Source organism: Amblyomma maculatum, chromosome 3 (genome assembly GCF_055883805.1).
Source record: "Amblyomma maculatum isolate TAMU_Amacu chromosome 3, ASM5588380v1, whole genome shotgun sequence".
Classification (NCBI taxonomy): domain Eukaryota; kingdom Metazoa; phylum Arthropoda; class Arachnida; order Ixodida; family Ixodidae; genus Amblyomma; species Amblyomma maculatum.
Genome location: NC_139346.1, coordinates 196,322,059 through 196,451,674, shown reverse-complemented (window position 1 = coordinate 196,451,674; position 129,616 = coordinate 196,322,059). Strand labels below are relative to the sequence as shown.

The 129,616-nt window shown below is 44.8% G+C and overlaps 4 protein-coding genes across 6 annotated transcripts; all 4 read left to right on the top strand.

Moving 5' to 3' along the window:
* Positions 1–10,070: 10,070 nt before the first annotated feature.
* On the top strand, positions 10,071–17,221 carry LOC146197347 (uncharacterized). The gene is made up of 4 exons (XM_084596471.1): positions 10,071–10,095; positions 10,911–11,011; positions 11,571–11,666; positions 16,844–17,221. The coding sequence occupies exons 1-4, from the start codon at positions 10,071–10,073 to the stop codon at positions 17,219–17,221; spliced, it is 600 nt and encodes a 199-aa protein (XP_084452597.1).
* A 15,546-nt stretch (positions 17,222–32,767) lies between these two features.
* Positions 32,768–39,796, top strand: LOC146197346 (RRP15-like protein). Its single transcript, XM_084599168.1, has 5 exons — positions 32,768–32,919; positions 33,499–33,803; positions 37,247–37,326; positions 38,577–38,727; positions 39,241–39,796. The coding sequence occupies exons 1-5, from the start codon at positions 32,901–32,903 to the stop codon at positions 39,343–39,345; spliced, it is 660 nt and encodes a 219-aa protein (XP_084455294.1). The 5' UTR covers positions 32,768–32,900; the 3' UTR covers positions 39,346–39,796.
* Positions 39,797–41,403: 1,607 nt separating this feature from the next.
* On the top strand, positions 41,404–71,960 carry LOC146197345 (peroxisomal acyl-coenzyme A oxidase 3-like). Of its 3 annotated transcripts, XR_014706190.1 has the most exons (15): positions 41,631–42,038; positions 44,186–44,419; positions 46,003–46,077; positions 46,168–46,257; positions 48,001–48,233; positions 49,577–49,673; positions 50,290–50,472; positions 52,328–52,450; positions 52,797–52,917; positions 54,549–54,782; positions 60,429–60,583; positions 61,282–61,414; positions 63,391–63,545; positions 67,808–67,987; positions 70,857–71,955. XR_014706190.1 is itself a non-coding variant. In XM_084599167.1 (14 exons), the coding sequence occupies exons 1-14, from the start codon at positions 41,480–41,482 to the stop codon at positions 67,922–67,924; spliced, it is 1,986 nt and encodes a 661-aa protein (XP_084455293.1). In that variant the 5' UTR covers positions 41,404–41,479; the 3' UTR covers positions 67,925–71,960. The 3 variants fall into 3 exon arrangements, 2 of the variants coding, with proteins under 2 accessions (XP_084455293.1, XP_084455292.1); XM_084599167.1 differs by lacking the exon at positions 41,631–42,038 and adding an exon at positions 41,404–41,515 and having other exon boundaries at positions 67,808–71,960; XM_084599166.1 differs by having other exon boundaries at positions 67,808–71,959.
* Positions 71,961–97,368: 25,408 nt separating this feature from the next.
* On the top strand, positions 97,369–111,417 carry LOC146197344 (sodium-dependent low-affinity dicarboxylate transporter 1-like). The gene is made up of 11 exons (XM_084597171.1): positions 97,369–97,524; positions 99,071–99,359; positions 100,930–100,966; positions 102,662–102,781; positions 103,328–103,444; positions 104,960–105,034; positions 105,887–105,994; positions 107,276–107,459; positions 109,011–109,169; positions 110,455–110,592; positions 111,220–111,417. Exons 1-11 carry the CDS (start codon positions 97,369–97,371, stop codon positions 111,415–111,417), a joined length of 1,581 nt encoding a protein of 526 aa, XP_084453297.1.
* The last annotated feature ends 18,199 nt before the right edge of the window (positions 111,418–129,616 follow it).

The following is a 129,616-nucleotide window of genomic DNA, read 5'->3' as shown; positions in this document are numbered from 1 at the left end:
TAAATGTGAAAAAAATGCAACCGCCGGAGGGCCTGCAGACTACCCATTCAGAGCAGAGGGAGGCCGCATTGCTTAGCTCTGATCCAGGTAAGCAACACGCCATCCCGGCCTGGGCCAAAGAGGTCATCTAGCCCCATCGAGCGACGACCACCCCAGGGGCGGCTTGAGGAGAAGCGTCCTCTCACGAAGAAAGAACGCACCAATTTCTCATCAATAAATATCTCTCTTTCTCCTCCTCTTCCTCCTCCTCCTCAGTGGGCCCACGAGCGGCGTTCGCGCTGATATGGCTGAAGTTTAATTGTTTCGTTTTGTTAAGGTGGTGGCCTGTCTGCTCGATCCTTATCTGTACCATGACACGAAAGGAAAATAACCGCCTATTTTTCTTGCTATATTCAGCAACCTCTCCGGGCCGCTTCATCCAACCATTAGTGGCTTCTTATTGGGCGCGTACGTTAACATTGCCACGGCAGCCACATCGCAAGGAGCATCATCAGCGCAGGCTGATGATGCTCTTCTTTCTCTCTCTTTCTTACTTCTTCGGACTATTTGACTGAACATTTAGCATAAAATTTTTCTCACTCCTCAATTTTTTCTACCCGTTTCTCCTGGCCTGATCCAGAACTTTGTGATCCCCCGAAACAAAGGGGAATGGCCGCATCATCATCATCATCATCATCATCATCTGTGATGCTCCTCAAAGGGAAGCCTCAGTACCAATCCAATCTGTGGCTATGGAGACAACCAAGCGACGCCTTGAGAACTGGATAAGGCTGAGTAAATGGTGTTGGTGGCGTTGCGCCACGGTGGGACAGACTCCGTCACAGTAGGGAATTGACTTGGCTAGGACCTTTATGGTCTACATGGTAAAAAAGGGAAGCCTCCAATCTAATCCAATCCAATATAAGACGCCACCCCACCTGACCAAGCTTCAGGGGGGTGGCTGCTCCTCAGCTGCTCAGGGTTGTTCAGGGGTAAGCTGCTCCTGGCCCTACGGGGCAGTGGTCATTGCCGCTTGCGGCGGGGGCTAGCCTGCCACCAATATTTTATCTGTTGTAGGCAGTCATTACACCCGCTCTCGTTTCGGGGGTGGCCGAGTGCTGTTGCGACACGCGTCTTTCTCTCCGTCTTCCTTTTCTTCATTCTCTATATTCTCTTCTGTCCGCACGAGGCAATGGCAGTGGTTCAGCTACAGAGCCAGTAAGAGGCCCGTGCATTTTCTTTTCCTTCTTCCTTCAGTCGCAACAAACAACAAAGAACAAGCTTCAGGGCTGGGGGTGGCTGCTCTTGGCCCTACGGGGCTGGGACTGGTTGGTCCCCGCTGTTTAAGGCGGGGGCTAGCTCGCCACCGGCGGTTGTACCTGTTGTAGGCCGTCATTGCACCCGCCACCACTTCGGTGGCGGACGACAGCTGTTGCGACGCGAGTCTTTCCCTTCTTTTTCTTTATTTCTTCTCTATTTTCTCCTTTATCCGCAAGAGGCAGCGGAGGTGGCTTTCTTCTTTTCCTTCTTTTCCTTCTTCCTACAGTCGCAACAACGTTCCTCGTTCCGTTTTGTTCAGGTGTGTAACACTGTCTCGTTGTATGTCAAACGTATTAGTAACCGGTGCTTATTGCTGCTCCCGTACCCATGCGCTTTGTTTCATATTTTTGAAGACTGCTTTGACGTGACTGCCGTTTTGCTGTGACGTTCTGGTGACGTCGAGAACAATCCTGGCGCCAATCAACAAAACTACTGCTGAAGTAGATTCTAACCACTTGATGAAATTCTTGAGCGCTTCAAAACCTCGACACAAGGGCGAACTGATTTACTGGGTGTTGTTAATGATATTAAGGCTTTTCAGCAATCACTTAAATCAAATATTGATCACATTAACGCGCACTTCTCGTAGGTGGAGGCCAGGACTGCTGATTTTGATGCTTTTGAGCACCGTTTACAACTACTGAAGAAACATTTAGCAGCCTTGTTCAGCAGAGTGATAACCTGCGTACCCGTCTTCATGACCTGGACGACCGGCTCGTCGCAACCATCTTGTGTTTCAAGGCGTTGCGGACAGCTCAGAATCTTGGGAACAGTCTGAAGAAAAGTAATTAGCTTACTTACATAGTAGCCTGATGTGGACATAGCCCCTAACGCAATAGAACGCGCCCATCGACTGGGTGGACGCTATGGCAAGAACAAATGCAGAATTTCAATGATAAAGTTTAATCATTTTAATGCCAAAGATCGAAGTTAAATGAACACAGCATATCTGTCGTGGAAGACTTTTCACCAGCTACTAAGGATACGCGGAACATCGAGTTTGCCAGATATTTACCCGAGTTACCGCTTTTCCACCTTCGATATGATAAATTACACGTGAATAAATCTGTTTGAGTCTACGGCAAATCAAGTGACAGTATTCGAGACCTAAGCTGAAAAATGTCGTGCCGGGAAAAACGCAGCTCTGACGATAATAATAACAAAACGATAATAACATAAGTAGTGAACCAGCCTCAAATACTCGATCGCATGCTAACCAGGACACATCACCTGGCGTGCAGTTTCGATGGCCCTCATCATAACAATCAACCAAAACCTGTGGCAACGACCATGTTCAGGCGCTGTTTACTAACTAGGAGGAGTAGTAGAAAACGATGAATCTAACGCACTTACAGGCTCTACCAACGCAGACCTAACTATTTTAATTGAGACCTGGTTGAGCGAAAACTCTTAAAGAAAAGAAATTTCTCAAGGTTCCAAAACTTACGATATCTACCGTGGTGACAGAGTGAACAGACGAGGTAGTTGTACGCTTACTACAATATTAAAAAGCATCCACTTTTTCCAAATAGTCATATACTTCAGAATTTGAAATGGTGTGGGTGGTGGGTGTGCGCCACACTGGGACACACAAGAATGGTTCTGGGAGTTTGCTATCGCTCTCCATGTTCTACACCTGCACTTTTTACAGTTTTCATTATACCCTGAATACCATTGTTCGTGGTTCCCTTTATGTCCAATTGTTCTGAAAGGCGATTTTAATCTCCCTAATATTACTTGGGGTGGCCCTTTCACTGTTGCAAAACCACCGTCACCACATTTACAGCGATTTTTAGACGTGTGGGCATGCTTTAATTGAGCGCAACTTGTCACTTCTCCAACGAGACAAACAGAAGTTTCGACTAACACGCTAGATTTAATTTTAATAACGTATTCGGAGCTTATCGCCCATTGCATATTTTCCAGGATTAAATGATAATTTCTTGTTGCCTTTTGAACTAAGATTTCGTCCACACGTGTCCTTTCACGCAAGAAAATCATTCGCGACTACGGTAAAGCAGGCTCCAGTGTCATCAGTGAAAAACTAGGCAGATATAGCAGCACGCCATCATTGGACCGACGATAATCCAATGCTGGAAAACAATGGCATCAATAGCGGACCTACTTTGGCTTTCGGGGAGTTTACTGCATTTCCAATACTGGACCAATGTTCATGTCAATATTGGTTCATCATACAACCAGTTTGGCACTACCAGTATAACCCTACGGTTGGTTTTGCCATTAATATCCTATGTTGGACAATCTTCCTAATTCATTGGCACTTCCAAGTTTGAAAAATCAGTGCCTTTTCCTACGAGGGCCTATCACAGGCTTTTCCATTCTTCCCATTATAAACGTGCGCATTCGATAGGCATTGTCGAGCCTTACAGTTTATCCTGAGTGGCTATTCGACTTGATTTGCTTATTTTAGCCTGTAAGCAGCGATGCACAGTTAAATATCTGTGTCAAACGGTTCCATGAACCAATAAACCTTTCTACTTGTAAGAAACTAGAACGCATTTACAAAATGACACAGCAAAAGGGTTCAGAAAAAAAAATGTTTATTTGATTCTTAGACACGCCTTTAGTGCCTGCTGGCAGAATACCCCTGCGAATGGAGGGCTCAACTACTGGCTGTTCTGTCGGAAGGAAACAGCCTTGCAATATTCAATGTATATTTAGTTAACAAATATAACCATCTTGTAACATTTATTCACCTGCCTTCGTTTTATGAAGGCTAACACTGATAAGCGATCCTTGGCTATTTATGAAATGAACCGAGGAACCGTGAGGTGACTTGGGTTGTCCAGGTATTTGGGGCTACGCTACTATGCGGTATCCAAGTGTTCAGAGGTTGTGCTGGGATGGGAACAGCGCCTGGCTGGAGAGGGTGCACTGGCTAAGCGAACAGTTTGTTCCTGCACCATCTCGATGTAACGAATCCGCCAACCATTTGCGGATGAAATTCTGGGAATCAAAAATTGCCTTTTCTGCTTTCTCGCAAGGCATCTGTAAAAAACAAAAACTAAATAAAAACACAGGCCTTACTGCACCAAGTAGAGATCAGGTTGAATATTTAAATATACAAGCACAGAAAGCAAAAATAGTAATGAACAGCATACGTATATGTCATTGCGCATAATCGCGTTCTGAAAGCATCGTACAGTCCCCAATATAAATTGTAAAGATGACAACGATCACCATATGAGAAACTGCGTTGAGCTATTACAATGGCGTCGCAGTGACCATCATTAATGCAGATTCTTCCGCTAGTTGGGTGTGCTGTTATTTGATAATGACGAGGTAACATTGTAGGCGGCTGGCAGGTACAATATAATCGACTGCAGCGCCTTGTTTACAGATGAACTCAAATGGCTTGAAAGCTTCTGCTCTGCTTGAAGGGTATCTTCTCTTTAATAGTTAACATGAATCCAGCCGTAAAATCTCAGATGACTAACTGCATAGTTAATTACACCAAGGCCACATTTATCATCCCTTACACAAAACGCTGGCAGTGTTGTGAGAAATGAGTGAAAAGCAGATTGCAGCAAAACCTGTGAATTTCTATAAAAAGTGACTATTTCTTGGTATTTTTGGAACTCAAATTTACGACAATTAAAAACAGTATAATTTTGCTTTGTACCTAATCACTCTGACTTCAAATCCCAATGAGCAGTGTGACACGCCCAAATTAACATATTCAAAACCAAATGTCCGAACTACGGCTCCCTACATTATGACGCTTTTTTACCACATTTAGATATAGTATTTTTTAGCTTGTTTGAACCATTTTTATTCATTCTATGCAAATACGCCAGCGCAGGTTTCTAAATATACTGAACTCATGAATTGGAGAGCAGTTTTGTTTTCTATAGCATAAATGAAAGTAAACAGTATATCTACGTCCCTCCGCATGTTGTACCGAGGGACAGTATGGGAGAAGACAGTAAGAAGACATCGGCAGAATTATCTGGAACTAGAAATAGCGCATCTGAAGTAATTTATCTGCGCCAAAACGTTGGCTTGCAAAAAGGAACAGCATGAAAACATTAAACACTTCTTTAAGGCTATTTCACATGCAAGTGAACACACTCACCATTTTTGCCGGTAATCAGAGTCGTTGCTGCGATTCAAGCTGGCAGAACGACGAGATTTACAAGTTTGAAATATTTAGGCGTATCGATGCCAGTTTTGTCGAAATTTGCTCAACTGCCTGTGAACTAGACGTTGCTGACTTGCTTCACTGGAAGAAGGAGCGCTCATTTGTCTCTTAAATGAACGGTAGATCACCAACGTGCGCAACAGATGGCAGACGACATAATCAAAGTTTCGATGGCGAATATTATCAAAGATGACAAATTAAATTCTTATCACTCGATCAGCGCTGCTTGCGCATGACGTCAAGCTAGAAATTTCGCAAAAAAAAAGTTTGTAATTACAACATTTACCCAGCCTTTTATCTTATTCTCTATTCCTCCCGAACAAAAACAAACTGACATATAGGCTACATTAATTTCCAAACAATCGACAACATAAACGAATGAAAGGAAGGCGTTACTCACACGTATAGGGTCTTGAAAGCAGAGTTTCTGAGGTACGCTGAAGCTGTCACGACGAATTTTGCTTCCGCAGACTACGAACAGCTTCAAATATGCTGAGTTGAATTTGCGACCATGAATCTCGCTGGGAGATCCAATATCAACACAGGGACGTGGTCGTTAACACAAAGAAAACTAACTTTTGAATTACAGCAAGAGCAGTTGGCCAGGGACACGACACTCACATCATCTTTCTGTGTAAAACCCAACTGTTTCAATTTCGATTTCTCTCTAGCCCCGCAGGCAGCGACAAACAAGTCCGATCTCGGGCCAGCAGCAGGAGCAGAGACATGGGTCCCGACGCCCTGTTCTGCTTCCCAACGGCTGCTCAAGCCGCGAAGATGGGGGAAGGCGGGTGGGCAAAAGCGGCGGCGAAAGAACAGCCCGTCTGACCCAGAATTCACTAAGCCGTACTCTTATCCTCCCCTCTCTCCAATCAAAAAATAAAAAAGGGTTCTACAAAACGTAGAGTGAGATACACGCAAGAGGGTGAATGCGAGGCGTTGTGGGCAGTTCGGCGAGAGAGAAACAGGTTCCAGAAGGTCAGCATGTGAATTTACAAAAAAAAAAAAAAAAAAAAAAAAAAGGTGTCTCGCATGGCGGACGCTAAAACTCTTCTTAGTAAGGAAACCGGAAAGAAAGATAGGGAAGAGACGGGATTGTTCTGTCAGAGGCAACGCATATGCGGCGGGAGCCTCTCCCACCCATTCCCTCTGCATGCCACTGCTCGTGTCTTCACGGTAGCGGCGGCGTCTAGGACTCCACCACTATTAATGCTGTGAATCTATATTCTATTTTCTTTCTTTTCACAGCAACCTTGTAAAAACAAGAAAGTGAATAGATACGTGTGAACAACAACAACGACGGGAGAACTCCGATGCGCCGCGCTTATGAGGCCTACTAGCATGACGAGCAGTGCTGCGGGCGGGGGTGGCGTCCATGTAGACTTTTTTATTATTATTTTAACCAGAACCCTGTACTCTTATTCTATCACTCCTCTCTTTTATTTCCTCTTACTCTCCACTAGCACGCTGCTTCTTCCAGCCGCGGATCTCGTGCTTTCAGGCCGCGGCTGCACAATCTTTCTCTTCCTCTTTGTCTTATCTTTAATTATATAACCTCCAGCTGCTACTACTTTTCAGCGAAACGCACAGCTCAGCCACCTGTTTCTCTAAAATAGCTCCAAACAGTTGCTTAATATGTAATAACTCAGGCACAAGCTTTGTCATAAACTAGGATGTCCCACATTAACAAAGCCTGCCGTCAGTCTATTCATTTTCTTGCAGGCCGAATATACTCAACCTTTTTTTTTACACAAGAAGTTTGGCAGGTCGACCGAATCTGTGACTACGTGGCACATCCATTGGCGACTAGGCTAGCTAGAAATAAGGCGAAGTTCTGTACAAGGCACTGAATCCAAGCGTGCTGCAACATCACGCAAGAATAAGCCAAAACAAACAAAATTATCTAAATTACAACTGGGGGCTATTTCAAATTTTTTGTTCAATACGTCCATGCTACAAGACGAAAATATCACAAAAAAATTAAAAACATTTACAAGGGCATATTAATAAGAATTCCGCAAGAGTGAAATGATTTACGCAGAAAAGATTTACTATATCACGGCGTCGGCGGGGAAAGGAGAAATTATGTCATCAAAGAACGCAGGAATATGCGTTAATGAGTTTTACGTAGTTTAATATGCGTTTCACATTGTAGTGAAACGGGCATTCTCTGTTGGACGACCAGCGATCATATTTGCTGTTATCGCGCAGCCAAATCCCTTATTCCTTTTGCGGGCGCGTCATCCCAATAAAGAGTTTCATTCAAGTTTAATGCCAGAGTCTTAATTTGTTGTTATAGGTTTTGACACCCCCACGTGAAGGGTGTTCCGCGAGGTTCGATCTATTCTAGGCCCTATATCGTTTTTACTGTACATTAATGATTAACACTCCTGTTTAAAGCATTGCAAAAGTATACTATAAGCAGATTACTCTACCATGATATCATCGCACCAGGACATAAACCAGCTCACATATAACCTACAAATAACCTTAATTCTCTTGAACGCTGGTGCCACATTAACCGCCTGTCCGTGAATACCATTAAGACTTGTTTTCAGATTTCTCCTCGCCCTCATAAGGCATTGCCTATTGCGCCACTACTGTACCTCAATTCTGTTGCTATCTCGTCGCAAGGCCGAGTTTCTTTTCTGAGCGTTATCATTGACCCTCACTAAAAATTCCATCATAATGTAGCCAAAAACTGCAAGACAATTTGGTATGGGTTACGGGCACTAATTAGAGCCCAAAGCTATTTCCCAATTCAAACTTTATTATACCTTTACTACGCATTCATCCACAGCCCCTTAAACTACAGTACCTCATCTTCGGGTAAGGCCTATCATATTCATCTCTGACCTTTAATAAAACTGCAAAAGCAAGCCATCCGCATCATAACCTCTACCTCTCGAATGTCACCCTCACGAGTTTTGTTCATGAATTTAAACATTATACCTATCTCGGCTTTTTATTTTTACAATATTGGTATCCTATCATTTTTTTTAAGACTTCATCATCAGCTGCTGCTAAGCATATTTTCTTCCGCCACGATCATAAGCAACATCGTCACACTATTTGTACTGCGTAATACCTTTTTACTACTTAAGGTCAGAACTATTTTCCCTACGCAGTATGTAGACGAATGCCCGTGGTGTCACGGTAAACCGACACTAGAGCATGTCACATGGACCTATCCTAAGGTAGACTTGAGCCCCATCATAAACAACCCGAGTGTGACGCAGTGGGGAGCGCTTGCTTGGTCAACGAGGACTAGGAAGCGCAACGATTTCTCGTACGCCCAATGGCAGTAGTCAAGTGCAACATCCCGGACCGAGAATCGGCCACGGCGGGTAAGTGACCAGCAATGGTCAAGAACATGTCAATTATGTGCCAAATAAAGTTTTTTGCTCCATCCATCCATCTTATCATTGTGGTCTTAGCACGTGTCAACGCAGATGATCACGCTCCGCGTAATCTCTCGGCTTTTGGTTCTTGGTCGATCCCGCTGTGTGAGTGTGTGCCATAAGTTTAGAGGACAAAAACAACCACAGCGGAGGCTACGCGAAGAAGCGCCGACGGATAGTCATCGTATGGAGCGGGGCCGCCCGAAAACGTTCGAATGAGGAAAAGAAGGCTAGGAGACGCCTGAAGAGCGGGAAGAACGTCTCGCTAAGCGTCGACTTTAAGTCTCGGATCGGCAAAGACGCCGAGTCACTGCCGAACTACAAGAAGAAGACAGTACAGCGGGACAGCAAGAAGTAGTCGAAGCTCAGCGAGTGTATGAAGGTGAAGTTCGACTTCAATTTGTCATTGGATCCTCACGTTAAAAATACCCAATGGGAACCACAATTGATCTTGTGCGCCAAAGAGAGACCATCACATCCGGATACTGTGTATCCAAAATTGAGACGGCGGCAAACCACTTTACAGACCACCGATCGGTCTTCGTGTCTAATATATTAAAACCTAACATAGAATAAACATTTAATTTAAACACATCGAAAACCGCGACAGTGCCTCAGTTGATTAACCGGTGCTGCCTGCATAGGACAACCCAAGCTCAGCCAATCCAAACTCTAACCTTTCGCTACGTGTATCCTGGCCTAGCTGAGCTACGCCACTGCAAATTTTTTTTAGCAATCAAATTTTCACGGAAGTTACTATCTCCACTTAGACAACGAATACACCGAGAGACGGATCGACATTGCTCAAAACATTTGACCTTTGACACTATAATGTATATTGGTGGTCTTAGCACGTGTCGGCAAACAGCAGAAACGTCTTTTTCTTTTCCTTTACTTTTTTTTATCTGTCGCAATGGACCAAACAAGTGACACAAGCGAAGTTTTCCGTAAAACCGGAAATGATTCTGCACAAAAAAAAAATGCACCGCTGCCATGCCGTGTCACACATTTGAGACGGAAGCACAGCAGAAAAGATTGATATGTAAAGAATAATACTGACCCCAGCTCGTGGCACAGAGTGTTTTATTTTTATTTTGTTTAGGGCGCTGCCGGCTAACATAGTATTTTCAGGTAGCCCTTACTCTCATGAAGGACACGACTGATATATATAAGAAGGTCAACCAAACAGGCCCCCAGTACGGAAAAACATGGAGATGAGACCACTTCTGATTGGTAAGGCTGCTGGGAATTTCATTTTTAGAGGTTTAAGTTTCGCACTGCTGTAGGCTAAAAGCAAACTCACAGGCTGGCAAATGGAGTGGTATTGTTACACATGACCGCTGTAGGCTGCCAACTGCCGTGCCAGGTAATATTTTCCTTCCACACGCCGACTAGTTGTGGGATACTGTCAGCACGCTTTTACTGCAATTCTTACCAAAGCGCCAGGCTCCTCCTGCAAAGCGTTAGGCTTTGTGTATGACATGACGGTTGCATTCTGATGGAGTACGAATGCAAGGATGCCTAAACTCAGAGACCTGGTTAAGGAGCCATGGATGACTGAAACTAATATGGAGCACTCAAGAACTGCATTTTTTAAGCTTCTAGATCTAGCTTTTACGCGCCTTGGTCAAAGTTCCCAGGCCACTGTGGCAAAGTGTCGGGTCACGCAGTCAGGCTAGTGCTGGGGTGCACTCGCTATACAGTCGCTACATGCCACTATTTACGACTAGACAGCACGTCAAATGACCAGAGAAATTTCGGAAAAGAAGAACAAATTAACCTAATTTTAAATGGCTTCAAGCTTGTCGGAATCCTCGAGTGGTATGTCCAAAAGGGCATTGTATCGCAGTGTTTAAAAACTTAAAACATACTGCGTACTAGCGAATAAAAAGGTCAACACATCAAAAATGTAATTTCTGTGACTATAGAGGAGGGCGATCAGCGTTGGGATTTGAACCAGTGCCACTATATGCGCAGCCAATGTCAGAAATATCACAAGAACCCCTATTTTTATCTTTTTTTTTTATGTGCAAATATCGCTACTTCAGCATGCTTCGTGGCAGCGGTGACGGCGAGGAGTCCGTTCTATGGAGACCCTCGATGGAAGTGCATCACACGGGCGCCAGGAGACAACTCGGGAGGACTTGAAGTGAGTAAAGCAGAGAAACGACCCGCTTAGCCATGTAGGCGCAATGGCTGGGCAGCTCTTAATGATCGCGCCAGTATTATTGCACAGTGTTAGCGGTAGATAGACGGGGATCAGATAGGCAAGCTTAGGTCGACGTTTAATCTGTTTATTCGAGGGAAATCGTACTCTTAAATAAACATTCTCTCCGACGTGAAGCCCTCCCTCGACAGCCGTCGGGGTACTGAAGTACTACTCGGTACTTTTTGGATGTGCATGAGTGCACATCTGTGCGACAACTAACTAACTGTAAGTAACTGTGCGGTGTGTAGACGTAAGTGCAAATAGTCGTTACTCGAGAGAGAACCGGCTGTTAAAAAAGGCGCTTAACATTCATAAAGAAGTTGGAACTAAATATTTTCTGCATGTCGCTTTGCATCCATGTCATCATGGCCTCTAATATCCTAAGCGCGCCTGTGCATCCTGCGTTCACGCACACTTTATCGGACAGATAGTTGGATGCATGAAACGTATGACTTTTGAGTGTGTCAAGCTCTCTTTTTTTTTTTTTTCGTTTTTCCAGATCATCGAAAAGAAGGATCAGTGCCACTACTTCTGTAGCAATGACAACAATCAGACCTGGTATTTCGGACTGTACGTGGATACAACTCCGTGCAAAGTAAGCCCCGTAATCCGCTACAGGCGACGGCCGACTTTATACGCTCAATATCTTGGCGCACACAATACTGTTCGACACCACAATGACGAGTCGTTCCAACCATTTGCAACTGCTCAAGGGCATCGGGGGAACACTGGTTATCCGCTCTCTTTGTTCGGCACTCAGATTTTGCTGGTACGCTGTGGGCAGGAAATTGCAATCGGAAATGGGCGTTTGAATAACACCCATTCACGACAGCATGATTTCATACAAATTCTGTCTTTTTAATGTTTCCTCTCTTTTTCAAGACCCGTTAAAATCTGGTTCCAGCTAAGCGACACTTTAAGCTCTAACGCGCTGACATAACCAAAAGAATGGCTGCAATTGACGATTTTCATCACTAAAAGGGAACGCCTCAAGTAATCTATAGTATGACCGCGCTAAAGAAAATTTCTCCAGACGCATCCTAGCTAAAATCATGCATTTTAAATTTTTTTTCGATAAATTTGCCACTCTCTGTCGATGGTGACAACTGTATGCGATCCACTTTCGTTTTTCAGTGGTGTAAAGGAATAAATGAGAGGCAAGGAAGAAGTCACTGTCTACCGTTGGAAACGGCTGCTCTGTAGGAGGAGTGTTGATGACCGGCGCGCACTTTCGGGGCTTTGAAACGGCCCCCTTTAGCAGTGACCTCGACTCTTGTGCAACGGTGAATGACGAGCTAAATAGCCACGTTTCGGATTCAGTAGTATGGAAAGCAAAACCAAGCGATATTCAAGCTGCTCGCGTTTAAAAGGAGTCAGAATACTTTGCGTCATCTCTCTTTATTTTCAACTAAAAAAAAGTACCGCTTTTTTTCCCGAGCCCCGCCGTGGTGGTGCAGTGGTTAGGGTGCTCGACTGCTGTACCCAGGGGTGCGGGATCTGATCCCGGCCGCGGCGGCCGCTTTTCGATGGAGGCGAAAGGCAAGGTGCCCGTATTCTGTGCGACGCCAGTGTACGTCAAAGAACCCAGGTGTTAGAAATATCCGGAGCTCTCCACTACAGCGTCTCCCATAGACAAGATTTTGAACTTTAACACCGGGCCCATAAACCATTTAGGACTTCCGTGCTTATAAATGTCAGTAAACAAGTGCTACATTGAACAGGAAGATAGGTGTCTAATTTGCGTATAGGTAAAGTGCGACAACAAAGAGGTCGCATCTTCTGCTCCCTGCTTTCTCGGAGCATAACATTCCCTTGTGATCGCAGTTTGTAAAAAGTGGATGGAAGGCATGCAAAGTATCTAAGACCGTTACAACACAATTCTTGTGTCGGCTTGTATCCACTAACTACCATCCACCTATCTGACGGACTGACTGCATGGCTTGGTCAATGCGACATCGGCTATGAAGAATGCTGTAGTGGAGGGCTAAGGATTATGTTTAGACGAACATTGGTTTTACTAACGTGCACTCACAGTGAAAAGCACATGGTCACCTTAGGTTTCGCCTCGATAACGAGGAGGAGGAGTAATTTTATTGGCCAAGGAAGAAGCCTTCTGCAAAGGATTCCGCGCTATGCGGCTTGCACGCTTTGTGGCCCGGCGTTGGAGTCGCGGGTCCAAGCTGATCATAGCAGCCTTCCTCACAGGTGGATAGCTGCAGATACCGCAGAGGGGGGCCTCGAGGGGGTGCCAACAGTATTTTGTCTAAGTTGGATGTGCAATAATGCATATCCTGCATTACATCCTGTGCCTTTGTAAGAGACTTCTGTCCCAGAGGGTAAACTGACATGTTTGATGCATGTGTAGAGATTTCTTGACGGGAAACCATACGGTTCCTCGCCGACCTTGTGAGGTGTTATTGCATCACCTAGATAAAAATAAGCTGGAGTTTAACTCCACTTAAACTGATAAAACATGCGAAAGCATTATTAAGCATGGTTTTGCTTAGCTAAAAGCAATGGTAATCATGGCATTGCTTAGCATAAAATTTGGCATTCATAGACTGGCACCACGATGTAAGTGCACATAAATGTTCCAAGGTGGAGAGAATTACTCCACAGCCCTCCACTCTGGCACCTCTCTTTCTCTTTCACTCGCATCTACATGTTTTCCCAAGCGGTGCGGCTCAGGCGGAGTATCTGGAAGAAGTGTGAGAGACTGCGCTCTTCATCTTCAATATGCCAATTTATAATTTAAGCAGAGTCTGGGGACACTTTAGCTAGTTTGGTTTTGGGGGGAAGGGGGGAGGGGGGAAGGAAAGCGCAGTATTTTCCTAACTTCTAGTTTGAAACCTAGTTACAACTACCGGCATACAAATGGACGTACAGTACATAAGTCGTCGACTCAAAATCTTATCCTAAAGCGGCCCCTGGTTTGAATTATATTCATGCTAAACGAGGAGCAATGTGTCCTAACTACCGAATCACCGTGGTAGGGCCAATGAGTGATCAATAACAAGAACGAAGTGTATAATCTGAATATAATGGAAATAAAATGAAATAAATTGTCCCATTACACTTCACCTGCATTACAACGCACCGTGTCATCACACACGCATGCCGCTTTCAAGCATTTAATTTCAGAGATAACCAGGTGCAAAACAGCTCGCACTTGGAATGCGCCCGTTAGTGCGTGATCAGTGCTGCTTGCTAACAAATAGCGCCTCGAAAATACATACACCCAATTGTATTCCAGCTAAACCGACTACGGAATGTGTGACCGAAGACTGACAGCAAGTTTTCGAAATATGTTTTTGAGTTTTTGGTATCCGCCTGCGCCTTCCTTTCTTTAAACCGAACGAAAAACATTTTACCTGGCTTTAAGAGAATGAAAAGTCCAAATATGATGTATTGCCAGTGGGTAGGAGAAGGAAGTAAGGAAAGAACAAGAAAGGCGCATTGGTAGAAGGTGGCGATGGAAAGGTTCGGGGAACACTTCAGAACCGCCTTAGGTATTTCCCAAGAATGAATTGCAGAAATTTCAATTCTCGTGGCAAAAAAAGTCAATGTTTAGCAGACCTCCTTCCTTTCGCATCTAAAAACATTTCAGAGCAAGCTTTTGCATATGGAGCACATAAAAGAGGGTACATTGTAGCGAAACTGCTCTTTTAAAACTTGCAATTTTCGATTTTCGCTACTATTGCTGGAAAAAAAAAAAAATCATGAGCCTCATAAGTTTCATTTCTACAAATCTTTTGAAATTTCCGGGGTTAAAAATAATCAAATATACGAAAAAAGCTGCGCAAAAGTTGCGGGGGAAAAAGAAACCTGCCGCTACTTCACACTGGACAAGAAACAAGAAGTGTACAGGACGAGCGTCTCCTGTCCAGTAGCGGCGGTTCCTTTTCCCTACAACAATGTCGTATCAACTGGCGCAAAACTTCCCTTTGTTGAACCTGTGTTGTGTGCCCGCCTGTCATGCAGACACCTGGGTCTGAAGCATAGTAGCGACTAATTACGTCACGAAGGATCATTATTGCCAGTTGAGCTAGAGGGACGTCAAGTGAACTTATTGTGGTGCGCGTGGCTGATAACGTGTGTTCAGGATGTGCACTGATATCATAATTCTTATTTTAGAAACTTAAATAATTTTTGCAAAATAAGTTTTTTAAAAATCGTAAAATAAAAAAAAAAGACAGTGTTAACGGCGCCATCGCGTCTACTCTTAAGGAAAAAAATTTGATTTCTGAACACACCTTTGAAGCGCCTGCACTAGTAATACTCCCCTAAATGTATTTCTGCTGTTGTTTCATGTCCCAGTGTTCAGATCAACTAATCCTATGGCATACCAACTATACCTCGTTATTTAACCGGAATCATTAATAGGGTAAAATATTTACCATTGGGATGACTGCAGTTCTTGGCCAGAAACCTAGCTTTTTCGAGTATGGACCGTTGTGGTTTCTACGGGGCATACAGGCCATAAAACGTCGTGGGTTCGAGCTTTGCAAAAGTCTGATGCCCGACCAGCCGGCACCACTAAGTAAATGGGGTCCCCAGCGGTGCATTCAACCTTGGCGTTGGCGATTGACAGTACGCATAGCGTTGATTGGCTCTTGTAGGCCGATTGTTCATGCTGCCGAACGCAACAGGTGGTGGTGGTGGTGGTAAAACTTTATCATCAGAATAAGCGTCCAGCCTATCCTCCTAGACGTGACAGCGTGGAGTCTTTGGACCCGGGCGGCCTGTTCGGCGAGTCAGATTAAACCTAGGTGAATCTCAGGGTGTGTGATCTTCACAGTAGCTTCCCAAAAATATTTTTGCATCTTGATTTATACTTTGTATTTCTGACACGTACATGCCATATTCTGCCATCCTGGCATGTTTCCAGTATCTTTATTGCCCGAGGAGAGACCTTTCCCTTGAGAAAATTGCTCATTGCTGTTTTCTAATCACTTATGATAGTAGTATCCATTGCCCCTGCTATCGCAAGAGCCATGGCCCTTATGCTAGTCCTGACCTAGCCGCTTATTTATACATTTTGTTGATCATCTGTTATTACCGCAACCATAACATGCCTGCCCTCATACTCGGCGTCATCGATTTATAATACGTCCTGCCTACCTTGATATATTTTCTGTAGCATTTTCGCCCTTTCTTCCTTTCCTTGGTGATGCTTTGGATGCATGTTCCATGGCAGTTAGGCGATTCTCATTCGCTTTCTGACTTCCTCGGGACATCAGTCTTGTGGTGCTCTTGAATTTCATATGGAATGCCTAGTTTTAGAAGCATGCTTCGTCCCGTCCGGGTCTTTGCCAGTCTTCCGTATCGGACAGGCCTCTCGTAGGAACCGCGCACCATCCTGCTAAGAGTAGCGAATCATAAAAGTAACCAGCTCTTTAAGGTAAATTGTACTTGTGCAACTTTAAGGCAATGACCTGTGAATCTGCGAGGCATTCAAGAAAAAGATGCAATTCTAACTACCATATCCTACTGTATGAATGTGAAGGAATGCATTGCACCAATTTTGGAAGCTGCAAGAGTGTGAGGAGACACACCCTTATGGGTGCACATTTGTTCCCAGCGTAGAAACGGCTTTATTATTCGCGAAATGTCATTTCTCACGTCGAATAACTCGACCTCGCATCCCAGCTTTAAAAAATATAGAGCTTGGAATCCTTACCAAAATTTTGTTAAAAAAACTTCCTAAATTAACATCAACTAATATCTGTGTTCATCTGCACATCTCATATTTAAATCATTCCCTTCCCACAGACTGGAGGCAAGGCGGGCGTCTGCAAGGAAGGGGACTGCGTCGATTCTGAGATATCAGATCTTGGCAAAGATAAAGAAAATTCTCACAGAGGTCCGAAGCAAGGCGAAGAAAACGCCGCCAATGGAGGTAGTACCGGAAGCCCTGAAGGACCCAAAGATGAGTCCTCTGGACCACCCAAGGATGAGCCCTCTTTACCGGCCGCAACTCCAGCTATGACTCCAGGGCCATTGGAAGATGCAGGCGATATGAAAACTGAGAACGGTCCTGAGGCTACTCCTACACCGGGCAGCCCCAGCGAGACGAATACCAGCGGTGAGACGGACAGCAGCGATGACGCCACCCCAACCGAAGTCAGCGAAATCGAGAATGAACAGTAGTGTCGAAAACTAACCCTCGAATGGAAACCCACTGAGAGCCTTCGGTTGAAGAGGTCATGCTCTGCAAATAATAATTTGCACTCAACACTACGGCAGCAATATTTGGACGATAGTTTTATTAGTGTGACCTAAACGCTATAGAGGGTTGTATTGAAAGTAAACAAACGATCGTATGTATATTTCTTTCATTATTAGAATTCATTTCTAGCTCTTCGGATTTAGCGAAATGTCACCTCTGCATCAGCGCCCTTGGCTCTCAACCGATAAATGGTCAGCCAGCTCTATAAAAGGCTGACACGACCATTCGCAGATATAAGAAAAGGAGAGAGAAGCAGAAGAACGGAAAGGCAGGGAGGTAAGGACGATGTCGAGCAGGCTACCTTACACGTGGTGAGGGAAACAGGGAGGATAAGGAAAGAACGGCAACCAAATGAGTTGTTCCTATACGTAGACCACTAAGATAATGGGACAGAGGGCGCACAGTTTATAGTCGGAAACTCAACCCCGAGTCGTTTAGGAACTTCAGGAACGCCTTCATCGCTTTAATTTATGGTAAATGTTTTCTCTATATTGTCACGGACAACAGGGCTAGACGTGACTAAAACGACGGGACGAAGCTGTACCAGCAGGCAAAGTTCGGCGCACAGCACGCGAGTCAACTTCAGTGTCCTCTTCTTCCAGGCTCAGCAAGAACATGGGGACACCAGGTGGCATTACTCCCCCTCTTTAAAAAAAAAAAAAGAAAAAAAAAGAAATAAGGGACAGAGCGCGAGGTAAGGTGTTTTTTTTTTTTTTTTTTTTCCTACGCGACAACGAAACAAGCGCATAGCGCACTACCGCGTGAAATATAAAGGCCGAGAAGCTTTGTTTCCGTAAGAGGACGAGAGTCCAAGCGGCGGAGAGTAGCAGCGAAGAAGGCACATTCTCGCGCAAACCGAGGGCAGTGACAAAGTATGCGCCCAATGGTTTCATCACACCCGCACTGCCCACATATTAGAAAGTACGCCATTTCGAAGAGATGTAAATAGCCGCTTGTAAACGCCACTCCCAGCACAGGCGGCAAAACACAGCATCACAGCGGGGGAGGCCATGTGGTTTTGCAGTTGGGTCGAAGTGGTGCGAAAGGGGATATCAAGCCTCAGTGGGTAGGTCATGACTGTACAGTTACGTTTGGGGTCAGCAGTCCAAGGTACTTTGCTACGTCAGTTCTTGTCAGTGGTATCGGCTGAGCATTGTTGGTTGTATCGCGAGCCGATTGAGAATAGTCGTTGCCAAAAATGCTATTATTTCGGGACCCTCGTCTATTGCCTGGTGGTGCAGATTTTGTAGCTCCGCTGCAACTTGCTCATGGTCGCCATGATTCAAGGCAGGTTGAAGACATTGCATGGCTCCTTTGGAGTTGTAGTCACAGAATACAGCACATTTTGAGGTTTTAGAGATATAATTTACAGCCACACAAAGTACAGCCAGTTCTGCCCAGGTAGATGTAGCCTTTCACGAAACTAGTTAATTTTGTTAGTTAATTAGTCTCGCAGAAACGGCCACGTCGCAAGCCCAACTAGTAGAGGCTACCGTGCCATCCGTATAGAGACTTGAGTAAGGTCCCAATTTATTTCTTTGCTATCTTCGAAATAGCAAGACGCACACATGGGAGCCACATACACGACAGTATAGAGGGAGGTCGTTCTGTCGGGTGAATTGTTCCGGGATGGACTGTATCGTTGTTATGACCTTTGCAAGTGCAGATTGTGGTCTCTGCACAGACAGGCGCACGGTGGTGCTATGGAATCTTTGAAACATATTACGTATGTGCACTTTCAAGGAGTCGAAAGCAATATAAGTTGAAAGTGGGTGCTATTCGGCGAATGCAATGATTTCCAATGCTGGTGCGCTCCGTGAGAAACCCAGAAATGTACGAAGGGTCCGACACTAGACTACCTGGAGGGCATACAAATTAGTATTGCACATGTTTGAATGTACTGGTGTAATGTACCGCAAGAATCCCGAAATAGCGCTCCATAGAATTCCAGCGTTGAGTGCACCGACGAGACTCATAATCTCCTCCAAGAAATCAGAGTAAATGAGGGATAGATGTTAGCTTTTTAATAGGTCGCAATGTGGGCTTCATGATAGAACGCAGTTTATCAGAATTAAGAAACGATGAAATTTGCGGTAAGAAATGATGTGAGCGTCGATGCATGCCAGATATGGAGTCATACATTTTCGTGTAAATGCCAGTAGCGCGCACTATCAGGTGAAACGCTAAGTCTTGCACGCACCTGGAGACGCATCCCAGAGGAGACCCAAATGCCGATGTCATCGCGTATTTGGGCGGTGTTAGGGAGGTTCTCTGGGAAGGCGATGAGTGCCTTATTAAACAAAGTAGGGCTGAAAACCCCACCCTGAGGCACACCACGGTAAGTATAATGCGCGGATGTCAGACCAATTTCAGAACGAATAAAATGATATCCGGTCAGATACCTCTTTACACACGCAAACATCCAACCACGGATGCCTTCAAGAGCATCAATGGCTTCATGGGCCATAATGTAGCATGTACTTGATGCAATCCTGGACACTTAGAAAGTGTGCCACGGACAAACGTTTCATTCGTTTCTATTGTATCGCAGACATGAGATCATCGACACTCTCAACAGAGGAATGACCCAATCGAAAACAGGCCCTTGGGTATATTTTATAGTGCTCGAGGCACCACTCAAAGCGCGTCAAATCATTCTCTCCGTGACCTTTCCCACGCAACTGGCCAAAGGTATTTACCTGTCCAATGTGACCTCGAGATGAGATATCTCTGGTTTTATTAGGGGTATAAGACGAATAAATTTTTCTATTCGTGAGGAACAACGCCGTCTAATCAAGAGTGCTTATAACATTCGAAGAGCTCTTCTCGGGCGTCGCGGCCAAGGTAGGACAGCGCAGCATATGTGATTCCATCTGGCCCTGGTGAAGACGAACGCTTACATCCCTCAACAGCCGAGTGGAGTTCCTCACGATAAAAAAATTAGATCTATCGCTAATTCCCGTGAGGCAGGAGGAATACGTTGGGAACCCGAAATATTCATTGCACCAGCATTTTTGTTGGTGAAGTCAGTTGCTACCTCAATCTGCTTAGGATCTTGATAGACACCCAACGCACGAAACGGCTGTCTGCTGTGGATGCATACGAAGGCCCCGTATACAATCTACCAGAAACACGATACACCGACTAACGTCTAGAGCCTTTAATCTTCTAATAAAACCAGACGCCCTTCGATCTCTGCACACATCACATTTACTATATACTTGGTTAATATGATCTCTATTTGAAATCTAGGCTTGAAAAAATCGCAGTGCGTCAATGCTCAAGCTGAAGGCCCCGCACAAAAGCCACATAAGGGAAGGTCTTTCAATGGGCCGTCTCAGTTCACTTCTGTAGTCGGATGGTATTTGGAACCTCGCTAATCGTTGCTTTGACAGGCACCCACTTCTGGTTTTCTGCAACGCCTGAAAGCCCGTCAGGGCCCATAAGCTACGGCGAGACCCGGAGTTGGAACACAAAGCGAAGTATAGTTTTGTTGCACTCCTGTCTGAACCTGCCTGAAGCTGAAGCGGTCGTGCGGTTGCAGGTTGCCCTGGGAGGCTGGGGCCGATCTCGGAGATTTACTGCCCCGATACTGCAGGCATATGTGCATTTTGAGTAGCCGTTTGACTGTCCGCTTTGCGCTGTGAGAATGAGGTCATCAGGCTGGACATTCTTTGCCATTGGTAGGTATAGTTTTCGCCTGAGTGCACATACTGGCAGGTAAGGGGATTTTGTTACCCAGGAAAGAGATCAGGGAGCTCTAAGTGTTGCCAGAGTCCCTCAATACTTTAGGGACTCTGGTGTTGCCGATCACGTGGGCATGAATCACGGATTGATTGGCAGCGCCTAGATTATCTACGAGGTAATGCAGTGATGTGGCTGCTTGCAGTGGATAACGCAGAGATCGACCCTTGTACCTCCCGAATGCGAGGCGGATGCTCTACCACAAGGCCACCGCTTTGGTCAATAGGATAATCACATAGTCAAATATGATTATCTGGCAGTGCCATGCGCAACGCAAATGGGCAGTGTCATACGCACCAGCTGCGTCACACGTGGGAGGTGCTTCACGCCGAGAGCCACCGTATCGCATGCGTAATTAGACGAACTGGGACGAAATTTTAGATGCGCGCATCTCAGGACACAGGTGCGTTAATAAAATTCTACAAAATTGAATAGCACTAAAAGCATTTGCCTCCAAGTTCTCAATATAAATATGCACGCCAACTTCAGCCAATTAAAAAGTTAATTATTGAATTTTAGTTATTTACTGAGTTTACGGGGACAATTAATACCCTCATTTGTGTCCGCCTGGCCGCATTACCAATGTACAAAAACGGTATGAGCATACGACATTTTGCTTTTTTTTAAATAATCAGTAAAGTCGAATTTTGAACACTATATATATTCAACAGGATAGTTAAGCGGGCGAGTTGGTGATACGTCATCCAAAAAACAGCGTGAACAAACGAGGACGAAGGGAAGAAACCACAGGAACAAGCGCTGACTCTCAACTAAAGTTTAATCGCAGGAAGCACGTTTATATAAGGAACAGAGACAATAAAACACTAAACCCAGAACGCACGTGTTACTATATGTGATATCCAGATATGCAACCTCACAGTAACACCCCGACCAGTTGACCAGGGAAATCATAGAGGCGTATAATATGGCTAAGAAAGGAAGATTGTGTGTCAGCAAACCTTCCCTGCTCCTGCGTGACTGTGAAGTTGCATATCTGGATATCACATAGTAACACGTGCGTTCTGAGTTTAGTGTTTTATTGTCTCTGTTCCTTATATAAACGTGCTTCCTGCGATTAAACTTTAGTTGAGAGTCAGCACTTGTTTATGTGGTTTCTTCCTTTCGTCCCCGTTTGTTCGCGCTGTTTTTTGGATGACTATATATATATATTGATACAAACAATAGTCGACGACGAAGCTGAGATAATCAGTGGGTAGTTGGCGTGGACGACGTAATTGATTGCCTGTAATCGCGCTCGGACCGCTCTCGGACTTCGGCAGTCTCCTAGGCACAGGGCGTTTCCTGGACATTCGGCGCAATACACGTTCCAATATATATGCATGCCACCCGGACGAGCCCGAGATTGGTGTCAGCATCAGGCAGCAAACGATATGGTACGATATGGAACACAGAATTACTAGTCGAGTTAAGACCCAGCCTGTATGAAGGATTCACACCGATGACCTTTCATGCTCGAAACTGTAATGGGGGTGACCATAAGAGGTCCGTGGCGGCCGAACCAGTCATCGCAGGGAGACTCTCCGCTTCGTGCTGAACACGTTGGCGCCCGAATTTGGAACCTGGGAGTGAAATTCGGATATAACGAAGGCAGTTGCTTTTGAGTTAGCAATGTGTCCGACAGGCGACATTGGAGAGATAACCGAGGCGTATAAATGAAGGCTCCGGACCAAGCGCACTCACACAAACGGCGATAGACGAAAAGGGCAGACCCGGCCCGTGTAGGGTGACGATATACCGTTGCATCCGATCCGCTTCCGATCATCCGGAACAACGGAGAGCCACGAGGATGCTTTGCCGATGGATCGAAGAGTAGAACAGCTGTATGGGTGGTGGTGGTGTTTTGGACAATGCGAACCGTGGTGATATATGGCCGAAGGTTTTCGGAGACCTAGCAGATTGTGCTTAGGCAGTGAGCTATCTGCTGTGGTGTCCACTGTACAGCGTTAAAGCCTTCCTAACTAACTTGAATTCGAAGTGCGGGAGGGGGGGTGGGCGAAGATGTATTATTGATTTCTTCTGCGTGTGGATGCTCGGCTGCACTACGGGGCTTGAAGGTTCGAGCTAGCACGCTCCGGAACCACCTTACGTGTGGGGCGGTTGTGTAGGTATTGAATAATTGGGTTTGACGCTTGAGAAAGAGGAAAAAAAATAAGAAGCGTGAGAGCGAGGGGCTCAAGAGGCAGCGTGAGCGCCATGTTGGGACATCAGTAAAGATCAGCTAGGATCGGCTGGTGTGCCTTCCTTCTACATTTCGATGCCAAAACCCGGGAGGCTATCGTGAGCTCCGCCTTCGATACTTCCTGAAGGTTACAGTACAAGGAACAATGCATCGACCCTCCGGAAAGGATACCAGATGCTCTGCCAGCGAACCTCCAAGAGAAGAGCGCCTTCTGACACCAACTGCCTTTCTGACTCCAGATGGAGCGCTTCAAAGCCAAGAGTACCATGCACCTAGCGTGCTTTACATACCCAACTGTATGAAGTTGCTCACTCATCGAATCGGGCGTTGGCACTATGCTCGCCTTCAGGCAGCTTCAGGAACGACTCCGAATGTTCAACAATAGCCTGCAATCCTAAACGAAAAGTTCAAGATATTTCTTTCGGACGCGGAGGTGGGCGAATTTGCCCTAATTTTTTAGTATGAAGATACCCCGCAGAAACCTTGGGGCTACTCCGTCACCACATCGAGGGTTTGTAAGCGCCACCACCTGCTGTGAATGTTCCTTGTCATGCTACCGGTACCGCTACGGAACTCCTGATGGCACTCAATCTACTGCAATGGTTGCTGCCGAACGACCAGGCCGAGTAGGTTCCCGTCTGCCAAAGCTATACTTGCTCTGTTTTGACAGCAATGTGTTCCACTGACCAATCTTTTGGGGCATGTACCACCATGCTTTCCACACGTATACCTGAGCAACGTCGATCATTTTCGCTACTTGAAAAGCCTGCTCAGTAGAATGTCGATACAAGCAATAGAGGGTGTTCAAGTGTAATAAGTCTCACATGACGACGCCATCAGCATCTTAAAGACCCTTCACAATCGTGCAGCGAGATCTAAAGAAAAAGCGCGTGTTGCTCTATGGTGAAAACCCGTCAACACGTCTTGTGAAATTGCATGCCCATCGCAATTTTCTCAATGATCGTGTAAGCGACACACAGGCCGAGCTACGAGAAAGGGTCTGGGTGAAACGAGGTCGTCAGTGTGTTAAAAGTGTCCTGGCAAAGTGTGCAGTGTGCGCGCCTTTTCGGCTGAGAGCAGCTACAGCTCCGACAACACATCTTATATGCGACAGGTTACAGAAAGTTCGACCTCTCGAAGTTGCAAGTGTTGATTTTACTGGACCAATTTTCGCTGAAATACAGTCGCAAGAGAAAGTGTACATCGCATTGTTTACTTGTGCCGCCGTGAGGGCAATCCATCTTGAGCTTGCCCTCGACCTTTCAGATTTTGTGCTAGACGGGGAACCCCGCAGGTCGTCTATTCCGATAATGATAATGCGGTGACATTCAAAAGGGCATATAGGGACCTAGCAAAGCTTCACATTACTATGTTTAACAGCAACATGCGAAAGACGACTGTGCTAGTAATAGTATAACATGGAAGTTTATTGCTGAGAGAGCTCCCTAGGGGGCGGGTTTTGGAAAAAATTGATCAGAATCATAAAGATGTGCCTGTGGAAAACGCTCGGAAAAGGATATTTTGATACGCAACATCAGGGAACATTAACGTCTGAAACTGAAGCTGTTAATTCAAGACCGATCAAATTCATTTATTCTAATGAGCCAGACGTGTTAACTCCGTCATTTCTTGCTGCGCTGTCGTCACTTGTCTATACGTCAGAAAGTAGCGATGAACCGCAATAAATGAATGGTCTAAATCTGCGGGTTCACCGGCAGCGGGTCATGATTCATCGGAAACGGTGGCACCATGACTTTCTTGCTGTCTGCAGTTTACATGCTCGACAAGTGCACAACGCTCACAAAATCAATGCTGGTTGTAATTATTCATGAAGGCAACGTACCAAAGCCTTTTTGGCGGACTGGTGTTATCGTCGAATGTATATAGAGTAAGGATTTGATAGTCCGCACACGTCTAATTAGCTTACCGCGAGGATCAGAGCTAGTTAGGCCTATTCAGCGTCTAAATCCATTAGAGGTTGACCCCTCGGGGCCCGGAGTGTATTGAATAAAGACTGGTGCTTGACGCTTGAGAAGGACGAAGAGGAAGAAGTAAATATCAGCTAGAATCGGTTGCTGTGCCTTCCTTCTACAGTGGGCACGGAATCAGCCTCCATCTGCTCGCGTAGCCTTCAGCAAACACACGAGTACCCATTTTCGCGGCCGCGGTATGAGTAGAGGCTGATGCCGCAGTTTTCAATCTCAGGACGCAGCCGTGCCAACAAGGAGTAGTCGGCGCCGAAAAACTCCGGAAGCAAGAGCGTCCCGAGGGCTGCCGCACAGTGACAGCAGTCTTGGCCATGTAATGGTGGCCAACAAGACGCATATTGATGAATCTGGGTGCGAGCGACGGGTCAAGGTTCGCAGGGAGATGGAGCCGTCGAAAGGCACATCTGCGCTTGTCCGGAAAGATATTCCCCATGAGAAGAGCCAATGGCCCTGCAATCTATCACAGAGTCGGTGCCAACTGGAGTATGCGAGCTCTCCTGCATAGAGCTCTGCATGTCTCGTTTTTGTGGCTATTAAGGTTTCGCATTTGTCTGCGCCACCTTCTCGTTTCTCACATGTGAGGTGTGGGTAGACTTCAAGTAGTCTCTATACTTCAAGGTGGGTTGTTTTTAGCACTCTGTATCTCAGTCGTCACTATTTTGATAGCTACTAGAGTTTCTTGACCACTTTTAGTTTGAAAGCACTGATACGCTTCATTACCACCCCCGACTAAAAATCTTGTCCGATCTTGTTTGTGCCGTCACTCTGATTGGCTAAGCTGATTCGAGAGGCCACAACCACGTGGCGTTGCATGAGTAATTCAAACTAGAGTCCAGAACAGAAGCCCACATCTATACAGACATGCATAGCCGCCGTAAAACAACTGAAAAGAGTGACAAAGGCACTACGTGTAACACAGGAGATATATGAACTTAATAAGGAAACAAAGATATAAGATACACTTTCAGAGACATATGGAAACAAGATAATGCTGAGAACGCTGAACAGAGAAAAGTTGGCAACCTCACACACAAAGTTCCAAACACTAGTGCACCCCCCACTGAGCTACCTTTTGATGCCCGCTTCATTGTCCCCATCCTAGCATCCTCTTTGCGGAAAAGTACACGTGCCCCCAACCCGCCGTGTACTTATCCTCTCTCTGCTACTAGCACAGGACTTTACTAGAGAAATTAACGTATTTCCTATCCTATCCTATCCTATCCTACCCTCTCCCGAGTCCCTAATAACTTAAGTAGACTGGAGGAGGTATCCCTTAGAAGGATAAGGGCTGGGGCGGCCCTTACCCCATCGGTCAAGTGTCGATGGGACCAACCACCTGCACGAAATGTTCAACACCGGCTGCAGAGGTGGATGTTTGCCACCTGCTGTGAACTTGTGCAGGGACGAGGGCGTCAAAAACACGGATTCTCCAGGAAGTGGGACTGTCGGCGACGAGGGACGAAGATTTCCTTAAGTGGAAAACAGACAACACTAAAAGCAAAAGCATTCTCCAGTTTCTGGCAGAAAACGAGTTACATGACTTTTTATAATATTCCTTATGGCAAGTTAGTGAAATAAAAAAAAATGTTCGACACGCCGCTCCAACGCACGTCTCCCCGAGTCTTTCAAGTTCGCCAGCTAAGATTAACGGAGCTGCTAACCGATCTTGACCCCTTTTATTGCTTTCACACTAAAAAAAAATAATAATCGGGGTGCATTGGAACGCGTCAGGTTCGACCCAGGTACTCGTTGAGAAGACTGAAGTGTGTCGTATTCATCGTGCGCATGAGATTTGAGCCGTGATACGTTTCTCTCCTCGATCCCCATTCAGTGTGTTGCGTGTTGAAGCCACCGCCAATCCTGATAATAGCATCAGGGTGCCCCTTTTGAAGGTCCGAGATCCAAGACCAATCAATTGAGACGCTTCTGCGAATAGAAGGTCGTACGCAAACCGATACAACCACTAATTCGCATTTAGACAGCTTGAGGACGGCTGCAACGATCTCCTGGTAAGCTGTACACCATCGTCTGAGATTTAGTTGAACATGTGGAATGTGCGTGGCCACCAGAACCGCTGCGTTGTCTTTATAGGCTAGTCCATCCGACACGGTGCCGTTTAGTCTAGTCACTGGTCGCTGGCGATGCGGTATGGTTGGTTTCTGATACGTTATATATCTTGGAAGTGTTAGAGTTGGAACTCGGGTTTCTTGCAGTAGGAGCACAGTAGGACCCATCCCCGCCGGGTAGCGGAGCAGAAACTCTGCCTACGCAAAAAAAATGGCAGTTCCCCTGAAGGATCCACGTGGCTCCTGGATGCAGGTTAAACGGTTGGCTGGAGCCCGCCATGGTGACGCTCCATAAGAACTTGAGTAAGCTTGATTATAGTGCTCTAGAATATTGGGCAGTGTGGCGACCGGCGCAGGAGAGCGGGCCGCTTTTGCGATGACAAGAACCGACTCCCGCGAGAGGGCGCGACGTGCAACAGGGGTGCCACGTTCGCCGCTCGGCGCGTAGCGGCCGTGGGATAGCGGGGGTACAGAGGAGGGGTGCGGTTCTCTTAGAAGCGATTTTCAGACGCTACGCAATTAGTGTGATAATTAATAAAGAGGCGACTTATTCCAGGTGCTTAAACTGATCCCTGCCGTTCTTTTACGTCTATCTGGAGACATTGTGCACGCTATAGGCCAACTTTCCGAACCTTCACATTTTACAGGAAGTTTGCAAAATCTGAAGTGCAATACAGTCGAAAAGGACCGTGCATCGAGCCAAATTTTTGAGTAAATTGCGACCTAGCTTCGAACCTATAGCGCTATTTTTGTTCGTGGTGAGAAACCGTGCCGGCCTCACAACCTCTCTTTCGCAGAAGGATGATCTAGAGGAAGCGAATAAGCGTATACCAGTATAGCCTCTGCGTCCTCTATTTTCCGTCGTTATTTCTTTTCAAAGCTATTCATTTTTTTTTTGTATGTACATAAAACAGGACTAGAGTGATCTTCTGGAGGCAATGACTTGCATATTACCGGTGGCTTGCGTACCCTAGAATGGAAACATTTTCTTGAACGATTAGACAATCTCTACCTCCATGCGGGGTAGTCCACATTTAATTCATTCCAACTAACTGCCGACTTTTGTGGCTTCAGTGACGTAATGTAGTCGGCATAGTTGGCGTGGGAAACAACGGAATATACCATTTTGGACTGTTTTGATAATGGGGTTACTGTGACCAGTTTTAGTCAGCGCTCGAACGCACGTGTTGCATGTTTCACTTCTTCATACATCCTGCCTCCAAACTGCCCTCTTTTCAAAACGACTACATTTCTGGACGTGAATTAGGTGCTTTAGGAATGCTAAAGCAAGCTGTACGGCGAGTGAAGCGCGCTGTGCGAGTCGTACGCAGGCCCTCTCCAAGCTGTTTTCTGACAGGAGCCAACTCCTGTCATGTTACTTCCCCGAGGAATTGCCGACGGCCAAAATGGAAAATAAATTAGGTGATTGCTAACAGTACTGAGCACCGTTAACCGGCATATTTGTAAATTATTGTCGCGAACAGCTCGAGACGACGCACAAGCAAACAAGAACGTACAGCCCGCGCGGTATCCGCCCCGCCGCACAGCGCGCATACGCGGGCGCTCGGACGGCTGACACACCAGTTGCTGGTGGCGCCCTCTGCGCTGCGGCGCCTCCGTCATCGCAAAAGCGGCCCCTCGCTCCCATGCATTTCGCTGCGCGGTCGACACACTGCCCAATCTTCTAGAGCACTATAGCTTGATCAACTGGTTTTGGCTTGCGTTTATGGCTTGCAAAGCGGCTACCGTTTGGTTTTGGCTGCGCTCCATACGATCCATACGATCAACAAAATTCGCGATGAGATTGTGGTTGGTTTGCGTGGCCTCACGAGCAGAATGGAACTGGTGGTCTTCCTTGGAAAACTGGCTTATGGGTTGCTGCGCTGGCGCAGGCGAGGCGTCCTTACGAGAAACGGTGAATGGGTTGGTAACTGCTATAGAAGACTCAGAGGGCTGACTTTGCAGGAGGGTGGGCCTTACTTGCGAGAATCCTGAGCGTGTCGGGAAGCGGGGGAAACTGTCCTGCTTCATCGCTGGTGGCGGTCGAACTGCTGACGACGTTGGTGCACGGATTTCCTGTGTGGCATTGGAACCTGGGATATTAGCCACCTGAGCAGCGACTCCAATAGTTGCCGTTTTACTGTTGCCCTTGCGTCGCAGGCGCGGCCGACGGCATTTCTGTACTACATTCATGGCGGCTGTTGTCACGTTAGAGCTGGTCACGCTGTGAGCGTTAAAGAAGAGAACCTTGTTTGCTGGACACCGAGGATCTGCTGGTCCATGGGGTCCGGAGTCAGGTGAACGGCGCTCCTTGTTTACATCATGGCGTCGACGTCGCGCGCTCCTGCGGGGCGGAAGTTGACGCATTGGATAGCTCGTTTTGGGGTGCGAACAGCAGCAGTGATGGCTCGGAAGATGAATTCAGCTCTTCAGACTTTAGCACTGACAGCGAAACTACGTCAAACCGACCCGGAACATCAACAGCCATGCCCCGATAAGTTTCGCCCGCTATCGATGGTTTCACGATCCGAATTTTCTCGCTTTCGAAGCGCTTCTTGACAAGTGACGTCTTCAAGTGGAGAGGGACCCTTATTTCAGTTTTGCTTTTGGTTTTACTTTTTACGCCCTGCCGCGGCCGTCCAGATGGTCTCCGAAGTCAGGAGGTGATCGGCGCTTCTAGTAACGTTGATCGGCGCTCCTTGTTTACATCATGGCGTCGACGTCGCGCGCTCCTGCTGCGCGGAAACGGCGCGTTTCCGCGGAAGTTGACGAATCGGAGAGCTAGTTTTTCGATGCGTACAGCAGTAGTGATGACTCGGAAGATGAATTCAGCTCTTCATACCTTAGCACTGGCAGCGAAACTACGTCAAACCGACCCGGAACGTCGACAGCTATGCCCGGATGTTTCGCTTTCGCCCCCCGAAAATTCCGCTTTTGTTGCGCGCTGATCAGAAGAGATCACTGTTCTGAAGGTCACAACTGTTACCTGCAGGGTAACAGTTGTGTTGTTTGGGCAGTATCACTTGCCGCTGGTAGCGCAGGGAGTCGCGTTTTCCGCTAACGGACAGCCAGGGGTCGACCTCGGCGTAATCGACCTCGAATATACTGTTTTCTTTCCGAACTCTGCGAATACTCTACTCAGAAAGCTAGAATTGGCTGCATTGTTGCATTGGTCCCTGTTGTAAAAAACATATATTTTGAAAACGTTTTATTTTTTATTTATGTCAAAAAATTTTGGTACTTTTTTTGTTCGTTCAATTTTTTGCCGAGTTTTTGATGTCTTTTTCATCACTTACTCAATAAACATGTTGATTTTCACTAATACCATTGTGAAGAGGAATTCCTCCTCTACAATTTTATACTACAGATTCCTGTACCAAGCAAGTTTTGTTAAAGAAAAAAAATATTAATGATACCACCCAAAAACCACCCCTTTTCCCGCGGACAGGAAAGTGTTAAAAGTGCGATTCACCAGACGCCGGTTGAGCCGAATCATGCGTACATTCACCCTTTGAGCTTTTGAGCACATATCTGATAATTAAGGTACATTATAGGCACGGGAAAATAAATATACTAAAAAAAAATCTTGCCTATTGCTCAGAATAAATCCTGCCATTTCCTCGGCCAGAAATTGTGGCAGCTGTTGGAATTTGTAATTCCAATACGAGGCCTTTGGTCATACGTGTGCAATCTATTACCAGCTCAGCCCCAAGTGTGTGCTAATTCATTCTTTTCCATTAGACTAATTACACTGCTTATCGGCAGTTTGTCCGCTGGATATGGATATGGCTCGGCCGAAAAAACCAGAAGGTGCTTCCAAATGACTTTCGCTCAGCTCGGTATGCTGGGTTTAAATACCCTGAGTAGAAGTGATTTTACTGATTTTACTTCGCTGAAACGAATAAAAATTAAAATAGTAGCAAAAAAAAAAAAGAACAGTAGTGCTTTATTTTATATCTATGTGTATAACAGTCAGCTAAAACACACTTTCCATAAAAACAAACATTAAAGATGGAAGTAGGGACTGCACATTTGAACATTGTTTACATATTTTACATACGTAAACAAATTGTTGCAGATGTAACAGTAATATTGCCTGTAACTAATACATATATGCTATATTCTTACAAGTCATATAGACAGGATGTTTCACACGTTGCCACACATCAACATGCAAAGAACGGTAAAAACCTGTTCAACATTGCCGCTGGTGCCTTGCAATGGAGAGACTATTGCCTCAGTGCTCACAAATAACAAAAAATTGGTCTCGTACATCACTTGCAAAGATGCCCAACATTTACGTCCCCACTGTGCCTCATGCCACAGTGTGTACCGCCACACTCTCTAGGCATGTGCTTTCCAGGTATGTCAGTTATTTCTGCACTATTATTGACTCCTGCAATAAGATAGCGAGGCTTTCTATGGTCACATCATAAAACAAAAAAATAAAATGACACTGTGATTTGGCAATTGCTTGAAGCTCAAAACCGGTACAAGTTTAAAGCAGTCTTCTTCCGCAGACTGACAGCAATGGGACCACACCTTTATAGAACTACTGGTGGACAACCATACGTCCAAAAAATATTTGGCTTGCGTTACTGCAAAAAAAAAAAAAAAGTCCACACAAGTAAAAAGTTTTAAAATTTGGCTCAAAATCACACCCTTGTGTGTCAGCACGCTGCTACCAGCACTTCTACCATACATTAAAGCCTGAAACCAGAATCTCCTCGAGGCAATGTTGAATCCACTTGTACTCCTCCAAAAGTTCCATAATTCTGCTGGCATTGTTTCATTAGACAAAAAAAAAAAAGAGTATGGTTTATTGTTGTTTGTTGTATATTGTTGGATTTATTGTTTATATTATTATAGGTGAGCAACTAAGTTTATAAAAGGCATATTAGGGTTGGGTCACAAAGCAATTCATAAATGGCCGCAGCGTTAATATATAGTTGGGATTGCCTTATGCACATCATACGCATTCATGACAAAGACGCACAGTCCTCGCACAATGTCAGTACAAGAGATGAAAGCAGGCATGCAATGTGACATCAGATAAAGCAAGCCTCTATGCCACAAAAACCTAAATCATCTGCAAAGAAAGAATTATAGTGGCAGTTATTTAAAACTCACCTTGATGATCTCCATTTCTCCCAGAACAGAGCAACAGAAAACGTCACTAGTTGCTGCACAAGGTCCTGCATGCTATGCATTATAACAGTGCTGCCGGTTAGGATCTGTTGCATTGCCCTAAATTGGCAGCAAAAGATTTACAACGTGTTCAACTCAATTCAATTCATTTATTTTTCAGAGCAATTACAAAAGAATGGCCACTGGGCTAAAAGTTGCACTCAGCACAATAATAACAAACAAAGCCAAGCCAAGCCACATGTGCCACATGTTCCCATCATGGGCTGCAATAACGAATGGCTTATTGCAACTCAGTTGCATTATAGTGTTCTAGAAGTTATGATTTTTTTTATAGAACACTATAATTGCACCATCATCTGGCTTATTTCAATTAACTAAGTTGCACTTACGCCTGCCCTGGCTTGACCATGGGCCTTGACTTGACTCGCTGCTGGCTGCTGCCATTCATTTTAGTATGGCGGCGCACAGCACAGGTGAGTGTGATCGCGTGGTTTTCAACATATTGCTGTTTGTGCTCGCCAACTCCCGTTATTTATTTAGGCAGTGTTTATCGCCGTGCGCAGTGTTTATTTATAAATGTCTATGGTGGTTTGTTTTTGTCAAATCATCTTATTTCTGCTGGTCAGCTCAAAAACTAAGGTAGCTTCTAATTGCGATCTTTGAAACGCTTATGTCAGAAAGTACTAATGCAATGACCTCGCATCCTTCAGTGCTTTGCCATTTATCACTTTTTCTTCTGTATACAGTGCATGGCTTGCAGCTGTTACATCGGTAATGCTTCTTCCTTAATTATGTAGCGGTTGGCGTCTGTAGTACGAACAGGGAAAATGTGGATGTTCAATCGGTGAACAGGCGGTTAAAGGGTAAGAGCTTGCTTGCTTGTGTGTTTGTTTTTAGGGACGTCTTTCTAGACATAGCCTCCTTTATAAGGTAAAGAAAAAAAAAACTTATGGTTTAGGTCATGCTAATAGCGCTTCTTCGCACGTGATACCGATCACACCTATGCGATGCGCCTTAGGTCTTACTGGTAGCATATTTTATTTCGCTTCCAGACGACGAACTTGACCACAGCGCCGACGATGAGCAGCCGGAGTTTGCCAGCGGCTCCGATGAGTCGGCCGCCGAGGGTAACGAGGCATGGGCGGACGTGCTTGGCAAGCTTCTGCACACTAAAGCACCGAGAACGAAGACGCCCATTCTTTTCAAAGCCAAGAAGGATGGACAAGCGCGCAAGAAGCCGGCCACAGTCATGGAAATTGTCGACGACAAGGGAGAAGTCAAAGAACAAGAAAAGGAGGCAGTAACTGACGAGCCAGAGGTCCTGTCTAAACGCGCGCTGCGGGAAAGAAAAGAGAAGGTCTGGGCTCGTTTTCTTGCTCTTAATCGATTGTGTGTTGTAACATTTTGGCCATATGAGTGGATCAAAACGAAGGCCATAATTTAAACAAGTTTCAGAAAACTGGAGTTTTGTCCTGCAATATAAATTTCGTCCAGATCTTGGGCAGGTCTATGCTAGCAAACCATAAGACATATATTAAAAGGACATACAAATTACCAAATTGTGCCACCAGATTGTGGTTGAAATGAAAAGGTCTTGTTTGATGCTGTAACAATCGAGCACTATATAGGTTCTGTACAGTGGTCAGAGGGCGCCAGGGAACAGCACCATCGTGGCAGGTACAGCAGTCCTAGGAAGGGGACATTGCTGGCTGTGCTAGCAGCTCTCAAGTTCTCGCTGCATTTTGATGTAACCAGTGGCGATGTTCATATTTACTTCACGCAGTGTATTTTCCGATGTTGCAAGTGGTCTGTAGTCTCGGAGCATAAACCACTGTGTTCATCATGCTTCTTTGAAGAGCGTAATTCATTGAACAACTGCATTCTTTTATTGTTTGACAGTTTTAGTATGTAAAACATGTCAGATACCTTTGATATATTTGCCAGGTGGTTACTTATAGTGCATATTGTTACTGACTAAACATTCAGCACCGACCAGCAACCATCACTCTAATTTATAACTAAATGGAATACATCGAAAACAGCTAATGTACTCTTTGGGGGGGGGGGGGGGGGGGGGGGGGGTGCACACTGCGATGCAGAGCACGATGCACAAAATGTTTTGGAAATATTTTTTTTTAAGTAGTTTGAAAATGTTTTTGAGATTATAGAAAACCCTGACTGTATAGCGCTGTAAGCATGCAGCCACAAATTGGAGGGTGTTCTTTACTTGCAGGCAATACCACCATTCGATAGTCCTTTCATCTGTTCATACTTTTCAGGTGATTGGCTAGTGTGAATACCTAAATGCTTTTTTTCCTCTCACACTCGCTGTCTGTCAATTCTTGCTGCTGATAGTATGTATTGTCATCCTCACACATCCGCCCAAATTCAAATAAGTATTCAACAGCCCCTGACATAGTTTCTGTCTGCAAGCAGTGTTCACATATCGTTATTTACATGTGGCACAAGCAATTAAAGTACACTAGCCTAGCCTAAAACACCTTTCATTGGTTTTTCAGTCCATGCGAGCGTCGATGGGGGACCACAGTCTAGCCTATTTAAAGCGGCGCATCCGATAATCAAAATCAGTGTGACCATAAATATACGTTAGACATACATCATTGGACTTCCTGTCAACGTTTGAGAAGTAAAGTATCGAATACATTCAGGAAATGTCTTACTGTTGCTTGTCAGTTCATCGGCAATCTGTATCTGACTCGACAACAAAAAAGCAGTCTTAAACACAATCCCACATAGTCATGATATGTTCTTAGATTCCTGGCAGATTGAAATTATGACAGCACAGTTTTTTTCAGCCCCTGAGTCTCCCCAAGCCATTCTGTGTGAGAAAAGAGGCGTCGGATGTATAAGTGTTTCGCCGCTTATACATTCATTCCCTGACAACGGCCGCTTTTATAGGAAACTAGTTCCTTTATTCGTGCACAGAATAGGTTTAATACGTTTAGAGAAGCATGTGCGAGCTAAAGCAACAAAATTTATTGTTGTGTGCCTTTAGGGTCCGAAGAACTAGCGGTGGCGGAGGCAGTTCACCCAGCTGTCTGGTCAGCGCTCATGCGCTCCTCTTGCACACAGCACCCTCTCTTCTGTCATCGCTGAAATGGCCAGCTTGCCGGCGGCAGACAGCACACTTCTCAATTCTAGAACACTATAGCGGGCGAAAATATGAACTTGTAGAAAGATTTGACAGATGGCGCAGCCTGTCGAAGCGCGCCAGCTTTGTGCTCGGCGCGAAGTTTTGAATGCACGATAGAGAACGTACCGCCACGTCGGTGGCACTGGGAGGGGGGGGGGGGGGCGCAAAAACGTACTGGTACGTTCGTGACAGCGAAAGGGTTAATAAATTGCAATAACAGTTTATATGTAAAACATCCATTTTACTGTTCCCCTTATGCGGGACATTTATCAATGGTGTGGGAGAACAACTCCAGAGGACACTTATTTAAATATGCCTTTTAAGACTAAAGCTTTACTTGGCTCACGGTGAAAATCTTGCATGCCGAGATCTGTCTGCGAGATATTTCCACAACATTCCGTGGGGTATTAGTGGGATTCTGTCTAACGTTAAAGAAAAAAATCATCCTCCACCAGGAATCGAACTCCTATCCCTCCGATCACCAGCTGAGCACGTTAACTGACTACGCCACACCGGGCACGTGAGAAACGTATTTTACTTCTCCTTGAGTAGCATGCTATCTGCCGCCAGCTATGAACATAAAGCTGTGCAACGAGCGCACGCCACTGCCATTCACCTCTATCCTTTACTCACCTGTAATCTGGCACGGAAGAAGCTGCTGTCCTGCACTGTTTGTTCGGCGGGGTTCTGTCAAACAACAGTATAATAGAACCAGCTCCAAAGGCTTTCGCCTTATCGCTCTGAAGGAGTCTTGAGTGCCTCAAGATTTTTCTGCCCTCTTCATGTTACCAGAACAGAGACTTTGCCATTTGACATTGCTGCTATGTTACCTGTATCTTTTCTCTCTGCCTTACAAGCTTTTCATGTTCATATTTAGTTTGTCGTCCTGGTACCAGTTTTCTGACTGACTGTATTCTTTAGCTTTCTTTAATGTTTATTTCTGATACGTCAGACATACCAGTGTGCAATTATCCGTACTCTCTTCCCTGAGGATTGTCAACACGTTTATTTTGGCGTTTTTTTTTTCCTAGCTCTACTCCCTCTAGTACCAAATGATGGGTATTGAAGATATTATAATAAATAAATACACATGATAAGAAGCACTAAAGCAATGCCTTTGTGAACAGATAAGTTACCTTTGCACAGCTAAGATATTGCGCCTTAGATCTTTTTGTTATACTCATATGAGTTGCAACATATTTCTGCCGTTCCTAATTGCTTTGTACAGGTATATTATGACGACCTTCGTTGTGATGGTTTTGTCTTACAGTTAGCATGCTAAAAGAAGGTGACGCATGCTTGTCATTTTTCAAAAGCAGTCTGTATGGCTGCAGAATGTGACTGGTAAAAGGGAGACACCCCACACAGGCTGTGTGCTACCCCACTGGTGCGCTATTGTGACTACCGCGTGTGCGTAACCCTTGCTTTTTGCTGCATGTTACCTTCCCCGGAACAAGCAGCGCAAAGGCTTCCAGGAAAGGCATGCTTTTGGTCGTAGTCATTTTTCATATAGAGAAGAGACCTTGTATGGGTTGCATCTCTCTGTTTGCAAGATAATCACATTCCTGTTAGCGCTGACTTTCTGCATTACTAGTTGTGTAATCGCCATTCTTTTTCCTTTTTTTCTTTTTTGTCTTTCATTTCAGAAACGGCAATGGGAGGAAATGAGCAGGGTCAGACCTGTCCATGATGAAGTCGAAAAACGGCTGGCGCGCATTGCTACAAAGTGAGAAACATTTCTGATCCTTTTGATGAAATTGCAATTTTCTCATTGTGTGTGTGTGTGCAAACTGAATTCGTTATGCTGGCCTGGTGATAAAGTTGTCCTGAATGGTGTGGCTAACCTAATGATAGCAATGCCATCAAGCTGTACTCGGTGTGCTTCCTCAGCTGTGCTAATCATTTTGATTTTCCTTTTTTAAGAATGTGTATAATGTGACTAAAAAGGCACAAGTAATTGGATTGGAGGCATTTTATCCATCTCTTTTCCTTCGTCGTCAGTATCTTGCTAGCTCTGTTGCTGGTAGCCTCTTTCTGTGGCACTAGAAAAAGTTTTGTGGTCGTCCTTACGTGCCGCACAGTGTCGGTGGCATTGACTACTGATGCTTGCTAGCTAGCTCGATGTGATAATTTTTTTTTTCTGTATGTACTTTTGCAAGCTTCATAAGCTGTACTGCTTCTCTCGTGTTCTGAAACATTTCTGGTGAAAATACATAAGTGCTCCACCAGGTAATGAAAAGCACTGGTACTTTTGGAGGGAGCGCACTCAAGCACTTGTTAACAAAAGTAGATTTTGCACGTGCCGAGTTCTTTCAACTGGCTGCACTGTAAATCTTTGCTTTCTCTTAACCTCCTTGTTAACAGCCTACATTGCTGCCTTGGAATACTGATAGCAAAGTGTGAGAATGAAGGTTAAAAACCACAAGCTACTTTTCAGCCAAAGCAGATGATCCACTCTAGCCTACCTTTGCGTGTGAAATGTGTATAGTGTCATGCATGCTGATTATTACTGTCATTTTGGCCTCTAGGGGATGGGCACCTGCATTTTAGGCACCACTCTCACTTTCTGAGTACTTTCGCCGTTCATAATATGTACCCATTTGTAGATTTGCCGAGATAATTTTCGTACTTTTTTGTTGTTATTGGCTGAGTTATGTTTTAGGTACGCTGTGGTGGGAGCTATGTTCCCGATCCATTTAGTGCCTTTTAATTAAAGTCAACACGGGGGCAAATTGAAGCTGGCCTATATTAATAAGTTTACGCATTTCAGTGTGAAAAGAAGGCTCTTTCACTGAAAATAAAGGCAAAAAGAAAAGTTTAATTTCTAAAGCTTAGAGTGTCAGCGGTAACCGTGTCTTCTTGGCTGCAGTACAAACAAGCACAGTGGCCTAGAAAGCTGATACAGTCGATTTCGAATTGGAATGAAAATTGGATTTAAGATCGCACTGTGGCAGTGAAACTCGATTGCTTTTTCAGGGGTGTTGTGCAGCTCTTCAATGCTGTCAAAACTCATCAAAAGGAAGTCGAACAGAAGCTGCGTTCAGCTGGTCAGTCGGAGACCAAGCGTGACAAAGTCATGAAATCATTCAGCAAAGGAGCATTTCTGGACATGCTCAAGGAGAGCAAGGTGGGGGAAAAGAGTTTTGTTGGCGATTTTTTTATGTTAACTTTATGAAATGTCGGAAGCTGGTGGAAAAAGAAGCATCAGACATCATTTTCACTATACCTGCTAAGTCTTCTAACTCCTACTGCAGTTGCATTTGTTGTAACTCTAAATTCGATGGGTTTCCATTTGCTACTGAAAGAGTCATATGTCATAGCAAAGGAATAATGTGCCTGCTGCAGCATGTAAAAACATTGAGGGTTTTTGTTATTCGTGCACAATCAAGACACAAAGCAAAGCTTTTTTTTAAATAATTTATTTTAAATTAAATTTTTACATCTGAGCAAAATTTTTTGTTTGTCGTTCAAGGTACAAATTGCCTTTGCTTTATTCATTTGCATGTTGACCTGCCTTGCTCATGTAATAAGTATTTACACAACAGCGAAGTATTGCATACTGCTCAGCTGTTAGTTTTGTGATGCTGATCACTCCATGATTTCATTTGCGCTGTTGTAACTGTGGAAAGCTTGTTTGCAGGAAAAACTGGCCGAAAAACAGCAGTCTTGGGGAGTGCTTCGAGATGATTTCATGCTTGGTGCTGAAATGAAGGACTGGGACAAGGAAGAAGAGGAAGCCTCCTAGCTGTTGCAGGAACAGCATTGTGTACATACTGTATAAAATCAGTGTCACTTTCATTGTCTTGCTGCAAGCTCTCTTCGTGCCAGTTGAGTGACCTTTTTTTCCTTTGCATTAGTGAACATACCTCTTTTTTGCTTACATTTTATATGCTGCATATTATGCATTCAATTCTAGTTAGCACATTTGCAAAATAACTCTACTTTTACACATTTCAGATGTTCATAAATATGCATGAAACTGGAAAAACAAGGTCTGAAATGTATTGTCTTTTAGCAGGTCGTTTCATGTAGACGTAGTAAACTCGCCAATTATTTTTGAAAGTCTAAGCCAATTGAGATGGAAGTTATTCAGCACGAGGTACTTACTTGTGAGGTATTTAGTATATTTGATGTAGCGTTTATTAAAATTGCTGAATAAACCTATTCATCTGGCGTGGGAGATGTCGGAACACCTCCTGCTTGGATTGTTGTGAATCAGTTTCGCTGCCGCTTCCACCATGCCAACGGCAGCTGCACACAACAGTTTAATGAGTAATAGCCTACCAAGACTGAGCTATGAGCATTTTGTCCTGTACATTCCATTTTTAGCCAAGACTGCAGTGCCAAGGCATTCATCCTTATAAAACTCTGTTATCCTGTATGTTTGACACCTTTTGGCACCAGATGCACAGCATTCATGAAATCCAGCATCCATGAATTCAATTCCTAACAAAGGTTCCAAAAAATTGAGCTGCAGCATGGCGGCATTCTGCGACGCAGCAGTGATGTACTTGCCAAAAAGGCAGGTCCTGTTGCTGATGTGAGCGTAACTGATTTTATATCAAGTTCATAATGAAACGAACCTGAAGAAGTAGAAATTTGAACTGTATTTGCACTTCATTTTTTGTCCAACATATTGGACATCGCACTAAGTAGGATACAACGCAAAGAAACAGCAGCTGCTAACAATGGGCAGCGGCACGCAACATGTGCATTACTCTGCCGAGCAGTAAACAAACTCTGTTTTTAATATTTAGATACCCAAAAGCATCAAAAGGCTTCAGAATGCAATTTAGTGTGATGCCACACACACGTGGGAAGTGTGTGTGGCTGTTACTGCAAACTTAAGGTACTAAAAAAAAGAAATCTGTGCTGCTGATAAAAATATTTACCACTTTCCTTATTTGTAACTGAGAAAAGCGAGAAAATGGTGTTTGCATATTTAGGTTCTTCGATCTGGACATAGAGTATTATGTTTTGCAGCAACTAAGTAAGTACCGTTGTGAAACTTGCCATAATACAAAAGTTGCAGTATGCAAGCTCTGTGTGCAGTTTCACCGCAAACGAGCTTGTTGTTGGGGCTGAAAATTATTAAGTCTCCACGATAAAAAGGCTCGCAAGTGATCTCGCATATGCATGCCAGTATGACGCTGTGTTCAGCCAATCGAAATGTTAAACCTGCAACTTCCCAGTGTGGTTGCTGATTTGTTTATTCTAATTTGCAACCACTGTTACGAAACAAAGAGTCACGAGCACCATGCTCATGAGGCCAAACGCAAAACCCGTCTGACACTGAAACTACTCGATAAAAAAATTAAGATGTATGATATAAGTTTTGCTACTGATTCGAAAGTGCTTTGTCGTAAAGACTTTTGACCAAGATTGTACATTATTTTTTGCACTATTCCAAAGAATAACACAAATTCAAAATTTGTTGTTTAGTCTGAACCACGGTGTTATAACAGTGGTGTGAACAGTTAGGTTGCATTACGCGATGCATGCTGTGTAATATTCGCCATGTTGACACCAAATGACGTGTAGCGCAACTACAGTGAACTAGCTACTCGTGGACGACTGCACTATGGGTCTGGACTTGTGGTCGCCAATCGACGTCGCTGGTGTTCGTGATTTCTAGTTCTGGCGACTATTGCCAAGATTGGCGTAGATCTCGCGCTCTGTTGGCCCGTGCGAGCCATTCACGTCAGCGTCACCAGAGAATTAATTTGCCTTCTCGCACTCGTGTAGGCATATCCCTATCGCGTCAGAATCGCATGCGCGCATTTCAAGCGACCACATAAACGTGGCTGTGCTCTAGTGCGATGCTGCATTGTGGTGCTGCCTTCGTCGTCTGCTCCATGGTCTGCTGACACGACAACAACATGGCGGATTACCCAGCATGCGCCGCTTCATGCAAGGTACCTTATTTTCTTATAGAAAACAAACTGCATGCTTTGAATTTGCTTTACAGGCTTCAGTTTTACTATGGTTTTACATGGTTTTACATGGTTTTACATGGTTTTACATGGTTTTACTGCATAACCACACCGATAACTAGTTTGCTGTGCAACGGGTATGACCGAAATGGAAAGTTGTCGCTGCTCTAGCTTTAGTGGGCTTGCCGAAACTTGTTTGTCGAATATCTCAATCAAGGAAAAAGTGTGGTGTGGTTTTGTGTTTACTTTCGTTCCGTAGGTTACCACGCTCGAGTCAGGTATACATGGGAATGTCCTGATCGACGTTTAGTGTGATCAAGTTTAACGATAGGGCAAAGGCACTCATCTACTCGCAATGTCGTCGGAAGATGAAAACTCCGCTTCTGTGCTTGAGTACATGCCATCGTTCCCTCCGGGACCGCTGGACACTTACAGGAAGCTAGCCTCGTTTGATTGGAGAAAGATGAAAGTGGCTCTCGAGGGCGAAGACATCATAAGGTTCAAGGTATGGTGAATGAAGCGATTCCGCTCGAAACATTTCAGCTGCACGCGCGGTTTCGTGCGAGCTTCGATTTGCAACGCGCCGCTGCCAGCAGACGTCAGCGCACGAGCGCATTTCTTGAATACAGTGCTCAAACAGTAAGACAGACCAGGAAAAAAAAAATGCATTGTTCAGTTTTGCTCACTAGACTTGCCTTTCATTTCACAACATTGCGGCCTTGTTGCTACGGCGAGTAGCGCGCGGGTTCAGTTTAATGAGGCGCGTGCAGGAAATTTCCTGATCAGAGGCCTCTTTCGCTTTGTAGTCGACAATGCCTGTGAGCAGAAGATGTTCCACGCAAAGCACATGAGAAAAATAAACTGTCGTGTTGACAGCAACCCTGCCACGTACCTTATCTTATGGAGCCAGTATTTATTTTTTTTTTTTTTTCACACGACCAGCGCACACTCCGTTGTCTGCATTCGTCATGGTGTTTTAATTTTGCAAATACGCAGAAAGTGCCGGTGCGAACCACAGCTTTGAAAAATATCAAATCGTGTGCTTTCTGCAAAGGAAAGGGAACAAGTAATGGTATGGTTGAATCGGAAGCCTGAATTAGAGAAGAAATTGGTTTTTTTACCCTATAATTTGTATAAAGCAACTTGATTTGTGAATGAGCTCTAATTAATACGATCTGCAATGCACAGGTTGACAGCTAATTCAGGAAGCTTTGCACTGCACTACCAAAGAGTTGCACATATACAGCTACCATTTCGAATGATTTGGTTCCCGAGGATGACCTGGCATCTGACGCTCCGTACCAAGATACATACAATAGCTGTATCATGCAAACTGCAATATGATGCACTTCTAACACTATATTATTGGCTGTGGTATTTACGTCTTCTTTGAAAACATGCACTTGGCACCCAACAAAAGGATTTCCTCCTGTACTAACTGTTGGATGGACCCAAAGCTTTCTATCTCCATGGGCATAACTGCACAGTACGGTCCACTGTTAAAGGGAACATGCAGTCGCATGGCATCACACTTTGCAAAACGCTGCCACCGACAACTGGTGAAATGAACTGCACCATTTGCATGCTGGAGAAGAGCAGTCATCAGTGGTTACTGTCGATGCACCTTGTGCCATTGTTTGTCACCAGCTCTCGCTGGAGTGTTTTGCAAAGTGCTGCAGCCACGCGGTGCCATGTTCCCTTTAACAGTGCATCGTGCTGTACTGTGTACATCTTGGTCACATTTTTTAACTGTGGGCGTAACAGTGAACACAAGATACAGACTAAGATGAAACAAGAAAAAAAAAATGAGGCTGCTGTTGTCTTCTGTGTCGACCTCAACCTCCTCTTGGTGGCGTTCTTGTCCTATTTCGCACCTAAAGTGTGCCGACCTTCCTATAAAGGTACCTTATTACCGAAGATGGTCACAGGACATTAGTTGAATGTCATTAGGGTGATGGCAGGAGTGAGCTAAATATTTCGTTGGCGTGATGCTTATGTGGCATTGCTGCTCATAAAGACAGAAAGGAACAAAATGTTGCAGCTAGGAATTCAGATGCTTACCAGTGACGGGGCCTAGTTCAGGGTACACCTTCAGGAAATGCGGTTCTGACCCGGCCAATTTTAGCCTAGCACCTGCCACCCCTCATTCCCCGTTGGGACTGTCACTGACAGTAATCATCTGAGATATACCTGGTTTATTTTTACCATGTTGTTTATTAAGTTTTGGAGCATTCTGGGTTGTGGTACATAAACTACTGTTCATTTGTTGTGTTTTCACCTTTTTATCAATGATTCTTAAAAGTGTGCATTGTATGCATTTAATTCTTAATTTTGATGCTCACATAGATTGTTACCATTGAAAATGTAGGTTAGACTGAGAGGGGTACTTTAGTTTTTCAATTTTCTGCTTGTTTTCTATGAAACATTTAAGTTGCATTAGTGTAGAAGCTTATTTGAATAATTCTCTAATATTTTGTTAAGGGTTTCTGTTCTTTGATGACACATATAAATGAAGCATTATGCAAAGCTAGCCTTTTCAGACTAGAAGATTTTAATTCTTCAAAAGTGCTTCAAAGGACAGGTGACAGCAATAATAGGGTTGCAGTTTTCTGCTGAACTCATGAGTGTTCCATCTTTTGCATCTGCACCCAGGCCAAGGTGTTCAAAACTCTGGAAAATGATCCGCTATTTGCACGCCAGCCTTATGACAACATCACCCTGGAAGAGCATCGCCATCTATGCTTCAAACGGATGAAGCGCATCTTCGAGTACCAGTTCTACACACAGGAGGAATTCTTCCAGAATCCATATCTGTCGTTGGCTTGCAACAACTGCATTGGAGCTTATGACTGGTCACTCTCTATAAAGAAAGTCCTGTGCTTTGACGTAAGCATTTGTTTCTGTCATAAATTGTTGCTCTAAGTCCCCGTGAAGCAAACTTTGTTACATCTATATTAAGCCTGGGCAAATGCCTAAAAGCAGTACAGTGTTTTATTTGTAGACTTCTTCTGAAGAGTTGTGTGTACTCTTTTAGTTCAGAAACATGGCATCTCTTTCTTAGGTTTGCTTTACCAGAAATAATGGTTCATATTGCCTGTTATATGCAATGAAATATCCTGGTGATGTATTTTCTTATGCGGACAGGTTTTGCCACTGGTAGTTTCAAACCAAATTTGTATATTAAAAAAAAAGCCTAGTGATTTCACATTCCATAGGGCATTTACACAACATATATCCTGACTTTTCGATGCAATTGTCAGTCACTGTGAATTTGAAAATTTTGAGCAGCTTCGTGAAAATTTTTGTTGCTGGGCCTTTGCACAGGCAAATTAAAAAAATTAATAATTTGATCTTCTTAAAGGGAAGCTGAAGTGGGTCTCAGACATTTGGACTAGATGGAGTGATTGGAATGTACAAAGTCTGTGGGTAAAACGCATGAACCGGTCTTGCGCTAACATTTAAAATGATGACATAATCACCAAATAAAAGCTAAGTCATATCTCGGTGCACCAGAGGAGTGGAGAGAAACTTGTACTGACATCATTACTGCCATTTTTAAATTTTCCCTCCCTGTCATGGTGATCCATTGCTGCTAAACAACTCTTCATGAGCTATACGTTCGGCGGCGGTGGTTTTCTCCCTTCAAGCAACCATTTCTTCGCTTGAGACATAGCTCTACTAACATGACGTTGGGGCCCCAGCCTGGTCTGTTGCACTGCAGAGAAGTCTGAACGCCTAGTTCACTTTATTCAGCAATTACTGTGGCAGTTCGAAAGCTAGCGCAAGAACACTTTACATTCTTTACTTGAAAGTTTCGTATATTTTTTCCCTTTAAGCTTGTCCAAATCGGAAACCCCTTCAGCTGCTTTTTAAGATCTGATTATGTTGTTTAAGTGAAAAGCTGTTTGCTTTTGATAGAATCAACAGATATTTCCTGGAAAGGTTAAAAAGCTAACGAGTACCTTTTAGGACAGAAGTTGCTGGTCTTTTTTTACTGTGTCTGTATGCAACAAATCTATCTATAGTACTGTCTCATGTGAAATTAGTTAAGCCTAGTTAAGCCTTGATAACATTGTCTCTGCGAGTTAGCCATTTTTTTTTTTTTTCGTGTGTGTGTGTGTGTGTGTTTCTCAATTTTTAAAACCATTTGAGCCCATTTGAGTTATAACTCTTATATTTCCATGCCAGTATATGTGCTACTTATAATTGTGACCTCTGTATTATGCAAATAAAACTTATATGTGCAAGAAGCGGCTGTAAAAAATCTTGGATTTTTACCTAGTTCACGAAGTGCAGTGTGAGGTCTGTTTGCTATAACACATTAAGGGCTGACAGATACTTACTATTCAGGAATAATTTTTAGATGTGACAAAAACTTGAGAGGCTCTTTGCTATGTCATCTGAGCAGCTCCATATTTATCTTATAATGTTGCAGTAACTTCCTGCGGTATCCTTTTTTTTCTTTCCAGATGTTCATAGGGGCTGTGAGAGGCCTGGGCACCAAGCGGCACATGAAGATTTTTGATGAAATACTAAATTTTGAGGTAACACCATTAAATAACTTTACATTTCACACAGAACCAATTTGTGCGCTTCGTAATGCATCAGTAATGTGTATGTCCGTTGATTAATAGGCAGCTGGCTGTTTTGCCTTGACTGAGCTTAGTCATGGAACTAACACAAGAGCAATGCGGACCGAAGCACAGTATGACCCCTGGACTCAGGCAAGTCACTGACTTTCAATACGTGCACGTATGAAAATTTACTCACGTTTTATGCCCTCTCCTTATATATGTATAGTATATATATATATTTTTTTTCACCAGCGGTTGTCAGAGTGGGTTCCGTTTAACTGCTGGGTTTTTCGAAATGCCTTTTAGATCCCAAGAGCCCTGTGACTCCATGTATGTTTCACTCCTGTACCTTTCCTTTCAGCCACTTTATTTTTTAGCAAATTTTACTGTCGGTTACGGCAGGCTGTTCCACCATTTTTGGTGGTACCGTGCATCTGTGCACCCTTTTTTTGCATGCATTCTGGGCACAAAGAGACAAAAGCCAAGACACATGGGGTTCTTTGGCACCTTTTAAAATTCGATCGGGGTTCCTTGATTCTGTAAGCATTGGGAACCTCCACCGTTTTTGAGTTTCCAGTGTCCTGCCATGTGTAAAACTTCTAAGCACAGTCTCTGAAGTGTAGGTTGTGAGTGGCAGTAGAGAAGTGTCAGCTACGATGTTCTATTTCTTTCCGGCACTAATATGTTTGGAGTAGTTTAGTCTGGGGTGCTTGCTGACCAGTTCCACGTGACCATGTTTCATAAATCAGAAGCGTACAATAACAACTTCAATGTGTAGCAGAATTTTTATTGTCATTTGCAGAAGCACTATCTAATGATTAAATTCTTACGCTTTCTGCAAGGAAAATTGTATCATGGATGGTCACACCTCACAGCAACAGTGTGGCTAACTGCTGCAGGGGCTGTAATCATTCTGTTACATTAAATTCGATCATCATGATTCCCACTTCGAGATATTGATCAATTCGTTCTCGCCCTACCGTCTGATTTGCTGACCATCCTAGTTAGCTGAGTTGGTAGAGCGGCTGCCCTGGAAAGGCGGTGGTTCCGAGTTCAATCCCCGGAACAGGTCGAACTTTTAGTTAACTGTGAAGCTTCTGAAAAAGCTGTATAGCTTTCCTTTCTAGCCTTATGGCTGCGCTTGGGTGGATGTCAACGAGTAATTACTCCCTTATTAAATGCCACAAAGATGTCCCATTGAGATCCTCAAGACTTATCGAATCAAGCATTTGAGATCAGAAGCAGGCTTGTCATGATACATAGCCCTGTTTTTCATGCACTTGCTCAGCCCAAGAGCAATGACTAGACCCAGTTTGTCACTTGCATGTTTCCCTTTCGTGGCAATGCATTTACGTCTAAAATGTTTTGATTCTTGATTTCATCCTCGACCCTGTAGATGCTGTATAGACACTGAAAATACAGTTCTCCTTTGATTACCTATAAAGGATATATATGAAGGTGACTATGTTTGGCAATGGAATGCACGAATAGAATTCTCCTCTCTGCAAAAGCTCCCCAGAAGTGTCTAGGCAAATGCTTATGACTTTTTCCATACAACATGTGTCTCTGTCAAAAGTAATTGGAATGCAATAACGCAGAAAAAATTCAACTTGTTGCCATCATTTCATTCATCGTTTGATCGATATATACAGCCTGTTATTTTTCAAATTAGTCAGAGCATTAATAAATCTTGTTTGTTACGCTTTGTATTCAAAGCAATTAAATTTTTTTGACGACGCTTATACATCTGCCCTGCATGCATTACATGCGTTCATGCTGTTATGGTGCACAAACTGTTGTGCACAACTTTGCACATGCACGCATGAACCCAGCTAGGCTCCTTTATTTTTTTTTCAACGCACACAAATTCTTCTGCATCATTTTCACTTTTAGGAGTTTGTCCTCAACACACCCGATATTGAAGCCATCAAGGTCTGGTCAGGAAACATGGGTCAGACGGCTACGGACGCCATTGTGTTTGCTCAACTGCTCACGGCTGACGGGAAGAACCGAGGGCTGCACGCCTTCGTTGTACCCATCCGAAACCGGAAGACTCTGCTTCCTTTCCCAGGAGTCCTTGTGGGAGACATGGGTCCCAAGTTGGGCCTCAATGGCATTGACAATGGGTGAGTCTACTTCACTTGTGCCATTAATTAACTCTCACACACAGGTATACACATGTACTAAACTGCAGGTGCACTATCAGGTTGCATGGCTGTCTTTTCACTTGGGCAGAATCAGTATTCCTTGCAGGATTCCACCCACAGTGCATCTTAGAGATGAAAACATGTAATTTCTTTTTATTCTTTATATGACTAGACATCCTTGCTTGTGAGTGCATTTTACCAAGGGCTTATTAGCCAAGCTTATATGAGAGATGTGTTCCAAGTCCAAACACATGCGAGGCCCGGTGTTGACAAGTCTTGATGAGTCTGCTTTTATGTTTTGGCTGGCGTAGTTCTCGCATAAACAATGAACCTGAAAGGGGTTAAAGAATAATCTAATGTTAGGTAGACCTGCATTGCGAACTTTGATATATTGATCAAACTCCGTTCTGGCGTGGCAGTGTTTGGTGAATGGGTCTTATCTGTTGCCTGCCGTATCTACATCATTGCTTGCATACATACTGTACATAGCTTGAGACTTTCACTACTAGTGTTGTGTTCACTGTGAAATTTGGTTTTGATGCAATAGATTTTATGCTAATGCCTAAAATCAATATATGTTAGCATTTAAGCCATCAGGTTGGAAAAGGCTGTCCATTCATCCGAAGCCTCATTTGGCAGGTGGCAAAGTGAAGAGAGGGAAATCCCTTTTTTTCATAAGAGCAGGGAGAATGAAGTTAGGAGGGTGAGGAAAGGTGGAAGTGAGCTGGGGCATGTCACATTGTGACTGCTAGCACAGGGTTCATAAAATAGACCCCGGCAGAATAAATTTAAAGATGCACTTTCTGGACTTCTTGCCCCTTTGCCTTTCTGTATTATGTGTTTTCATTTCCCTAGACTGCCCTCCTGCAAGTAAACTATAGTTAATAAATCATCTGAAATACCTACTTATATTCTAGAAGACATGGCAGAAAGTCAGCATGCACATCGGAAATGAAGGCTCGGGAGATGGAGTTTGAGAATTTCTGCAAAAAGAAAAAACTACAACGTAACACTCAAATTTCTGTGGAGTCAGCCACTACTCTCATTGCAGGTTAAGAATGACATTACTCTTCGTGTCAAAACTAATAATTTCCACTGAAAGACCAGAGAACGGAAGCAGGGATGGCGATGTTGGAGAGCAAAGTCATAGCAGCTGAGCAAGAGCCAAAGGATTCATAATCTGTGTGCTCCGAAAAAAGACCCCTTGCTCTGCTCGATTATTGCCTCTTCACATCTTTGAAACCCTGGAATTCTTGCATCTTATATTGTGCGCACCGCTGCTGCACCAATTGCGTTGATCATCTGTGCTTTTTTTTTTCTAGGTTCCTGTCCTTCCACAATTATCGCATTCCTCGAGAGAACCTGCTTAATAGGACAGCAGATGTAACACCTGAAGGGGAGTATGTCACACCGCTGAAGGTTAGACATCCTGAAGGTTTCATTCTGTGCAACTTTACTGACTGAAGTTTTTTTGCTTTTACAAGATTGGGATTGCTTAAGGGAATCGCGAAGCACTGGGACATGAGTAGTACATTGTGCAACAAATTTTTTTCTTTTTTTTCAGCTATAACAAGGCTTCCATTTGTTGGAGAGATTTGAAAATCATGTTAATTGCACTGCCAGGTCAAATTCAAGCACAAAAATGGCTACACTTTATTCTCAGATGCACAGTAAAAGCTCCATTCGCAGAGAGTCGACGAGTGTACCATTCATAGAATGCTTTACAATGAAATACGAATTTCACTGTTTCCTTACTGTCACAGCTGAACATAATTAGGCAGGATCGTGTATTTTTGTTTGCAACTTCCGGCCTGATAATGCCTAACATTGAGCTAAAGAAGAAAAGCTAATTTTCTTCTGGCAGTAAGAATCTGTTCTGTAAAAGGTAAAATTCTTCTTGCTTTTCTGGCCAATATTTCATTTAGTAGCTGCAGCAGCAGCTTTGCCTTGGCTGCTTTGCACATTTTTGTTTTCCCTGCTTCCTCTTTGCTGTCCTGACTGTGTGCTTGATTTCTCTCTTCCCTGGGGATCGTAGGACCCAAAGAAGAGGTTTGGGATGACCCTGGGCTCCCTGTCAATGGGGCGTGTGAGCATTGTTGGCATTTGCACCACCAACCTAATCAAGAGTGTCGTCATCTCCATCCGGTACTCGGCGGTACGTCGTCAGTTTGGCCCCGAGAACCAGGACGAGCTTCCGGTCATTGAGTACCAGTTGCAGGTACGTGCGTCAGCAGCTTCAACGCTGTTTAGCGCTCTTCATATCACTAACATTATAAAAGGCAATAACTGATACTTCTCAAAAAAGAGAGGTGAGCGCTATACCCCTTTGACATAGTCACATACGCGGATTTATAACCTGCAATGGCATCATTTTATTCGTTGTTTCTAACATCATGTGTCATTAGTTACATGGGTTTACGGGTATAAGTGCGTAGGAAAAATGTTATTTTTACACTAGCATGCATGCCAGTCATCTGAAACGTCTGAAGGTGTCTGTGAATCAGCCTCGCTCATCTGTAGGCAACATTACCAGGTGACTGAGTCGTGATTCAGGGCAACAGTAATATTTTGTTTACTGCTCTTCCACTAGAACTTCCACTCAGCCACTTAGCTGCTGTCTGCGCGAGTAAACTCCCATAACATTGAAAGAAAATAAAGTAAATATCTTCACCACCGAGTTTCAATGCCATAGCAGCACGAGCGGTCATTGGTCACTGCATTACAGAATTGCACCACTGCCACAGCTGAACCGCCTGCATACTTTAACTCCTACTCTCTTAATCTTTATACAACTGTAGCACAGCTGGGACACTGTATTTTGTTTCCTTTTAATAGGTTCCACCATGCTAAACCAGCTGCATTTCTTTCTTTCCATTTTTAGAATACACATACATCATGTGAATGTTTGTGGCCGGTGGTATGTCATATAAAAAAAATTATGATCAATTTAGCATGCTTAGTCCAAATGTGAATTAGGTGCGTGTCGTCAGGGGAGCACATACTCATCAGCGCACGGTTGTAATCTACCACATTGGATGAAATATGTGCATATGCAGCCCTACTTTACCCAAGGCATACAGACATGCCTGCATGGCCTATAGGTACCATGTCTTATGGGAGATAAAGGGTCCCACTGGGTTTGAATTCTGTCTCAAATGTGCTGCCTGAGTTGGCAGCTCCTGCCAATTCGTCCATAAGCTTAGTGAGAGCTTTAGTGCTGGCGCACAAAAAAAAATAAATGAATGAAATGGTTGCACTCTGTGCGTGTTTCACAAATTCTGGTAATTTCAGTTCTGTTTTTGTTAGAGGCATGCGAATATTCAAAATTTCGAATACGAATCTGATATGCTTGTTATTCGATTTGGGTTTGTATTCGAGAAACCTATATTCGCAATTTCCAAGCGTTCGAAAATTACCGAATACACCGAAACCAATAAAAAAAGTATCGCTCTTACTTTGAATTCATCTCAAGTGCAGACATCCATTATACAGGAGTTCCTCAGATAAAGGTGTTGTGACGTAAACGGTTTTTGGAAGTTTTTTTCACGCCCATCCATAATTGGAGCTTTCAGTTAATTCAGACATTTTTTTCTGGTCTCTTTAAGGCCAAATTAACAAGAGCTTACTGTATTCAGCAGCTATATGACAGCTCCAAGCAGCTTCATGCAGGTCCTTCCTGATAAGAAAACTGCTATATGGAATCCTGTATGCAATTAATACTAGATATATCAGTAGAGTATATATACACTTCTCTGCAATTCTAGTTTAGCTTTATCTGCAAATAATAACTGTGTGAAATCTGAAATAAACGAGGTGAGCAGTGCTTTCTATTTTTTAATTTTTCATTGTTCTTCACTGATCAGATATTCAAAATTTGAAGGCATTTTTTGCCCATATTCGTATTCAAATTGTATTGGAACATTTCAGTATTTGCACAGTGCTAATTTTGGCTTTGACGCAACCACCTTGTCATACAGTGCTTCGGCGGTGCTTTGGGAGAAGCTGCTGTGATGTTGCATTGCCAAACTTAGTGCAGTCATGTTTTTCTTTTTTTTTTCAACCTGTGATTTCAGCAATGGCGGCTGATCCCGTTCCTCGCAGCTGCCTACGTGTTGAACTACTACTCAACCGCTTTGTACAAGGAGTTTGTGAGCTTCCACATTGCAGTTCTGTTTGGCGAAAAGTCTCCCGAAGTGGTGGGTGTTTGAATTCTTCTCCCTCTGTGCAGCTTAGATTACTAGGAACAAAGATGGGCACTGGTTATTTCAGGTCATTCAATGCAAGGGACATTTACTATGGGCACATATTCATAATTTACAGAGCTGCATCACAGAAAAGACAAGCTTCAGGATGGTGTCAAGCTGAAACATTACTTAGCGTGGTAACACAACAGATTTTCGTTTTTCAGGAAGAAGACTATTTTTTTAAGCATTACGATAGGAGCATAACAAAAGGAACAAATGAGCAGTTTCTTTGGGGAGATTTGGGAGCCTATTGTTCATGCTCTTGAGTTTTGAGTGTTCATACCTTTCCTGCGTGCAGTCAGAGCAAGGTGTGGAATTGCACATCCTATCATGTGCTGCCAAATGCAAGGCAGGCTGGCTGGCGAGGGATGCCATTCAAGAAAGCCGTGAGGCCTGTGGTGGCCATGGTTACCTCAAAGGTGCGTGTCTGGTCTCTCGCGTTAATTTAGTTCTGGTCATGCTGTTTTCGCACATTTACATACGAGCCCATGTTCCATCCACCCAAGAAATCTGTTCATGCATTCTCTTAGGCACTGCTAGCTTTTTTTTTAAGGGCTCTTCCATCAACTAACTTACTAAAAGCTATCTGTATCTACCCTTGCTACACTGCATGACCAGCTAATAACGAGCATAACATTTTTCCTTGTTATCTCATTTCAGTTGAATGTGTGCCTTCCAAATAGTCTGAGCATCTATTTGTTATAGTACCCCTATGTTTGTTTACACTGCCTGTTTCAAAATTGGCAAGATCATCGTGCTTTAGAATTTTCCACCTGAAAGTCCACATAAAAACTTGTGATAATTCAGATACGATATGCTCATTCATCTGCTTCAGGTAGTATGCTAATTGACATGTAGCGCACCTGTTTCATAGTAAACATCTCACAGCGTTAGCTTTAATAGCACCACCTGCAAGATCCATGGCATTGGCAGTAAATCTGTGCACAGTGGAGGAGAATGAACTGGGTGGAAGGAGGTGCTATGTGTACAACATTGCTTCTTTTTTTTCTGACATTTCTTGCTTGCATTGTACTTTTTTTACCTCTTATCATTATTTTTTTGCTCTGCTGTGCCAAAAGGCAGTGGCGACTCATTAAAAAGGGCATAGCCACCATCGCTATTACCATCATTTTTATCATTGCATATGTTGCTCCCTATGATGGCTCATTGTGATGTTTTATGCAGCGGAGTGCAAAAATATTTTTTGTGCATGTAGATTGAATATTGGCCTCGAGTCAAAGAACTGGGTGAATGCTTTTAATGCAGGAATGAATTTAATGACTGCATTTTCAGCTTCCATTGTCCATTATGGTTCCATCCACCAAGGCAAATGGACATTCCGACATGGCGCAGTTACTGTCAGAGGATTTACAGAAATTTCCATGTGTTATTGTACTATGTATTATTTGAAAATAATGTCAGGTGAAGAAGTACTAACTGTGAATAGTCTTTTTAATTTACTACCTCTATTAAAGATATTGCAAAGATGCAAGATTGCTAGTCTGTGAAAGCTAGCCTGGCGCCATGGATTGCCACTGCTGAACCAATGGCACCATCTGGTGCAACCAACGTGTAGTCAAATTTTGTTTGAATCGTGCTCATGGTACGCGATGACGCCACTTATCCAAAAAGTAGCCGTATACTCTGCCAATCAGGCTCTTGTGCTTGAACAACAATTTTTTTTTTTGCGTAACCCACTGGTGAACTGCTATCTGTGTTGCAAAGATGCTATGAGCCACTACCAGAAGTGCATCTTGTATTGATCACATCTTTGCACAACACGTTAATGTAACCGGCATGAACTATGTGTGGTACCTCAGCTATCACATACTGCTTTTTGCTGCCCTGCTCGACAACACAGGAGCACACTTATTATTAAAACTAAGTTTCCTTACTATCTGTACTTTGTTTATGCCAACAGAACATGAGCCTGCAATGCATGTATTCCTGCAGTGGAGTAATCTATAGGCTTAGCATGGATTAGACAGGCAAATTTTTCGCTCCTTTCGCAAGTTATGCTGGTATGTTGTGTGCACTCCTTGCATTGCAGTGTCAGGTCTTGGCGAGCTGCGGAATGACAATGATGCCAACTGCACCTACGAAGGGGACAACAACGTGCTCCTGCAGCAGACGAGCAACGTGCTGCTGTCGTTGGTGCAGGGGCGAAAAGCGGGCCAGCCGCTGCCGACATCCATGGCCACCATCCAGTTCCTTAACGATATGGAGACCATCCTGCAAGGAAGCCTCCAGGCCACCTCTGTCCGGGAGATGACCGACATCAATGGTTAGTGAATCCACAGAGGCTGAAAGAAAAAATTCCAAAAATTATTGCGGTGCTTCCTAATGCGAAATTTCAGGGCAACTTTTGAAATATTCTTGCGATATATTTAGGCTAGGTATTTGACAGATTGTGTGCAGTAACAAAATACAGTCGAACCCGGTTATATCGAACCCGGATATATCGAACTCATGGAATATCCCCTTAAAAATCCCATGTAAAAGTATAGGAAAGCCGCGTCATATATCGAACTCAATTTCACCGGTCGTTCGATATATCGAACTCCGCACCACGCACTGGAAAGTGTGCCTTCCCCAAAGACGATCGCATCACTCTTGGCCGTTTGCCGCGTGACGTTTTCAAGCCACGCGCGGAAGGAATGAAGGAATGAGAGCGGGCAGTTCGGCGACGGCTGGTCCGCAGCGCCGCGCCCATTCCCCAAAGGCGCGCGCACTGCAGTCGTCGTTTCCCGCGCCCCAACACATGGCGTTTGCAAGCCATGTGCGTGGGTGTGCCCATTCTTTTGCCGAGCCATCTCTCTCCTTCAGCACGCGCAACGCATGCGCCAAGCCAGCTCAGCCCGTTTTGAGACAGACGTCGAACGCTTTCTCCAGCGTGTGTTGCGAACCCTCTGCGCGCGGCGGCTGACGTGGCTATGGCGCCTGCGGATGTTAAGAAGCGGCAGCTCTTTTTTTTTTTTTTTTTGCGAGAGTCATTCTTTCTTATTGTGGTGCTGTACGCGCGGCGTAGCGTAAGATATGGCAGCTGCGGACGTTAAGAAACGGCCGTTCTTTTTTTTTTTTTTTTTTTTTTTTTGCGGGGGTCGTTTATTTTATTATTATTTTTTTTTTTATCGTTTATCCTTGCAATGTATGAATCAGCGAAAGCACGCGGTCAGCTGCTGCGATCATGACGCCCGCCCCAAGCACGGCGTGATAAATCGAACCAGGCTTATGCAATCAAGCCATCACGGGCACTCTGCCAAGTTCGCTCCCCGCCACCGCAGGAGCTATCAAAAGATAAACGCGCCCTGACGTTATCGCTGCGCAGCATCTTGGCACGCTGCCAATGAGCTGTGGATGAGACGACTGAAACGGACTGACGCGCGCCATCGACATGCAAGCGAAAATGCTCGCGATTTCTGCCGCCGCGGCGACACAGAAACCTTGTTTTGAGCTGCCGCGGTGGCTCAAGCGGCGAGAGGGACTTCCAACAAGTTTGAAAATTTTCGCTCTGTCGCTGCCGCTCGTCGCTGAGATCGCTCAGTCACTTCCATGTGAGCAAGCTGGCCTTAACGCACTTTTTTTTTTTTTTTTTTTTTTTCAAATTCTCGGGTGCAAAAGTGGAGGGTGGGTGGGCTCATTATGCGAGTGGGTTGATTACGCGACAAATACGGTATCGTTTTTTCGCATCGTAAGTGCCGTCACAAGCCGATTTCTGTATATCGAATTATCGATATATCGAACTATTTCGCGATCCCCTTCGAGTTCGGTATATCCGGGTTCGACTGTACTCTTATTTTTCTCACGAGCCATTATCACTCCTCATCAACATCATCGTTCACTCCTCGACTTCATTACATCGCCAACTTTTCTTCATTTATTTGATCATACCTTTCATCCTTCATAACATTCTTTTTATGCCCTGAAGCAATAAATGTCACAAAAAAAAGAGAGAATTTTCAGAAGAAGATAAAGACACTTCTTCTTTTTTAGAAGTTCTGTTTGGCATGGGGGGGGGGGGGTGCCTGTCTTTCGCTCGGTTACACCAGCAATGGCACTAACTGTGACGTGGCTTTATCGCCAAATAGCCGCATAAGAGCTGTAATCTAAAAAAGTATCACTACTCGGTCTAACACTTGGTTACATGTGCCCGGTGTGGAATGATGCTTTAAAGTTTTTTTACTTTAAGAATGCAGTAAGTGCCAGTTCTTTCCTTACATGCCTGGTGAAAATAGTAAAGAAAAATGGCCAATGTATATAGCCACTAATGCGTGCCATGGAGAGCATAAAATAATATAGAGTCCAAAGACAGACTCCTCCCGCACCACTAATGTATTGCGGGTACCATGGAGAGCAGTGGGAACATCTCTCGCTGCAGTGGGACCTTGTTCATACAAATCCTCTCAACTTGAATTTTCAAAAAAATGATTTTTTGTGTCTCGCTGACATCAAGTATGTTAAAAAAGACTCGCCTTCATTTTAATTTCATGTGAATTCGAACATATTGTTGGTCCTCTTTTAGTCAAAGGATTGCGAATAGGTCATCTGTTTGCCTGTTTGTGTTGGTGACTTTGTCAGTCCTGTGCAGTAGACTGCATATGTGTCTGCTAATATACTAATTGATCATTAGTGTCTGTCCATGTGCAGCCTTATAGCCTCTAAAAAAAGCAATGCAGCTTTTGACAGAAACTTTGTATTTGATAAAAGATACATCCTGGTTCGGCGTTTGTATCTGGTACCACCACCTGTCCTTCACTTAGGAAGTACAGTCGAACCTCGATACATCGAACACGGATATATCGAATTATTGATTATATCGAACACTTTCTATATCACGCGGAAAATCGCATGCATTTTTAATTTTTTATTTCGAACGGCGTCGGTTGCCAAATGGATAAATCGAACTCCGCCACCCCAAACCATGTGCACTCTGTTGACAGGAGGCGAGCTTTCCCTCAACGCCCTCGAAGATAGCGGCGGTGCGATGGGCATTCCCGACTGCTGCGCACGATCGCTGCATACATCGGTCGCGCCGAGGGCGCCATTTGAACGTAGCGGTGTATGCACGCGGCGGCTTGGCCGGGCTAGGGTGGCTAGCCTGATTTAGTTTGTCAACGACTAACCGCGTCTCGGCGCCGCCACTTGTGCTGTGCCAGTCGTTGTTATCGTGTGTGGCCTAGGCAGCCTAGGTAGCCTAGGCCTGTCACGGCGTGGTCGGTGTTGTGATGGCTGCAAACGCGAAGAAGCGGACGACCCTGACATTTGCTGCGAAATTGGAAGTGATCCGCCGCATTGAAAATGGTGAAAAAAAGTCAAGCGTCGCCGAAGCTTTCAGCATACCGAGGAGCACTTTGAGCACTCTGCTGAAAAACAAGAGTGACATAAAGGCCAAGGCGGAACAAAACCAGCACTCAGGCGCGCGGCGGGTGCGCAAAGCTGCCTTTGAAGACGTTGAGAAGGCGCTGCACAAATGGTTCATCGACGCAAGGGCCCGGAATATTCCTGTATCGGGACCGATGATACAACAGAAGGCCAAGAACTTTGCGTTCATTCTCGGTGCCGAGAACTTCAATGCCAGCAGCAGTTGGCTGCAACGTTTTAAGGCCCGCTTTAACATTGTCGGGAAGACAGTCTCGGGGAAAAGTGAGGACGCCAATGAAGGCGAGATCAAGAAGTGGCTTGAAGAAGAGTGGCCTAAGATTCTCGTCAAGTATGAGCCCAATCAGATATTCAATGCTGAAAGCCTCGTGGTACAGCGTCAAGCAGTCGACAGTAGTTCACTGCTTTCGGCATGCGGGTTTTGTAAGCCGCATTGAAGAAGCTTCCGAGCAAGCAACTGAAGAATCAGCGTTGGACGACGGCACAGAGGAAGAATGCCAGCTCCAAGAAACCTGGAGCCAGTTGGAGCGCTTTGGTGGTGATGACAGCACCAGAACAGTGGCGGAGTTGACAGATGTAGAGATTGCGGCAGAAGTTACTGCTGAGCGGCCAAACGAAGACGCTGCCGAGGTTGATCCCGTAAGCGCTGCCCCGCTCCCGACTGCAACTGAGGCTGTAGCTGCTTTGGACCTTGTACGCCGCTACTGCGGTGCAATAGAAGGCGCTGGACTATCGCTTGTGGACCGTTTAGACTACGTTGAGGACGCCGTGGTTAAGCACGCGGTTGCCAATTTGAAGCAAGCTACGCTGCTACAGTATTTTAAGCCAAAGGAATAAATACTTTGTTTGAAACTTCAAGTGAGTATTTATTGCACCACTGTGCCACGATTGGTTCATTGATTGATTTGTACTAGTTTTTGACGCGTTTTCTACGTGATTTTGTATATCGAATTCCGGCTATATCGAACTATTTTGCAATCACCGCGCTGTTCGATATATCGAGGTTCGACTGTATACCTATCTACAAAAACTACATAGCGCTCCTTGGTACCTGTATGGCTGTGCTTGGATGAATGCTAACGAGTGATCACTCCCTTACTACAAATCTGCTCCACCTTGAGGGATTATCCTAAACATTCAATCTGCATGCATCTGTTGTTCTCAGTTTCAGGGAATAAAAGGCAGGCATCAATCAGTATTCAATCCATTTTGAAATGGAACAAACTAGCGATGTGAAAATGTTCGAAATTTCGAATATGAATGAACTATGTTTGTTATTCAATTGGTATTCTAAAAACTGGTATCCGGAATTTTCAAATATTCTAAAATTTCTGAATACATCGAAAGTTTTCGAATTCACTGCAGTTTCACCGCACTGTATGCTCGACCGAAATGCTTAACCTCATTAAACTTCATCGCTGTGCTGTGAGGCATCCTCAAAATAATAATAATTGGTTCAGAGGAAAGGAAAGGCGCATTATCTGTCACACTTGTTCTGTGGACACCTGAACCACGCAGTAAGGGAAAGCTGAAAGAGAGAAAGGGGGCCGTAGGTGGAGGAGAAAAAAAAGAAAACATTGTTCTCACTTACGCTTAATCTCATATACAGACAACTATTGTGGAGGTGTTCTTCAGATAAAATTACTGTGATGCAAACGGTTTTCGGCGGCCTTTTTCATGTCCATTTGATAATTTGAGCTTTTGGCTTATTTGGACTTTTTTTTGCACGTCCTTAGAGCAAACTGAACAATTTGTTATTGCGTGATTTGAATGGACACAAATTAAAATGTGTGCGGAAAAACTTCTTACTGAACTTCTGTCCCAATTTCTCAAGATTGTGGCTCACAAGCAAGCACCCAAGGACTGAACTCTTCGACGAACTCTTGAACGGTAGTTAGAAAGGGGCTTTAAGGCATGCAACCTAACCCAAGATAAAGTCCAAAATGTCCCAGTTTGTGTGGCTCTGCCTACACTTCCGGTGGTCTTTCTCTTCTTTACTGGATTCGTAAAGTGGAGAAACATTTTCGTTAGAAAATGTTTGTTATTTCACACTTATATGATTCGACGTGCCTAACAGTTTTAAATGCGGCTAGCAGGTAAGAACTTTCAGGACACCTGGTCATGTCGTTCAGTTGGTAGGCAAGTAGCAGATGTCATGATGCAAGGAAAGTTAAAATGTAGACAGAAGTTTTTCAAATTTTGAAACGTTTTGTGTTGACCAGCACGGTTTTACCAGAAAATTGGCCGGGAGCTTACTTTTTCTGTTACAGTTGCGACCAAGGGTCGTACCTTTTGTACTTTGCATGTGGTGGCAAGTTATGAAGTCACAACAAAAGGATGAATCAGTAAGGGAGGCAGTAGAACCATATTTTAATATTTTCTTTATGGTACTGGAATAATAAGTACTAAGTTAACGTGACCCCACGCCTGATCTTCCAAATGCGTCATATTTTGCAGGTTTGTAAGGGCTCGGCAACCTTTATGAGTTCTTCTTGTGGCTTTTCAAGGCTAAGCTTCCTAAGCTTGGCGTGATTTTCTTGCCCTTGTGCAGTGATCTTGGCGGCATACAAGTGGCTGGTGTGCTACCTATTGCGCACAAGTGACGAGAAGTACACTGCACTTCTGTCTCAGGGGGAGGACCAGTTCTCTGCCAAGAACAACACGCAGGCCTTTTGCCTTCGTGAGCTAGCCCTGGCATACATTGAGGTGCGACTCATTCGGGTTTACTACTTATATTATTACTATTACTACTAGTGCCTAAATATTGAGCATCTCAGCAGTGTCGTAAGAAGAAGTTAATCATTGAAAATGTATTTTCAGGTGCCGAAGACAGTGAGAGCAGGGCTTTGCAATTTTTGAGTAATAGAAATCCGTAATCTTACAACCTGCGCTTGCATCCTGAAAAGGTGTAGATATGTATAAATTTATTCCTTCACTTGATGGATTGAACACTTACCCGGGTACATTTCTTCCATTTTCTGCAGTTGATGCTAGTTGTATAAGTGAGGAAACACGATAAGTTATTGGGATTGCTATCCTCTCCAACTTTCTGCTTGCTAAATTCTGTAATAGAGGACTGGAAGATATTCACTATCTGTCCACTGGTTACACAGTGCATAATAGCTAAGAAAAAGTCTAGCTTCTTTTAACGCAACAGCTTTAAAGGCGTTGTTATTCAGAACCTCTGGCGTTCTCGATGTTGTGAGCTAACGACTTGTGTGTTGTGAGGCGGGACATAAGTGTCCCCCATGTTCTTTTTCAAGTCAAATATGTATGGTACTTGTGCAGTAATGAAAGGGTGTTGCAGAAATTTGTATCCGTATCGAAGTAATGAAATGTGTTATGCCTTTGTGTCATATGCTGAAACATTGCCTTTTCATAATCCTCGTTTTTCCTTTCAACAGCTCACAATTGTGGAGAAGTTTCAGAATTTCATTGCTGACCTCAAGGATCCCCACCTGTGCGTCGTGCTGCAGCGACTCAACACACTTTTTGCCCTTTGGAGCCTGGAAAAGCGCATAGGAGACTTGTATGGGGGTGAGTTTGAATGTTGTGCACGTTCATACGCACTGGACACATGGTAGCTAGGTAGTTTTGTATGCCTCCACACGAGCAAAGACACATACAGTAGAAAACCTTGTATAATAACCAATTCTTCAGACTCTCTAGGGACCACGACAATTTTTGAAAATTCGACTAGTTCGAAAAATTGGATTTTATAAAAACAAATTGCTTTACATAAAATTCTGATTGCCACTATGTGGAGGAAAAGTGTCAGTAGCCCAGTCTGATAATTGACAGTCTCGCCGCACAGTGTTTACGCAGACAATGGGTGGCAACCGGCATTCAATAGCTATGCAGCCGTCGACACCTCGCAGGCGAGCAACGTGGCTTAGACGAAGTCCAGACACAAAAGCGAACCTGCGACTGCGAATTAACCGAGCCGGCGCGTTTTGAGGATGCTTCACTGCATATACCTCCCATGTGGTGAAGCATCCTCGAAACGCGGCGGGGCCGTGTTTGCAGCTACTACTTCGTACTGCGTAAAGGACACCGTGTTTCTAGCTTAAAATTTGCTTTATATAATTTCCTTTTCAGCCCAAGCCTTATTAATGACGTTCCACAATAAATTCTTGGCTATTGGCAGTGATGCAGCGGCAAATGCGAATGAAGCCCAAGAAATCTAATAGTTGGTTGTGGTGCGTCCGAAATTTCAGGAGCTCATATACATTAGCTGTATGGAGCACGTCGTGATACTGTGGAAAGTCTGAATAACCAAGCGTGTTGGAAAAAATTAGGTGTCCGAATTTTCAATCATCGACTTTCTTTACCCTGATTTTATCATGTTAGATTTCCACCTCATATTATATACGGATCTGAATAAGTTTGAATATAAATTTGCAGTTTCAGTATCATTATTATTCATCGCTATCAGCATCGGGTTTCCAGCGAGAGGAGGCGCCATGTAGCGGCAGTGTCGGTTGACTGTTTTGATGGCTCCGGTTTCCCCGCACTGACCCCTTATGACCACAGTATTACCACAGCTCTCATGATGCTCATGCGACTGGAAGCAGGTCAGTCATACCTCGCATGATGTAGGAGTGGTGAAAGCAGCATTTGGCACGTTGCACGGGTCTCTCGCGGGCCTCTCCGTTGCGCTTTCGAGAAATGTGGGATAATGAACGCATTTAGATGTACCAATCAAGAATTTCTACGGAAGGATGTTTCTGCTTCCAACTTCATATCAAATATAGTAAATATAATATAGTATTATTATATCATTGCAAATAAATATCTTTATGTAAATAGATACGTTTGTTGATCTTTTTTCGCTCGCATTATATCTGGGTGAATACTTCTTTTTCCTGTTTTCACTATCCCGAAATTACACCTTGTATTTATTATATGTGTGTCCGTATTATGCACACATTTCATGGTATTTTGCAAGAAATAGGGATTCCCAGGATTTGGTTGTATGGAGCAATATAGGCCTTTTTACTACACATGGAAAAACCGGTTTAACTGAATTGTGAAGCTAGCGATAAACCTTACCTTTTTCCTGTTCTACAAGCACAGCCCAGTTTCCAATATGGCAGCACCCTTCGACTGCTTCTTGAAAAGGTCTATATTCTGGATGGTGCTTCAATAATAGATCAAATAGTCCTTTAAAGATTTCTGAAATTTTGAAATCTTTTCATTGATTGTAGCATATTCAGTACAGCATGAACATCTTATCTGAAAGAATTTGGTGCTTGCACCACTGTCATGTCAGTAAGTGCTTTTTGCTACAGGAAGACGAAGTTGCCGCTTTGCATTGCACGATAGTACTGTCGTAGTTCAAAGTGTGTTACCCGGTGATCGCTTTATATGTTTTACAACTAAATAGAATAATTGCTGCTTGCATTTTGTTCTTGTGTGTAGGTCGTGCAAAACATTTTTTTTTTTTTCGTTTATTCTGAAGTTTCGCATTTTGGCTCCCCTTTGAATTTTTTCTTTTCCACTCCCCATTTTAGGTGGGTACTGTACAGGTGAGGCAGCGAAGAATTTGATGCGTGAAGGCATCCTCCAGCTGTGCCGAGAATTGAAGGATGATGCTGTCACCCTTGCGGATGTCATCGCGCCGCCGGATGTCGCTCTCAACTCCATCCTTGGCTGCTCTGATGGGCAGGTAAGGAACAAAGGGATACATATTACGGAGTTGGGCCACATGGTCAATCTGTTCACAGCTGTGCCAGCAGTCTTTCTGCTTTAAGCAGTGAACTTGGTGATGCTTCAGTGATGCTTGGACTTTGGTGATTAGATTACACATCTGGGATTCAAGCCGTATAGCTTAGAACATTGGCAAGAATTTGCGTCCCCATGTTTGTTGCATGCAACAGCACTTCACGAGCTGAGTGCACATTCCTTGTGACATATTTTTACCTCAGTGTGATAGGATATGGTGGTCTGGCTAAGGTGACACAGCTTTAAAAACATAAAAAAATGGCCAGAAATTCGGTTTTCCAAAAGTCAAAGTATCCACTCATGTTACTCATTTTCTATGCCGTCCCGAAGGTTTTTTTTTCGCTGAATTTAGCCTGGAAGTGCTCTGAAAAATACTGCTTAGCACGGCAAAACTGCAAATGGTAGGAACACAGGTATTTTATGAGCCTTAGTATCTCCACAGCATGACAGCATCTTCAGATAAGAAAAAACACAAAAGAGGTGTTTCAGTTGTTTGATAGGCAATGCAAACTGTGTGATTAATGAAACTTTTCCATGAATGTGCCACCATGAAGCTGAGCTCTTTGGATGTAGTTGCTCTAGTCAACAATCCACAGTGAGCAGGTGAAGAGTATGTCCTGCCGAGAAAGGAATCAGCAGAAGTGTACCAGGCAATTAGTACATTCACTGGAGCACAATGGGCTACAAAAGTGGTGACTAGACAAGTAAAGATGGTGGTAAACTTTGAATGCCTCTTTTTGAACGCAACATTTCTTGGCTCTTTCGCACCTTCTGGAGCTGATTTTTTCACAATATTTTGCCTATTTCGACCTTGATTTCTTTTATTGCATTCCCAGAGCTGAAGTAAAAAGCAATGGAAATCGTAGTTTCTGATTTTTATAAATGGGAATTTTTGGTGTGATATTTAGTTTGCAATCTACATATGGCTTTGGTAACTGCGCTATAAGCAAACATTTTTTCGTGAGGGCAGAGAAAATTACAAAGTTATTAGGACACGTTGCATACTTCAGAAACCTGGGAAGTGTTGAAATGCTATCCTACCACATTTTGTTGGGTCGGCAGGCTTTGCATAAGGCCTAGAAGAGCAGAAATATTTATAGAAATTTTTTTAAGGATGCTGAGTTGAAGTTTCTTCATGCACATAGTTTTGGGGGTATGATTATAATCTGGCAAAAAGATTTCTAAATCTGTCAAAAATGAGAAAGTCTGTGAATACAGTAGACTACCTTTAAGATGAACTCCAAGGGACCATGAAAATTGTTCGTCTTATCAGAAGTTCGTCTAATCAGGAGTGCTTCCAAAAATGATGTTTGAGCATGCAGAGTGTGTCCAAATACCTCGTATATGAGAACAAATGAATAAAATGGCCTTTCAGGAAAATAAACTGCAATACAAGCATTTATTGGACTAATGATTGTCTACTACACCTTGCAGTTTTAAGGCATCAAGCATTGTTGACTGTTACCCAGTCTGTTAGTTTTTTTTGTGTGTGTCTGTCATGAAAATCGACGGCCTGCTACAAAAGCAGACATCTCGCTTAACTTTTGAAGATACCCTTCAGTGCCCTCACACTGTTCAAAAAACTGCACTAAAGTGTCTAGGCAGGCATCAGCTGCATCACAGGTAACTAGTGCAGGTTCAGGCATAACATTCAAGCTGTCATCTTCAGCAGCAGTTTCCGATGGTAGGTCAAGCACTTCTTCAATCAGAGCGTCTAGTGTGTCAGCCCTACACGTTTCCACACTTTCGTCAATGCTGACATACGCACTGATGTCAGTGAACACACCCTTGCTGCTCAGCGCAGAAACAATGCTTCTATCCTCCAAGTTCGCAGTGTGGTCCTCATTCGTAGTATCACAGTCATTCTGCACTGAGCAATCACTAAGCACCACAAATCCTGCATGGCGGAAGGCGTTGGCAATAGTGGCTTGAGTAATCTGCTCCCAGGCGCTCGTCAGCAAGTGGACAGCACTTAACAGGTTAACTGTGTACTCCTTACTGCTCTCCATGCAAATCAGCATCCTTTGCAGCAGAGAGCGACGATAGTGCCTCTTCAAGCTACTTATTACTCCCTGGTTCACAGGCTGCAGCTTCACCGTTGTATTCGCTGGTAGAAACTCCAGTCGGATGGCATGAAGTCCGGCGACGTGGCCGTGTCCGGGACAGTTGTCAACAACAATGAGAACTTTTCTCTTCTGTCTCTGGAAGTGGTGATCCATTTCTTGAAGCCACTGCTCGAAAAGTGCCTGCGTCATCCACGCTTTTGAATTAGCCATGTACGTCACCGGCAGCGTTTTTATGTTTTTAAAGCAGCGTGGTGCTTTAGATTTGCCAATCACCAGCAACTTTAGTTTGTCAGTCCCAGTCATATTTGCGCCCATGAGGACTGTTACTCGAAGCTTGCTCCGTTTGCCCGCCACGCAGTCATCACCAGCAAATGCGAGCGTTTTATTTGGGAGTAGCTGGTAGAAAAGCGCAGTTTCGTCCACATTGTATATGTCTTGAGGGTCATATTCGTCCATGAGTTCATTCATCTTGTTCTGCCTCCAATCGCTGCAGACCGCTTCATCCACTGCAGCTGCCTCGCTGACAACACAACGAAAGGCCACTCCATGCCTTTTCCGAAAACGGTCGAGCCACCCATCGCTGCACACAAACTCGACATTCAGTCGCAGGGCAATTTCTTCCGCCTTAGCTTTCAGTAGCACTCCATTCATTGGCAAATTCGCACTGCACGCTCTCTTCACCCAGGCAAGCAGAACGTCTTCAAGGTCTTTTTGCATAGCTGTGCGCATCCTCTTCTGCTTCGGCGCAAACTCACCATCTTCCAAAGCACTGGTAATCCGCACTTCGTCCTTCACGATACCGCTCACGGTACTTTTCGCGATGCCGAACTTGCACGCTATTTCAGTCTTTGAAAGCCGGCCGGCGCGAACTTCGGTCAAAACTTCAGTCTTTTCATGAAGCTCAAGTGGCTTTTTTCGAGTTGTTGGCCGACTAGCCATAGTAGCAACACGGCGAACACGGCGCGCACGAAAACAAACAACGCACACCACGAGGTGACAGCGTACAGCCTGGTAGAAAATTGCGGGACACGACGCGCACACCCGCCACGAACAATGGATCTGTGCACTGCGTAGTAGGCGGCGTTGGCAGTCAGCAAAGGCGCGGAGCTCGGTAGCACTGGCATGATGACACTATCATGTGATCACCATTAGGAAACGTCATTGGCTGCTTTTTCTTCTCACCGTTTTTTTTCCCGCGTTTCGCTAGTTTTGCTGGCCGGGTCGCGCATGCTCCTTTTTTTTTTTTTCTCTCTCTCTCTCTTCCTCTCTGCTCTCTGTCCTTGCCCGAGGTCGTACCAAGACAGCCGGCGCGGGGACAAAAGGAGTGAGCGGGGGAACGGTGGGAGAGGACGAGCAGCGGCACTATTCCGCCTTCGTAGAATCGCATTTCCGACGCCGACGTGCTTGGGTCTGCGTGCATCGGCGACACGGATTGTCGTGGCACTGAAAAGCTTTTTTTTTTTTTTTTCTTTCCGCTGAAGCGCTGCTCGGACGGTCGAGTAAGCTGCGCGGGTTGGGTGCGGCCGGCCGTAAAAATTCATCTTAACCTATTAGCGATTGCAAAGTGTTCATCTTAAGCGGATTTTTTTTTCATTGACTCTATAGGGAACCAAACAAACGACCTCCACCGTTCATCTTAACCGAGGGTTCATCTTAAGCGAGTTCTCTACTGTACTTGATGCTGGCTTTCAGTGCTACTTACAAGGTGGCTGCGATGTTAGGGTATGGGTTGAGCATCATTTATATGAAGTATGCAAAAAAGAGTGTCAAATTCAAGCTGTGGAATGGTGAACCATTTGCACCAAGTAACCATACATTTTCATAATGTGCTGTGTAGTAATATAGATAGCCATATGTTTTTTGCTGTCACACAAGTGCTTATCATGTTTGTCCAGGCTGTATTTGGGCTCTTGGTAGTTGCATATTTACTTTCTATTGGAATCTGCCCTGTTGTCCCTAACATGATAGTTTAAGGTAATGGAAGGAACTTGGAGAGTATCCAGCTGTAATATAAGTTCAGTTAGGATAGAGCAGGACAGGGTTAACCAGAGATGTATCTAATAAAGATGAACATAACCAAGTTGTCGTTGATGGTAATGATGTCATAGCACGCATTCGCTCCTCCCTTCATTGTTGGCAGGTCTACAAGAAGCTGTACCAGTCTTTCATCGTTTCTCCGGGAGGCACGCAGCGTGCTGCCTGGTGGAAAGAGTTTCTTGACAAACCCGTCATGGGTTCTCTGTTGGCAAAGCTGTGAGATGAAGCTCGCACGTTGCCAACAGAAGGGTTTCTGCAAGAGAGCAGCAGCAGCTGTCAAAGGGTTTGTATCCACTAGGGCTATGTATTCTCAGGCAGCCACTTTCAGTGATAGTTTTGTCGCTATCTGATAATGTGATACGACGTGCAGCAGAAGCAGTCTAACTGAAGTTTCCCACAATATTGCTTGTGGCAAGTTATATCAGAGAATGTCATGATTAGAAAGAAAGGGGTGAACGTGAATGCTCCGTGGTTAGGAATGCTCATGGTTCGCAAAAATGGTGGCTATTTCATTGTCATTTCAGAGATTTAGCAGAGCACTCTGGCATGCCCATAATTCAGAAAAGCTTCTCTACCAAGCATTGTTAACAGAAATCGTGCTTGTCTGGTCATGCATTTTTTCAGCTGGAATGTTTGTTTGAAGCAGTAGCTTCAAATCTGGCTGGTTATGCATGTGACACCAGGTAACTGCATTACTAGATTGCCCACAGATTCACGTGTGGTCATTGTCAGTGTGTGCAGTACTTAAGCACATGGTGTATTCAGCTTCTTCACTCCTAGTGCCTTAGGCAGTCATTGCCTGCCATGAAGAAGATGGTGCTAGTGAGTCTAAACCAGTCTCATATCACTCACCATTTCTTGGTTGAATCTAGAAAATGATTGCAAAGCCATCTTCGGGCTGATAGCCTTTTAAAATTTTTTTCTCATATTATCTACTTGTCAGTTTATTTCCAAAAAGTTTCGAAGGTCATCTTGAAAATTTTTAAAATTCTTTGTTGCTAGCTCAACTTGTTTTTCTCCCTCACCTTTTCTTTTATGTTTTTGCAAGCTGCAAACATAGTGTAAGAAGCACGAGCTTCTTTCCCTTTAACATTAAACTCGGAACTGTGAACAAATCAGAGACTTTTTGCGATTTAATAGTTAGCATAGATAACGTTTCTTGTGCTGGCTACGTGCTGGTGCCTTGTTGTGGGTACAGCGTCAGCATATCTGGGATGCTCAACTTGACAATTTCTACCTTTTTAGCAATGCCACGAAGTTGTAAAAAGGAGACTTCTCATTTCACATCAATAATAAAGGTCATGCTTAAAGGAGAAATGGAAATATAATGAAGCTATGTTTTACCGATGTAAAGTGATCATCATCTTGCTCTGCACGTGACTTTGAGTTTGTGTGCTCGTCCTTTAGAGCTCACTAACACATTCTGCTGAAAGCGCCTACTTAATTTAGCCACATGCGAGCCAATTCTTGATTTCTCTCTGAGCTAAGCTACCATGTTTGGCTCCTTTTTTCTGGGGCATGCTTGTTCAATCGGAGCATTCCTGAGGACGAAATGAACAGCGGTTTGATTTGAAAGGTGCAAGTAATTCTGCTTAGCTCAGTATACTTCAAACAGCTTCAAGAATGATTTATTTTGCATGTATTGCACACTGGTTCTGAAATCAAGCTATATCTGATCATACTCAATTCTTTACAGTTTTAATTCGCGAGTAGAAAAGTTAATTTCACACAGACCTAAACCATGGCACAAAGCCGGTCATTCTATTTTAGAACGGACCCAAGAAACGCTAGAGAAGTTTTTGCAGTCTAATTTTGAGCGAGGAATTCACTGGCATGCCAAATGGATGGCAGTAGTTATAGAACAAATGGGTTATTTACAGTAAAACCTCTCTGATCTGTTTGTTTTATTTTCTTAATGAAAATGCTGAGAAAGCATAATAATATATGATTGTGTATATATTATCATATTATAATATGATAATATATATATAATTATATGAAAAATATATGATCCAAACTGCCTGATTCTGAAGAACATCTTTTCAGGGTACAAAGGTATTTATTGATAAATTTCCCTGGTAGCTCAGTGGTTGGGATGCTCTGTTATTGATTCCAAGAATGTGGGTTCAACCCTGGCTGTAGCGGCCACATTACAATGGAAATTAAACGTAAGGCACTCGTGCCCTGTATGATGTCAATGCGCATTAAAGAACCCTGAAGTTGTTGAAATTAATCCAGAGTCATCCGCTGTGGCATCTCTTGTAGCCTGCGTCGCTGTGGGACATCATTTACGATTGTGAGCTTTTATTCCATAAAATTTCAATTGGAATTTCTTGGCTCAAGCCTGAAGTTCTTACAAGACTCTTCAGTACATCTCATCACTGGCAATAGGAAAGAACATCATTGTTTTTGGATGCTTCAACCCCTTTGCGGTAATGCTCTGTGAGGAAGCTGCCACGGTGTCACAGCATTTTTTATCGTGCTGTAGTCCAAAACGGCGACAAGGTATTGTTTGACTGGCATGATGCCTTCTCATAGCAACTGACGAGAACTTTTGCATCAGCTATAATTCAGTGCACAGACTAAGACATCTAAGGCAGTTAATGATTGGTGATGAAAATCTCTTTGTCAGGGGTTGAGGAAAACATCTGGTAGGTTTTTGGGCCGGTCATTGTCAACCTCAAGCCTCACCTCGTCGCCTTGTGTTATCCAGAAGCACATTAACAGAAAGGAAAATAGTGTAACTTTATAGGACACGACCAGCTTAGACTTTGAGCATATTGAGGTTTTACTGAAATACTTTGTTTCCCGCTGCCCATTCTATACGTTGCTTTTTCTTTTTTTATTCCGTGTACTTAGCTATGGCCTGTGCACTTTTTATGTCGTGTCTTTCATTACTTTTTTGTTAACTTTGCCTTTAAGTTTTATTGAATGCAGAGCCCTGAAGGATGCTTTTTTATGTGTTGAATTTCAAGCATCTTGCGGGTTTTGTGTTTTTTACATGCTGTGCCTCATGTTAGGTTTGACAGGTCCTCCTGACAGCTGATTGAACCTTTTGCGATTGAAGGCGCAGGTAGTTACGTTGTATATGTACTATAGGCATAGAGATTATATAATATATTTGCACATATTTCTTTGTATTTCTTTTGCAGCTTAATAACCTGTATATTTTATTGTTATCCCAAGTACATGTTTCGGATAACTGCTGGTACCTCAAGTTTTGCTCACAGTACACGTCTTTTGCGTGTCGGTTTCTGTCAGTATTTAAAAGGAAAATAAAATATGGTGACTGGGACAAGGTTTCGTTTCCTTGAGAAGTTATACATATTACTTTCTCGAATACACAGTAGCTGTGTTCATGAATAAATGCTTATTACAAGTAATTTATGAAGAATATACTCGAGAGTTGAAAGGAAACGGGCATTTCAGTTTGAATGCACTGTAAGAGGGGCCTAATTTTCAGCCATTTGTACATATTGTGCATAGGTCTTGTAACCACTATATCTTTTGAAGTGTGGATCCTTGGAGCAAAGTGCAGTCGCTGCAGCCTTAGCCAATTGCCTACTGGGTGTGGCAAAGACTCACACCCTTTCTTGTTTTGCCTACCATGGGGGCCAACTGTGAACGTTACTCAACTATGTTAAAGGGAACAATTATCTCTATTCATTTGTTGTTAGACAAAAAATATTGATTCTCTGACTCTTTTGGGGTATGTTAACATTTTTTTTTTTTGCAACAGAAGATCCATTTCTTGGTGAGAAATGGATTTTGAAATTTGTCTGCCAATTGAGATAAACTTGTGCCGTGATATTGATGGCACTCCTTTTAAACAGGACAACATCACCTTGTGGCATAGTGGATTGAGCCAAGCGAAAAAAAAACAAACGATTTTATGAAACCAGAAAGTTGACTATACGGTTGGCACTGCACAAAACATTACTCAGAAAGACGCTTCGCAGTAAATTGCGGTGCAGTGTAGCCTGTGGTGTGCATGCTCAAAAATCGGCGTTGACATAAATGCAATAACAAAACACATGAGAACTTCTAGAAGGGCATTACATCAACAAAAAAATTGTAGACTGTAGGAGTGATAAGTCAATAAGTTATACAATAGTGAAATGCATTTTCTCGAAGGCATGCAGCCAGAACGTACCTCCTCAGCCTCCCTGCATATTGTGATTATTACGATATCTGCATTTTATATTGTTTCGAGCCTATGTTGACAAAACTATGTAAGCCTGTCATTTTTCTTAATAAACATAAGTTGAAGATATGTGCACGTCTCTCTTCTGTAGTGGTTTCTTTTTTCGAACGCTATACTTCCCATCACCATGAACCAACTCGCCCAACAATGTGACCTGCTGTGTATTGGAGCTGTGAGTATAATGGCAGCACTTGTGTTTGGTATAATGGACTGTTTTCAAGTAGCACACTGCGCATGCGCGAAGCCTCCTCAGCCCCCATTTTTCCCGGGATGCCACGCGAAAACGGGGGGAGGTTTTCCCGGCACATGCCTTTACGCGAAACTGTGCCTCTCTCTTCATCGACGCCAGGAACTGTAGCAAATAATTGCGTGCAATGCTAGCATCTTCTAGGCCTTCGGAATGGAGGTGGTGGGGGGGAGTGTGTCACGGTGTGTCTACAGATGACTCACGCCCAGGCTAGGCGAGACCATCCCTGCACTCAACTACTGCTTAGAAAATAAGCCCACCCCATTATTGTGAACGAACTCCTGCACAATTTCTCACTAATTCCTCCCGTCAGACATACTTCTCCTGGCATCCGCAAGAGGGGTATGTTACTGGGAAAATGTCAATTTCAGAGGGCGTACGAATATTCAAAATTCTGTATTCACTATTCGATATGTTCCGCACATTCACTATTCGAACATATCCTTAACGACAGGTGGTAAGTTACTAATAGGGGTTTGAGTTTTCGGTTTTTATTTTAAGAAAATTTGGCTGACTTTTTTCTGTGTTTATATGCGAATATAACCTCCGGTCTTCGCGATTTCTGGGAAGCCCTTACGCTGCAAATGTTCTGGTCTGTCCTTCGCCCCTCAAGTGCCTGCCTTCCCGCAGGCGCCCCTCCTCGGACGCTTGATATGTTTATGAGGATCGAGAAGCACAGCTACCATTCTTTCACCATTCGTGAGGCCATGAACAATGCCTCAAAACCCTCAACAGCTGTTCTTAAACCAACTATCCCACTGTCTCACATCATGCCCCTGTTTTGAACAGTGTTGTAATTTTCTCCCGCCATCGAGAGCGGGCAGGGTGGATGAAAAGTTACTGACCTTTTTCGCTTTAAACCAAATATATTAAAATTCTTTCGGCGTACCTTTATCGGTGTTTTCCGGTTTAAACCGAAAAGTCCAAACCCTAGTTACGAGTTTATCGTCCGCCATTTAAAACTCGCGGCAAAACTTACATTTCCAAACGGCAGTACCTTACACTTGCCACGTAAGTCGGCTTGCTCTTTCTCCGTAAACTCGACGGCCAGCATACAGAAAAAGCCTGCGCCTAGTAATGCTGTGAACCCCGAGGCCCTGCATAAAATCAGTATCGCTCAACTGTATGCTCGCTGTAATCGAGAGCCGCCGCTGCGGACGGGCCCGAAGTCGGAAGAGCATCACGACGCGATACGTGAATGAGTAGTGCCGTGCTCGATGTGGTCGAGCTGGTTGTTCTGGTTCTAGCGCAACGTTACTCTCAACTCCAACACGATGGGTGCGGAAGCAGCTCTGCTTGCAGAGTAATGATGTGCAAAGGCACGTGCGCGCGCGCTGCTGCGTGCGGTTGTTGTGCGGGGATCGCTCTTGGGGATTTCCCCAGGTATAAGTAACCGCAGGAATTGAATTTAGAGGAGGTGTCTCAATTTTTTGGAGGGTTGAATGTATGGTAGAGGTGATTTTTTAATGTTCAGTATATTTCTGTCGATGTACGTGTCGCATGCGTAGGATGCCGTTCGATCACTTGTGATAAAAATTGCGAACAATTAGAGTGATCACCCTGAACCTGTCGCTTTGAAGCCGGTGCAGTTAAAGCTCCTAGGGGCGGCCGTCTTATCCGCCGTACTTTCGTATGGAAATCGTGGTTAAAGTGTACTAAATATCGTGGTGTCTTCCACTACGAGCCAGCGACGACTATGTGTCCTTCAATTGCGTGCGTAGTGCCTGTCTTACGGCGCCATTAAACAAAATTCGGGGGTGTATAGGGAAATCACTGCTCTCACTTTTCGCCAGTTAGTATCGAGGAACTGCTCATCTCATACCCTACTGATGCCCTGAGGCAATAAATATCGATAAAAAAAAAAACTGCTTAGCTCAGGTCACAGGCGACGAGGAGAAAAAAAAATATTATGACAAACTTTTGTCTCGAAGCTAGGCCTGTAGCCGCGGCGCGACATGAAATATAAAGCGGCTCTTTAGCTGGAGCAAGAAATGCATGAACGGTTTCGAGCGAGTTGCTGAGGTTGCGTGCGACACATGTTCGTCGACATGTGGCAAGCGCCGAGCGACACCGAATGCACACCGGCGTGCGACTCGCTTCACATCTCCCGTTCCGAACGTGAATTGAGGGAATAGATGACTCTCGCGCATTTTCGTCCCCTTTATAGTCTGCTACCGCACTTGAGTTAAATCGCTTCGGACTGCCTTCAGGCATGGTATGTACGAATGTTCAGCGAGGAAGACGAGCCGAAGGCTCTAGTTCGACGAAGACAGAAGCAGCGGTGGAGAGTGCGCCCTTGTTTGCGTTCTCGCGAAATAGCATATATCACGATATCTGCTCGTGCCTGAGACTCGAACGCATGACGAATACAAGCGTGAGTGAGTAGGCTTCACTTTCTCTTATTGACGTACGTGCCCAACAACTGCGCGATCAGCAGGTCACGCGCGAACATACACTCGAATTTTTCCGCCAAAAGAAAGCGGCAGAAGTAGAAAAACGTCGCGCCCTGCAGCGCCGTGGATTGGTTCGGGCATGGAGGAAGGAAAGCTTAGGAGAGGCCCTGACGCCCTGACGTCATTTTTTTGAAGCCGGCGCGGCCGCGCCGCGACCGGACGCTGCAACGTCTCTCCTCCTCATTTACCCTTTCTCCGCGACGCTCGCGTACCTAGAGCCCTTAGCAACGCTGTTGCTAGTGGCCCGAGTTTTCACAGCAACAGCGTCGCCGTTGCTAATGGCCCGACTTGGCTAACCCTAAATTTTGATGTTACTTCCGCCACACTTTCTCCAATGCATTGTGAATGGCAAGGGCCTCTCCTAAGTTGTTTCCTTCCTCCATGGGTTCGGGAGTTCTGCCATGTTCTGCGCGCGACGAAGAGCGACCCTCAGCTACCTCAGCGTACTCAAAGGGTGTCCTTGCGTCCGTTTCAAGAGCCTAGTTTGTTACGTTTTGCCAGCAAAGCCTTGCGCCTTACCCCTCCGATAATCGAGCGCTGACATTTCTCCTCTAGTAAGGGATTATATATGGCCACCTTAAACCTTGACAACAGCATTCAGTAAACTCCTCTGTCATGAGAGCATTAGGTCAGCTTTATTTGTACTATCCAAATAATTGCAAGCAAATAATTGGTACTATAGTTTGGCCGATAAATGCTTTTGCTATTCATACTGCGTGATTCCCCTTCCTTAATTAATGATTAGTGGGATTTAAGGGTGCAATAAGCCTGGTGATGGTGAAAACAAAATTTATACAATAAATTTTTATTTTCATATCGGAATTCGAGGGGGGAAGGGGGGACGAAACTTTTGATATATTTATAGCTCGGAGAATTAAACTTCATTTTCGGTGAGAGTGGTGTCCTCATATGCGGTTTACTATATCAGGTCAGCTTATTTTCCTCCACTGTCGCTTTTACAAGTATATAACAGACCACGTCATTTGATTAATGAAATCATATGCGAGCTATTTGCGCAACGGTTCAAATCTTTCAGTGCAGTGTCATCCGAATGTCGACCAGCGTCGACGGGACTTGGCAAATTTAAATGTTGCCATTAATCTGGTACCCAACATTTATAGTCCAGTTTACGGCACTTGTACCAAGCACGTGTCACTAAGAAAGAAAAAAAAAAAAAACGAGAAGGGTTCAACACTGCTGAACCGAATATGAAGCGAAAGCATTAGCTGCGGGTGACCGAGCGTTCTTCCTCAACTTTTTCTTCGTCTTCATCTTCTTCGCGGCTGTCCGAGGTAATTCGTGACTGCAGTCACGGACTACGCGACGGGCCGAAACCTGCTTTCGCAATAAAAATGCACAAGTGCACCTGCTAAATGGTACCAATCTTAATTACACTCGATGTTTCAACTAACATCGGCCATTCCAAAATACGTAAACGTAGGCAGCCGAAAATATAAATTTACAGGAACAAGCTGTCAGATAGTCGCGGCGGCTCTGGGCGCTAGTTACTATAATGTTCGTTTAGATCAGGCAGCTGATTAAAAAACACTACTAATTAACTTTGAAGCAGCGGTATCTGGTGGTTAATTCGTGCCTAATCGGAGTCCGAAAATACGGTGCTTATTTCCTTTCGCAAGAAACCGAAATTAAGCGCCTAATTATAAGATGCATGGATCATATTGTAAATGCAGCGTCCACATTGCTTATTTGTCGTAATGAGTGCATCATTAAATCTGAACTGCCTCCTCTACAGTCACGTGGCTTGCAGTTGCCCTTTCTTTGCACCCTCTCCCTTTCACCGAGAGCCGAAGTAAAAGAATGTGCATGACTTGGCACAGCAACGCATAGAGTTCGAATTGTGCGCCACAGACACTGCAGCCCGCGACACTGCAGTGCCGTGACCAGACCCTGACCATGGCCACGGTTTGGTCATTCGCGGCCAATTCGGTCGGAGCCCTCCCAGACGACGGACCGCGGGTCTAACTGTTATGGCCTGCGGACCATATATCTCGTGACTTCCCACCGATCTATGAAGCCGCGGACCGGATGGGGCGACAAATGCCGGGAGATTTTTTTTCTGGCGGCCGACCGCAGACATTTCGCTGCCGTTTTTGCGAACATAGCAGGCGCGGATTTCAGGAACGAATTTAAAAAAAAAAAAAAAAAAGAAAACATTACAAGAGTTCAACGCTGCTGAACCAAACATTGAGCGAAAGCATTAGCAGCGGGTGACTGAGCGTTCTCTTTTTCTTCTTCTTCAGCCCACATATAAAGCCCCGCTTTAACCAAGCCGTATGAACGTGCCTTACTGGCCTATAGAGGTAACGTGAATGCCAGGGTCCTAGCAGGCTGATTCTGACATAACCGTCCCATGTGAAACGAGGACCCAAGTTGGCAGCTCCGGCCAACTGAGCCGCTGCTCCGACCGCGCCACGCCGACCGCTTGAGTTGGGAGCCTATCTCTCGCTTTTGTGTTGTTGTTGTTGTTATGAACTTTATTTTTCCACCGATGTAGTGTCACGTAGGGTGCGACGTCACAGCGTCACGTGGTTAAGACTTGGCTACCGCCGCGTTACGCCGACCGCTTGAGTTGGTAGCCCAGCTCTCACCCTATAGTGTCACGTGAGGCGTGACGTCACAGCGTCACGTGGGTAAGACGTGGCTACCGTCGCGCTACACTGAAGGCTCGAAACCTAGAGTAGTATTGCTTTCGCAATAAAATGAGAAGGGTTCAATGCCGCTGAACCGAATATGGAGCGAAAGCATTAGCTGCGGGTGACCTAGCGTTCTTCTTCATCTTCTTCGTCGTCTTCTTCTTGTTCTTCTTTGCTGCTAATCAATGTCATTCGGGATTGCGGCCACGGACTACGCGATGGGCCGAAACCTGGCGTAGTATTGCTTTCGCAATAAAAGGGTGAAATGTACAAGAAATGCATTGGCACAATAGGGCCACCCTCTCCGAGACATCTCCCGTTATGTGTCCTTATGACAGAATGCATGCTCGCTGGAATTTCGACGAGTGTGAGCGTTCGTTATTCTTATGGCGTGACCGCCTGCCACTTTGCATTATATATCTGCATGCTAGCGTAGCACGGTCGAATCAATTCAACGCTTGGCCATGTGTTTGTGGTAGCCAGGTGGAGCAAGCGTGTGCGTGTGCGTGAAGCATAAATGGCGATCTTGACGACTCGTCGGAAGCCTCACTGCAGGCTATTCTATATCAATCAAATGTGTCTGCTACTACGTTGGGGATATTTAGGTGCCTCATTTGGCAATAGGGATACCTGGCCTAGCTGCCTAGGCCGCCTTGTTTTCTTTTTACGCATTAAAGTGCGAAAGAATTCTGGTCGACCTCCTTTGTAAATTTCGGCACAAGATCAATACGTGTAACATATACGTGTATCCTTCCAGTAGTCGCCTATAAAACATACACTTGAGTGGTTAGCAGGGAGATTGAAAATTGTTAAGCATAAAACTATAAGGTAACGTGTGAATGGTGTTCATGGTTTGTAAGAAGCAAGATGCGATGACAAGGCCGCGTAGTCCTTTATTGGACGGCAGATCAGCCACTATCTGGGTGCGCTCATGCAGGTGCTCGCTTTTTATAGAGCCCCTGCTTACGTCACTTAGCGCATTATACTTATCACACCGATAATAAGGTGCTGCAGTATGTATCATAACATATATGTTAAGTGCCGTCAAAAGTGAATGGAAGGCTGTCGAAAAAATATTGAATCAAAAACGTAGTTAGTGATCGAGATTTGTTTCTACGCAGTGCAATTCGTACAATGGCAATTAATATTCATGAAGCAGACTGTAGTATGCAGCAAGTGAGGGTGATTTTTTTTTCGATAATATTGCCTTCTATTTACTTTTGAAATCAGCTGTACTTACAACAAAAGAAAAAACAATGGTTTTGTAGATTAGAAAGTCTATTGCGTGTTACTTATGTCCTGGCTGAAATCAGGGGTCGGAAGTGGATTTGCAGTCATATGCAATGCGGAGAACTGGTAATCGACGGAATACATTTGTATAATTCTCATTTCATGGAGGTGGCAGGTGCCGTAACTGTGTCACCTTTCGGCGGAATCTTTCTCATGAGAGAGTCAAGGAATGAATGAGTATGGATGAGGGAAATACAGAACAGATAAAGAGATGACGTAGTGGAGGACTCAGGGACAATCTCGACCAAACAGTTGGGATTTTCTAGTGTATATCTGACATCGCACAGCCCACTTTTTGGGTTTCTCCTCCTCTCGATAGAGGCGGAACACATAAGGCTAAATGAGCAAAATCAAGCCAGTTAGTGCATATGCGTAAGAGTTTATGTGAGGAAATGAAGTGCGCGGTAACTTTCACCATGCTAAGGCATAAACTTGAGAAGAAAAAAAGGCAGCTAGAGGGCAGCTGCGTTATACCGCATGCGACTTGGGGAGGTCGAGGGTTCGACATCCAGGCATTCTGCTGTGGCGGGCTATTTTTTTCTTAGTAGCTTTATAATTGTCCTCCAAAGAAGAATGAGAACAACATCACATTTTCGCAGCCGTAACAAGGTACGTATGACATGATTAAATTTTAACCTTTTTTCTAAAGGTGACGCGGACGTGAAGTCTGTACACCGGCGCCAATCGGTATTCCTGGCAGAAGGCGCTTATTTATGGCTGGCTGAAGGCGTCATCGGCGCGCGTTAGAAAGATCGGTTATTCCTGGATGAGGGCAAAAAATGTCGAGGACATCATTGGAGCGGCTAAATTAAGCGCGCGCCGCATGCCGCGAACACTTCTCGCGCGACGCCTTCCTTCCGCCTGCGTGGCAAGCGCGAACGCATATTGGCGCGCCAATCTATCGGCCCGTGTATTTATAAAGGGGCCCTGCATCTTTACGGACGAACGCGCTCCGTTTAGTTTTTACAGCTCTCGAAGCCCGAGTATACGGCGGCGACACTGCCCCGTATGTGTGTAGTTGCAAAGCTGAACACTGCGCGTGCAAGTGAACTTTCTCGCTGCCAAAGCTTGTAGCAAAAAGAAAAAAAAAAAGAAGTGAATAAAAACAGAGGGCGAGTTTACTTTTATTTTTTTGAGATCATATTCATTGAGGCTACCGATACGGTGCCTGACCATAACCTCTGGGCACCTCTTCGGTAAATGATATCACGTAATCGACGGACGTCGCAGTCCATGTCCCAACAGGCAAAAGCGTTGGCATAGGAAGGAAAGGCTGCTGGTGTGTTGGAGCACGGCTCGACGGAGAACTCTCCGACCAATCGGGTGTGCAAACTGATTTCGCACTTTCCCCCAGTTTTCCACTCTCTCTCTTTCTCTCTCTCTCTTGTGTTTAGTTCTTTGACTATAATTTATCTTTTTCTTCCATTTGTGTTATCCTTTTCTTTCTTTCCAAGGCTAGGGAGCAACGTTCCACCCTACTGAGGCAAAGGACGTAGCCACATCATCATCATCATCATCATTATAAGCATTTTCGTCATTAATTCACCACCTCATAGTGGCAGTGCATCCGAACGGCGACATTTATGCTCCGTTCATGTCAACAGAGTTTCTTACATCGAACCAGTCTATCCAACGCCATTGCTTCGAGGAAAGTGACAGCGAGGAGCCCAAATCGTACTGCCATTGTTTCTTTTAGCAACGAATACAACGTCGCCTAGATACGTGAACGAAATGCCATCTGTGCGGCTACTGCCAGGGAATAACGGTGTCTATCAGTTGCGTAGCCATAACTATGTTTTTTTTTAAGGGAAGCGGGGGGGGGGGGGGGGGGGGAGAAAAAAAAAAACACCGAAAGATGTGGGGATGCAACGCTCAGAAAATTTCGGGACGTGTCTGACGGATTATTGGCATTTGAGCTGAATTCCTAGCCTCTAAATACCTGAATCCTACGATGCTGTTTGTCGGACCTTGCCTGTAGAGCATTCCGTGAAGGTCCCATTCGCTTTACGCTGCTCAAACCGGTCCCGGGTGTAGCCATTTTGTGAGCGGCGCCTGTCTCTGTCCGCCTCTTGGGTTGTGGCATCAGATGCGGTGAAATGAGGAAGTTGCCAGCAGTGTCTGCCACAAAATAGCACCCTTCAAAGTGATGATGGCGCTCACGTCACGTGAACCCCTGCCATTCGTCCAAGCTAGCAATTATGAGTGGTGCTGGACGCACGTAAGATGTTTCTGTCATCCACCTTTTTGTTACACCTTCCTTACGTGTGAGCGTCTGAGATAGGAATGGTACCTTTACACCTTATCAGTGATGTTGCCTGGATAAGGGTTTTAAAATGCACGCCACCGAACCTTGTAGCCGATACGCTGGATCAAGCTAAAAAAAAAAAAAAAAAAAAAAAAAAAAAAAAAAACAGCATGAAACCGATATGACAAATTAGCGGCGACAGCGCTCGGACTTCTGACCGCTGTTGAGTGAACGCGTGTGGAAACCATGCAGTGTGTGCGCGTTTTATCATAACGTCCCATCCATGCCTGTGCTCTAACGTGTGTAGAAACGATACATCATTTTTTATTGTTTCTCGCATCCCAACATACCTATATGGTTCCCATGATATTTCACTTTCAGAAAGGGGAGTAGGGAATATATTGCTGCCTGCATAATTTTTTCCTATTTAAAATACTGGTAGTGTCCATATATGACCGACTATTTGAAGCCGTTTGAATTTAGACGGTGGAGAGCTGAGCACCTTAATAAATAAAGCGACCCGGACCCTTAAATGTGTTTGTGGCGATCACCAATATTTGGGACATGAAGACTCCAAAGGAGATAAGCTGGAGTTGAATATAAACCAAAAAAGGGACTTCCATCGGCATCATTAACCGAAGTGGGTAGAATACGAACTTTCGTGATCATTAATCAACATGACTGTTTTTTTTTCAACCGTTAACAAAAAACCATGCATGTCGGCGACGGGTTCAAGGCCTGCCTATCCGCGCGATGTATTTGTTGGCGTCGGGCGGCTATAACTAGGAAGCATTTCAACGTTCATGCTCGTGCCCGATGATTTCAGTATATTCGTTTACGTACACGAAGCGTTCTGTATATTTGGCTAACATTTTGCTTCTCTTGCCAGCACTCCGCCTTGTTTATTGCCCTTACCTAAGTGGGCGCAAACATGCGATCCAGCGCCGCCCTTTCAGCGCATATGGACACTGTGGTCGAAATAGAGCAGGCGCAGCTTCGCCGCCTTGTAGGCACCGTTACTTTGCAGGCCAGATGCCGTGGTAGTCTTTTCCGCATAAGTTACAGACAGCGCGAGGAATTTCGATTTCTCTATTATTGTTTCTTTGCTTGTTTATTGTTTGTCCGTATTTCCTATTGTAGGCTCTACTCATTTGCAAGGGTTGAAGAGGTTTTTATTTATATCCTAGGCGGAGTGGGATGGGGAGGGGAGGAAGGGGCGCTTATCGAACTTTTTTTTTTTTCGGCTTTAACCCATAAACATCGATATTTCTATGAGGCGGGACATGACTTGCCGGTACTTGATTACACGTCACAGTTAGTCACAAAAGAGAATTAACAAAGTGCGGAAGTCAGGAGCACTATGAGACACAACGGTATCATTTGACTGAGTAGTACGGTTTGAGGCGCAGTTCTCAATTTTAGACAAATGCCGGGTACAGAGCGAGTTGCTTCACAACCTCTTCAAGCTTCGTTTACTAACGCAGCGTTTCTTCTCGCAGACTGTCATCACCTCATCAAAGCCGTTACCTGGCTAATGAGTCTCATCGCAGCACGTCATGAGACGCTAACAACTTACGTGACCGTCAGTGCTAAACCATGCGTGAGCGTCACAAAAAGGTCTTAGGGTTTTTTCTGCGACGATTCAGCGGCACTTAGGTCCATAAGGACTGAGAGCTCTGATTCCATCTGCCTCCTTTTGGGTTCCTATTTTAGTCGCTTTTTTTTATTCTTTCCAATCCGGAACTTTGTGAAGAGTTTGCCTTTCACAAAGAGTTTGTTATTTTCACAGTATTTTTCATGGGCGAAGGAGAGATCAGCGTAGTGCAAGCAACAAGTGAATTTCAACAGATGAATTTGCATTTATCATAAACAGGTATTTGACAGGAAGGCGACCTGACAGTAAGGACTGATTTCACTCTCTAAGCGAGGCCGGGGTACATGTGTGTGTGTCATTCGCAGAAATATTTCGTTCTTTAGAGTGAAAGCTCTCCTTCACGAGCAAAGCTGCGAAAGCCGGACGATTCCCAAAGCCTGACTTCAATTTAACCTTGTGAGCTTAGCGTAGCAACATCGTGTATTGAATTAGAGTGTAATGTGGTGTATTCCTCTTTTCACGGGAACATGAACAAAGTAATTTCACCAGTGCTGTATAGGTGACGCTATTACTGTTATTTCTCTCTCTCTCTCTCACACGATAGGTAAAAACACAGAAGGTAAAATCTGGATTAACTGAATGAAAAAGAAGCAGGGTGTAGAACTATACCAAAATTGGAAAATGCAGATCAGGAATGAATCATTCTACGATAACTCTAGAGGAACCATTCTTCTTTTTAAAATAAATTAGCCAAAAAGATGACACCTGTGCAGTGTGCGGAAATTCGCAGAAACAACTGAACGTCTTATGCTCAAATGGGACAATATCCACCTGTATGTCGATACAGGCACAGTTACTCTCCCTGAGGCCTCAGGGTTTAGAGATAACAAGGGTCAGGTGAAAGAATCTCATGTGGAAGTCAGCAAAAAGTGATTGAAAGACCGGTGGCTGAAAAGCAGAGATGTGACATAAGGCAATAAAATAAATGTTATGAAAATAAAATGAATTTATTCTCTGATTTATAAAAACGTTAAATAATTATAAGGCACAAAAAAATCCTGCACCGTGGCAACTGCCACCACCCCGTTTCAAAGTGGATGATCCTATGTTCGTTCCATTCCACCCATTCATCCCTATTGGACAACCGAGTTCAATGAGGATGAAGACATTAGCACAGGGCACACACACAACGCAATTTTCGGTATGGCACTGTAAATTACTGCCTATCAAAACCGAGCAAAATCAAGCTAAACTAAGCTAAATAGCTTTCGCTCTAAAATTTGGTTTAACCGCGTTTAAACCCTGCCTTTATCTCGTTTTATTATTTGTTGTTTTTTCTTTTTAATTTGCGTGCAACTCACTCTTTAGAAGCACCACCATTCTCTGGCCGCAGACTTCAGCCTATTGGTTGTTTACAAAGTTCTACTTCTTTTTCTTTTTTCCTTTCGGACGGTTGACGAAATGGAGTCACGATTTTTTGGCACGCGCGCTTTCTCCGCGGGCTGGCCGATCGCAGCCCCCGCGTTGTGACTCCAAGGTCAAGGGCTGCTTTCTTTCGCAAACTGTATACATATTTGCAAGCACGTCGATTTCAACGCTGTGTCTTCGAACGGAGTTTCTGTTGCCGTTCGAACAGCTAGGTGGCGTTCACAGAACGTACGGTACTTGCGACCGGAGACATTCGCATTGGAGGTTCTCTGATGTTTCGCGATCGAAGCGGACTAGCTACAAAGGGCGGTGTTATAGAGGTGCCTTGCTGTGAGTGTTGTCTCGCATCCCGTGCCACTCGGTAAACAGAGGAAAGCGGTGAAAAGAGGCGCATTTTTACTGCCACGTACCAAACGGACGCAGTCCTCTCCCTGTCACTTGAATAGAAAGAAAAAGAAAAGAATCTGGCGAAGAAAAGTGGGCGGCAACGGCATGTCTTCCTCACGCTTTCCTCTTCAAGCGGGCTTCGTGGCAGGCACAAAGCGGCTACCCCGTTCCGAGAAAAAGACTCGTCTTGCGGGAGCCATTCTTCCGATGCTGTTCATTGTGCGCGCTAGTTTTCTACAAAGACTGCGCGGGGGGCGAGCGGTCAACGTTTGTCACCTCTCCACCCTCGTCCCTGCGTGTTGTCCTCGCCTTGCCGTTTTCCAGGAACTGGGTGAGGAACGGGACAGACAGCGGTGTTTTGTCGTTCGTCGTTCGTGGATACCTACATTGCGGTGCAGTGCTCACGCGGTGCTCCTCGGCACCAGTCGGCTCTCGAAAGCACACGGGCGCCGTCCATGCCTTGTCGACACAGCCTAGCCGATCGGAATTTTCCGCTATGAAGGTGAGCTGAAACTATCGTGCTCTGTGTAAGATAATTTAGTGTAAGGTATAGTACGATAGAGCGCATGGTTGTGATTTTGGTTGGTTGTCGACCAGTGAAGTTATGCGTCGGTTCAGAGCCGGATGACTTGGGTTTGGCAGCCGGGCCAGACGTACTTTGAACCTGCTGCACGCTGTATAAATGATTGTGTCGGCTGAACAGTAGCATGCTTCGTCGGCGTCGGATTTATACCGAAGCATGATCTTGTGGTAGAGCATCCGCTTCGTATTCGGGAGGTACCAGGTTCGATCCCCGGTGCCGAACCCACCGGTTTTCAATGGGCACTAGCTTTCCCCCGGCCTGGTGCTCGCCTCTTCAGGGTGAAATGCTTGGGAAAAGGGCCACATAATTGGCTTTTGCCGCGCGAGGCAAACGTATTGTTGTCCGATGGCGGAACGGATCAGTGACCCATCGGCGCAACTATTTGGGACCTATGACCCCTGATAGACAAAACCTATCGGTTGGCTAAGGTCACTGCGGAACGGTGACATAGTTCGGCGTCCTGGCGGTCCGTGTTTGTGCTGAGGTGATCTTCACCAGGCAGACATCTCCTGATGTAAGCTGCAGCACGCATGGATTAACGCTGGCGAGAGCAGAATTGCCGAAGCAGTGCTAGTGCGCTTAAGCGAACTGTTTCTATGCCAATAGCACAAAATTCGAAGTCAGCCTTTATTGCGAAGTATCTGCGCTTGAAGTGGTAGGCGAGTATATCTACTTAGGTAAGGTGGAAACCGCAGATACAGACCTCGAAAGGGAAATAACTAGGAGAATAAGATTAGGATGGAGCGCACTTGAAAGGTACTCACACATTATGACTAGCGGCTTACCGGTGTCACTCAAGAGGAAAGTGTATAACAGTTGTATCCTACCGGCACTTACCTATGGGGCTGGAACCTGGAGTTAAATGAAAAGGGTTCTACTTCTCTTGAGGAAAATGCAGAGGGCTATGGAACGAAAAATGGTAAGGGTAACATTAAGAGATAGGAAACCCGCAGAGTAGATCTAGAAATAAGTCGAGTTAATGACATTCTAGTGGAAATCAAGAAGAAGAAATGGACATGGACAGGGCATGTAGTGCATAGAGAGGATTACTTAGGGTGACAAATTGGATACAAAGGGAAGGAAAGAGCAGGGGGTGGCAGAAAGTTAGGTGGGCGAATGAGGTTAAGCAGTTCGCAGGGGTCAAGTGAATGCAGCTAGCACATCACGGGTTAATTGGAGGAATATGGGACCGGAAAGAACAGCCAGACTTCTTTCTAAGCAGTCAGCAGTTTCGATCTCACCGACTTCAGTGTGACTCCGCAAAAAATTAAACAGTATCTGCGCATTGTCATGATGAAATCCTCACGTGATGAGGAATGTAACATTAGACTGTAACTCAGAGTTCTTTACTAATGTTTGAAAAGTGCCTGCAAATTTTATGAATTTGAGTGCGTTTATATGCTTGTATTTCTTTTTGTTTTTCCCACCCTGCTATGATCTGTACCAGATCGCAGTACCTATAAATAAATAAATAAATAATAAATAAAATAAGAATCGATCTCATTTGCATGCAGCTTTACCGCACGTGCACTTGCACGTGTCCTACACAGTAGGAAGGCTCAAATGTCGGTGTTGAAAAATATTGCTATCAATAAAAGGATGGCTCTCAATTTAAATAAGCACAATAGATCAAACTGTTTTAATTGTTCTAATTTTTCAGTTTTGGGCATATGTATATTATTCGATTTAACGTACGGAGTCGAGCTTTGAACGCATGCACGTTTATCTAAGGCTGCTTTTAGTTAACCAAGCCTCCACCCCCCACCCACCTCCCCACACCCCCTCTCTAAACCATATCTGGCGTTATTAATAAAATCTACCAAAGAAGGAGTTCTTAAAAAAATAGTTATTTCCGCGTTTCCTGAGGCATTACCATTTGAAGCATTCATGTCGTCTGAAGGCGCTTTTACCAGCACTGAAAAAAAGGAAGCCTCGGAATGCATAATATGAAGAAAAATAGGAAGTTCTTGCTTGCACCTTAAATCTTAAATATTCTCAATTTATTTATACCCAAGCGAAAAACATCGCGCAAGCTTTAAAAACGTATACTCTCGTTCCCTTCGCGTTTGTCCCAGCTGTAATTTTAATGCGAAATCATTTCTTAGCGCACTTACTCTCAATCATCAATTGCATCTGTAATAATTATAGCAGTTGATAAGAGAATTTGTTATTAGTAGGAATAATTAGGTCAGTGAGCAGTTTAAATGACTGGTTAATCAAGTAATTGAATGAATTAAGCTATGGGCGGGAGCTGTGCACAGAGTGCGTCCGCGCGAATAATAACCAGGTAATTTGATCAAATTTGTCACCCAAACTAATATGAATACCGCCAACTCGATGGTCACCTCTAAATTTGGATCGGCCACCCCCAAAATTTGACCTGGTCAGAACCGGACCAAAATAAATGTCTAACCTAATTTCAGTGTGGTTAATTCAGTTGTGACCTCCAAACGTACGTGGGCTACCCCCGAAGTTTGGCCTCTGGACGCTGAAATTTGACTTCGTCAGTAGTTGATAAAAGTTGGTTTATAACCTAATTTGAGTATGGTCGATTAAGTGATGACTTGCAAATTTTAGCAGGCGACACCTAAAACTCGCTCCCTGGCCCCCAAAATTTCTCTTCGTCCGAATTCGATTAAAATTGATGTCTAACCTAATTTTAGTACGACCAACTGAATAATGACTTACCATTTTGGGTGGGTTAGCCCTAAAATTTAATTCCTTGACGCCCAAAATTTTGACTTCGCGTCCAAATTGCACCAATAGAAACGGCAACTAAGCAACGGTACTGAGAAACAAAAGACAAATGAACTCATAACGAAATCAGACACGGAACTCATAATGCTTTCTCGTTTCTGCACGTACGAAGACTTGAGTGAATCCCTGTAGTTTTTTCTCTATTGTTCGGATGAACTTAGGGCAATCTTCGCTTCGTGCTATCTACCTATTTTATTCAGTACTGGAATGAGTGACACAAGACAAGAGGGTAGCAGGGTACTTGGAGTGTGGGTATGTTCTTTCACCTAGTGTTTGTCCTGAAACCCTTTCTGCGCACATGTACTCGAAGATGCTGCTGTTATTTGTACCCTAATCATGTATCTCTTTTTTACGCAGGCAGTGGCGACGTTATTTCTGGCCATGACGGTAGCATCTTTTGTGCCTCAAAGCGTAGCCTACTGGTGGCCCAGCCAAGTGCTGAAGAGGTATTTCGGAAGCAATGAGCAAACTATTGCTCCCTCCACCGCAGCTCAGCTGTACCAGGCGAACGGTGTTCTACCCACCATCACCTTGGCTCCGGAGACCACGTTACCTGTGACAGCCAGCCAAGAAGTGGCTGCTTCCTCCATGGTGACAATGTTGACGACAATTGAAGCTGTAGAAGGAGATTCCCTTTCGCGGCCTTTACTCGACGACAACCAGATGACTGCCGCCGGCGTGGACACTGACATCGCCTCACAAGGAACAACTTTCACACCACAAGCTGCGACACATTCGCAATCGACGGATACAGTGACCGCTTCTATTATGCATGCCTTTGCGCCTATCGGGACATTCGTGTCGGCTTCGGGTACAGATTCGCCTGGTGACGGTGTGTCCAAGCCGCACACAGAGGATCTTTCCGTACTCCATACCGCCACTAACTCTTCGGAGGCCACTGAACCGACGCCAACAACCGAATCCATAAACACCAGTACAAGCTCTTCGCTTCTACAGCATGTTCATGCTACGTTGCCAGCCACTATTTCAGAATATTTGGAAAACACTACTCCAGTGGTTACAAATGAAGCCCATTCCTACACAAGTCCGTCAACGCTTGGTCAGCTAGCCACATATCATTCGATCGAGAATGTTCACGTGACAGAACCAGCCTCAGGTATTACGGATAACACCGTAACATCCGTTGCAAATGAAATCCACTCCCAAACCAAAGCATTTGCTTTTGGTCAGCAAGGAACGCAGCCTTCGATTGAGAACGTAAAAACTGTTTTTTCATCTATGCATCTTACAACAGGTATGGACTTCAAAATTCTTGAAGACGCGTCCAATTCTGCTGCTGTGACTCAGCCGGACGTTCCCATAATGTACACTACTTATATTACTGATACTAGTTCAGCTTCAAATGATGTCACAACGGACGGAGGTATAACGGGGTCCACAATGTTCTTTCCAATGCCATCTGATGGTACGTTTCATACACCCACAGAAGTCTATACTGTTGCTTTTGCAGATAACTTTACGGCTGCGACGGATATGGCCATGCTTACAGGAGTCAATGAAACGGCTACTGCTCCACCTCAATCTCTGCCAACTTCGAAAGTTCGTTCAACTGAATACGATATAAGCATCACGACTGCAACTGGCGAATACTCTTCTGTAACCGAACCAGAGGCAGGCCTTACGACGTTCGGTACTTCTATATCAGCTCTTCGAACTGGGACCAATTCTACCGAAGAGATCGGTAATGTTTTGCCTGCAACCACTAATCCAAGTGCCCCTTCCGAAACGATGCATATCAGTACGACAGCGTTTCCCTCTAGCGACACCGCAAGGCCTGACAACGTTACGCCGAGTGAAGAAAACGTTACTGACATCAGTGTTATACCAGTGGTGCAACAAGACCTAACTAGCTCTTTTCCGCCGTCTTTATTGTCAACACAATCCTACCTACCCCACGATGAAAATGACTACGGCGCTACTATTACAACTACCACAAGTACCACCAGGAGATACAAGCCCATGCACGTACGAAGATTTACTCCTTGGATCATCACACGCTCGACGTCGAGTACTCCTATGGCATTCACGAACCCAACCGCCCTGACGGGTGCGGCGCTCATGGTTGTCCGCCCACAAGGCGAACGCGACTCATTCGAGATGCAGCAGTCCTCGACGATTGACTCCGCGTCAGAGCGTGGGGTGGCTCCCATGTACAAGTCTAAGAATCCCATTGTTCCGTCGACAAGTCGCGCCACCAAGCACCCGCCATCGGACACACTGGTGGTTCCGCAAAGCTTCTTTGCCACTCGAGCTCTGTTTAATCGCTTCGGTCGTCCCTACTGTTCTGGATGCGATGCACTTCTGATTAAACTGCCAGACAGGTTCAGCCTACCGCGGCTTCCGCCATATGTGTACGGCTAGCTAACGACAAGCTTGGTCGAAAAGTGTTGTCATGAATTGACGTGGAAGCTGGAGATGACAGCTAAGACATGCATTGATCGTCACATCATTCTCATCAGATCGCACACCATGAGAATATTTAATGAAACTGCTGGCGCTCCCACCAAAGCAGTACAACTAGCAGGAGATATCCATCTGTCCTAAGTGGAAGGGGTGGTAGCAACGAGCATCGCAGTTAAGTTGCTGGTGCCGTGATTTTAAGCAATCTTATTGTATCTGTGCCATGAATAAATGATCAAACTTTGTAAACTTGCCCTTAAATGTGATGACGTATTCGACACATTTGACATCGGTCGAGACAGTGCGGGGGCACCTGATGTACAAATTGTTTGATACGGTGTCATTCACGATACCACGAGCCCAAAATGTAGCGTCTTTATTGTACTGGCTGGTTGTGACAGCTGACAACTGTAGTAACCAGTATGACAAAATGTCAGAATTTTAAAAACTTAGTGTGACACTCGCGAGCAGACATTCTGAGGCAAAAAAAAACTGCACATGTGTATGTAGCTATGTGAACGGTGCAGCTGTGTGAACGATGGCATGGCGCTTCATATCACGAACTTATTGAGACGGTCCTCCGTTTCAGCCGCTACAATTCAGTTCATAGCATGAAGTTTAAAAGCTTCGGTATGACATGTCACGACTACTTCCTGCCGCAATACTAGCCGCGGTAGTGGCATTTGGGTGCTTGCGTTCCAATTTGAGCGGTCATCGTTTTTAGCTGTTTCTCTATGCCTTGCTCTCTGCACTGCTCCTTGCTCTTCTTTCTGCTTTACACTTCTTTTTTCCGTTCTATTTGCACTGTGCTGTCCCCTGCTGTCTGTTATGCTCTATGTCTGCTCTTCTCTCTACTCGGTTCTCTACACTTTGCTGTCCCTTATTCTCCCCTTCCCGCTTTTCTCTTCTCTTTGCTCTCTTCTTTTCCACGTTCTGCTCAAAGCTTCTTCTCTGGACTGTCCTGCCCTATGCTACCTGCTCTGCTTTGCTCCTCTTTCTGCTCGTCTCCCTGCTGTGCTTCCTGCTCTGCTGTCCGCCTGCTCTTCTCTCTACTCCGCTCTCTGCTATGCTCTATTATCTGCTTTTCTCTGTGTTATGCTCCAGCTCTTTTGTTCTGTCTGTTATTTATCTTCTGGTTTCTGATCGGCGCTGTCTTGCCCTCTGCTACCTGCACTGCTTCGCTCCTCTTTCTGCTTGTCCTCCTGCTGTGCTCCCTGCTCTGCTGTACGTCTGCTGTTCTCTCCACTCAGCTGTCTACTGTGCTGGGTTCCGTGCTCTCCTATGTGTTCTGCGCCCTGCTCTTTTCTGTCTGTTCTATAATTTCTGCTTTCTGATCCGCGCTGTCCTGCCCTCTGCTACCTGCTCCACATTGCTCCTTTCTGCTCGCCTCCCTGCTGTGGTCCCTGCTCTGCTATCTGTATGCCTGTTCTTCTCCCTGCTCTCTTCTGTGCTGTGTTCCTTGCTCTTCTATGTGTTTTGCTCCCTGCTCTTTTGTTCAGTCTGTTCTTCTTTATCTTGAACTTTTTTATCTGAGCTGTACTGCCCTCTGCTGCCTGCTCTGCTTTGCTCCACTTTCTGCTCGTCTCCCTGCTTTGCGCCCTACTCTGCTGTACGTCTGCTCTTCCCTCTTCTCTGCTCTCTGCTGCGCTGTGTTCCCTGCTCTTCTATGTGTTCTGCTCCCTAATCGTTTGTTCTGATTATTCTTTATTTTCTGCTATCTGACCTGCGATGTCCTGCCCTCTGCTATCCGCTCTGCTTGTCTCCCTGCTCTGCTGTACGTCTTCTCTCCTCTATACTCCGCTCTTTGCTGTTCTCTGTTCCCTGCTCTTCTATGTGTTCTGCTCCCTGCTCTTATCCTCTGGCTGTTCTTTAATTTCAGCTTTCTGATCTGTGCTGTCCTGTCCTCTGCTGCCTGCTCTGCTTTGCTCCTCTTGCGGCTCGTCTCTTCTGTGCTCCCTGTTCTGCTGTACGTCTGCACTTCTCTCTGCTCTTCTCTATGTTGTGCTCTGTTCCCTGCCCTTCTATGTGTTATACTCCCTCTCTTTTCTTCTCTGTTCTTCTTTATTTTCTACTTTTTGATCTGCGCTGTCCTGCCCCCTGCTGCCTGCTCTGCTTTGCTATCCTTTCTGCTCGTCTCCATGTTGTGCTCCCTGCTCTCCTATACGTCTACTCTTCTCTCTACTCTGCTTTCTGCTGTTCTATGTGTTCTGCTCTCTGTTGTTTTCTTCTCTCTGTTGCTCTTTATTTTCTTCTTTCTGATCTGGTCTGGGTTCTCCGCTGATACCTACTGTGTCTTGCTTTACTTTCTGGCGTTATCTCTGCTGTGTTTTCGGCTCTAGAGTACGTCTACTCTTCTCCCTACTTTGATCTCTGTTGCACTCTGCTGTCTGATATCTGCACCCTACTCTGTAGCTGCGCGTGTGCCGAACGCATGCGGCCAGTACTTTGGTCACTTTGGCTATCAGAAAAAGCGTCCGATCCGTACACATTGGAAAGACTTGAACTACCACAATTGTACAAGATAGCGATCTTTTCAAACATCTGCTGTTCTTGCAACAAGCATGCAGGACTACATGACTTCGTTCCCTCTTTTTTGTGTCCGCTTGTGCTAGAACCCAAACGCGAATATTTTGAACATAACATCGAATATCTGCTTTGCGCTCCTTGATTATTGATGTACTAGTTCAAGTTTAGTTTTTCGAACACCATTTCTTGGTGTGGTGACGTAGCAAAAAGTTTAAAGAAAGTATTGCTTTGAGCATCAAAGGCAACGCAACAGCCCACGTTTTTTGACACTAAACAAAAGTTTAGCAGACTAAGAAAATTATTAAAAAAAAACGTACCATACGACGAACTATTATGGTAGTGCATATATATGGACTATACGACCTCCGCCTATGACAAGTATGTTTTATTACGTCATTATGGTTACAGACAAAGATATTTACGAAAATACACAATACAAGAAACTAACTGCAGTCAGAACTAAAAAAACAAAAGTTAAGTGAAGAAATGTAGATAAGGTATTTTCCAGAAAGAAAAACACATACACATATTTATGCATGGCCGTGCAGTTTTGATGTCTCTTGCTATAGGAAATGTGGCGATGAATGCGCAAAGCATGTATTTTTTTCAAAGTATTTTCACTGTACTATACTAGTATACTCATACTACTCACCATACTCGCGCAGTAATATCACCATACACACCGTACTATTAGAGCTATTTTTTTGTACCGCCACTAGCTGCACCATGCAGTTTAGGAAAACTCCTATACCTGTAATAGTGTTTCGCTGCGCTAGTGTAGCTGGTGTATGTAGTTAAAAAAATTACCGTATTATGTGAATACAAGAAACCTGATATGAGTTTTGAGCAACTGCAGTACAGAATGCCCTGGTGATACGCGCACGATGATGGAAGAGAAGAAAGTGACCACCTCGCGGTTGTGGGTGCGCGAGGCATCTCGAGGAAGCTGAGACGCTGAGATCGTTGTTCGACGTCCACTGTGGCAGCGTCCCGCCTAGCTACGCAATCATCGACTCAGGTAAGACTTGAGCCCCATTAGATCCGTGCCTGCTGTGTGGGCTTGCCTTGTGACCGCGCGCCACTTGCATACGTCACCGTTTCTAGTAAGCGACCGTCGTATGCTACTCAAGCTCCACACTTGCTCGCAAGGGCTAATGTTATGGCTTCCTAAGCCCAAGCGCACTTTGAGGTCTGCAGGAAGAGCTTTAAGTTCTGATGCTTTTTCGAGCCCTCCTGTCTTTTCCGTGTTGATCCCGAGGATGTGGGTCTAGTTCAGGCCGCGTTTCGTAGAGGCTAAACGCTAAGAACTTTCGTATGTTATGGGATGGTGTTAAACCGCAGATGGCTGAAATTATTCCAAAATCCTCCATACAAACGACGTCTCTTCCTTTCTCCGGTCTTTCAATAATTCCCCAATCCCTTTCTTCCTGACGTGATTGTGGTTCCGGCGAGAAGTGTTAACATGCCCTTTTCTTTGTTTAAAATCAATATATTTTCCGTGCATCTGAAATTCGACTTCCACCTAGAGGGTACTCGTACACCTACAAAGCTCGCACTAGTCAGTCCATTCTTAATCTGCCATCAAGACATTTGCGCGTAATTACGCATTTGCAGTTGCTGGGCGATTTTCGTGTCTTGTAAATCCAGTTGCTGGGCTAGTTGGTGCATCTACACTAAAAGGAAAGGTTCCACAGCGTCCGCCCTGTCCGTGTGTATTCTTTGTTAGCGCTGTGAAAAAGTTCCTTTTATCGTATTTTTCAGTGTATGAGTCGCGCCCCCTTCAAACGGCAATTTTTTTGTAAGAACAAGATAAGTCGCACCAGTGTATAGGACACACCTGTTCACACGGTAGAAAGCTAATTGAGGATCATGCTGTGAAAATGTGTGACGGAAATACCTGCTTGCGGCTGCCGCAGTTAGGTACATATCCCATGATAAACCGTGCTCATAGAGGTGCATGTAGCGTCAAAAGTATGAACAGTACTTAAAGTAAAATGTTTTATTTTTATACATACAGATTTTATGTACTTACACACGGCGTTTAGGCAAAACCACAGGGGAAAAAAGAAGGAGGGAAAGAAAGAAAGCAAATTCAATTGCTCGTAGCTTCAATTCCGCGTCGTAACTTTGTCGCCTCACATCCAGCGCCATGGTTAGTGAGAAAAACGACGCGGCAGATACGAAGCACGTATGAAACGTTACAGCAATCAATGCAATGAAGATGCTATTACAGACGGAAATGACGCGAACTGAAATGGTTCGAAAACGAAAACTTGTTATTGCCAAGCTACCATTTCAAAATCAATAACACATTTTCATTCTGAATTCTACTGCCAATAAAAATCTGTGAGCTGCATTTTGCTTTTGCAAGATAGTTTGATGTTACTTTTGTGCCACCGTGCTTTTGAGTTCTTTCAAAATGCAGTTACACCCGCCGAGGTGGCGCAGTGGTTAGGGCGCTCGACTACTGTGCCCAAGGGTGCGGGATCGAATCCCGGCCTCGGCGGCCACTTTTCGATGGAGGCGAAAAGCAAGACGCCCGTGTGCTGTGCGATGTCAGTGCACGTTAAAGAACCCCAGGTGGTCGAAATTTCCGGAGTCCTCCACTACGGCGTCTCTCGCAGCCTTAGTCGCTTTGGGACATTAAGCCACGAAACCAAACCAAACCAAATGCAGTTACTATGCATGGCAGAAGATGGCACGTATAGTTGTGACGCGCAATTTCCCGGTTCTGCGTATGAGTGCGCCGCCGGTGCCGCCCACCCGACATTTTGCCATGAAAAAATGGTGAATTTGTTGGGTTTAACGTCCCGACGGGACGTATGGGTTATGAGCAACGCCGTAGTCTTGAACTGCAGATTAATTTAGACCACCTGGGTCTCTTAACTTGTGCTGACTTCGCGCACCGAACAAGCACTTTTTCGGGTGCTTATACAAGGCGTTGCCGCTGCGACCCCTATTTATTCCAGTCATAAATCACATCGGTGGATAAGATGTTTCGAGGAAATTTGTAGAAAAAGAAACCGCAAGTTGTACACCGAAAAATACGGTAGTTACGTGTCTTGGCTTGGCTTTGCGGTCCCGTAATACCGCAGCCTTGGTGTATGTCGATATACAGGTATAGCTGTATATCGACTATATATAGACTATATATATATCGACAGCTATAGCTGTATATCGAAATCCGCTTCGTAGTAGCTACGAAGTGGATTTGTAAAGTTGGATTCTAGTGTTTGCCCACAGATAATTGTGGAGTAAAGATTGGTCTCTTAAGGCTAACTTGCCTCCTCTCGTTCTCAGTTTCAGGCACAGCCAGTGTGAGCGAAGGAAACCACGATGATGCGTCGCAAGGATCCGGCAGCGGCGTCGGGGTCCCCGGGTGATGCCGACCACCATCGTGGCGAGGTGACCAAGCAGAGCTCCACGTTCGGGTTGATGAAGCTCGCCGTCGGCTACATGACGCCTTTCTTCCTGCTGCCGATGGTCTTCGTGTTTGGCACCAAGGCGAGCATATATATTCTGGCGCAAATACATGGCGTCGGCAAGCAACAGTCAGGGTCGTCCACGGGCTGGAGGTCAAATGCATTTGTCCATCGAGAGTTCCACCGAGGAATTAATGAGCTGGGCAGCGCAGTGAAATCCAATGTTATCGTCTAGCAACATATATCTACTTGACATTTGATGGAGGTGATAATAGAAGAGACAACCGGCATGGTTGGGGATGTGGAAGCAACCGTGAAAACAACAAAGAGACAATTTAAGTTGTGGAGAGAAAAATATCAGTGAAAGCTAATAGACTGTAGGGACACCTACGTAGTTAGGCTATAGTACACTTGCGGAAGTTCTCTTTGCAAAGACCACCCGTTAGAAAGGGAAGCCACATATCCAAATCTGAAAATCCACAATTGTCTCGGTTCTTTTTAGCCGCAGTGCCGCCATGCATAAGGTGCCACGCTTTTCTGTGTAAACTTTGTGGCACGGCTGCTTTTCCATTCCTCCGCGCTTACGGTGACGGTATCTCTAATAAAGCTCACGAGAATCCTGGATTGCCATGAGTTGAGAAATGTTCTCTGGAATCGTATAAAAATGTATAATTACATTCGATCAGTAATGCCTTTCAGGTGGTGTATGCCAATTTCTCTTGACATGACTGTTGCGGTAACTGTTTTGTAGCGGCCTGCAAAGGGTAGCATATGAGCGTGTGGAGTGCAAGTCGTAGAACTCATTCTGCATTAAATGATCCTCCTGACCTCCTGATTCAAGCTGATTCTGAGGGCTTGTCTTGATGAATTTGTCGTGACTTCACACTATCTAGGACGTGCGTAGCGGGTGGATGAAGAGCGGACGTGCTACGCTGTTACCATTCAATAAAACTTGAGAGTAACGTGTATTTCCTTAACGCTTTTACACAAATAGGGGGGGGGGGGGGGGCAGCTGGCGGCGTAAAGACAATATTTGCGAATACCTCGTATCACGCCTGCCATAACTGCCGAAGGCGAACTTGAGCCACGCAGTACACGACGATTTCGGTTTGCTTCTGGAGATGTGACCATAGCGTTTTTGATTTTAAGAAGAAATATCTCACAAACAAAACGTTGCTTTACATCGTTTTCAAGCTTGTATCGTTCATTTCAGCGAAACAAATCCGCGCAGAGTGTTTTACGAAATTTGATCTTACTGCCAAATATTGTTCGTCCGTACGTCAGATTAGGATATAAAATGTAGTCGGCTACTATTGTCATGTGCGTCTGAAGCATGCTTCACATCGTTAGAAAACAAAAAACTTGACAGTGCGCACTCAAGGCTGCTATAAAGCCGTCTCCAAATTAGAAAACTGCAGCGCGCAGCGTGGCAGGGCACAATATGGCGCTCTTCATGCAGCCCATCAAGTGCATCTACATAATGACCGTGATGATCATGCTGTGGATCTTCGAGCCGGTGCCCTACCAGATCACTTCTTTCTTCCCGCTTATAATGGGGCCTATGCTAAACCTGACCACCACCCGGTACCTGGCGAGGTACTACTTCAACGTGAGTTTGCCTTCCATTTGAAATACTTTTGTTACTAGAGTTGGATTTGCGATGATTTAAGTGCGCTGGGAGTTCAAGCACTGGCTGATCATTTTCCTTCGCCTTTCCTTTGCAAACGAGCCATTGTGTATTGGCCAGGGCCTTTACCAAAGTCTAACAGCTACAGATGCTTTGGGGTATGGCAACTTGCCAAGGGGCTGCATACAATGATTTTAGAGGATACAACCTTTCTTTGTCGAGATTATAACGCAATAGCAATAAAGGCTCCATTCGCCGAAAATGCGGTGTCGGCGCTGACGTTGGAAGTGGAAAATCATGTGCGTGGCACTAGCAGGCGGTAGCTGGCAGCTGACAGCAGCGCACTGATAGAACATGGGTTGCCTCACGTTACGTTTGGTTAGAGCTGCCAACTCGGGCCTCTCCTTTCAAGTGGGAGGGTGATATCAGAACCTGTCAGGACCCTTGCATTTTACCCCTCACGCAGGCATGTTTATATGTCTTGATTAAAGAGAAGCTTTACATGTGGGCTGGTTGGCTACTCTATCGCGTCATAACTCTTAAATGCGAAGCTTACGGGTCCGCCACAAATGTTTTTGGCAAATAGCTTTATTTTTTTTTCATGCCTCCCTACAAGACTCGCATATGTCATATTTCATATGGGTTTTTTATTATGCTATAAAAATTTCACCAGGTTTTTGTCTTATGTACGTGTTTTGACAAAATCTACTGTGGCCCGCCGGGGTGGCGCAGTGGTTAGGGCGCTCGACTGCTATGCCCAAGGATGCGGGATCGAATCCCGGCCTCGGCAGCCGCTTTTCAATGGAGGCGAAAACTAGGCGCCCGTGTGCTGTGTGATGTCAGTGGACGTTAAAGAACCCCAGGTGGTCGAAATTTCCGGAGTCCTCCACAATGGCGTCTCTCATAGACTGTGTTGCTTTGGGACGTTAAACCCCACTAACCAAACCAAAGTCTACTGTGGGGCCAATTATTCAGACATTTTTCTCAACGGAAATGTAACGAATAGGCAGGACAAAAAATTTGGCCACGTTTTTCTTGTCTTGCAATACCACTCTGCACAGTTTCTCTAGACCATGTATGTGTAAAATGTCGTACCGAACGTGACCCTGATGATATACTTAAAACAAAAGTGGCCTTAGAAAAGGCTAGTACAGAATTTTCTTGCTCACCCTGTCCTTCGCCTTCCCGACTTAAGTATTCTACGATGTTTTTTAACAATCGAAACGTTCAGCTCAATCGATCACTACTTACTATCGCGGACGTTTAGCTGGTTACCGTCTCATCGCGCAACTCATTGACCACTGCATGTTTGCAGCTATGTAACCCTGTATAAGAACGAGCTGCTACATCTCCGCTGTGCTGAATTATAGCGTGCTCCTAGCTTTGCTGTTTATGTGCATGTTCCCGCCTTAGGCTCCGGGCGAACGGCTGCTTTAATACACAAAGCCTACTGAGTCATGTGTACTATGGCATAATGGTGACCTGCTTATTTATCCTTTTCCTAACTATTCTCCTTCGGTTGCCGCAGGAGCCAATTGCCAACTCCATTGCGGGTCTAACGGTGGCGCTGATCGCTCAGAACTGCGGCCTCAACCGGCGCCTCTCGTACAACCTTATTCTGATCGTGGGTCCCCGCGTCAAATGGCTCATGCTATCCTTCATGAGCATGGTGTTCTTCCTCTCCATGTTCATCAGCAACGTGGCCGTGACCAGCATGATGATGACGGTGGTGGACACCCTCATCTACGAAATCTCCCAGAGCAAGCTGCGCAAGCGAGTCAACGAGCTGCTCCGCAAGCGGGAGAACCAGGCTGACGGTACACTGCCTTCGAGCAGCTCGCACCTCTAGTACAAGGGCTCCTAGTCATGCTAAAAATATATTCTAAGGACGATTGCGATACTCTCTAATACAAAATTGGAACGCAGCTACTTGCGCGTTTTTGTTATGTATTGAACCAAATAAGTTGAGAGATTCTTGTATGTGTGTGTGCAGTTCAAAGCTTCCTTCATTTTTCTCACGAGCCAAAGCGAATTTCTCAGAAGAGAAAGGAGACCCAAAAGCTAGCGGCGCAGAGCTCGTGGCTCTCCTTTCTCTTCTGAAAATTTTTATTGGCTTGTGGCTTGCTCGTGGATCGTGAGTATCTTACGCTTGGTTACACCGACAACAACGGCGACGCGACTCAGCCTTCAAACGGGCATTCGTCAAGCATCCACTGTGGTTTGGTTCATAGTGTTCCGGTAGCTGGCGCTGATCTCTGCAGCAAATATTCAAAGGATGACAGGAATTGAGCCACCCTCCACTATAAGCTGATGTCACGAGAAATTCGATTTGAACTTATTGTTGGTCTACAGTGACAAGAGCTGCGAAATGGCGAAAAAGATGAGGGCAACTGAAGGATACGTAAAACAACAGCCGCATCCTTTTATGTGGCCTTGATATTATTTCTTCTGTTTGCCGTTGTAAATTCTTTTGACATCCTATGAACTATAAATTTGCGCTCGCCCGAAGCAGGTGAAGATGCAGTCTAGTGACGCATGTAAAAGTATACATGCACATAGGAACACACATACGTCCTTAAGAAACTATGAGACCACCCCGTAATTTCTGTTTTGGGAGCAAAACAGGTATAGCCTTGTGCGCGATTTTATGAAACCGTTTCTGACCTATATACTGGGCGTTGTTTCATTGGCAGCTGTCACGTTAAAAGCGTTAAAAGGATAAAAGTAATCAGAAAAAAAGCGGGCAGCAGTTATTGCCAGCAGCGAATTCAGGATTTTGCGGCTATCCGCGAAAAGTTTTCTAAAATAATGAATACTTTCTTTGACGCGGATGTATACCACGATTAAGTTAGACTGAGAGCAAAGCTAAGCGATAAAAGCGCTTTCTTTCACCTTAATGCCGCTCCACAATAGCCTGTACAGAATTCTAAAAGCGAGCCTTATTTCTCACTAAACAGTCTTATAGACTCCGCGATGAATCGTCGATTTCGGAGTTAAAATAGATAAGCGGTTTTGTCTTGACCGCCAAAAAATACAGATCATGTTTTAGGCCACACATTCAGAACTGTTAAGAGTGAAACGACTGTTCTTTGAGCTGCGTAACCATATTTACGAAACTTACGAATCTTAGTTATACGATACTCGTGCGCTCTGGCAGACAGCCATGCTTATTCGGCTGAGCACATATATGAATTTTAAAGACTAGTTTTGAACTTAAATTTCGAAAAACGCACTTCATGCCTGACTGCACTATATACCTCATTTATTTTTGCTTCAGGAGGTGGTAGTGATTGCTATGACTTCAAAATTTCAAAATTGTGACACCCTATATCTGGAGATTCGAAAACTAATCCATGGGTGGCGTGCTGTTCGCTTTTTTTATTGCAGAACCCGACTACGAAGAGGTCGTACACGTAGAATCAGTGTACGTATTACTTCGAAACTTTTGCATATTGACTTGGTGAAGACAAGTATTTAAGGTTTTTATGACACTTCGTGAAAGAATGATTTGCGTAGATTTTTAACGCCTTAACCCACTCTTTGTATGTGTCCAATAACTCTAGAAAAGAACGTACAAGCAATGGCGATACAAGTAAACAGGCCTGGCATTGAGTGGGAGAAGAGTTCCCGCATTCCAGCTTTCAGCGGCACTTTTATAATTGCGAGGTGAAAGGACAAAAAAGGATGCAATTGAAGGGGAAATGAAGGGCTTGTTATTATAGAATTTAAAAAAGCCAACAGTCTCTGAGTCCAAGGCAAACGTTGGTGACATATATATTTTTATTTTTTGTTGTTGGTATTGAGAATAATTAGTCTTATGATGATTTTTAGGGATAAAGAATATTAAATGCAAAGCGGAAGGAAAAACAACGCGCCGATGGTGGGATTAATAAACAGGCGCATTGTTTTTCCTTTTGCTTAAAAAAGCGAATGAAGCTGGATTAATTCAGCACTTTTATCTCGTCATGAAAAACGTTTCTTAAATGGGAAGACGAAATGTGGCGGATATATTTTTTTGCACTTAGCCTCTCAGTAATGATTGACTTTTCAGGTACTAATGTTGTCGGCACCATTAGTCTCCAAAAGAGGAAACTCGTACATCGTCTTTAGTCAATTTTGGTCCATAGTGTAGAGCAGAAAAAATGATGGAGAAATGACTGGACTAGCGCTTACTTAAACCAGGTCAGTTTATTTCCCACCCCACAGTGCAGTGCCTGCAGAAAAACGCTGCTTATGAACAGCTTGACGAGTATTGTCCAGGATAATTAGTCTTTTTTCCCCTCCTGCGTTGGGCAACAGTGCATGTGCACAAAACTAGATGACAAGTGTAATCATTTGAAGTGTAATGGCTCATTTTATACGCTGTTATTATTAAAAAAATTGCCATCAAAAAAGTGGTAGGGGCCTCACTAATGCATTGTGCATCACTCTTTTTTACATAGCATGATTCTAGAAAGGTGTCAGTTAGATTGGACCCCTGTAGCGATTACAGTGAACCGGCTGCATATTCAAGTTTTATTGCCTGTTTTTGCCATCTAAGGTATTTGAAAAAAAAAAAAAAACATGTTCTTTTTTTTCTCTCTAAACACGTTGCTCAAGATTGAAAGAAGAGCTCACCTTTCAGTTGAAATACGCTAGAAACACGATGTTGTCTAATATTTTGTGACGTAACTAAACGTTTTCGGTTCGGGCCGTGCTAAGAATTACTTGTGAAGCAGTGAAACTGCACTCACGGGGCTCATTAATTAATTATGGGGGGGGGGGGGGGGGGCGTATTACCGAAGCGTCGCTTTTTAAATCATTATGTAGCTAATCGCTTAGTTTATAGAAGGCTACTGAGAATACGGGAGAGAAGTGCAGCTTTTTAGTAGCGTGGTGCTGCGTTGACTGTTCAGATATGCCATGCCCCCCCCCCCCCCCCCCCCCCCCCCCCTCTCCTCCCTTTATTAGTTTTGCTCACAAGTCTAAACTCTCAGGCAACATTCACCTTATTCTTATTGTCGATTGCTATCCATATACTGCTTGTCTTTAGACTTTCAGTATAGTGTTTATTCAATGTCTTGCTATCTTGTAGCTCTGCCTTACCTTCTAATTGATTCTTCGCTCTCTGGACTCGCAGCAAGAGCAAACAGCTTCGCAAGACTTTCCTGCTCAGTATCGGTTACTCGGCGACTCTCGGAGGAATCTCATTCATAACGGGCAACCGCATCAACAGTGACATGTCCACACGCATCAACAGGTGCGTCTTTGAATTGTGCGCACCGATTCACGTCGGTGATAATGGATGAAAAGTTCGCAAGCGATATCAGACTTGGCTTAGGTTTTATTTAATTCAAAAGTGCAGCGCGAGTGCAGGTGTGGTGCAACTGATCGGTACAGTACGAATAGAGGCGTTCTGTACGCGCGCTGTCCGGCAGCCTTCGTGCATACCTTTTTTATACACCAACGACGAGTGCATGCATGTAGGTGGTACCGCACCTTTGCTGTGCCGAGGCCACTAAGGCCAATTATTGCACATTGCTGCTGGGGCTTTAATGTCTTCCTAAATTTAGTCCTGGACGCGGTTTACACTGCTGAGCCTGTGAATGCTTACTCGAACTGGAGCACTCGTGCGCTTGAGTTGGGATTCTGAACTCTGTTTATCACTAAGCAGCACTCATTCAAATCTCTATACCATGCACCCGTGCTTATGGTCAAGATTAGTCTGTGGATGCTTACTGGATCGTGGTATATACCACGAACACTTGCGCCTTCGCTTCGTCAAAGCCGCGCTTGCTTCCCGCAGGGTTGCTCACGACAACCTGTTGACGTCGTTCACGTGGATGTTGTATTGCTTCCCCGTGGGAATGATCTCCATGCTCATGGGATGGGTGTTCCTCTACACCGTGTACCTCAAGGAATAGTGAGTACACTGCTTGTATCGTCCCCGTGACGTGGACTTTAATAGTCTTGTATACCATTGACTTGAAGTAACTCTCGCATTCACACGGTATGTTGTTAACGACACCTATCAACTGCACACAGACGGCACGAAGAGGCCATAAGCTGACCATGGGCAGGTACGGACGCGCTTGGCCATCTCTGTATGCACTGTTTACGGATGACGTTAGTAGTTTGCATAGGTACAGTCTTTGGCAAAAGTTTAGAGCGCGGGAACTTCCGAGCGTCGGGATTCGTAATGTAGTGTACCAAATCGACCGAAGGTAATATGTTTTGCCCAACCCTCTCTAATAAACAGGACTCATATGAATTCTGAAGAGGTGCAATTACACAGCTAAACATTTGACAAATCGTACATGTTCACACTGAAAGTATTGAAATTTTATCATAGCGAAGACTACCAAGACGAATACCGGATTATCTGAAGCCCCCTGGACACTGGCAGTGGCAGGGACGGGGCCAGGTATAAGGCGCATACGCGGCTCAAACGCGGATTAGGCTGGCTCCTCTAGTGACTATGATCAGAAGAAATCCACGAGACGCATTCTCCTTCAAACGGAACAGATGATCTCAAATCGAGAGGGTCTGCAAAAAGGAGCCTTTGGGAAGTCAAAGCATTAGAAAATATTGAATGCATATGAACCAGAATTCGTAAAAGTATTTTCCGTCGTCAAGCTCCGAGCGTACCTGGCAATAAACCGTGCGTTTAATCTTGTTCCAAGCATTTTTACGAAGATTGCAAGACCACAGAAAAAAAAAAAAAAAAAACAATCAAGGAAACAAGTAGAACTTGTTTCTTGCCGTTCTTTTTTCTTTTTCAGCATACAGAACTTCTATATTTTTTCCATTTCGTTTTCCCCTGTACGACTGTGTACCCTGGCACGCGAGTTTCTCTAGCAAGTTACGGAAGCATGAAGGAAGAATAGCAGCAACAGTGCTTACTATGACGTACAAGTGACCTGCTGTTAGGACATGCAGGCGTTTTGCTAAAACACTCAGCGACCGCCTTCGCGACTTCGCTGATTCACGAGCATCGCACAATTAAGCGTAAATCTGACCACGCATTGCGGTATATCGCACCTGCCTTTTCTCACATCTCTGCGAGAAGTTGCTAACGCCAATGGACAAGAGGTATCCTTCAGGTCGTTACGCTTCACACACACACAAAAAAAAAAGAAAAAAAAAGTGTGCGAGCATTCCATCCATCGGGCTGTTAAGCAAATCAAGCATCTGATCAACTGACCCGCTCCGCAATTTATGACGCGTCTCATTCACCGCTTAATACTTCCTCTACAATTTCTGCACGTAATAATTCCTATCCCTGTCTTCTCGCTGTATTTATTCGTAGTCTCTTGCAACACCAATTATACCAGTTCCAAACGTTCGCTTTTTCCATGTTATATTTTCTCTGAGAGAGTCAATACTTGCACAGTAGCTTGCACTAATTATGGCAATTGCTGTTTTCCTCTCGTTCTAGTGAGCAGCAGTCGCGTCTGGACATCAGGGAAGTGAAAGAAGTCGTCCGGGACAAACTTCAAAATATGCCGCGGACGTAAGGCGCAAATTTGTTCTCCTTAATTGGCTGCGTTTTTGTAGTTGGTTGACCTCCTAATTTCGACGCAGACGGAGGTTTCAAATCTACGATTATGGTCTTTCTGCCATGCGCGACCATAGTCGGAGCGTATGCCTTAGTGGGCTTAAACGTCCTCGACTATAAGCCTGTATAGTATCAGCGTACGGACATTTATTCTGCCTCTGCTGCTGCAATAGCCCGTAAAAAGGCTGGGTATCCTTTCGAAGTACTGCACAGTTAATGTCTCAGTACTGCCGTTTATCTGCAGTTAAATGACAACCAAACTGTAGCATAGTTTAGAAGTTTAACGTCTTAAAAAATTCATGCTCGTTGTTTTGATATAAACACCCTGAGACCACCTTTTATTATTGCATGAGAGTATCTTCACATGCCTTGAAGATCGCAGGAATACATCCCCGCGCAGCCGCAGTTCACTGCTGACTTCGCTAAACTGAGGGATTCACAAATAAATATTTGTGATACCATTTTTTATTGGCCGTGGTCTAGCATGGAATTCACATATGATCTAACAGAGTGACTTAGCCTTATAGAGATTCAGTCACTGTTTTTAAATCACATCGTAATGCCCAACTTCGCAAAACATTACGTAAATCATACTCAACATTTCTAACAGCTCTGCTCCGATTACTGCTATTTATTAGAGGTTTGACAGGTTCACACTAATAACGCATATTAAATATTTATGCGATTCAGCAACCTTGATATTAACGGGTATTGGCCATAACTGACTTGAAATCGAAATATCATCATCGCTACCAAAATGACTTAAAAAAGGCTCAACATTTCCATCTTTATTAATGTCGTTGACAGGCACGCTGAAGTCCTGTCCACATTCCTCTTCTGCCTGTGCCTCTTCCTGTGGGCTACCAAGAGACCCTTGTTCGTTCGCGGATGGTCTGACCTGCTTGGACTCGACGAGTCAGTACAATAGCCACTTGCTCCTATTTATTAGGGCAAAGCGTTACTAGGCTATGTTGTGCCCGCAAAACCTGTCGGCAAAATGTGCCATCAAAATGTGTCGTCAGATGTGACGTCATCATCTGTTGGTCATACCTGCTCATTGGTCAATAATAGTAGTGATAAAAATGGTTACAATTACTACTAACAACGAATAATAATAAATATAACTAACAATAGGAAGTTAGTGATAGGCGGTTAGAGTTAAGATAGTTAGTGATAAGGTAATCACTAAAGTAATTAGTGATATGTTGTTAGTGATAGGTAGTTACCGATAGGTAGTAAAAACGTCGTGCAGCGCTTTATTTTTTCGCATTCTCCCAACGCAGTTTGTGCAGTGGCCTCTTAAGTTTTTTCAAGTGATTTCTGAACTTCTGAAATTTGCGAACAGTTACTTTATACAGGGAAACCTAACAGTTTAAAATTATTCAAGAAATAGCAAACGTAGAAATGGGGGAATGGTAACACTCTGCCAGCTGTGCGTGGTGCAGTGTCGACGGTGCCAAAGAAAAAATAAACAAAAATTCATTTTGCAAATAAAATATACACAAAAGACGTGTTGAAAACATCGTAAAATTAAAACCGCAGAAACCACAGGATGGAGGCAAGGAGACATTTTACGATGCCTCACCAGCTGGCCTACAGACAGGCTCTTCTAAGACGTATTGAAGTGGTCCTATAAATCGATTGATTACCGTGTTTTAATTGCAATCATACTTCCAATTGAAAATGATGGGGGTTCATAAGCTAAAAATGGTTTTGTGGCCGCCGGCCATTTATCGATTCTGGATTTTTTTGTTTGTTTGTACGCTTAATTCTTTGACATAGCTTTCACGACCACTGATTTCGGAAGCAGCGATCACAGCCATTTTCGGGCTTGGTGACACGAATTTGTATTGAGTTGCGGAATTTATAAATCCGTTTTTCACTGTTGGAAGAGCATCAGCATAGCCAGAAAGAGCCAAGGCATAATTTTTTTCAGAAAACAAATAATAATGTCGCGCTTTTTAGGCGCTGGAAACGAGTACTAGAAATGCTTCAAGATGCACGCCTCGTATGTGCTTCATTAGAATACGGAGAGAGGCTTATTTAAAGCGTTCTGTTGTCTTCAGTGAAAAAAGCAGCTGTATCTTTCCTCCTGCATGCTGGCTCCGTCGTTAACATTGCTTTATCCAGGTGGTGATTCCGGTCAAACATGGCGCACGAAACACTGGTATTGATGTGCTTTTGTTTGTTGTTCAGGAGCTACGTGACGGACTCATCGGTGGGCTTCCTGATCGTATTCATCGCGTTCATGATACCGGTGAAGAGCTTCAACTTCTCGCTCGAGCACCGCCTCATGGAGTGGAAGTTCATCCAGAAGAACATGCCCTGGGCGATCATCTTCATCATAGGCGGCGGATCCACGCTCACCGAAGTTATCACGGTATGTGCGCAGAAACGCTTTCTTTCCAACTCTTTTGAAACGGCAGTTCTTCAGGTGGCGGTTACCGGTCCATTGAATCACTCGGTGTGGTTAGTGTAACACGACTCCGCCCTCCAATGAGGAATGAGGGCATGCAGTGGCTCAGTGCGTGCCGTCATGTCAAGGAGCAACTGAAGATGTTTTATAATGGCGATTTTCGCGAGTCGTGCTGCAGCAGCTTTTCTTGCTCTGCAATGGCGACTTCGTATTTCACTGGTCCACATAGGTAAGTTGCGGCATGCTTTCCGCTGGTCGTTTGGAGCAACTCCTTTTCGCAGCGGAGCGCTCGATCTTATAGCTTGAGTTGCCGACCAGAGTCGGAGCTTGCCGGAACTTCTAGCCGGCGAAGTCATCACTTCCGGAGGTTGCGGGATATTTTTGGCTGTTTGCGGTTTCAGAATTGTCGGCAGAGGACGCTAGTTCCCGCATCTTTTTTACGCGCGCGTATATCAAGCGCGTCCATCAAACAGCGTATATAGCATTAACAGCATCCAAATGTAACTTACAGAGAGTCGCGGCCGGGCGCATTCCATCAGTCGCAACACATTTTTTTTTAAGATGTGACCTCAACTTTCGGAATCGGTTCAGCATTACTTCCGCCGTAAGCTCTGCGTGTTAGCTCTTATCGACAATGGGAACCTCCATAAGTCGACATTAAAGGGGTCGGATGTGTGAAGCTATATAGGATGCTAGGGGTTGGATGTGCCTTAAAGTATGTGAAATAAAATAGTTTTCTTGTAACCCTTGAACGTATCACCTAATTGCCAAATAAACCTGCCGCAGTGGCTCATGCCGGCTTCGATTGCTGATCCGAAGGTTGCGGGTTCAATACCGGCCGCGGCAGATATATTTCGATGGAGACAAAACACAAAAGCAAACGTGTGATGTAAGATTTTTACCGGTCTTTTAAAGAACTACTGGTGGTTTAAATTACCCTTGATATCTCCTATACAATACTCATCGTAGTCCGTACGTCGCTTCAGAACGTTCAACATCATATACAACATATCACCTCAGTAATCAAATTTCTTCTGTATACATAACTTTCAACCATGATCGTCGAGTTTTATACTCTGCCAAATGTTACCGCATATACATTCAGACCTTCTGCGGGCGAAGTTTGGATGAGACGCTGTGTACAAATTTGTGCTCACAGCGCTCAGTGGACAGCACGGTTCAGTTTTAAAGAGAACTTGCAATGGCGCGGGCGAAGCATTCTAAAAACCACCGCCGCCGAGAGCCGAGGGCCTGCTTCTCCTTCCACTTGCTCACCGTGCATGCGCCCAGCGACGGCTTTTGGCAAAGCTCTACGGCTACGCTCTCGCGAGTTCCCAGTAACAGTGGACCGTGCCATAAGCATGCTCAGCCTTTCTACTTTCCACCGTCTTTGTAAGTAGTGGCACGGGCAGAGGCATATTATTTTCTTTAACTTTTGGGTAGTCTCACCATAATATATATCTTTGTAAGTATTCCTCTTCTTCTCAACAATGAATTTCCGATTTTGCAAAGCAGCGCAGTACGCTGTTCGACGACGCGGTGAACGCGGCGAGCGCCGTGAAGTTGAACCAGGTGTCCAACCTGTTGGTGGCCGTGTTCATGAGCTCCGTCATCAGCGAGTTCACCAACGCGGAGATGACCATCCACCATATACTGAACATCGCCGAGAACAAGGTGACCTGCAAAAATACTGATTCAGGACTCCCACCGCTCAAATTAAACTGGGGACGTAAAAAGGGACCCCGCGATTACTTTTTTGGAAGTGCATTGCGGTGTAACTTAGACATGGGGATCCAGGCGAGAAAAATATTTCTTGACGTCACGTGGCCTTCGCCGTCGATATGTTTAATAAACAATTTATGTAATTTTTAATTTAATAAGTCCCCGTTTTTGCTGAAATTAGTCTCTTTATCATTTTTAAAGCGGTAATTTATCGATACAGGTCAAGTCCTGCTTAGGGCCCGTTCGAAAGCATTTTTGCTGAAATAATTATGCTGCTTTCGCAAAGTCACGTTACGAGATTAAATTTTATATTATAATTAAGTCTTCATCATAAACAATCATTAGTTCGTGGTTATTTCATCAGATGCCGTGATGGATTTCAGCGGATCTATAGGATTCGCACAACGGTAGCAAAGAGTCTGGCATATAAAGGTAGATATGTGTTTCACGAGAAGGAACTCCTATGCTTGAGCCTTAAACTACGTGGCGTAGAATGGAATAAACGTGAATGTGAAGTCCACTGCTGGGCGACTGCGCAGAAAAAGTATAGAAAAAAAAATACGAACGAGCGCCTTACGGGGCCTGTGGTGAAGCCAGATCACCGAATCATACTAGAAATCGTTGTGCAGACTAGAGTTCGGTAGTTCAGTGAAAGCCGCATTGACTTCAGTTAAACAGAACCCGAACTACGGTAGACGGTAGATATTCAGCGTTACCTAATGGCCGTTTTTGTCCTTTGTTTAATGCTTTGAACTCGTGGCTGAAGAAAGGATCGCAAAGAAGTGAGGACGCTTGTACAGCTTAAAGCTCTCTGGTCCCAGCGTTTGCGCGCAGTTAAGTTTTCCGCCACTCAGCTTCGTGAAATAGCTTTAACCCGACAACAACAACATAAAAAAAAAAATTGTTACAGGATTCGTAACCAGAGCTTCTGATGGTCAGTAAAGTCACTTTCAAGATCAAGTGCAGATCTGAATTGGTGACACCGAATTGACAACCCTTACTTAGGCAGTGGGGTCCTTTCTTAAAAACGAAATCCAAGCGGTCGCCTACGAACTGGGGAGTGCGAACAAAAAAATTAGTGGCCACGACATAAGTACACTAGAGTCAGGTGCGCTAGTGTCTTCTTTTATATTCTTCGCTGATATAATACAGGTTTCGCAGTTTTACATTCCCACGTGCTTTCATGCGTGTACCATTTACCTCGTGCGCTCACTCTTTGCCCCTCTGTTGTATGCAGCAACGCGAGACCCACAGCAACGCGTTGTACTTCATGCTGCCCATGGGTCTCGCCAACAACTTCGCCTTCATCCTGCCTTCGTCCGAGGCCTGGAACGCCATTGTCTTCGAGATCGGCGGCCTCTCTGTTATTGACATGGTATGTACTGGTTGTGAGAAATGTTTCATAATGTTAACAATAACAGGGAGGTATACTTCTATTTATGTAGAGATAGAAAGGAAAGCTATTGCCTCAGCCACGTTGCTTTGCTTTGCGAGGAACAGAAACTGACTGCACAAAGGGGATCGCCTACTGGCGGCTCTGCCTATTGCCTATAGTGTAAGACTGGCACTATAACGCGGTATTTATCTGATTGTGAGTGGATACCGGAATGAACGGTTTTGTGTGGAAATAGATGGAGGTGATGATTTTGAAAGAGAAATCAATTCATTGTGCGTGTGCTAGTAGGTTACACATCACTAAAATGTAAAGCAGCCGAAAAATATAACAACGACGTGTTCCTTTTATCTGGAGAATATTTCGTATGTCCCAAATTTTGAAACAAATATTGTATGCGGATGTTAAAACACCAATTTCATGTCTAATTAAACTGGTTCTTTTCTTATTCACCCAGCAATATTAATTAGATTGAAGCAGTGGAGGTTAAACGCGAAATGCATGCGTCGTGAAGCCCCTGCGGTCACCAGTGTGTCTCTGCAATTTTTCTAAACACGTCCAACATTTTTGGCCTTGTTGAACCACCGTCGGCGCGCGTTCCATATGCAGATCATCCCGGGCTTGTTCATGAAGACCGTGTCCCTGCTGCTCAGCATGGCCGCCTTCTTCACAACGGGCATCGTGTTGTTCCGCGTCAACGACCCATCCGACAACTCGTCGGTCTTCAACGCTGCGCGGCTGAGGAGCGCCTTCCACTCGCCGGCGCCTATTGCCGCGTCGCCCAGAACGACCGAGTGGCCTTTCTGACGCCATCGCACGCGTCACTGTGCCGCGCTCATGTATAAAGTGTGATTGTTACCGTCATCTGGCGCCACGAGGTTTAAAATCGAAATTTTTGTAACTAAGTCTACCAATCTTGAAACAATACGGTATACCTACATTTCGCTAATACTTCGTCTATAATAGATTCTAGATAGCAAGTGTTATCTGCTTCTCTGCGACACCATTGCTCTTGTTTCCTCTTAAGCCTCACATACTATACCACTGTTCGGACTGGTTGGTAAAAACTGCGAATGATTCGGTGATAGGTCCTAACGCACAAAGGCAGGACTTTTCTAAATTGAAATCTTGTCCTTAACATTGTTGAAGGCGCAATTCCTACACGTTTTGTTCGTTTTCGCACATAGGTGCTAAACTCGCTTGTGAGCTTTTCATGGACGACCTGGTCCGGATTTGGTTGTTCTGGATGCAGAAGTCTCCGGAACTTGATCAGGCTGTAAATAAGCAATGTTTGAAGATTGCTTTATAGATGTGACGGGACTTTTCTTCGGTCTGGGTCATTGGTGGCACCCTACTTAAATATTTACGAAAAATAGCTTTCATAGGTTCAGCACTCTTAGCCCCAGTATTTAATAATGGAGTGCGGACATGGCGTAGCGAAGGAAGACAGGCGCAATACCTTACTCATGGGTATGGGATAGGTGGTTAATTTCACGCTCATGTTGTCTTTTACAGTGTTTCATACTTCTTGACATTTTGACCATAACAAATGGGGAAGAGGGGGGGGGGGGAGGGAAGAGGGAATTAAGAAATGGAGGTTAATGATATATATCGGCTAGATTCTGTTCGCTTGTGCTTTCAATCCTTAGTTGTCGCGGGGGCCCAGCCTGCCTTTATATACAACAGTGGTGCTCAGAACGGATGCTATTTACTTAAGCCCTAAAGATTGACTCTGTGAAGACTATCTCGAAAATCCATCCAGAGGCATGCTTTTGAAGCCATTTCCCTTCGCGAGAAAACGCACAGGTCAGCATCGCCATAGCACTGCCTCTTGGGCACGCTGCTGCACCTTCCCGACTCCGTATTTGGCCAGCAGTATATAGGTGTCTCCGGTGACCGGAGTAGAGCTTTAGCTACGAAGATGGCACGCAGCATTAGCCGAACGCGCGTCGCTTTCTTTCGCGACCGCGCCACCTAATGGGATTGGGACCGATGCCGATCTGCGCAGCTCTAGCCCCCGGCGACACGCCGACTTATCTGTGGCGCGCCGCGGCAGCTTTCCAAGTATCCGCGCCGTGGGCGCGTGCCTTAGGCCAGGTCGCCCCGGCTGCACGGTGAGCCGATGGGGCCCGAAGATTGTCTCCATACCACGCCACATTCCGACCGTTCCTGCTAAGGCGCCAGACGCCGCTTGGTTCAGTTCGCCTCTTCGAAGACGACGACGACGCACACTGCAGAGCACTACCGCTGCACACTGGGATGTAATAATTTTAGACATAGAAAACGAAGGAATGCAACTACACCACTCTTACAAACCCCGAGATGAAGAGTTACACTCTGGACTCTTATTTCATAATACATTTTCTAACCCTAATACCATTCGATGCGAAACCGTTCAAGGTCCTGGCCGTTATAAATTCGATATCATAGTTGCCAGCTAAGAATCACGCGCTTCCCTCTCAGATAGTGGCTGGAAGGTCTCGCAACTGGACACTGATTGGGCGAAGGATAGTGTGACGTCACGAGATTATATGACATGACCTTTTTGGAGGCGTTACTAACTCTGGCTTCTCATTTCAGATGGAAGGGTGAGACAGGAATGTAACCGTCCAGAACCTTCGAATTCCGAGTCGGACAGGCCACGTAGACTGTTCCGTGTGGCTTGGTTAAAGCGGTGATATAAATTTATATTTATGTCGGGTTGCCATTCACAAAATCTGGCTCCATTAACACTGTCGTGTCATGCTCTGAAAGACTGAGCTTAGTGGTCACCAAATTTTATTCATCTGCTCGAGAGGTGCCAAGCGACGTATGTTTTTTAGCGGTTACCGTTTCAAGTCGTATTCTACAGAAAATTCCGCGTCGGCGTTGCCGACGTTGAGCCAAAAAGCGCGGGCATGGCTGTGGCAGGTGGTCGTTGGAAGGTGACATGGCCAGGAGCTGATTCGTCGTTAGCTTGCGATTCGTCGATGGTCAGGAGCTGCTGAATTGGATTTCTCATTTGAGGTGGAAGAGTGGGATAAGAACCAGGGCTCTTCGATGCTTAGTGAGGTGCGCTTCAAGATCTCACTATAACGGTAGCGCACTATAAAAGCTTAACGCGATAGCGTTAAAGGTCCCTTAACGCAGAATGTCCGGCGTCGACGTCGCTGTCAGCGTAGTGCGCGGAAAATCACAGGGGTGGCGCTGGCAGGTCGTAAACGGCAGCTGACATGGCCTGGCACATTTTATTCAATGTTTTGTGTTACTTAACGAGACCGCATGTTACCAGATTGTTAGGAGGAGCTGCCGACTCAGGTTGCTCAATTGAGGAGGGAAGGCGGAGTAAGAATCAACCTTCCAGTGCCGTTGGATGCCGAGCCAGACACGCTACACCTAGGTAAAGCTGATACGGCTTACTTAAACAGGGCCTTTATATCTCGGGTGGTCGCCTATGCTATTGCGTCTCATCCATTTTTTTTTGTTTGACCGGGATAGCAGTGTGTGTGTATCCATGGCGCACGGATGGAAGCATTGCTCTCATGTCATTCATTGGGGCCATTTCCTGAGCACACCACAACCTCCATCGTTATTTGATAGGAGAGTTATGAAGTGTAGGAAGGGTAATGACACTTTTTTTTTTCTTTGAGAGCTGAGTAAGGTTCAAGGATTCGAATCTTTGAAGAATCTAGGTAAAGCATGCCAAGTGTTTTTTGCGCTAGAAATAAAGCAATATCGTAATTGCCTATTAGACCCTCAGCGATAAGTAGGTTTCCTTTCACATCGTCAAGGAAGGTGGAGATGCTCTGTGATGACGCCCCTCGCGATGAAATCTTAACTGGCTGCTGAATTCGCCCACTTCATCCATCGCGTTTGTGTGTACGCCATCACACGACGCTTCATGGACTTCACATTTGGCATAGCTTTTTTTTTTTTTGAGCCAGCGCTTCCGTGTTGGAATTGTGTAGCCGCCATTGATGACATCATCGTGCGGAACCCTACATAATCGAAACTGTGCGTCGTGGAGAAAACTGATAGCTTTCGCGTCTTAGTTCAGTTATGTCACCATTTCAAATGCGACAGCAAAATTGCTTCATATGTTAAATTCGTTTTACACATTGTATCTCTCTGAACTCAACGAATTCTAAACCATATTCATATTTTTTCAACTCTTACGCCACCGTCTCAAGTATAACACCGAGGGCATTTGTTATAACTAAACCTTATTTATTTTTTTTTATAGTCGATATTAATTTTCTTTTTTGGCCATCATAGCGCTGCTCTATTCATTGGGATCGACTGGTTGGTACCGAATCGGCGTCTGTCAAAGCGAAGAGAATAAACTCTTATTAGACGTCCCTTTGCGACATGTGGTTTTAGATTGCGACAGTACTTGACATTGTTGAATACTTTCGTTCATTTTGGAGTGGTACAATGGGGTTAACATTTACACTTACTATAAGAAGGTTCCAATTCACTTCACAAGGTTTGGATGGTGGTTTAGTCAGTACCGTATACTGGCAAAATAGCGCACAGTTCTTAATTGAAAACGAGGCTAAAAATGCCGTAACAAATGCAGCATTTTGCGCGTTCACTGCGCTTCTTTCAGTATCTTTTTCAGTGGGCTGTTTTTTCACCGCCACGCTACTGTAGATAAATGCCGAGTACAGATCAAGATGCTGCACTGCCTGCCAAACTTTGTATACTAGATTACATGACTTTTGGTTCACATACACTTTCATCAGATTATTACAGCCATTACTTGGTTTAGCAAACTTTTGAGACACATTTTAGAGAATTGAGGATGCTTGAATTCGTAACAAGACACCTTCAACTCGAAGCAATGCACAAGAGTCAATAAATAATTCACATCATGGTTTTCACGTCGTTTCAATGCTACTTTCTCTCTTTATCGTCATCATACAGACTATATAGTTGATCGGAGGTGACCTGGTTCCTTCTGGATTTCGACCGCGTTGACTTTTATTTGTCATAAATCGGAAGACTTGGTCTATGAAAAGTTTGAATTTCTTCCGTGTCTGAAGTGAGCATCGCATATCAAGCAATAAATAAAGCAGTAACCTTTTACGCATGTACTGCCTCGTCCACTTCTAGCTATGACACGGTCACTCCTTTCAAATCGTCATTGCGTCCGACCTAGCCAAGCGATAAAGCTTAGTGGCAGGCATTATAAAGCAGCACGTGCGTGTCCCTCTGTGCTTGCATCGCTGCATCGATATGTTCCCTCGCCAGAGGCAATATTACTCTGAAAGCAGTGGCCGTGTTATAGATAGAAGTGGGTGACCATGTACAGACAAATCACACAAAAGGCTGAACAAGCACCCCGTAACTGGAAGCATTGCTCTCATGTCATTCATTGGGGCCATTTTCTAAGCACACCACAACCTCTATCGTTATTTGACAGGAGAGTTATGAAGTGTAGGAAGGGTAATGACACTTTTTTTTTTCTTTGAGAGCTGAGTAAGGTTCAAGGATTCGAATCTTTGAAGAATCTAGGTAAAGCATGCCAAGTGTTTTTTGCGCTAGAAATAAAGCAATGTCGTAATTGCCTATTAGACGCTCAGCGATAAGTAGGTTTCCTTTCACAACGTCAAGCACGGTGGAGATGCTCTGTGATGACGCCCCTCGCGATGAAATCTTGACTGGCTGCTGAATTCGCCCACTTCATCCATCGCGTTTATGTGTACGCCATCACACGACGCTTCATGGGCTTCACATTTGGCATAGTTTTTTTTTTTTTTTTGAGCCAGCGCTTCCGTCGTGTTGAAATTGTGTTGCCGCCATTGATGGCATCATCGTGCGGAACCCTACATAATCGAAACTGGTCATGGTCGTGCAAAGGTGGATTAAGCGCCCTGTAACGTTTTCAGCATGGTAATGTAAATAAAACGAATGAAAGGAAATAGGGATTTGTTTTAAAAAAAGGAAGGCCTGAAGCCGTTGCTAATGAAGGTGAGATACTGGTATGCGATAGGTAATGTTACAGCTTTTCAGTTGTAACTTCAAAGGCCGCGTTCTCCAGAAAATTCTACTTTGGCCCCAACGCTGTGAGCGAAAAATCACGGTTATGAGCCTGGAACATTGCAGTTGGCATTTCACATGGTTGGAACCTGATATATTGCCACATTGTGTGACATCACAAGAACACGTGATATTGTCGAATAGACTGCTGGACTCGGGCCGCTTGCTTGATGTGAAAGGGTAAGGGGAGACGGGAATTGAACGCCACCGGTACCTTTGGATCCATAGTCAGACAAGCAGCCCCTAGGGCATGATTCTAATAAATTGTATAAGTGAGACTTCATCTCTAGGCCGAATGTCTTTCGCGTAACGTGGTAGTTTACGACTATGTGCGAACAGATAGGTGTGAGATATAGAGGTACACATTAAGAGATTAGTTATTATACTAGTATATTGCAAAGTGCGTGTACGCGAACAAGGATAGGCAGACAAGAGACATTAAACCTGTCGCGTCATGCTCTTAACGCCTTTTCATGTTTCTCGGGTTGTTCCAGAGGAGTGCGTGTGGAGCATAACCGCATGGTACTCGAATTTCTCCACCAGCACAGACGGTTTGGCGAGTTTCTTCGAAGCGAGTCTGCGGACTTCATTGGAGCGGACGTGTGAAAGTTCGCGAATGTCTCATTGTACAGAAAAGTGGCAGCAACGCCACACTAGTTGCGCGACGTTCGGCGTTGCTTGGTATTTCGTTCGCTTCTCTAGAGATTCGGAGCTCGGTAGGCGCTCGTCGTCACGCGCGAGCGGCTGGCTGGAACGCCAAGCTCGCGCAGGTGTTTGCCAGCCTGCGTCGTCTTGCCCGAAGCGATCGGATTTAGCAGCGGCCATCGCGCCATCAGGGGGCGCATCGGGGGAAAGGAGGGAAGGAGGAAGGGAAGGGGTGCTGGTGCCCGATGAAGAGGAGAGATTCGGGTACCCCGCTGCAGCGTGCGTTTGGGACACAGGGCACGGCGGCTCTATTTTGAAAGCACCGCGACTGCGACGACGACGAAGAACGGGCGAAAATAACCAAAACGACTCCGTTGGGGGAGGTGGGGAAGCTGCTGCTGGGGTGGCACAAAGGGCAGCAGCGGCGCGACAATAACGCGAGCAGCTCTTCTTCTTGCTGGCGCTTGCGGTGCCTGTCACGGTGGGGCAACACCTAGACAGCGAAGGGGCGACAAAACAGCGTTTAAATCGCTAGCCAGAGATGCTTAAGCTGGAGCATTTGCTATCCCCTTCCGTAAAAGAGGGCTCAGTGGCATACAGCGGGACTTTAAAAGTACTTGCATCTGAACGTAAAGAATGAAGAATCGCATAATCCTTTGAATATATGTATATCTGTACAAAGGTTACAGAGCTTTAAGTTTCTCTCTCCGTGCTTTCCAAAAACGCGGTGCTCAAGAATTTGAAGACATGCAGCTCTAGTAAGAGTTATCAGGATTGCTATATATTGGGAAGATGCCAGCCTGGTCTTTCAGCCTGTTATTTAAGACGTAGTATATATATTGTTGGTTTGGTTGGTTTGTGGGGTTTAACGTCCCAAAGCGATTTAGGCTATGAGAGACGTCGTAGTGGAGGACTCCGGAAATTTCGACCACTTGGGATTCTTTAACGTGCACTGACATCACACAGCACACGGGCACCTTGATTGAATGCTGAGTTATGTTAGGTGTAAGGCACCGATATAGGTTTTAAAAACACTTAGGGATATTAGTCACGTTGAGCAACATTTACGCATAGTATTCAAATGAGCTTGTAAAACACATGGCTGCCATTCCATAGGATAGTTCTACTAAATGCGCAGTAATCCATGAAAAGCCCCACTTTGACGGACCCGCAACTGCATAAGACATTCGCGTGCGATAGACGTGCCAAATGTCAATCTGCCTTACTGGGCACCGGGCGCTGAACTCTATATCTAAGCGGGCGACGTAAGTACGCGCAATTCGACTCGAAGAAAAAAAATGAACAAAGTTAATATTATGCTGAGCAGGATAGAACAGCAGCAGTTGCTGAGGAACACGATGAAAGAATTTGAATAGTAAAAAGAAGCTGGGTCGACGCGGATTGCACGTTTATTTTTTTTTTAAGTGAAAAAGAAAATACTGGTGCCTCATTAATAACTATTTAAAGCATCTGTAATAGTTAATGCACAAACCTGTTTGCGGAAGGCTGTATTGCAATATTTTCAGACCGGAAGATGGCGAAGGCATTATTTTATTGCCTCAGAACATTCTAGTTCATAAGATGCGGTTTAGAGTACGTAATGTAAGAGTATCGCAATGTAAGAAGGAATAATGTGATGTAGTAGCTGAGGAAACTCACAGACAGTACTGAAAAGCGTCGTGCATCTTTTTTAGTAACTTTGTTTTTATTATTGTATATGTAGCGCTAGAATGGTAGTGAAAATACAGCCTTTACTGGTATTTGTAAATACCTTTCGATTTTTCGTTAGCTCTTTGGTTTAAAGGTGCTGGTCGAATCAGAGGGGAGCGTTAGCGCAGCTAGTTATCATCACCGGAGCGAAAGTTATGTAATTTTAAAAGTAGTGGCTGCTGGAGGCTGATAACTTGGATGTAATCTGATGATCGAAGCACTGACCTTGTGAAAGAGCATTCCAGAGCAGCTGATTTTTACACACAGATCCACCGGTTACCCACCCACCGGTTTTCTACTGGACTCAGGATTTCCCTCAACCCGGTACACGGCACTTATGAGGTGAAATGCTTGGAAAAGGTTCCTAGCCAACCTCACTCATGTGTCAGTGACAAATCTGAGTGACTGGAACTATGACATAAGCACCTACAGCTGAATGCTGTTATTGCAAGTGTAGGAGTCCACCGAGAAGCGAGAATGGCAATGCGTCTTTCCTTTCCTCAAAACCAACCAATTTTATTTGGAGGAAGGCACATCCTGCCAAACTCTGCGCCAGTGTCTAGATGCTAAACGGCCAAGCGAAATCATTTCAATCCTTGTGGGAGCCTTGTGCATTGAAGGCCTATTGTGACTCTTTGTTTTACCTAAGGTGGAATCCAAGCCCGATTTTCTGAGTATTTCGCTCCAAATAATCCTAGCACCAAGACAGAAGAAAACGTGTAACTCTTGAATTAGCCCTTAGTATCCAGCAGCAACAGGGGTCGAACGCCGCACCTGCCAGATGCACGCCGGGTTTTTCGGTACAGACCTCTAATTCAGACTTTACGAGGAAGGGGGGGGGGGGGGTAGTTTTTTTTTTTTTTGTCTACAGCAGAAGGCAACCTTACTGCTAGAGTAAAGGGTGGTACGCTAGTAAAAATAATCCGATGTTTAAATACGCCTAATCCGGTTGAGACGTGCGGAAGCACTGTTTGACATGGGTTTGGAGGCGTATGAAAGGTAAGATGGCGTCCATCATGCAGGATGACTCATCTTCATACGGCAGGTAGAACGAGAAAGCTTTAGAATAGAGCGACGCTATCGGTTAGTGGGATAGCGAAAATGCGGACCGCCAGTGCGCATGCGCAGAAACCTATATCCTCTTGGGTCCTTGGGTGAGCGGGCGATGCTCACCGAAAACTCGTGAAATAGGTCCCCCAAACGCCGGGCAGGGTCGGGCAAAACGGTGGCGTGCAGCGAAGCGGAGCCGCTCGTTTCACGTTGCAGGTCCGCAGTGTTTGGCGCTCGATGAAAACGAATGATGAACGAAGCTTTTTATTGAGTCGAAAACCTTTCTCGGCTCATAGTCAGAATCTCGCGTGCACGAGATCTATTTGCGAGATTCCGCGAGATGTGTTCTCCTTCAAAAGGAAATTTTCCCGGGCAAGTTGGTATAATTCCTTTCGTGGGTGTAAGCTTGAACACTGAGACGAGGTAGGCACGGGAGACACAGAACACATCGCTGATATATATACACACGTGTAGAGAGGAAGTGGCAAGAGGGAGAGAGAGTTATAATGCTGTTCCCCTGGCACAAAGGAGCGCAACAAAAGCAAGATGCAAATGATGAGGCCATATAGACAGGTGTCGACTGAATCATCGGTAAAACCAAACATTGAGGCCGCGTTACATCTATCCGCACTTGCACTGACGAACCCGACAGATAACCGAGTGTGGACGTAAGTGGAATAAAACACCAATCTACTAAAACCCATATTCTGTAAGAACCGAACATCCTTTTAAACAAAAAAAAAACAAAAACAAAAACAAAAAGCAGAAACATAAAAGGGACAGAGAACCAAAAATACAGATCCAACAACGAAAAAAAGTAAACGAAAACAAAAACAAAAAGTGCTAACAACAACAACAAAAAACTGCTACAAAGCTAAAAAATTAATGGTGATGAGCAAGATGATGATAATGGGAAAGGGGGAAGGTATCTCTCTATGTCTCCCTCGCGTCAAAGTTCAAGCTGGCTCCCACACCAGTGTTTTTCTTGTCTAGCGCTCCTGCCATCTCCACGGCAATGTACGGGGTGTGATGATGAGCTGCGCTATGCTGTACCGCCAATCACACAGTTGGAACAGAGGAGCGTCAAGGAACGCCACGCGACGGGCGCGACGCTTTGCCGTCCAATCTCACATTTGCAGGAGCACTGCAGACAACGCATGTCAAGGAAAGAAAGTTTGAACTGTGCGACACCAGCCCCGGACTTGCTAGCAAAAGCTATACAAGGGCTCGCGATGTACCGTGTTTAGCAGTAACGCTCGTGCTTTCGCATTTCTCCAGTGCAGATTCTGCAGTGGTCTCGCAAGTTTTTGTCTGAAGGTGCGCGCACCACACAATTCTAATGACAGAATGCCTCACAAAATGCCAGAAAGCTCAGGATATTCAAATAACTCTGTGTTGTTGGCAAATGAAAGGTGGCCAAGTATTGAATTTTGCATGATACGCTGTTTTTATTATTTATCGCAGCTTTTATTTTACGCTGGCAGAAATAAAAATAGAAATAAATTAAATTTTCAAAATTTACAACCTGGCCTTTCACTTTTTAGTCGCAATGATGCTGCGAGCGGCAAACTCAATACAGAATCGGAATTCAAACAAACACGTACTCAAGCCCAAAAAGACCTCGTAAGCTACCCACAAGACCATGAGCCACAATGCGCACACTGTGACATAGAAGCGGGCCTATACCACATAGTATGGGTCTGTCAGTACAACACCGCCGTGGAAAGGATAGAAAGTTTGACGATTGAGAGGTGGGAGGAAATTCTGTCCAGCTCGGACCTGAACGTTCAGCACGAGCTGACTCTAAGCGCAAGAGCGGCTGCACAATCCAAGGTATTCCAAGAATAGAGCAGCCGACCACAAGTTATTTCATTAAAGAATGTTATCATCATCATCACCATCATCACCATCACCACCATTATCATCATCATCATTACCTCTATTATAACACTACTCCCCTACTCTAAAGCTCTCGCGTTTTCCCCATCGGAAGGGCTGTCTTGCGCAAGGCAAATAGAGTGCCCCCAAGATCGTCTCTCCAATTCTAAATTTTCCTAATTTGGTGGTTGAAAGATGGCACGATGCATGCGTGCGTCGCGAAAGTACCGGCGGCGTCCAAAGTTAGAAGCTCCGGAGAGTGCGAATGTGAGCCGCCACCTAAACCAAGTTAAAGGGGTGTCCGTATGCGCGCTGTAAGACCTGTGAAAGCGACAAGGTCAGAGCACCTCAGAAGCCTACGTCACGACTACGAGATCAACAGTGAAGGCTTCACAGATGAAGTTGCGCACGCTGGTATCATCTGTGTGGGAAAGCACCCGCTTGCCATTTCACCCATAAAGCCTCTTGCGGATTTCATTTTCCGGCCATTCATAGCTTATCCCTGAGCCGGTACGTAGGCTGCTGAAGAAAAGTGTGACATAGTAGCTTTGGGAACGTTCTCGATGGGGATGGTAAAACTGGCGATCGGAGCACAGAAATCTGAACGACAGCAACCTAAAAAAAGTACGGCAGACACTCTTAACATTGCATGGCTACCTGGGAGAATGCTTGAATATTACGTTACTTCTTTAAAGTTTCGAGTCTTGCTACGATGCACAAAATGACTAGGATTGTGTGTCATAACTATACGTAATGATTGTACAAGGTTTACACCTTACAATACCTTACTGTGTTAAGTACAATAATATAGAAGAATGTTGAGCTATCCGCAGTCATGATGAAACACGTAGCTGAACAGGCGACACTGCACATAACGCACGCGCGCGCACACACACACACACACACACACACACACACACACACACACACACACACACACACACACACACACACACACACACACACACACACACACACACACACACACACACACACACACACACACACACACACACACACACACACACACACACACACACACACACACACACACACACACACACACACACACACACACACACACACACACACACACACACACACACACACACACACACACACACACACACACACACACACACACACACACACACACACACACACACACACACACACACACACACACACACACACACACACGCACGCACGCACGCACGCACGCACGCACGCGCACACACACACACACACACACACACACACACACACACACACACACACACACACACACACACACACACACACACACACACACACACACACACACACACACACACACACACACACACACACACACACACACACACGCGCGCGCGCAATTATTTTTCTATTTATTATCAAGAGCCAACCCCATTCGTTTTCTATGCCAGTCTTAACTGCTCGTTGTGAGCGTAGGACTAACTTTATAAACTCAATTTCGGTACGCGTCAGCAGCTTAGACTATTTCTATCAATATGTTCATAAAAGTATCTGACGAATGCTACTGTTGTGTGTGTTTCTTCGCGTCGTCGTTATTTTCGTACTGCGAACACTTCAGATATGTACCAGAGTGAAGATTGAAAAAAAAAATCAATTTGACGGTCAGCTTAACCGGCATCTTCCTACCTCTCTTTAGGACATCTTGTCCTGGGCCTCCAGGATATATGGATCGGTATAGGGGTACGGGCATAAAGATGTTGAGCAAGTCCTTTATATATTTTTTCCTGGGTGCAGTACTAAGGTACTCCTCCAAAAAATGCGCATGCAAGCTTTGTAAGGCAAAAATAACCTCTCGTAAAAATCCAGTGACAGCGCGATTTCTGGCTGCATAACTAGACCTAAGCGCATCTGCGGCATTGTACGCAACAAAGGCTGTGTTTGATCGCGCAGAAAAAGAAATCTTGACACAACCTGTCTCAGAAACAAGTTCGAAAGACCAAGACCACCCCTTTTCATGGGAGGAAACCGATTAGTACGGCTATTTCACCCTCAATTCGAGCTCCAAATAAAAACTGCAAATACTCTGTCCATTGTCTGCATATACAGGCGGGAGATGCATAAAAATTGCAGCAAGTACCAAATCTTGCAATCAAAAACAAATTGCACACACTTGCACGTGCGAACACTGAGAGGTCGCGCCCTTTCCACCCATTCGCTTTTTGCACAGTCTTTTTTTGGTTTTTCGTTCCACAACTTTCTGCTGCTCTTATAATACTGTAAGTGTACACCCAAGTCTTTCACCGGAACCGTCGTTCGCCGCACATTGCCGGTGTATTATCCTATTCACCGTGCAAACAACCAATGCTCTTCTCCCAGTTGATTTCGCACCCTGTCTTTTTGCAGCAGTCGCCTGCAACTCGAACGACTTCTTTAACGCTTTCTCGATCTGCGCAAGAAAACGGTGATATTGTCCGCGTGACCAAGTACTTTTACCTACGTAGACTGGAGAGTAAAACCGCAGACACGTTCATTATGTATCAATGATAACAGAAACGGTTCAAAATAAATAGCGAATATACAGAGCTGAGCGCGAACAACCTTGCCGCACTGAAGACTAGACAGGCACGCATTCTGATAACTTCTTATTCAAAATGATACGTGCAACACAGTTTTCATACGCCATCCGCACACCTTGTGACATCACTGAGCCAACTTTTACATGTTCCAGTATTGCGAAAAGAATTTCGTGCGACACTCTATCGAAAGCCTTCGCAAGATCAAGCTGCATCTTAGCAACTCATTCTACGAAGACCGTCACAGCATTCAAGAACACTTCTTGTAATGTGCACATTTGTTCCGATAGTGCGGCATATAATACCGCACGTTTTACGTGGCCCTACAAGGTATTTTGTAAGATTTTGCGCTCTTCTGGCAAGAATCTTCATTAACACTTTATAAACACCACGGCGGGGCATCGTCGCGGTTGTAAATGTGAGGCTGCAGAGATCTACGCGACAGGGAGCTCACGAGGCTTTGTAGTTTTTGTCGAACATGCGAGAACCTTCATATCAGGAAGTGTAAAAATAAGCTGCGTCCACGCGGAAGAAGAGTCTATGAGAAAGGAAATCTGTGCCGTTCTCTTACAGTCTCGCGAGCTCGAATGTCGAGAGGAAGAGCGGGTGTAGAATCAACAACGGCACTCGGTGTAGCTCGAAAAAGCACGCCCTTCTGTCCAATGAAACGGAGCGATTAGTCGAGCAGAGATCGCAGAGCTCAGCAGCGGTCGCATGACGCAGGTGGGTAAAAGATAGAAAGCTGAAAGGAGAAGGGTTTGGTGAGGAGGAGACTGTATAAGATAGAGTGGGGGCTCGAAGAGGGAAAGGGAGGGGGGTTGGCGCCGCCACGGCTGACTCGCTCGGGAGGAACAAAGGACGAACAACGACGGTCGTTTCGGTGACAAATTGGACCCGGAGCTATAAGACTGAGAGGCTGCGCTTCGCTGAGTCGGTTCGCTGTTGTTGTCGCAGCCCTGGTTTTTGTTTACTGCAAGCTTGCGTTCTGGCCACGTCGGTGACGCGGCTTCCGACAGAGTCCTCGCCCATCGTTCTAACGCTAGGAATGTAGCAAGTGTGGGCAAGCATCCATTTGAAGGACATTGCGAACTAGGATTTGCAGCGAGCTGAAGGGATGCTTTGACAAGGACTCCTTGAGGGCGAACGAAAGTCCCGCGTTATGGCCTTTTTGCTTCCGTTTTATTTCTGCGGTCCCTGAGCATTATGCCTCTCTATACTCTACCTCTTTAATGAAGCAGTCTGTGCAGCTTAGTTTGCAGAACAGCGTCACTGATCTGCCGATGACCTTCGATTTTACATGTCTGTGTATGGTCGAACTTCCTTCAGCTCAGGTTGCCTTGAACAAACTGCGGATGTTTTCCTTCGAGCCACAAACCTGAGTTCCTGTAACTGCTAATCATTAGAATTCCCTTTTAGCCGATTGACAGAAGGGTTCGGCGTTTTTTTCCGAGTTGCCGGTGTTTTCTTCCGTTCAATAACCATTCAGTTGCTAGTCCAGCCTTGTCCTGTCCTCTTCTTCCCTGTGTCTCGTCCTTTGGCTGGTTAAATATGAACCTTTAACAACTTGCCCAGTCGTCAACCTAGTTAACGGAAAGCAGGCCGGAAAAAAATGTGACACGGAGCTTGATATTGCTCCAGCCTTACTGAAGCAAGAACCGTGGCTCAGGTTTTCTCTAACGCCAATTTTGGTTGCGTTCAGCTTTAGCAGTGAAAGAGCATGTAAGAGAGCGAGGTCATGAAGTGAACAGTGCTACCGAACTGAACATGTTTTGAGCGCGCAATGCAGCGCACACCGAATCCTTGTCACAGGCGCACTATCGCACATGTACAAAGGTACACAGGCATCTTCAGCATTTCCACCTCAGTTTTGAACTTCACACTGTTACCCAATTTTCTGTCTAAAACCAACTGCGCTATCATCCCATCTGTTTCTGCTGAGCTACGTCTGGCCTACAGTATATCCATATTCTACTCGATACAAGGGAGGTTATCGAATTCATCTGCATTGAACCTAAACTCCGGTTTCATGCTTCTTGCCGCGTTTTTTTTTCTTTAATTCATGATTTGTTCAAGGCGTCCCACACGTAGATGCATTTTTGTTTGTTTTGGCGAGATAGATGATCGTTCATATGGCTTTCGGGGGAGTTAAAATAAACTCTTAATGTGAGGCCCATCGTGTAAAAAAAAAAAAACAAAAAAAAAGAAACATATATAACTTAGCTGGGCATCCCAGTATATACGCACAGTTAGAACGCGCGGCTTTTTGTTTTCGCCTTCAACTTTATTTTTCTAGCATGGCCGGTAGTCCGTTTACTCTTGGAGGGATCAAAGGAAGCAATTCACTTTAACCTTGACGCCGCCAGCTGTGCAATGTGTCTATAAGCACCTACGCACCCATCTCTATAGTAGCGCGTTCGTGATCGTAGCCGCTGTCATGGTCGAACTCCTGTCATCCCGAAAGGCGGAAGTACTATTTCTGACGCGATGGGGATGCACCGCCAGATCTGGGTATCGTCAAGGCTGGGCTTCAAGGCATGCAAGAGAAGAAAAAAAAAAAAACAACAGACGGCTTAACTCAGTTAATCGCGAAATATCGTGCAGAAGCAGGCCGTTTTGACGTGATTGTGTTTGCTGTTTCTCAAATATTGGACGTTATTTTGCTGTGTTAATCAGGAGGCCATGCTTTCAGACCCCAGATGGCATATGCCTCACAGAGAATACCTTCTTAAAGTAATGCTTTCATTGGCGATGGCGTTGGATACGAATAACATTTTGTAACATTTTGTAACACCTCCACCAAGTGTTAAGCGGGGATCCAGGCACTGGTAGCGGGCACTAGTAGCGAGCAGGACCGGAGCAGGGGTGGCCTAACTTGCAGTCAGCTGGTCCGCAAAATCACTTTCTCTTCCTCCTTCTCGGTGATCTGCCCACTTAAGTGGAACCTCTTCTTTACAGCAAATACAATTTAGTGGTCAGTGAAACAGTTTGACGCAGTCTTACGTATCCCACAAGAACTTCATCTTGACTTACAAGATACCTACAACTATTTTATTGCCCTTCTTATCGGTTTCTTGCTGACCCCCCCCCCCCCCCCCCTTTTTTTTCTGTACACGCTCCCTCTGCGCGTCCGCATGTTTCTGTCACTTAGCAATGACATCAACCTCTGTTGATTCCTGCTGCCGCTATCGTCTTGCCCGCTGTTATTCCCGTCATCGCACATGACGATACTGTTCGTCAGACAACCAGGACGGCCCCGCACTACCCTTCATACTAACCTGAGAAGCAGAGCCATGACAGAAAGTAGTCAAGTGTGCCTAGCAGTGAATGCTAAGCGTAGTGATTTCCCCTCTGCCCCCAGCGCCGCAGCGTGGGAGCAGCAGTCTTTTCGCTTTGATTCTGAACCGCGGTTTCGCACATGTCGAGCGTTCCCCCACCGCCTTTCTCCCTTAGTACACGTCGCAGCCTTTCTTCTCCCCCTGCACCACGCAGTATTATTCTAGAGCACTTTTGCAGTATGTTTTGCCACGGCCGGTCTCGAGGAAGAGCGCGAGTGGGCTCCCCCTCAAAACCGGCTGTGGTTTTGGTCACCAGACCGCAAACAGGTGCATGCTCTCCGTGACAGAGCTGTGTTCCTCCTCCTCCTCCTCCTGCTCCTCCTCTCACCCATTCGCACTTGGAAGGTCAAATGTCAAATCGTCTTCAGACATTGGCTTTTTGGGAGAACGCGGGTAGTAGTGCTGCAGCACTAAAACAACAATGCGTCGAAATGCGCACAAAATGCGCACAAAATGAGCACAAGGTGCGTGCGACAGTGACTTGTATTGGTTCATGGTCGTGTCAAGAATGCGACGGGATTTGCAGTGATAACGGTATAAGAGAGATTTTCCGGCTTCTACGAGGGGTACTGCGCCATCGTTGGTGCATCGATATTGTAGTACCTACCAGAGGTAGAAAAAAAAACAAAACAAAAAAAACTCAGTGACCCATCCACTGCGATAATACGTGGCTACTTGCTTACGAATGAGAAATGAGTGGCCTCTAATTCACCCTGAGATACTTAATCTAATAATCCAAGTTACGAAACTCCACATAATGCCTGTATATCTACTACATCCATTGTTATGATTGGTCGGACACATAGAAGTAAGTTGATTCTCAGTTATTTCCTCAATTCTTATGATGTTCCAGTGAACAACTTTGTGACACGTTTTTCCACATTGCGTGAATATGACGTCTGGATTGCGCTGTTTGCACATCCATGAGTTCACTTTGCCCATCACCGTCAGTGGCTTTCCTGCGGATAATTTCGCCTTTGTACAGATCGCAGGTGTCCTCCAGTCTATGGCACCAGTCGCCCGCAAAAGATATCCCCTAACCTCCAAAGACCAAAAACACTATCGAATGAATGAATTTCATTACCTTACAAACCCCCCAGTGACTACGGAGGGAGATAAATTGATTTAATAAAAGAAAGGTTGAAGTGGTCGGCCAGATCTCGACGTGCTACTTCACATTAGGGAATGGCGAAAAGGGAAGTAAAGGAGATTTAGGGGACGAATTGAGAGTGCTGATGTCATAGTAAAATAAAATTATTTGAAGAGGGTCAGTTAACTCAGAAGAGCTCGCATACCGTTAGCGGCACCCTTCTCACAAGTGTGTGCGAGGTTGCTGACAATAGACAGGTGGGAGGCATACTGGACGAGAGTTCACCGTCACATATTTTGTTTTATATTGTTTATTTCATATCTAGATGCTTAAACTGATCCAAGAACTTGCTGGCTTGCTCTTTTGTAGTGAGGTAGGGCTGTTTTGTAGGATGAGGTACACAAGTAGTATACGCTAGTTAACTATTCAGTCACCTCTCCGCACTCACTTGTTTCTCAAGACGATCATTGAGCAAAGGGTGCAGATTTCTGATATACAAGCTTAGCGACTTGTCGCCCAACAGCAAGCTGCATGAGTTTTCTGACCGTGCCCATTGATTTATTGATTGAAAAACACTTGTTTGCCATCAGAAAAAGCTGATCATCACACGCCACGGGCACGCAGGCATATGAACCGCCGCATTAAAGGTGGGCTTTGCCTCTTCTGCCAGATGGACGATATTCCGCTGGAGCGCAGGGTCCGGACGCAGCACGGTCTCCCAGTTCTCT

Coding starts and splice junctions, on each gene's coding strand:
- LOC146197347 (XM_084596471.1), top strand. CDS start 10,071: ATGGAGATGAGACCACTTCTGATTG. Junction 11,012..11,570: donor ACAACTCGGGAGGACTTGAA/GTGAGTAAAGCA, acceptor TCGTTTTTCCAG/ATCATCGAAAAGAAGGATCA. Junction 11,667..16,843: donor TGGATACAACTCCGTGCAAA/GTAAGCCCCGTA, acceptor CCCTTCCCACAG/ACTGGAGGCAAGGCGGGCGT.
- LOC146197344 (XM_084597171.1), top strand. CDS start 97,369: ATGCAGCCCATCAAGTGCATCTACATAATGACCGTGATGATCATGCTG. Junction 102,782..103,327: donor ATGTCCACACGCATCAACAG/GTGCGTCTTTGA, acceptor TGCTTCCCGCAG/GGTTGCTCACGACAACCTGT. Junction 105,995..107,275: donor GACCTGCTTGGACTCGACGA/GTCAGTACAATA, acceptor TTTGTTGTTCAG/GAGCTACGTGACGGACTCAT.
- LOC146197346 (XM_084599168.1), top strand. Junction 33,804..37,246: donor TGCGGGAAAGAAAAGAGAAG/GTCTGGGCTCGT, acceptor CTTTCATTTCAG/AAACGGCAATGGGAGGAAAT. Junction 38,728..39,240: donor ACATGCTCAAGGAGAGCAAG/GTGGGGGAAAAG, acceptor GCTTGTTTGCAG/GAAAAACTGGCCGAAAAACA.
- LOC146197345 (XM_084599166.1), top strand. CDS start 41,889: ATGTCGTCGGAAGATGAAAACTCCGCTTCTGTGCTTGAGTACATGCCA. Junction 44,420..46,002: donor AGAAAGTCCTGTGCTTTGAC/GTAAGCATTTGT, acceptor TTTTCTTTCCAG/ATGTTCATAGGGGCTGTGAG. Junction 46,258..48,000: donor AGTATGACCCCTGGACTCAG/GCAAGTCACTGA, acceptor TTTCACTTTTAG/GAGTTTGTCCTCAACACACC.